At 42.0% G+C, this 143330-nt stretch overlaps 3 protein-coding genes and 1 long non-coding RNA gene across 8 annotated transcripts; 3 read left to right on the plus strand and 1 right to left on the minus strand.

The window, feature by feature from the left end:
- Nucleotides 1–2441: 2441 nt before the first annotated feature.
- Nucleotides 2442–23851, plus strand: MATN3 (matrilin 3). The gene is made up of 8 exons (XM_042982452.1): nt 2442–2658; nt 7689–8255; nt 11308–11433; nt 12207–12332; nt 13962–14087; nt 17730–17855; nt 21453–21563; nt 23716–23851. Exons 1-8 carry the CDS (start codon nt 2442–2444, stop codon nt 23769–23771), a joined length of 1455 nt encoding a protein of 484 aa, XP_042838386.1. The 3' UTR covers nt 23772–23851.
- LOC122237427 lies at nt 17195–26662 on the minus strand. Of its 2 annotated transcripts, XR_006215989.1 has the most exons (4): nt 26461–26662; nt 25299–25417; nt 19535–20203; nt 17195–19104 (listed from the first exon to the last, which is right to left on the minus strand). It is a non-coding gene; the product is annotated as an uncharacterized LOC122237427 (long non-coding RNA). The 2 variants fall into 2 exon arrangements; XR_006215988.1 differs by having other exon boundaries at nt 17195–20203.
- Nucleotides 26663–26730: 68 nt separating this feature from the next.
- Nucleotides 26731–86116, plus strand: WDR35 (WD repeat domain 35). 2 transcript variants are annotated; one of them, XM_007080714.3, is made up of 27 exons: nt 26731–26858; nt 27553–27670; nt 29370–29441; nt 30465–30557; nt 32253–32381; nt 35765–35898; nt 37044–37209; nt 37342–37487; nt 41579–41704; nt 44264–44449; nt 49021–49081; nt 56276–56420; nt 60266–60335; nt 61600–61653; nt 65577–65686; nt 66417–66627; nt 71761–71841; nt 74311–74447; nt 74997–75200; nt 76316–76462; nt 77087–77219; nt 79727–79837; nt 80799–80963; nt 82073–82213; nt 82872–83028; nt 84839–85079; nt 85381–86116. In XM_007080714.3, exons 1-27 carry the CDS (start codon nt 26835–26837, stop codon nt 85529–85531), a joined length of 3513 nt encoding a protein of 1170 aa, XP_007080776.1. In that variant the 5' UTR covers nt 26731–26834; the 3' UTR covers nt 85532–86116. The 2 variants fall into 2 exon arrangements, with proteins under 2 accessions (XP_007080776.1, XP_042838385.1); XM_042982451.1 differs by lacking the exon at nt 71761–71841.
- Nucleotides 86117–89229: 3113 nt separating this feature from the next.
- TTC32 (tetratricopeptide repeat domain 32) lies at nt 89230–95939 on the plus strand. Of its 3 annotated transcripts, XM_042982454.1 has the most exons (4): nt 89230–90555; nt 93979–94145; nt 95103–95137; nt 95583–95939. In XM_042982454.1, exons 1-4 carry the CDS (start codon nt 90404–90406, stop codon nt 95589–95591), a joined length of 363 nt encoding a protein of 120 aa, XP_042838388.1. In that variant the 5' UTR covers nt 89230–90403; the 3' UTR covers nt 95592–95939. The 3 variants fall into 3 exon arrangements, with proteins under 3 accessions (XP_042838388.1, XP_007080775.2, XP_042838387.1); XM_007080713.3 differs by having other exon boundaries at nt 95103–95939; XM_042982453.1 differs by lacking the exon at nt 89230–90555 and adding an exon at nt 90568–90929 and having other exon boundaries at nt 95103–95939.
- Nucleotides 95940–143330: the final 47391 nt, after the last annotated feature.

The raw sequence follows: 143330 nt of genomic DNA on the forward strand, positions 1-143330 counted from the left end.
AATTCAGCACCGAACAATGCGGGCATCAGCTCTGCCCTCCTGGGGCCTACAGTCTGATGGCGTAGAGAAATAAACTTTTTTTTTTAAAGTTTATTTATTTATTTTGAGAGAGACAGAGACAGCCTGAGGGGAGGGGCAGAGATAGAGGGAGACAGAAAGTCCCCAGCAGGCTCTGCACTGTCAGCACAGACCCTGACAAGGGGCTTGAACTCACGAAACCGTGAGATCATGACCTGAGCCGAAACCGAGAGTCGGATGCTTAATCGACCGAGTCACCCAGATACCCCCAGAAATAAATAAATTTATTATGTATCGAATAATTACAAATTGGGTAAGTCCTCCAAATGAGACACACAGGATGCTGTGATGGATTGGAAAAGCAGTGATGGTAAGCAAGAATCTATTTAAAACAGAATTTTAAAACTGCCAACTGGGGAACATTAGTCAATCACGAACTCTATTTAGATGTTCATGATCACATCTTTAAAAAAAATGAGACAGAACTGAATGTGGAGGTGAATAAAATAGCATCACATGTGGTAAGTGTAAATATTGTTTCATGCAACTGTCATTTTTGTTGTGTGTATATTATCTATGTAGTTCTTGGCTCATAATCTAAAATGTAGTTGTTACAATGGATGGTGGTAAAAATAAGTTTGAAAAACTAATTAAGATATGGCCTCAGGGAAGGCTGCTTTGAGGAAGACATTGTGCTGATAAGCAAGGTGGGAACATGCTTGGCGTCCTCCAGGACAGGGGGAAGGTTGGCTTGTTTGAAGCATGGAGAACAGGAATACAGTTCTGGATATGGTCAGTGCTGCAGAGGAGGAGGGACTGAATCCCTCTTTTTGCCATGAAAAAGAATTTGGATTTTTCTTTTCATAAGTTCATTTATTTGAGAGGTGAGGGAGGGGCAGAGAGAGAGAAAGGGAGAGAGAGAATCCTAAGTGCTATCATTGCAGAGCCCTACTGTGTGCGTGTGTGTGTGTGTGTGAGTGTGCACTCCATCTCACCAACCCAAACCATGAGATCTGACCTGAGCTAAAACCGAGGGTCCAGCACTTAAGGGACTGAGTCACCAAGGCACCAGCCACCCCCACCCCACCCCACCCCCAATTTGGATTTTTCTAGAAGCGAAGTTGCAAGGTTTAAGAAAAGAAGTGATTTAGGGGCACCTGGATGGCTCCCACTTTGGCTCAGGTCATGACCTCACAGTTAGTGAGTTCGTGCCCCACATCGGGCTCTGTGCTGACAGCTTAGAGCCTGGGGCCTGCTTGGGATTCTGTGTCTCCCTCTCCTCCCCCCTACTCCCTCCCTCTCTCTCTCTCAAAAATAAATAAATAATAAAAATTACAAAAAGAAAAGAAGTGATTTTAAGGTTACTGCGCAGAGTGTGGATTTTAGAGGGCTAATAGTCTGGAAGCAGGAAGACCAGATAGGATCTGCTGGAATTCATGTTCATTGTTTCATTTTAGGATCCAGCTCAAATCTCACCTGTTTTTAGAAGCCTGTCTGGTTCCTTCAGGGATATTCAGTCTCTTTTTCCTAAATTCACCATGTTCCTTTAGACAGGTAGACCATTTATGCCTTTTTTCTTCCAGGAGACTGAGTTCCTGGAGGGTCCCCTGGGTGGCCTCCAGCCCTGCACCGCCACCATCTCCCTTCCGGAGAGGAAATGCGATATAGGAGCGCCTTCGAAGCTTCTGTGGGTACAGGCGGTCCTTCCAAGCGGGCAGGGGGCTCCCTGGGGAATGTATGTTTGACTTTCTATTCCTGGCAATATAAGTTCAAATGTTTATGGATATTTGAAGCTGGGATGAAAGCATTTCTATTCATGCTGCTAGAATCTGAGGCTTTTTTTTTTCTTTTTACCGAGAGTCCATAGCAAAAACTTGGGTTACTTGGCTGGGGAAAGGAATGCAGTGTGAGGAGCGAGATGAAACCTCGCCGCAGGCACCCCTGGCCGGAGCGGGAAGGCAGAGCCCTGGGCCTCCTGGGCTGGGGCCGAGGGTCAGGCCTTGCAGGGGCGGGAGGAGGGCGCAGGGCGGCGGGGCTGCGGCCGGGAGGGGGTTCGCAGGCCAGGACCCAGGTTTCAGGAGAGGCGGGGCGCGGGCAGGAGGCGCCCGGACGAGCCCACCCAGACGAGGCCCGGCGGGGGCCTCCGCGGGCCGGGCTCCGGGCACCGCGCCGCCGCCGGCTCGCCCAGACATTCCGTTTCTGCCGCCGGAATGCGCGCACAGGCTCCCGCGGCGCCCGGCCGCTCCTCCCGGGCGCGGCGCCCGGTGGCGGCCCGGCAGGCGGAGTGGGCGGGGCCGCGGGGTGGGCGGGGCGCGGGGCGGCGGGACCTTTAAATTGGCCTCCTTGGCGCGGGGCTCAGGCCCGCAGCTGCAGGAACGAGCGAGCCCTCGACGACAGACCCCTGCAGGAGTACAGAGCCCGCCATGCTGCGCCACCTCCCGGGACTGCTCCTGCTGCTCTGGCCGCTGCTGCTGCTGCCGCCGCCGACCCCCGCCGCCCCCGGCCCCCTGGCCCGCCCGGGCTCGCGGAGGCTGGGGATGCGCGGCCCAGCGGGCAGCCCCGGGCGCCGCCCTGCCCCCGCTGCCCCCACCGGCGCGCCCTATTCCGGGACCGGCCAGCCCGGCGGGGCCCGCGGCGCAGGTACGGGGGCGGCAGTGGGACCCCGGCTCGGGAGGGACGCGAGCGGCCACCAGGGAGGGACAGCCGGCAGAAGGGAGGGAGGGAAGGAGGGAGGCCCAGGCGGGAAGGATGAGTGGTAAGGGAAGCGGAGCATCGACCTGGAGAAGCCCCGTGCAGCCGCCAAGTGTTCCGTCCATCCCAGCCTGAGCCAGACTGCGATGCGAGACAAAGAATCCCGTTTCCCGATGAAGCCTGTGGGGAAACCGGTCCAGAAAGGGGAAGGGCGATGCCCAAAGTCACTCCTAGTGGGGACTAGAATTTGGGTCACCTGAAGCTCAAAGTCCAGGCACTTCCGTCTGCAATTTGGGCCTGGAGGATGGGGCAGCGCGGGAACGCCTCTCAGCGTTCTGGTGCCAGCCCCTACCTCTGAACAAACCTTTTCTTCCTGAGATTCTGCCTTTAGTTCTCTGGAAATCACTTCATCGATAGCCCCACTTCTGTGTGTGTGACCCTTCCTCCCCTGGCCACAGCCTTCAGGCTGTCTTGGTCCAGTCTAGGATCTGGACCAGAATTCAAACTGGACTTCACACGGGGTGGAGGCAGGGGAGGGGGGGATATCGGGGGTGGGGGTGGGGTGGGGGTGTGAGTCTAAGAAGGAAACCTGAGAGGCCCCCTGGATGGCCCCAGACCTGTCTTGTAACCATCCTGGTCTCCATGTCTTCTGCCAAGACCAGGTGTCATGCTCCAACCGACTGGGTCCCAATCCCAACCTTTACTCACTTAGATCCTCAAACACCAGGACGCTGGGTCTTTGGCGAACAATTCCGTTTCCCTGATTGGTCAGTAGTTGGTTCCTCTGGCAGAGGTTCCTAGTACAGCAGAGCTGGAAGAGCATCTGACACAACCTCTAAAAGCACATAAACAGAGGTTTATCAAATGGCTGAGCAAATCAGTGTCAGAGCCCAGAATAAAACTCCTGAGGGCTCTAAAATCCTACACAAGGGTCTTTCCACTGCTACAGCCTACCAAGCTCTTAAAATGGTTTACATACAACTTTATCTTCATTACCAAAATGTCCGGTTTCAGTCTTGCTGAAGATGGGCTGCATCAAACCATTTTCTGGGTCTCCAGTCTCATTCACCCAGTGACGCTTTATGCCTCAGGTTGATTTGTTTCGTCTCTCCCCTTCTGCACCTTTCTGGATAATGTTGAGAAGGAGCCAAAGGACTCATTCCTGCATCAGCCCCAGTGGGCTGGATTTGAAATGGTGACAGCATTGGAACCAGGGAGTACCAGGGTTCACAAAGGTTAATTTCAGTGGTAACCTACTGGTTGCTCCAGGATGGGAGGAAGGGTGGGGTTGGGAGTGTAGGGAAGCCTTTCTTCTAAAAGGTAACCTTACCTCTTGGTCCTGACCCACCTCCCTTGGGGATGGGACTGGGAGAGGGAGGAGGGATTCTGCATGGGGTGTTCATGTTCCTCCAAAGCAGCACTGGTCCTGCATTACTTGAAATCCAAACTGATCTTGAATGCAAAGCCTTTAATAAACATTACATGTCACCCTTTTTCAAATTGCCTTCTTTCTGCACCCAGAAATTGCTACGCTTTGCTATAGGCTTTTATTTCTAGCAGGACTATCAGAAATCAGCAAAATTGGAAGTATGGAAATCTTTTAGGAAATTCGGATTCTCACTTTCTTGGTTTCTGAGAATCAAAGCGCTGCCATCTATCTAGTAAAGGAGAGTGAGATTCAAAACCAGTGATATTGCAGAGGGTGTCCAATCAGGAAGTAACCAGATGTTCACAGAATGTCTTGCCATCGACGTTGAGTCTCCCTGTATTAGTTTTCTATTGATACTGTTATGAATTAGCACAAACTTAGTGACTTAAAAACAGCACATATGTATTAAGTAAGTGTTCTGTAGATCAGAAGTCTCACACTAGTCTCAAAGGGCTAAAATTGTGTCAGCAGGGCTGTTTCCCTTTGGGGAAGTTCTAGGGGAGACTGTTTCCTTGCCCGGTTCAGCATGTAGAGGCTGCCTTCACTCTTTGGCTCATGGCCTTTTCCCTATTTTCAAAGCCACCAAAGGCAGGCTGAGTCTCCTCTCCTGCCTCTCTTCCACTTTTAGGGGCCTCTGTAATTACATCAGACCCATCCCAATAGTCCAGGATGAACTCCCTTCTTAAGGTCATTAACTTAATCACATCTGCAAAGTCTTTCTCCCAGATAAAGTAACATAGGTTCCGGGGATTAGGGCATAGACATCTTTGGGGGGAGGGAGCATGATTCTGTCCACCATATCCCTCTGACACAGGATTCCATGTGAGAAGGAAGGAATCATGCATATTTACTAAAAGAACACAACCTTGGCATTAGTAAGGACACCATTTGGGTGTTAGTGAAATCATTGTCAAATATGGGCTCACCATGTATTTATCCTTTTACTCCAGTTATGCAGAAATACCTATATCTATGTCCATGGAGGATTTTCAGTATGATTCTTCTTCCTTGTTCCTGATGCATGGTAATCAAGGGATGAAATGAAATTCTGGGGTTTTTTGTTTTTTTTTTAAAAGACTTAATTCCTTTTGACTTAACTAAATATATGACATACAGCATATTTCAGGGTGGTGACTCAGAGACAACAAGCAGGATGTTTACTAGGTACATGAGATAATGTTGATTTTTTTGTGGTGGAAAATACTGCCTCAGAAAGAGAAAGCCATGCAGTGAAAAGCCCCTTTAGGCTGGGAGTCAGGAAACTTGGAATCTAGTCCATGATCTGCTGTTTTCTGACTCCTACACCTCTCTGAACCTCAGTCATCTCACCTGTAAAATGGGTATAAAAACAACTTCTGCACCTCTGAAGGTTGTTCACAGAGTTACTGTGTTGGTACAATAACTGTGATCTCTAAGATGTTATTGAAAATAAGGTATGGTTTATTTTTTTAATTGAATACCTCCAGGAAGCTGGATAAAACCAAGAGGATAATTTTCAGTTTTTATTTATTTATTTAAAAAAATTTTTTTTAACATTTATTTATTTTTGAGATAGAGAGACAGAGCATGAATGGGGGAGGGTCAGAGAGAGGGAGACACAGAATCCGAAACAGGTTCCAGGCTCTGAGCTGTCAGCACAGAGCCCGACGCAGGGCTCGAACTCACGGACCGCGAGACCATGACCTGAGCCGAAGTCAGCCCCCCAACCGACTGAGCCACCCAAGAGCCCCGATAATTTTCAGTTTTTAAAGAAAACTATATAAAGGCATCAATCCTGTTCCAGATTGGGCTTTTTCTGTCACAACCCGTCTTGCCTAGGAGTTTGTTTTGAATCCATCTTTTCCCCTGGATCACTGTGTAAATTGCCTTCTTTTTTTTTTTTTTTAATTTTTTTTTTAACGTTTATTTATTTTTGAGACAGAGAGAGACAGAGCGTGAACAGGGGAGGGGCAGAGAGAGAGGGAGACAGAGAATCTGAAACAGGCTCCAGGCTCTGAGCTGTCAGCACAGAGCCCGACGCGGGGCTCGAACTCACAGACCGCGAGATCATGACCTGAGCCGAAGTCGGACACTTAACCGACCGAGCCACCCAGGCGCCCCTAAATTGCCTTCTTACAGTAGCATCACCTAGCATCACCTTCCAGCCCCCTGCTAAGAAAGGCAAGAACCCTGGTTGATGCTTCATGCTCAAGCATCAGTTACATTTCCATTTAGGACTTGGTGTGTATGATGAGTGGTGTGTGTGTGTGTGTGTGTGTGTGTGTGTGTGTAGAGGAGGAGGAGGAATGAATTGAAAAAGATGTTTAATACCTGGCTTTTCTCTCAGCCAGTCCTGACTTTATGACTTGATTTTGGTGGCTGGGAGAGGGAGGAGTGTAGAATGAGATTGGGGGAGAAGGAGAAGAAGGCAGAGACGGAAACAAAGCTTTGCGGTGTTACTGCAACTTGCTTGGTACTTTTAAGTAGGAAAGATACAAGCTCCTTTGCTTCTGTAGCCCCAGGGCTTAATATGTGGGAGGCCCTCAAGAAAGTATCTGGTGGATGAAAAAAGTGAAAAGGGGGTGACCATGAGAGGTTGGTGGGGGCAGAGGGTGGGCACCAGTGGACGTCTCTGCTTCTGAAAACCAGACACACGCACAGAGTTGGAAGCACAGCGGACATGGGTCAGATTTAAAAAAAATTTTTTTTATGTTTATTTATTTTTGAGAGAGAGAGAGAGAGAGAGAGAGAGAGAGAGAGAGAGACCGAGCGAGCAGGGGAAGGGCAGAGAGGGAGGGAGACAGAATCCCAAGTAGGCTCCGTACCATCAGCACAGAGCCCAATGCAGGGCTTGAACCCATGAACCGTGAGATCATGACCCGAGCTGAAACCAAGAGTTGGACACTTACCCGACTGAGCCACCCAGGCATCCCACACGGGTCAGATTAAGTTGTTGTCATTCTTCTTCCCACTCTCAGGCTTGTGGGGCCCCAGAGTTCGCTAAACCTGATGAATGATGAGAAGGAGGGGGCATTTAGGGCTTCCCTTGGGTCAGTTTTTCCTTAGCACTGGAGTAGGGGAAGGAAATCTCCAGAAAAGCAGTAGTGTGCTTGCCTTGAACTGCAACATTGCCTGAGGTGTCTGTGAGGCCTGGACAGTGTGCAGGTAGGCTGTCCTGAGCTCACCTTTCACACCATTTGGGGACACTGTCCCATTGGCTCATGGCCAAGGTGCCTGAGAAAGATCTGGAATCCATTCATTCCTGGGAGTCAAGAGGAATCTTGGGAACAAAACTTGAAGCAGAGGGATGAGGTTCTAGGTGAAATTTTGGGGTTCAGCCAGCCTGTAGGTGAGATATTTGGAGAAACTTCACCCCCCGATGTGAATTCTTAGTAAGGAATTTGGACGGCCTTGGAGTTTTCAACATCTAAAGGGAGGATGGTCTTGGGGGAAGATAACAGACAGTGGGGTCTCCAACACCAGGGCTCTCTGGGTGTGAGGATGACTCCATTGCTGATTGGGATCAGATTATTGGTTAGTCATGCCTGTTTTCCCACACCCTCCTTTGCAGGTGTTTGCAAGAGCAAGCCCTTGGACTTGGTGTTCATCATTGATAGCTCTCGCAGTGTGCGGCCCCTGGAGTTCACCAAGGTGAAAACCTTTGTCTCCCAGATAATCGACACTCTGGACATTGGGGCAGCGGACACACGGGTGGCGGTGGTGAACTATGCTAGCACCGTGAAGATTGAGTTCCATCTCCAGACCCACTCGGATAAGCAGTCGCTGAAGCGGGCTGTGGCCAGGATCACACCCTTGTCTACAGGCACCATGTCGGGTCTGGCTATCCAGACAGCGATGGATGAGGCCTTCACGGTGGAGGCAGGAGCCCGGGGGCCCACATCCAACATCCCTAAGGTGGCCATCATTGTGACAGACGGAAGACCTCAGGACCAGGTGAATGAGGTGGCCGCTCGGGCCCGGGCATCTGGTATTGAGCTCTATGCCGTGGGCGTGGACCGGGCAGACATGGAGTCCCTCAAGATGATCGCCAGTGAGCCCCTAGATGAGCATGTTTTCTATGTGGAGACCTATGGGGTCATCGAGAAACTTTCCTCTAGATTCCAGGAGACCTTTTGTGGTAAGTCTTTGCTCCCAAATAGAAAAGATGTTGTATTCAGACACTGTGTATCCAAAGAAAAAGAAATAAAAGATTTATTCTTTTTTTTGGGGGGGGGGGTGGAAACTGGAAAACCAAAATATAAGCAGTGCTTTTCTTGTTTTTTTTTTTTTTTTTTTTTTTTTTTTTTTTACCAACATAAACACACTTTGTTGGTTGAGGAATATAGAGTTGCTTTATATGTAACTTGGTTTGCTCATAAAATCTTCATGTTTGCATTAGAAAAGTGAAGGTCTAGAAATATCCAGGATAAATGATCCTGCTGTTCCCTGACTGGGTCAGAGAAAAATAAAAATAAAAAACTCAAGACACCTCTTTTCTCCCCTCTGCCCACAACTCCATTTTCCCCAGATATTTTCTTTAGCTTTACCATCTCTGAATGTCACAGAATTCTACCTGTTTTCCTGCAGAAAACAAGGAGCAGCAGCTGTCTGTCTGTCCATGGAAGGATCAGCTGGCCTGTTTTCCAGTGTAACTGGCAGTCAGGGTTCTGCTTATTCCCTAGATACACTAGTTTTCAGATTTTGTTCTTCCTCTGACTATTCTTCATGGAGGGATGGGATTAGGAATTAGGGAGGTTGGGATTTCAGCTCACTTGTGAGGTAGCAAGAAGCAGATTAAAAAAAATCATTGTTACTGTCCTTCTGTCTTTTTCCCTTTAGGATGGAGTTTGAATATGAGTATGTTAATTAAAAAAATTTTTTTTAAATGTTTATTTATTTATTTTTGAGAGAGAGACACAGAGACAGAGCATGAGCAGGGGAGGGGCAGAGAGAGACGAAGACACAGAATCTGAAGCAGGCTCCAGGCTCCGAGCTGTCAGCACAGAGCCTGCCTGACCCAGGGCTCAAACTCACGAACTGGGAGATCATGACCTGAGCCAAAGTTGGATGCTCAACAGACTGAGCCACCCAGGCACCCCTGAGCATGCTAATTTAATTGGAACTTTTAGCAGTCAAATCCATGAATATGAATTTACTTAAGGCTGGGCTTTATTTTTAGTCACTGATCAGAGTTATGGATGTGTGAGACTCATACTTTTTTAAGTTTCTTTTTTCTACTATCTATCCATCTGCCTGTCTATCTTTCTCTATCTATATTCATGCTTTAGTTTTTAAAATCATTTAGAGGTATAGTCTTTCAAAGCCCTCCATGGAGTTATCCAAACAGGTATGGGCAAATTTTTAGTTCAGGTGAATTTTATTATTTTTATTTTTTATTTTTAGTTTTTTAATTTATTTGAGAGAACGAGTGCATGCATGTATGTGTGTGCGTGCGTGCACATGAACAGAGGGGGTGGTGGAGAGAGAGGGAGAGAGAGAATCCCAAGCAGACTCCGTGCTGTCAGAACAGAGCCCCACATGGGACTCGATCTCACAAACCATGAGATCATGACCTGAGCCGAAATCAAGAGTTGAATGTTTAACCAACTGAGCCACCCAGGTGCCCCTGGTTCAGGTGAATTTTAAAATGTAGATACCGTTTGCTATGTAATCTATTCCCCATCTCTTTATTTGATGTATATTAATTAATCACTGATGATATGAAGATAAAGATATTCCTTCCCTACTATCAAGCAATAAAAATAGTTTGGGGGTGGTGATGAGACAAACAAGTGAATCAATAATTACAATTGCAAATTTTAAGGAGTCTTTACATCAGAATTAATGTGGAACTCAGCAATCACCAGTTTGTCAGGAAATGGGAGATGAAGTCTTGGTCTGGAGCTAAGTTTGGCCTCATCTCAACCAGACCTGGCTGGTGGCCCCTTGTCTTTCCTGTCCCAAGACACTGGGCCTTCACAAGCTATCCTTGGCTTTGGTGGCATCTACTTAGTATTCATTGGTTTCTCAAAAGAACATGGCTTTCTTTCTCCCAGGAAAACCCCTTATGCTTGTGGGTGAGAGCTTTTCCATAAAGATGCTGGTCTGTGGCAGAGTTGGGTCTCACAGCTAGCACCTGGGTTTGGGCTTGAAGGCCATAAAGTAGCAAGTGGTGAGTGGCAACCTTTTCCTTCTGGTACAAAAGGCCTGCTTGTTCTGGGGGAAAAAATCCCCTCTCTATGGAAAAAAGACTGAGGGCCAGCTTGTTGTAGTCAACGGGTTGGAAAGATCATCCCATGAAAAGGCCCTTCTTGGGCAAATATTAGCCTTGACCTGTTGCCAAAGCAGTCGAGGCTGGGTTACCTGCCCAGGGATGCCAGCCTCCTCCAACAGTCCTCCTTGGTTTCTCAGAAATGACTAAATTCATTGATTCTTCTTCAAGGCGTGTCACTAGGGGAAAAAAAAAAATCCAATGAGATATTAACAACTCCAGGAGCGAAACGATGGGTATGCAGTTTAGCTAACATAATCTCATTTATTCTGGTCTTCCTTTTCTTTTCACCTGCTTGCATCAAGCATGTGAGTTTATTCTCCTTGCAGATATTAGAGGCCCTGAAGTTTCATACATAAACATTTGGGCTCAAGCGCCATGCTGCACATTCAGGCATTGCCCTCGACCATTTGCATGTTCAAATATGTATTGCCGCCCAAGAGTGAGAGAGTTCCAGGCCCAGAGGGATGCCTGCCTGTGACTTCTGTTTTGACACAAATGATAGAGCCCTTGGAAACCAGATCTCTGGCTGCAATAGGCCAGCTAGCTCGTAGACCTTCAAGAAGTACATTGTAGTTCTCCCCATGTCTTGCAGTTGGGAAGTAAAAAGTCTTTTTTCCTGAACAGGTGGATAAATTGAAGACCTGACCCATGTAAGTGCTTGGCTTTGGTTCCCAATTCAAAATTTCCTTTCTCTTTGAGAGAGTTGACAATAAAATCTGTAATTTTAAATTCATAACATTATTAGTTGAAGAGTGGTATTTCTAATAAGCCAGAGGCCAAAAACAAATACCCAGTGTTTATAGTGAACTATAATTGGAGAGGAACCCAGAGAGTGATGTCTCTCTGACATGGAAGAGAGTTATCTGGAATGTGTCTTATGTGTCGATACTGACTATTGTAAACTTCCTGTGCACAGCCCTGGACCCGTGTGCACTTGGCACACACCAGTGCCAGCACGTGTGCATCAGTGATGGGGAAGGCAGATACCACTGTGAGTGTAGCCAAGGATATTCCCTGAACGCCGATATGAAGACATGCTCAGGTGAGGCTTGCTCAGGGATGGTGTCTGACTGCTACTTACCTGGGGACCTACTCTCTAGGGTTTGGACTGGCCGTATGCTTTTCTCCTGACTGCCTTTTGGTTGGCTTACTCTTGCTTATCCACGTTTTTCCTCCAAAATTGTTGCAGAAAAGTGAGAGGAGAAAAGTGAGGTAATATCTAAATCAGCTTATTTATAGTACTTATTATTAGTTTTAGAGAAAAGGGTTAGTAGGGAAATGGGTTAGGAAGGAAGGGGGCCAACACTTTTGGTCCTTTTGAGGATTTGGAACTTTTCCTGGATTTTACTTAATTAAATACAAGCTTCCCCTTTGTCCCTGTGACCAAAGCTGCTTATTGAATTTAGACACAGAAGAAACTTTAGGGAGCTTCTCACTCATCTAGTATATGAATACTCACATATAATCAATAAAGATGGGAATTAGGTGTATTTTTTTTTTAATCCTAGAAAAAAGTTTTTGAGAGGAAGGAAACTTAGAGATTATTTAATTCAACATACTCATTTTATAGACGATGAAATGGAGACACAACAGAGGAAGAAGACTTACCCATGTCATAGGGTCTGTTAGTGAAAGAGCTAACACAGGACTTTAGTTCCCAACCTCCTGTCCTGTAGTCTTCCTGTTGTGCTGAGCTGCCTTGTTTCAGTAGCAGTATGTGTGTGTGTGTGTGTGTGTGTGTGCGTGTGTGTAGTGGCTCAATTAATTTACCACGTTTTCTGTGTGTTTACATTTGTCCCGATCATCTTTTGATAGCTACCAATAAGTGTGCTCTTAACACTCATGGATGTGAACACATCTGTGTGAATGATAGAACTGGCTCTTATCACTGTGAGTGCTATGAAGGTTACACCTTGAATGAAGACAAGAAAACATGTTCAGGTAAGTGGGAGAGGAGGGTTTACTTTTGCTACCTCCCTATCTATATGCCTCCCTAGCTGGTGTTGGAGGCATAGGTCATGCTGACAAGACACTTGGTTGGTTTTTCTCTCTTGGGGTTTTCCCATTTCTGACTTGTCTAGTAAGTCAGACCGGTCTTATTAGACAAGTCAGAAATGGCAGGATGTATGTATCATGGGCCACACGCATGAGTGTGTTGTTCATTTCCATCTCTGTACCAAGCCCTTTCAGTGCTTTCCAGATGCTGAAGACAGTTTAGTAGGTTAAAATCAAAGAACGCTCCACAAGGTATTTATTACCTACCATGGGAAAAACAGTTACTTCATAGTGGAGAAACCTGGCAGGCATTACTTGAACCAAGTGGTCAGAGTGAACACCTCCAGTAATGCCCTGCGGTGACATCATGCATCTCCTGACATGATGTCCTGAGGGCACCATAGTACTTCTGTTGTATTCTTGCTAAACATCCAGAATCATGAGGAAACTTCAAACAAACCTAAACTTGGAGACATTCTACAAAGTGATTTTCCACCGTTTCTCGGAAGTGTCAAGGTCATGAAAGATAAAGACTGAGCTAGGGACATGTGACAATGAAATGCAATGTGGGTCCTAGATCGGATCCTGGACCAGGAAAAGGACATTAGTGGCGGAACAAATGGCAAAATTTGAATGAGGGTCTGTAGATTAGTTAATAGTACTGTGTCAGCGTTAATTTCCCAGTTTTGATAATTGTACCATGGTTGTGTGGGATGCTAACATTTGGGGAGATGGGTGAGTACAGGAATTTTTGTACTATTTTTGGAACTTTTTCATATGCCTTGCGATGATTTCAAAGTGAAAAGTTTAAAGATAAAAAGTAGTTGAAAAGTATCCTGTCTGCATACAGAAAAGTGCGCTGAGTTTGGGTCTTGAGTTCTGATGCTGCTCTGAGTCAGTTGGTTTCCTTTGGATTCAGCTTCCTCACTTATTTATTTATTTTTTTTTACTGTTTATTTATTGTTGAGAGAGAGACAGAGTGTAAGCGGGGGAGGGGCAGAGAGAGAGGGAGACACAGAATACGAAGCAGGCTCCAGGCTCTGAGCTGTCAGCACAGAGCCTGACATGGGGCTCAAACCCACGAATCGTGAGATCATGACCTGAGCTGAAGTCAGACGCTTAACTGACTGAGCCACCCAGGCGCCCCTCAGCTTCCTCACTTATAACAGGAGAGGGCTGAATTACAGTTTCTTCAGATTCAAATTTGATGTCTTTCTAAATCTAGTGTAATTAGCCACATATTTGCTGGTATCCCTCTGATTCAGCGTAAATACAATAAGTCCTGAAGGAATGCTTTAGAAAGTATTTATGAGATACTTAGATTATAAAAACTCCTTCTTGGTGATTTTGAAGATCAGTTGGGGAAAGATGAAGAATAAGCACTGTGTGTGCAGGATTTTGTTTAACTCAGCCAACGTCCAGTATGAGCCAATAGTACGGATGGCTGTGGAAAGTTTGTAATAGGAAAGTTTGCCTCTTATATATTTCTAGCTGCAAGTAAGAAGATTGTTATGTACGGGTAATACAAAAATTTTCTACTTTTCATTTCTCTTCTCCTGGACTTCTGTTTGGCAGCTCAAGATCAATGTGCTTTTGGTACACATGGCTGTCAGCACATTTGTGTGAATGACAGAGGTGGGTCTCATCACTGTGAATGCTACGAAGGCTACACTCTGAACGCAGATAATAAAACGTGTTCCGGTAAGGTCCACTGAACAAATTCTTTCGTTGTTGGCTCTTTGTATGGCAGGAAACCAAGTTCCAATTCACGTAGTGAGCGGTTCTTAAAGACAGTTTAAAGAGTCGGACTTTAGACCGTCCACGGTACTTATAGACAAAGACACACATAGCTCAGACAGCAGTGAGCTCGCTTCATTTTGCAAATACAGCTCACTTCAGAAATGGGTAGGGAGCGGGGGAGATGAGAAGAGCTAATTGAATGTAGGGTCTTGATCCAGGAAAATTTTATAGCTCTGTATACTGGGGACTTGTAAAGCAAATGGGAACTTTAAAGGAAGTCAGTTGGACAGTAACTATTTGGTGTGATAGGCTGAACTGATCTTTTTCCAATTAAAACTTGGCCAGGAACTTTTCTGTAGCGTTAATCTTAAAGCTGGATCCTTTTAGTAAAGGAGACTTTGTCAATGACTAAATTAGACCCACACAGATCTTCCAGTAAGTTTGAAGTAAGTTGTTCCCTGACAGTTTCTAGATGATCAATCTTCAGTGAATCTGAGCCTTATGACTTGGCCAATCCTCATTAATTTGATTTAAACTCACTGGCAGAACAGGGTGGCATTTATAATGTAAAAACACTTTCTAAGAGAAATTTGTGCCTCTCAAGGCGGTGTTTAATTTTGGCATATTCAAACTTTTAAATAAGATTTTTATGTATATGTTCCTATCCCTTGAGGAGAGATATTATGTGACCTTTTGAAGAGAGAATAAGGGAAATGGCAAATCACCAATTCCCTTAAAAAAAAAAAAAAAAAAAGAGGGGCGCCTGGGTGGCTGAGTTGGTTAAGCATTCAACTTCAGCTCAGGTCATAATCTCCCTGCTCGTGAGTTCGAGCTCCGCGTCGGGCTCTTTGCTGTCAGCCTGGAGCCTGATTCGGATCTTCTGTCCCCCTCTCTCTGCCCCTCTCTGGTTCTCTCTCTTTCTCTCTCTCAAAATAAATAAATAAACTTAAAAAAAATAAGAAAAATAGGGGTGCCTGGGTGGCTCAGTCAGTTAAGCGTCTGATTCTTGATCTCAGCTCAGGTCTTGAGATCAGCGTCCTGAGTTCAAGCCCCATGTTGGTCTCCACACTGGGCATCCAGCCTACTTAAAAAAAAAAAGAAAAGAAAAAGAAAACAAAACAAATCAATTAAAGAATACTGAGTACCTATTTTTTTTTCCAGGACTGTGCAAAATGCTGTGGGGATGTAAAGAAATGCATTTTGTGTCTCTGAGCAACTTCTAGACTGGGTGCAAAGAGAACCAACACCTTGAGAAAGCAGAGACTAGCCAGGAAGAGGGGTAGACAGTAACCGAGGGCTGTGGATGCTGGGGAGGTGGGCTGCCTGGAGAAGGGTATGGAGTGGGTAGGGCAGTAGGTGAGCCGTGAGGATGGTGAAGGTTTAGACAGAGGACTGGAGAGCCAGATGGCCAAGGGGAGTGGCTTGTGTTGGTTTGCTCAGTGATAGGACTAAGTCCATTGGGGTGGAGAAGCCTCATGGCTGTACTTCTCAAACTGGTTACAAATATCCCACTTGGTACCTTAAGCCACCAGGAACACTGAAGACCTCGAAAAAGGAAACTAAAACAAATGTACACTTAAATTAACAGATATTATGGAATAAAGTAGAACATTTTATTTTGAAAAAATCAAAGAAAGTGTTCAGTTAGGGCAGACTACCCCAGGCAATACTCCCAGGTCACAATATCCAACATTCTTCAGTGCCTGCTATATGCTGTGCATGGTTCTAGGCATTTGCTGTGAGCAACTTTATGAGGAAACAAGGCACAGACAGGTTGAATAACTTGGCCCTGGTCACTCAGCTAGTGAGTAGCAGAGTGAGGATTTGAACCCAGGCCCTTACTCTGGTGGTTACACATGCTCTCCAACACCAAGCCATACTGTTTCATGGTTGCAAAGGTAGCTAGAAGAGCAAGGCCAGGTTGTGGAAAGTTAGTGTTTATATATTTTAAAGTAATGATGGATACTGTTCTAAAGCTGAGGTACGTAACCTGGGTCACATCCCCTCCAATGGCCTGCTTTCCCCTGCTGGCCGGTAGCAAGGCTTGTAGATTAAATGTGGAGCCCCGGATTGGGGGGGTTGGGGGTGGAGGCATGGCCCGTTGTTGTCGGTAGAGCCGCTGGTAGCCTGGGATGAGGGGAAAAACGAAACATTCTGCTATTTGGCATTTTGCTAGAAAAATCTGAAGTAATGAAGGGGAATATCAATGTTAAAGCTGGAAAGATGATCTATGAATAAATTATGTAGAGACTTGCATTTCACTCAAAGCTCTTTTATTAAAAAAAATGTTTTTAATGTTCATTTATTTTTGAGAGAGACAGACAGAGACAGAGTGTGAGTGGGGGAGGAGCAGAGAGAAAGGGAGGAAGACACAGAATCCGAAGCAGGCTCCAGGCTCTGAGCTGTCAGCACAGAGCCGGATGCAGGGCTTGAACTCATGAACGGTGAGATCATGATCTGAGCTGAAGTCGGACGCTTAACCAACTGAGCCACCCAGGTGCCCCAAAGCTCTTTTATAGGCAATAGTGAGCCATGGAAGTTTCCTGAGTGTGGAGGAACACTTAAGAGTTAGAGGGGGACAAACCAGTTAGGTTGGTCTCCTGTGATGTTGGACGAAGAACCTGTGTTTCCATGAAAGACTTTCTGGGTTTATTAAGGGAGACCTGCTGTTTTCATTTGTCCTGGGCCAGTGTGGACATGGGACCAGACAAGCACAGCACTTTTGTCTGCTCTCCACTCAAATCTGGGCAAACCATCTACCTCCTTGTAATATATTTACTGTGACAGATAATAAACGCCTCACTATCCAAACATACACATCTCCTCACCATCATCACTGTTATTGCTATCTCTTTGTGTATGTGTGCATATGTGCTCAGGCTCGTGTTTTCTCTCCCACTTTGTACACTTTTTTTTTTTTAATGTTTATTTTTTGAAAGAGAGAGTGCAAGCCAGGGAGAGGCAGAGAGAGAGAGAGAGAGGGAGAGAGAAATCGCAGGCAGATTCCATACTGTCCATGCAGAGCCTGTCGCGGGGCTCGAACACACAAACTATGAGATCATGACCTGAGCCGAAACCCAGAACTGGACGCTTAACTGACTGAGCCACCCAGGCACCCTTTTCCCACTTTGTACACTCTTAAGGCCAGGCCGTTGGTCAACACAGCATCAAATTTAGCTCCATGCGCAAGTGGGTCTCTAATACATTATTTTTGGTGATGGTGATGATGATCCACGTGTGGCTGGAGATGTTGGAGGCATTCGTGGTCATCACGAAAAGCCAAAGGTAAGGTCTGATCCATATAATCAAAGTCAGAACTGGCCAGGAGCAAGGCAGGAAAGAAAGAGAAGGCACCCCCTAGATATCTGCAAGAAATGAAAGGGAAAAGGGGGGAGCCAGGAAAAGGCGAGGCTAGAGGCATGTGAGATGTAGAACAGGAAAACAGGCTTTCTCCTGAAAAGTGGGAGATTTGTTGCTGACAACTGAAGGGTTCATCCTCAGCATCTGTTGCCTCCATACCGAAGCTTTTCTCACCCAGAAATCTGCATTTGGTTTCCTGCTGTAACTTGGGAATATTTTCTTTCCTGCCGCGCTCCCGGCCAGTTCTCAGCAAGTGTGCTCTGGGCTCTCACGGCTGCCAGCACATCTGTGTGGACGACGGGGCAGCGGCCTATCACTGCGAGTGTTATGCCGGCTACACCTTGAATGAAGACAGGAAGACGTGCTCAGGTAAAGACTGGACTTCAAGCCTATGTCATTTGGAAGGACAATCTTCCAGGAGGAAGCCTTCTTCTCCAAGTCTGAAGCACAGTCCTGATTGTTCCTCCCAGTCCGAATCCTCCAGTGGCTCTCAGTTGTCTTCAGAATGAAACCATTCTGCCCACGGCCATTCATCCCTCGTGGGTCCTTCCTCTGTCTTTGTTTCTCTTTCTAATCAAAGTCCTGTCCTAAGTTAGAGTTTCTGTTGTGGTGGTGGTAAGACACATAACGTACAACATCACATTTTAAACATTTTTAAGATGTTTTAAAAGTATAGTTAAGTGGAGTGCATTCCTATTGTGCAACCATCCCACACTCCATCCATAGCATTTGATCATTGCAAACTGAAGCTCTGTACCTGTCCCCTCTCTCCCTGCCCCTGGTGACCTCTCTTCTTCACCCGGTCACTCCCTTTATCCCCAGATTCGTTCCTTTCCACGTCCTGTGCTCCACCACGTGGATGTTCCGGAAACATGCCCTGCCCGTTTCCACCCTCTGCTGGGATCCCCTTCCCTTGCCACTTTTGCTCGTCAAAATCCAAGAACTGCATCCTTGCCAACATTTGGTTTTGTTGCATTAATTTTTTGCCAGTCTCATCGATGCAAACAAGTATCTCCCCGTGGTCTTTATTTCTTTCATTTCCTGGTTGCTAGAGAGGTTAAGCACCTCTTCCTGTATTTTTTGGTCATTTCAGTTTCTTATTGGGAAATGCTATTTATGCCCTTATTTTTCTATCTGGTTATTTGTATTTTTCTTACTGACTCAAAGGAACTTTTCACATCTCTGGATATAAATTTTTGTGTGTGTGTGTGTTGGAAATATCTTCTAGACTGTGTTTATATTTTTACTAAAGGATGTGTCTACAGCAGTATTCATAATATTTTCATTAGTGCAGTAACTTTATTAGTGTTTATTTTCAATATGCTTCATTACCTGCATAAGTGTTCTCTAAATTACCTTGTGTGAATCGAATACTGCAAAAGAGTGTTTGTTTGTTTCTTTAATTTCCAGGCCTAGTTTTAATTTTATCCCCTCTACCAGGGTTCCCCTTCTACTTCTGTTGAGCTCCGCCCTCTTTCAACGCAGGATGCCTTGTGTTGTGGTTACTTGTGTGTTCCTTCAACCATTCCTTCATCCATTCGGCAAATAGAGCGCCTACTATGTGCTAGGCACTAGGTATATAATTGTGAACAAAATAAGTATGGTCTTCGATAATAGTCTAAGGGGAAAAGACAAGGAAGTGACAATTTATAAATGAAATAAGAGCCAGGGGTAAAGAACAGGGTCCTCAGACAGTGTGGGTTGGGGGAGTGCCTGGATGAGGAAGTGACATCTGAGACCCGAGCATCAGCCATAGTTAGGTTGGAATTGGGGGGCTGGCAGATGGAGGGAGAGCAATGCCACAGTCTGTGCTTGTGCGGTGATGGCTTTGGTGGGAGAGGAGGGGAGAAAAGCCAGTGTGAGGGAAGCATGACCAGCCAGAAGAAGCGTGGTATTAGATAGCTGGGAGAGTGAGGCAGGGGCCAAGTCCTGCTGATCTACTGGGGTGAGGGCAAGGAATTTATATTTTATTCTATGGGAAATGGGAAGTCACTGGAGAGTTTTAAGCAGCAGAGGCATTCTGTTTATATTTTCACAAGTCACCCTACCTGCTGTGTGGATTGCAGGGGATGAAAAGCAGAAGACGGGACCAGTCGGAGGCTGTTGCAGTGGTCCCAGTTTGGGCAAGGAGGGTGGCAGTGGTGACAGAAGCAAGATGATTTCAGATACTTTTCAGAGGCAGAATGAACAGGAACCAGGGAATAGGGCAGGAGAGGAATAAGGATGATTTTCCTATTTCAGCCTTGAGCAGCTGGGAGGAGGATGAGGTATCTCTGTTGAGGTGAGGAAGACTGAGGCTGAAGCAGATTTCGGGAGCAAAGTCAGAGTTTGGGACTTGCATGTTTATGCTCCTGTAGACTGTGAATTCCAATCCCTGAAGGTAGTAGATGTCTGTATTCCTAGCCTCCTCCACGGCCCGACAGTTACTTGGTAATTACTTCTTCATTTGAAGTACGGATGGATCAGCTTCTTGAGGAGGGCGAGGGTAATAGGGAGCAGCTTGCTTCTAGAATTTGAATATGTCAGGGTACTGTCACCCTATCTAGGTGTTTAATCCTCAGAAACATCAGTCTTGGGCATTTTTTCTTCTCCCGGAAAATGGGGATTCCAGTATAATTTATGACGGGTTAGGTAACGACCTCACTTGTCTAGCCATTCACTTATTTTCTCAGCAAGTGTTCGTGGAGCTACTCATATATCTAGTACCCTGTCAGGTCCTGAGGAAGGAATGGGAGACAAATCAATGTTTTTGTAGTTTGCAGTGTATAAGTCTTGTACTTCTTTTGTTAATTTTTTCCTAAAGATTTTATTCTTTTTGATGATATTGTGAATGGATCTATCTCTCAACTTTCAATTGTGCTATATCCTAGTTTTAAATTTTCTGTGGAGTGTTTTAATTAGAATACCCCGCTAAGCCCTTGCTCTCATAGAGCTTATAGTCTATCAGGCGAGATAACACTGGAAAAGTATTCTAAGTGCCAACTATATGCTCTGTACAGGGATGATGGGCATGTACTTAATTTCAGTAGCTACTTTCTGGCTTACTGACTGACTGGTTTGGACTGGCTATCCCTAAAAGTCAGCAGGATTTGGACAGGTAGGTAGATTATATTTAATCAAGTGAATTTATGGTCCCCTCAATAGCCTATCTTTGTAAAATGTAGGAGAAAATGTGGGAGCAAAGGACCACTCCCTGTCCTCAGACAGTGGTACCACCCGACTGCAAGATTGTATACCAGTCTTCAGACCTGGGAAGTTACTCTTACTTCTGTTAGGCAACTTTGGGGGCTGTGATACTGAGTAGGAATAGCTGCCTCACTGTATTTCAGAAAGAACTAGAAGTTAGCATTATCATTCTCCCAGGTTCTTTGCTTAAATGTTGATACCAACCTGAATTTTTTAGTTCCAAAGTATTTATGGGTAAGAACTAGAACTCTCAATTCAGACCATCCAATAGAATAAGAGTCTGTATAGGACATCAGGAATTATCCTTGAATTTAATCCCTTTATTTCTCTTAATTTCATTTTATTCATTTAATCCTTGAATATTTTGGCCAAAGAGAGAACTGTTTTCCTCATTTTCATGTCTTAATAAGGACACAGTATCATAATAAGATTAATTATCTTAGCTCTGTATGTTTGGCTTGCGCCTACATCAACTTTTTAAAATTTTCCTTCATATCACAGAAAGTTTCCAATGATCACAAAAGTATAGAGAATATAGTGAACTCTCATATAACCAACACCCAGCTTTGGCAACTGTAAGCACTTCCCAACATCTAATTCAATTTCTTCTGTGACATTAGCATTCCAAAGTATTTTCTCCTCTTTCTGTGTGCTTATACCCTTTTACCTCCTGGAAAATGCATTTAGGTAAGTCTTAAAAATGGAAGTATTGAATTCTAGATTTCTTGACTTGCTATGATTTCTAATTAGCTGTAACATTTTGTATACTGTCATCATCAGCCATTCAAGAAGCACGAAGACTCATCTCCACAGAAGATGCTTGTGGATGTGAAGCCACTCTGGCATTCCAGGATAAGGTCAACTCCTATCTGCAGAGACTGAACGCCAAACATATCCTTTCTGGAAGGTTTTCTGCTTCTGCTTTAAGCCACTCTCGGTAGTACAACTAAGCCAAACATTTTAGGACATTCCATGGGATAAGGGCCCTATTCATTACATTTTAAGATGAGCAATAGTAATACAGTGTTTATTTTTTTAGAGTTCTTTTAAAATATTTTAATAGACTGTTTTCCCCAGTTAGTATTTACATGTTAAAAGCTGCCTATTTGTTTCTCCAGTGCTTTTCCAGTAGTATATGCTAATTGAGTTCTTATTAACAGATGGAGCTATTATGCTAGGATCCCTTAATATGGCTCAGTTCAGAATCTGTGCATGTACAGAATGAGTTAGCTGACTAGTGAGGCAATAGCTCAGATAGCACATATACTGGCTAGCCAAGTGGTCAAAAGCAGATTTCAAAATGTAACATGTAAGAAATGTGTAAGATTTCAAAATGTACCATCTAAGAAACTGTAAAAATCAGTTATTTTATTTTTAATTTTTTTAAATATTTATTTATTTTTGACAGAGAGAGAGAGAGAGAGAGAGAGAGAGAGCATGAGTGGGGGAGGAGCAGAGAGAGAGGGAGACACAGAATCCAAAGCAGGCCCCAGGCTCTGAGCTGTCAGCACAGAGCCCAACACGGGGCTTGAACTCACAAACCTTGAGATCATGACCTGAGCCGAAGTCGGACGCTCAACCGACTGAGCCACCCAGGTACCCCTAAAAATCAGTTCTTTAACCAAAGGAGTAATTCAGGAAAAGTACTTTTTCTTAGACAGCTCAAGTTAACAACACTGTCCCTAGGGATCTTAGAGGAATGGTATTCAAATGGTGATAGGGACATGGGGGTGGTGCACAGAAAGTTGTACCAAATTCATTTGCAAATCCTTAAGTTGACCTGCCTAAAATGCTACAGGGACTCAGTTGGCATTCTCTGTTCCCATTTCTTACTTCACATCGCAGTTCTCCTGACTTTACACCAGGAAGGCATATCTCTTACCCAGCCTCAATCTTCTAAGGTGAACTTCTTGGAAAAGTAAAATCTCCAGAGAGCCAAACAAAGGGATGGATGGTTCAACAGTTTTTAAATCAAGGCCTCATAAACACCACTCCCCCAATTTATTCCATTAAGAGATACTTTTCCAATTAAAGTTTGCCTTTCATCTTTCATTTTTACTAATTTTATGCCAAAATTTGTAATTTATTTGTTGTTTGATCAATTACATGCTTATATTAGTTGTAATGATAACTCAATCCAGATGGTTAAAAATACTGGAGGCCTTATGGTCAAAGAAAATTAATTTAAAGGTAATTTCAATATCAATGTTTATGTGCTTGTTGTTTGTGTTAAGTTTATTTCAAAGAAGTGTTAATAGAGATCAAGAAAAGATTTCCAAGATTCAAAGTAGAATAAAATTCTGTGGAGAAAGTAGAAAGTAAATATAAAGTCAAGGAAATACAAATTCCTTTATTTTAAATATTTTATTTTGGAAGAATGATAGTAGGTATTGATTCAGTATGGTATTAATATTACATAGGACATTTGGAAAACTAATTTAGATTTTATGTTAAAAAATCAGTATTTTTAATATGGCAGATATTACATATTTTGTAACTAAAATTTATGATGAAATTTTCATCTAATTTAAATATGCACAAGGCAGCATTTATTTGTCAAAATTATTTTAGGGGATCGGAGCAAAAAGTTTGAAGACAAGGGCTCTGTATCATCTCTGAAGACCACTGCTTTGTAACAGGACCCTAAAGAACAGAAGTTAGGAGTTTTAGGTTAAATTAGATTTTGCTGAGAAAATAATTTCACTCTTTTTCTTCTTTATTTACAATAGAATGTAATTATTCTCATTTATCTTGTATTTAAGTGTATGAAACTGTGTTTCTGTTTTCTGATGTTTAAAAATGAGGGTACCTTGGCTCAGTTGGTTGAACGTCAGACTTCAGCTCAGGTCACGATCTCATGGTTTGTGGGTTCAAGCCCCGTGTTGGGCTCTGTGCTGACAGCTCAGAGCCCACAGCCTGTTTCGGATCCTGTGTCTCCCTCTCTCTGTGTCCCTCCCCTGCTCATGCTCTGTCTCTCTCTCTCTCAAAAATAAATAAAAAACATTTAAAAAAAAAAAAGGCATTGGCCTTAACAACTAGTCACTTGATGACATTTTAGGGAAGCTGCAAGAAAATGAATCTGGACAAATACATCATTAAATTACTCAAAATTTTCACCTGGAAATACGGAGAGCTTGGTGTGTTTGATACTTTTGCATACTTCCATGTTCCTGCTAATATCTGCCCTTGCAATTGCCTGAATATTACTGGATAAACAGTATGAGGATCTTCTAGAGAATCGGTGTCATTTTTTAAAGGAAATAAACATTCACATCCTTAAGAGCAAACTTTAGTGTCTCTAAGCTATGACTGTGAAACGATTGGTAGGAAATAGAATGAAAAGTTTAATATTTCTTTATTTACCAATTGAGCCATTTAATTTTTAAATGTTTATATTAGTAAGATAACCATACTTACAATGGGAACTTTTGACCTATTTTCTCTTGATAGTATTTATAGTATAAACCAGACTTACTACTCAGAGTGTAAATTGTATGGAGTATTTACACATAAAAAAGTTCATATAACTAAATTGAGGTGAATATAATTTAGCACTGTTTAACACTTTATTTTTTGCTCTTTTTTTGCTAGAGTATTACTGAAGCTGTGATCAGGGGATTGTAATACACATCTCTAAAAATAGATCAAGTGAACATTACATGAAACATTATAAGAAACATGTAACTAAAGATTTTAGTTTTGAATTAAGAGTGTTATAACTTTATACCAAGGAAAAACTATCCTACTTTATCTTTACTGTTTTACCTTAGGATCCAATCAATAAAATTATATTTTTATAAATATCACTCTAACAAGTAACAAAAGTAATGTTGTCTTTTTAAATTTTAGTGATAAGCGTAACCATTCTTCACTTATACATTTGATATATGTATTTTATTTTTCAGCTTGAAAGCTTATAGTTTTTAGAGAAACAGTCCTTTAAATTGTGTATTACTGAATTTTTTTTTTTTTTGGGTTTGTATTGTCTTCAGTATAATAAAACGTTAATATCTTTACATATTATTGTCATGACTTTTTCTGGCGACCCATATCAATTTTGTCTATTAACATATTTCCTTAAATTAAACTGAATTAACAATTATTTTGAATATATAACAGTTTCTTATCAAAGGACACAATGTGGTAACTCTTCCTATAATCTCATAACTTTTAAGGTTAAAAACGTAAATTCAGGTTAAATAAGCTTTAATTGAGAATATTTTGGGAGAGGGAATAGAACAAAATTACCTAAATTTGGATAAAATAATGAAGGTATATTGACATAAGCACCTGAAAAATAAATATCACCTACAGATGTAAGCCCAAAATCAGTCAAAAATCTAAAACAGAAACTTTAAAAGGAAGAAATGAAAAATAAATACATCAAGGCAGTATACAGTATATGAAACATACATGGTTGTTTCTCAACATTTTTGAAAGGAGATGACTTAGAGCAGTATTATTTTCCAAACTTATTTCAACACAGAATCCGTAATATCTATTAATATATCATAGAGAAAAGGTGCTATAGAAGGAATAAATGAGAAGGCACGTGCAAGCACTAGGGGAAAGTATTTAAAGAGATGATTTTTCAAGTGTGACCACCAACAACCAGTTTCAACTTACCATCTCTTAAACTTGACCAGTTGATTGGAATCCCCTTAGATAGTTCTGGTTTGTTTCATGAGTCCAGTATAGGGAGCTTGTGCACAGGTGCCAACATATCTTCAGAATTCAGCTTGATGCTGAAAAAACAGATACACACATTTGAAAGCAAATATATTGTCTGAATGGGATGGGGGTTACGTTTGGAAAGAATTTCTCAGGGAGACCTGATTTGTACATTCGGCTAGGCACAATTGGCAGAGAGGACAGGAACATCAGGGGATATGTAAGATGGCCTTGGAGGCAGAAAGCATATGGACTTGCTTAGAATGGGGGCACGATAGTAGATATTTCGGTATCCAAGGAAAATCTAATTTTAGCTGGGATTTAGATTTGATAGGAAAGGCACTGTGACCATTGTCAATTCTTGAATGTGCTGGGTGAGGCAACAGACTCCCTTCAAAGGATCTGAACATTATTTGCCTGAAATTGGGAAAGACTAGGTGGGGAAATTAGCTGCTGCTGCTACTGCTGCTGCTGCATAAAGTACATTCTAGATTATACAACTCAACAGCAGTGGCCGCAGAATATGGTAAAAGGGAAAATCAGATATAAATTAGAAAATGGGTTAGACTAAGTAATTTCGTGGGATTTTCTACCCCGTGCCCAAATTGCTGTGCTTTGTAACTCTCCAAGCATTCAAAAAGGACAAGGGAGATTGAAGAATTAAGGTAGAAAAAGAAGAGAATACACAATAGTCGTTCTCAGGCCAGGGATCAAACACCAACTTTAATTACTCAAAAACGGAAGGCTATGCCCAAATGGCAATTACATGCTGCAATGGCCCAAAGCTCATATATATACTCCTTGACATGTACCATTGGGCTGCAGTAACACCTGAAATAAGCTGTTAAAAAGTTCTAAAACAAACAGAATAAACGCAGTCTCCTAAAAACTGCTCCAGAGGGTTCTCCAATCCTCAAAGGAATAAGGGAAGGTTTACAGACTTCAAAAATGTACGTTGGCGCTTCCTTGTGTCCCACGGCGCCAGCCGGCCAAACACAGTAAATGACTTTCCACAATGCTGGATCTCTGGGGCTTACAAAATACCCAATCACCGTGACCTCAGGCGCCTTTGCTTGAGTTGATTTTAACACCCCAGGCAAGTTCCACCGCGACCTACTGAGGTTTAGCCTGCTCTTCGAGCCGCTCGAAAAGCAGACAGCTGAGGTGAAGGCAAGGCGCTGAGGGACACCGAGCTGGCCCACCAGGCGTAGGGCAAAAAGGCCCAGAAACAAAGCAACCAGCCCCAACCACAAGTGCCGTCTGCTGTCTGCTGCTACTCCAACACCCCGATCTCCGCGCAGGCGCACGACGCTCGGCGGTGCGACGCCGCCGCCGGAAGTGTCTCTCAGCGCCCCGGATGCGCCTGGGCGGCGGTGGTTGTCAGGGCGACAGGCGCTTCCAAGAGCTTCTGGTACTCGCGACTGGAGACTTAGAAAAAGGTTTCCTTTGGCGGGCCTGGACGGCTGGGGTCGTCTTCTCGGGGTTCCCAGGATGTTCTTTTACCTGAGCAAGAAAGTGAGTTTTCCCGCTGACGCCCTAGCTCCTCCTCTGTTCTCGCGTCCTGCAGGCGAATCCCGCATCCTGTCCCGCATCCTTCGCCTTCCCACCTCGCACCTTCCTGCCTCGTCCAGCCTCGGACCTCCTCCTTCGGGTCCCGAGTCCCAGATAATTCTCGGCGGAGCCAACAGCCCTTTCGCACGACTCTCTCCCATTCCTGCCCCCTGCCTGAGTCTTTTTGGGGACCTCAGCAGGACAGATCACTGCGTGCTTCCCTACCGCTCCTTCTCCACCTGTTGATCCAGGTGACTTCAATTCACTGGATCGTCATGGGCTGGCGGGCGAGAGAAAAGTAATAACAAAAGGGTATCCTAAGTGTTAGTGTGGAAAGGGAATATGGATCAATGGTATGGATTTATACCTCTTTTCCCCATTTCCTTCCTTTAAAATTTCCCAGGTGACTCTCCCATTGGGTTCCTCTGCAGTCAGTGTCCTTCTTGTGTGCCCCCCCCCCTCCCCCCCGCCGTCCTTTGGAAAATGGTAGGGCGCGGGGCAGTTCAGGGGATCGTGCCATGCCCATTTTCCTAACAGTACACTCTCTGCAAGGCTGACCATTTTTTATTTCTTGGGGGGATTTCTTCAGCCTGCATCTGTAACTCACTTTCCAACTCCTCCATGAAAAGCTGTGAGAGTGGCTGTGGTTGTTTTTCAGGTCGCCATTCCCGATAACGTAAAGCTGAAATGTGTATCTTGGAACAAGGACCAAGGATTCATAGCATGTGGTGGTGAAGACGGATTACTGAAAGTTTTGAAATTAGAGACACAGACAGGTAAATGAAAGCAAGCCCAAGTGTTTGAACTGGATGGAAAATAGCCTAGTATCGTTTGTTCGGTGAGATTTGCTCTTGGTATTTGTCACTATGCAGTTCTAATTCTTTTAAAATGAAAAACAAACAAACAAGACTCCAAACATTCAGTGCTGTTTTTATAGAGTATTTTTGCAGTAAAGTTCAGAGAACATCGAATGTAAATATCAAATGGCTTTTACTCAAGTTATTGATGGAAAATGAAAAAGAATGAAGAATGCAAACTAAGTCACTACATTGCCTTGTGCTATGTCTATTTATTCTGCTCTATTATTTAGAGTTTAAGAAAAATGACAATTTGAGGGTTTTTTTTTTAATTTTTTTAAACATTTATTTATTTTTGAGACAGAGACAGAGCATGAACAAGGGAGGGTCAGAGAGAGAGGGAGACACAGAATCTGAAACAGGCTCCAGGCTCTGAGCAGTCAGCACAGAGCCCGTTGCGGGGCTCGAACTCACATACCGCGAGATCGTGACCTGAGCCGAAGTCGGATGCTTAACCGACTGAGCCACCCAGGCACCCCGACAATTTGAGTTTTAATAAGGTCACAAAATCTCACATTTTGTCACATTTGGAGGCTGGTGTCATCTTTTCTGCTTATCAGATATGTTAATAATTATTGACCTAGTTCCGGAGAACAGAAAATGAGATGTTTAAAAACATTTTTGTTTATAAGTTCCTTGTGTTTACAGCTTGATTTGTCTTTTTTTAGTTCTCTGGAATCATAGCAGCTTCACATTTCTTTAGCATCCCTAGTGTTGCTGTAGAATGGAGAGCTAGACAGTCCCCCGATCTAAGTTGGAGATGTAGGTAAGGTGATTGGAGTTGGAACCTCAGCCCTGTCTTTGGGCTTTAGTTCACTCTTCTGTAAGATAAAGGGCTGAAGCAAATTACATTTTGGATTCAGAGCCTCTACACTTGACCCGTGGGGTCTTTGCACTTGGTATTTCTGAGTCTGGACTCCTCCTCCTCCTTTCTCCAGAAAGCCTTCCCTGGCTCTCCCTTCCTCCAATCTAAATCAGTCTCCCTCTGTTACTGTCTCTTCTTATGGCTTTATTTTCTCAATTTATGATTTTACATATATGCATATATATTTATGTGGGTGGGTGAGTGTGTGTTTAATATCTGTCCCTTCAGTAGACTACAAACTCTCTTAGGGGAGAGGCCTTAACTATTTTATCATTTTATATTCGGAAGCTTCCACAGTGCGTAACACAATGTAGACATTCATTGAATAAATGAATGAATGAATGAATGAATATAAGATTCTGCAAAATGTAGTAAAAACCAGTTTCCAAAGTCTTTACTTTCTGAGCCCTCTTATGCTTTAGAGTTTTCATTCTATATATCGTAAATATTTCTGTTTGTGATCTTCTGGGAAGGAATAGCAGTAATAATAATTACCAGTATATTTCATATACTAGGTAAGCAATGTTTTTAAAATACATTTTGCTTTATTTTGTCAGAATAATATCTCTGCAAGGGGGTATATATTACTGTCCATGTTTCCACCATGAGAAAAATAGATTAGAATGAGGCATTCTTAAAAAATTTTTTCTAAAATCATCCAGGAATAGTAACCCCTTTCAAAATAAGCAAGAAATGTCAAAGTCATATAATCTATTACTTTAATGTATTTGCCATGATGTCTTTTTTTCCTAGATGATGCAAAATTGAGAGGTCTTGCAGTCCCTAGTAACCTTTCTATGAATCAGAATCTAGAAGGTCATAGTGGTGAGTCATGTAATTTTTAAAATCCTATCTGAATGGTCTTATTTTTAGACATTGAGAAACCATCTACTTATTGCAGAAATTATATCATTTTTTATAATGATAATATTTAAAGTAATCATTTCTGTTGAGCCATAGTTAATTGAGCTTAGAGTCCTTCAACAACTTTTACATGATCAAACAACATCTTCGATAAATCTAAAACTGAGTAGTTCTTTTATATATTAAAAAATACTGCTGTCTATGGGTAGGACATAATCCTTTTTTAGAATCTATCCCATGTTTCCAGATTAAAGTAGACTAAAGAGACACGACAACTGAATGCACTCTATGATCCTAGATCTTGGAATGAGAAAAACAAGTATCTATAAGGGACAATATTTGGACAGTTGATAAAATTTGAATGTAGACCGGGGTTAGATAATATTATATCAGTGTTAAATTTCCTAATTTGTAATATGGTTATGAAAGAGAATGTCTTCTTATGAAATATACATTAAAGCATTTAGAGATTAAAAAAACTAAAAGAATCAGTTGTTCATATAACCCAGAGGCTTAAGATATGTTCAAGAGTGTGTTACTAATAGAATGGAAAACAAGAGGGAGAAAGAAGAGAAATTAGGGCATATATCAACCACAGACAACCTCTACACCCCTGGAAAGAAACCCCAAGTTCGTAGTATATTGTCCTTTGGGAATTATAATCCTTGGGAATCAGGCCATTTGGGTAAATCTTACTTATATTTGTTTCTGTCATCAGATATATGGCAGCTTTTGCATTTGACCATAATAGGTGCCTTTGCTGGCCTGAAATAGGAACAAACATGAAAATTAGTATCACACATTGTTGTAGAAAATGAGTGATAATAGTGACTGCGTCCTGTGAATATTTTGGAATGATATTAAATCCTGTTTAGTTGCACAGGAGCCATATTGATTTTAACATGCTGTTGGTGTTTATTATAAAAATACAAATTTAAAATTGTAGCCTTTTTTTAGTTTCTGAATTGTTTTATGGTTTTTTAGGTTCGGTTCAAGTTGTAACATGGAATGAACAATATCAGAAGTTGACTACCAGTGATCAAAATGGGCTTATCATTGTTTGGATGTTATATAAAGGTACACTAGGAGAGTTTATGTAATCTTTCACAGATTAGAGTCCGGATCACAGTATTTGAATGGGGGAAACAATATATTTGAAATAGACTCCTTTTAACCAGCAGCAGGAATTCATCCTGACCTCACAGGGGTAATATTTCTGGATTTATTGCTGCCTACTTTTCCTTTTAACTTTTTTTTTTTTTTTTGAGCTGTGACCTTGCATGAAGAAAGTGAATTAGATGACTGTTGGTTATCTCCACAATGAATTTACACCCTTAGCTGGATAGTTTCTACTTGAGATCTTTTTTTTTGCCAGGTTTCTGATAAGAATTATTTTCTGTGTGATCAGTGGCTAGAGTTGGTCCAGTACATAAAAACATTAAGAAGTCAGAGGCAATAATTCATTCCCCTTATTGAGCCATTTAGCATCCTTTCTTTCATGGATACAGATTTTATCTCTGCTCTACTGGCTCATGATTTGTGCCTTTTGCCTACAAGACAGAGCAAGAGAAGGATTAATTTAGGCACATCACTATTATCAGAAAAATAACTCACAATACATGATCTCTTGGGGTCTCATATTTAGATGAGAAGAGTACCTTAGTTCATGTGTGGTGTTTTGAAAACATTCAGGGTATACCATTTAAAAATTCTTAATTGAAAAATTTGGTACCTGAGTTTTATTTATGTTTCTCAAGGTTTATGTGTGTATATGTGTGTGTAGGGATGGAAGGTGAGAGTATAGGAGATGAGGATAAGCTGTATTTTTACTCTGTGGGTCTTCTCAGGTCCTGAGTTCAGACTCTGATAATGCCTGCTCAACTAGTTCTTCCAAATTACGTGGTTATTTGCTTGGCTGCAGGCCAGATTCCTGATACCAAAATGGCCTTGTGTTTCATGCCTCACATTTGGTTGTACCTTGAGACCTGTCACCCCAGCCCTGTGTACATGAATGTTTTGTCTTTCAGCATTAGTGATGTGAAATCACTAAAGTGATTTGAACTATTGACAATTTTTGTCAAGCAGGCTTAGAGTTTTTACCTAATATGCTGATATTCAATATACTTGTAATTAATGACTGGAGAGTTTATGCATACATATAAAATTATTGTGGTTATTTTGTTTTTTTCTTTGGTTATCATCTGAAGTTTTTCAAGTGGGAAAAGTTAGGCTTTGAGAAAAGTCAGTTGTTTTGGCCCTTCAAAAGCAAATAAAGTTTTATTTATTTAAAAAAATTTTTTTTTAATGTTTATTTATGTTTGAGAGAGAGACAGAGCATGAGCAGAGGAGGGGAAGAGAGAGAGGGAGACACAGAATCTGAAGCAGGCTCTAGGCTCTGAGCTGCCAGCACAGAGCCCCATCCGGGTCTCGAACCTGCGAACCGTGAGATCATGACCCAGCCGAAGTTGGACGGTCAGCTGACTGAGCCACCCAGGCGTCCTGAGTTTTATTTTTTAATGGACAGAAAGGAAGAAAGAGAGAAAAGATGGGCATTTATTGTGTTTTCTGTGATAATCTTTGAAGCAATTGTTGGTCAAGGCCTCAGCTAATTTTTTGTTTGTTTATGTTGGATTTGAAGGTTTTATTGTTTAACGTCTCATGTTGTAGAAAATTTTGCACTCATTTATCCCACAGTGTATTTTGTGGAATGTTTTCAACTCAAATGTGAAAGTTTTGACTTGTAATTTTTTTTGTGTGTGTATGTGCAAATAGGCTCTTGGTACGAGGAGATGATCAACAACAGAAATAAATCAGTGGTTCGAAGTATGAGCTGGAATGCTGACGGACAGAAGATCTGCATTGTGTATGAAGACGGGGCTGTGATAGTTGGTTCAGTGGATGGTAATACTTTGTTGCACGCAGAACTGAGATCAGGATTTGGCTGGCATTTTTATCTTTAGAGGTTTAATTAATTATCATATGTTAGTCTTCTGACAGAAAAACACAGAGAAAATGGTTGATATACAATTTAATAACATTCAAGAAACATTTACTTTTAAGTATACTCAAGTAAAAAAACCCTGTTTTTTATTTTATTTTTATTATTTGTTTAATGTTTTATTTGTTTATTTTGAGAGAGAGAATGCGTGCATGCCGGGAGTGGGGCAGAAAGAGATGGAGGGAGAGAATCCTAAGTAGGCTCGTGCTGTCTGCACAGGGCCTGATGCAGGGGTGGGGGGTGCCGCTTGATCTCATGCACTGTGAGATCATGACCTGAGTCGAAATTAAGAGTTGGATGCTGGGGTACCTGTGTGACTCAGTCCGTTAATAATGGTCCGGCTTTGGTTCAGGTCATGATCTCATGGTTTGTGGGTTTGAGCCCCGCATCAGGCTGTTTGCTGACAGCTCAGAGACTGGAGCCTGCTTCAGATTCTGTGTCTCCCTCTTTTTCTGCCCCTCCCTTGCTCGCACTGTGTCTATCTCTCTCAAAAATAAATAAACATTAAAAAACAATTAAAAAAAAAAGTTGGATGTTTAGCTGACTGAGCCACCCAGGTGTTCCAAGTAAAAATTCTATTTTTAAAAAATTTCCTACAGTGACACAGGAAAAAGGTAAATTAATTTTTCAGGATTATTTTAAATATGTCTGCCTAATTATGTAACTTATTTTGTATGTATTAGACTGTATTATAAATACATAGATTTACTTTCAAGTATATAGAGATATAACAATCTATGGTTATTTTGAAAAAATTGAACTGTTAAGTATAATTGACATATAACAGTTTTAGGTGTACAGCATAATCATTTGATATTTTTATATGTTGCGAAATGATCATCTGGTCATTTTTTAATAGAATTGAATCTGTTATTGCTACATGTGTTTTGCAGCTTTAAAACTTAGGTCTTTCAAATTTAATTCATAGCTAACACTGGGGCTTCCGAGGGTCTGTACCTTTGTTTTAATGTGAAATTTTCTCTATAGAGAAATAATTTATTTCAAAATGATTTTCATTTTTTTTTTTCTTTTTTTTTTTTTTTCTTAATTTTTTTTCAACGTTTTTTATTTATTTTTGGGACAGAGAGAGACAGAGCATGAACGGGGGAGGGGCAGAGAGAGAGGGAGACACAGAATCGGAAACAGGCTCCAGGCTCCGAGCCATCAGCCCAGAGCCTGACGCGGGGCTCGAACTCACAGACCGCGAGATCGTGACCTGGATGAAGTCGGACGCGTAACCGACTGCGCCACCCAGGCGCCCCTGATTTTCATTTTTCCATTTGTTTTTTTTTTTTCTGTTGTAACTTCATTTATTCCCCAAATGTTTCTGAGAATTCATAAAGTGACAGCTGTAGTTCTAGGCACTAGGTATGATAAAAAGTATTTCAGATCTAGAGCAGGAGAGGTGGATTAGTAACCAAGCAGTTACAGTGCCTTGTGATAAGTGCTGAGATGGGAAAATACAGCAAACATGTAGTAGAAGTATCTAAGCCAGACTTGGAGGGATCAGGGAAGGCATCCTGGAGGAAGTGATGTCTGCTGAGGCATTAGCCACCAGGAATGTGGGTTTGTAGAATGTCCTAGGCCTAAGGAATAGCACTTGAGGAGGTCCACAGGGGTTGAACTTAGCCATATTTAGGGTATTGAAAAAAATTTGAGAGTCAGTGTACTATAATACTAAAAGGAAAAGAGTTGTATGTGATGAAATTAGAGACATTAGTAAAGACAGATCATGTAGATTGTAAGTTATCTAAGAAGTTTGAACTTAACTTTAAGGGAGTAATGAAAGGTTTTAAGAATGGGAGCAGGGTGATCAGGTTTGTTCTTTGGAAGCATCTCTGTGATTGCAGAGGAAGGAAAGAAAGATGGGGCAGGTGTACCACTTAGGAAATTGATATGGTAATTCAGGTGAGAGGTGATGGTGGATGGTAGCTGAACCAGGGAAATGACAAAGAGGATGGAAGTAAGTGGACATATGCTAGAGATATTTAGGAGGTAAAATAGATGGGGTCTCATTATTGATGAGTTTGGGGCTGAGGGGATGGAAGTGTCCAGAGGAATAGCCAGGTTTTTAACTTTGACAGCTGGGTGGATGGTGATGCCATTGAAATAAGGGATGTGGGAGAAAGACTGGTTTTGAAGGAAGATTTCAGTTATGGACATGTTGACTTTGTTATGCTGTAGGACAGCCAAGTAGTTAGATATATACATTTGTGGCTCAGAAACATCTGGACTGGAGTCATAATTTTGGGAATCACCAGCATGTAGATGGTAATTTAAACCATTGGAATAGCTGGAAAACTGGGCCATCTTGGAATAAGAACCTGCAACATTTAATGGGTTGGCAGAAGAGAATTCTGTAAAGGATACTGAATTACAAGCATTGGAGATAAAAGAGTAAACAGATTCACAGAAACCAAGAAGGAAGGAAGGGGTGGTTAAAAAGAAAAGAAAAGAAAAGAAAAAAGCAAAGCAACAGGTCATTAACAACCTCATGAAGGCCATTTCAGTGCAGGTGTGGGGCAGAAGCCAGATCAGGTTGGACTGAGGGTTGAATGGGAGGGGAGGAAGTGATGATTGCCTGCATAAGCTCTTTTAAGAAGTGAGGCTGGTAGAGGAATGGTGGAAATAGGATGGTGACTAGAGGGGAACTTGGGGTAGAGGGAGGTGTTCTTTATTTTGTTTGTTTTTATTTGAGGTGCTGGTTTTCAAGGATGGATCTGAGTATGTTTAAATACTTGTAAGAAAGGGCTTAGAAGAGTTTAAAGAGAAAGAGAAAATGTGCATAATCAGTAGAGGGAGATCTTTGCAAAGCTGGGAAGGGCTTAGACCAAAAAATAGGTGGAGGGATTAGCCCTAGATGGGTGTCTGGTTGGGGACAAAACTCTTCCTTTGTAATTGGGGGGCTAAGCAGAAAGGGTCGGTGTGGATTCACTTAATGTTCTGAATGTTTGAAAGTGGGAATGAGGGATTTCTTCTTTGAAAGCGTTTATTTAATTTTACAAAGTTGAAGATGAATTTATCTGCTAATTGGGAGTGAGGTCTTGGGTCAGAGTTTTGAAGAGAAGGGAGAAAGTTGGAAACAGCTGCTATTGCAAATATTTAGTAGGGTGTTTGACACATAGTAAGTGCTTAGCAGATATTTATTGACTGAATAAATTGAACAAACACATGGTTCTGTGAAGAATGTGAGAGCTCTTTAGAGAAACACAGTTTTAGAGCAGTTGTTGGAGAATCGTGACCTTGAACTTTTAATGAAATAATTTTGTTTTATGTTTTACTTTAGGGAATCGCATTTGGGGAAAAGACTTGAAGGGTGTACAGTTATGCCATGTAGCATGGTCTGCAGATAGTAAAATCCTACTTTTTGGAATGACAAGTGGAGAAATACACATTTATGATAATCAAGGGAATTTTATAGTAAGTATATATGTATTCGTAGTTTTAGTTACCCAACTTTATATGGTTATGTTATATATTATATATGTATATGTTACATTTATTTATTATGATGGTTTGTGTAATCAAGAAAGTTTCAATTCATGTTTTTTCCCAATTATTTAGATTTTTTTTAATTAAAAAAAATACTGGGTCTCTTCAAGGTAAATTAATGCTTTTAGTTCTGAATTCCTGGTAACTGGGAAGGACAAGATTTCAGTGTATTGAAGCTGAGGGATAATGAGTCAGATGATATGCAATTTAATCTTTGTGTCGTCGTTGTTGTCGTCTTCTTCTTCTTCTTCTTCTTCTTCTTCTTCTTCTTTTTAAAGTTTATTTACTTATTTTGAGAGAGAACACAAGCAGGGGAGGGGCAGAGAGAGAGGGAGACAGGGAATCCCAAGCAGGCTCTTTGCTGTCAATGCAGAGCCAGACGCAGGGCTCCAACCCATGAACCGTGAGATCATGGCCTAAGCCAAAATCCAGAATCGAATGCTGAACTGACAGAGCCACGCAGGCACCCCAAATCTTTGTGTCTTCTGATAGCAGAAGCCAAAGTTTATATGAGATACCAATGCTATATTTTTTTTTCCAATGATATTTTTATAGCAAGTTACTCAAGATTGTAAAAGGAATGGAAGACTTAAACAGTAAGGGATAAGAGTCAGGTCCTGGAAAGAAGGCAAAATAGAATAGGCTCAGATAGCATGATCTCAAGGAAAACTCTAGCTTTGTGAGACTGAGCTATGTCAGATCTCTGATCTTACTTATGGGGCAGTTTTGTTTGTAGTGAGGTTGAGGGCATTATACAAATGCACTTAACCGGTGTAAGTGATAATAGCCGACTTCTCCTTGACACCGCTGTTCTTGAGGTTCTTTCATTTACCTCTTGTCATTTGAGTCTCATAAATTCTCTGTGAGTTTTTTTTTTTTTTTAATCCCTATTTTGCAAATAAAGAAAACTGAAACTCTGCTTGAAGTGGTTTGTCCAGGGCTGGTAAACCAGTAAGTGATGGAACTTGCATCTGAAACCAGATTTTTAAATCTCATTTTCAGTGTTCTTTCTATAATAGTCTATACGGATCTGTTTTAAAATATGAAGTATTAACTTAACTGATTTTGTTTAGATGAAAATGAAACTGAACTGTTTGGTGAACGTCACCGGAGCAATCAGTATTGCTGGAATTCACTGGTACCATGGCACAGAAGGCTATGTGGAGCCAGACTGCCCCTGCCTTGCTATTTGTTTTGACAATGGGAGGTGCCAAATCATGAGACATGAGAACGACCAGAGTATGTCATTTTTCTTTCTCTCTTTCTTTTTTAATGTGGAGAATTAAAAAAAATATATTTTAAAATTGTTCTTTATAAAGTTCTTAAGGCTAAGTATTTTACCACAGTTACTTCATTTTTCTTTTTGAGTAGATCCCGTTTTAATTGATACTGGCATGTTTGTAGTAAGTATCCAGTGGAACCACACTGGCAGCGTGTTGGCTGTGGCAGGCTCCCAGAAGGTTGTCACTCAGGATAAAGATGTAAACACTGTGCAGTTTTACACTCCATTTGGTGAGGTAAATGTCTTTTTTTCTTTCCATTTAAATATGTAGTGAGTGTGGTAGGGGAAAAAAGAATGGGGGAAAATGTATAAACTTCTCACATTGTTGAAAAGGGACATTTTGAGTAAAAATGATGAAAAATATCAGGCATCTTGCTTTAAATAACATTCTCACTTATAAGTCTTAATAGTTGTATTTTATCATGGAATTTAGTTTATACTCTGGACATTTAGAAAATCAGCTGTTTCACATAAGAAATCACTATGCAGTACCTATTTAGGGTATTTTTTCTGTGATCTGAATGCGTATCTTTTCCCAGCTGTTTTCTTGAGTTGTTTTTAATGTGACTTAGTTGTTTCAGATTAATATTTTGGATTTTTAATGTGACGTATTAAACATACATAGATATCAAACACCCATAACTGTCTCTCCTTACCATGAACTTCTAACAGTTTTAATTTGTGCAGTAATCAACTATTTTAAGAAAATCTATCTTGGGGCACCTGGGTGGCTCAGTCGGTTGAGTGTCCAACTTCAGCTTGTGTCATGATCTCACGGCTGGTGAGTTCGAGCCCCACATCAGGCGCTGTGCTGACAGCTCAGAGCCTAGAGCCTGCTTCGGATTCTGTGTCTCCCTCTCTCTCTGCCCCTAACCCACTTGCATTCTGTCTCTGTCTCTCTCAAAAATAAATAAACACTAAACAAAAATTTAAGAAAATCTATTTTAATAACTAATCTTAGGTGACGCTACATTAAAATACAAGCATTGTTTTCATAAACGCATGGGTTATCCTTCTCAATAGTGTTATTAATAAATTTTAATTTTTAAGGAGAATTTTGTTGAAGTCATAATGGAAAATATCAAAAGGAGAATTAGTATATTGTGAATTTTTTTTTAATGTTTTATTTATTTTTGAGACAGAGACAGAGAATGAGCAGGAGAGGGGCAGAGAGAGAGGGAGACACAGAATCCGAAGCAGGCTCCAGGCTCTGAGGTGTCAGCACAGAGCCCGACGCGGGGCTTGAACTCACCAACCACGAGATCATGACCTGAGCCAAAGTCAGACGCCTAACTGACTGAGCCACCCAGGCTCCCCAATATATTGTGAATTTTAAAGAATTTAGGAAATGAAAACTTAATATTAACTAAGCTTAATAACTTTATACTTGTTTTATTTTCTAACTCTAGGTTCCATTTAGTCCCTGTTGGATTTTATAAATTCACCATAGATTTCAATAATATGTGTTTTTGTTGTACAAAAGCCTTCCCCAGTTGTTTTAATATTTTTATGTAATATTTAAAAATATATTTTAATAATTTCTGTGAAAGAAAAAAATGGTGTCAGCTCATGCTTTTGTATCAGTATCTCAAAATACGCAGTAGAGTGTGATGTAGAGAGTAGGTACTCTCCCTACATTGCTACCTGATAATATTTCTGGTAGATGTTAAAAGCTAAGGAAAACAGAAGTATAGTTCTCAAGGTTCCTAACTATTAAAAATCTGAATTCCAGTTATTTCAATGGTTGCAGCCTCCTTTTTAATTGATGTTCTTTATTGGTTGTTTTTGTCTCATTGGCTTATTGTTATATTGTTTCATCTGCTTATTTTTGTTAGCTCGGCCTTCTCTAAGTAGACAAACATGGATCCTAAGGCCTGTTTGTTTTACCTTGCAAAACAGTGTGCTATGTGTTCATGTGAAAAGTGTAAGTTGGTTTGGTATGGTTGTAATTAAAAGTATCTAGCATAGTTCCTCGAGGTATATTAGTCACTTAGTATTTTTTTGAATGAGTGAATATATGGGGGACTTACTGTGGATTTATGTTATGAAGATAACTTGGAAGGAGGTTATCTAAAGATTTAAACTTAAGGAAACTTCAAGAAGCAATTTGCTTTTGATCCTGAAGGCCACAGTCTTCTGGTTTTTATACTGTAGTCTCAGACATGGAAAGGGCTAATAGAGCATGCGATTTGTAGTCAGGTTGGCCTGGCTTTGGCTTTGAATTCCATTTCCGCAGTGTAGTTTTACTTAGCGAACTTATTTAACCTCTGAGACTCAATTTACTTATGTTCTGAAATAAAGGTAATACTTCATGGCACTGTTGCAAAAATTAAAGGAGGTAACAACGAGAAAATGCCTAGCACTGTGCTTACTACAAGTTAGCTTATCTCTCCTTGCTGCTGCCATCACCTGGCTGGTTTGCAGAGTGGGGAGATAGCCTTATTCTTCCAGTGCAGGCTGTCAGTACAAAGAGTGCTGTCATGAGAGCCTGCTTTCTCCCTTTGGTTTCCTACAGGCAGCAGGACAGATAGAGTGGATCTTTCTAGGTTAAAACATCTTTACCCTTATCCGTTTTCCTGACAAAATGGAGTTTAATACATTAAATTTGACTTTCGAGCATATCTGCTTAAGAACAAAGGATACCGTTGGGGCACCCTGGGTGACTCAGTTGGTTAAGTGTCCGGCTTTAGCTTGGGTCATAATCTCACAGTTCGTGAGTTTGAGCCCTGCATCGGGCTCTGTGCTGACAGCTCAGAGCCTGGAGCCTGCCTCACATTCTGTGTCTCCTTCTTTCTCTGCCCCTCCCCTGCTCATGCTCTGTCTCTCTCTCAAAAATAAATAAACATTAAGAAATTTTTTTTAAAAAAAAAAGAACAGAGGATACTGGTACAACTTATTAAAATTCTTAGGTCAAAAAAGCATAGATTTAAAATATTTTCTTTTTTTATGACCACCTGAAAATGTCTTTGTATTCATTTATTCACTGTTAACTCAGCCATAAAATGTGCTATGTTAAATTGAAAACTGTAAGTTTGGTATAGTTGTAATTAAAAGTATCAAGCATGTTGTCATATTTGAAGACATTAATTTGGATGCATGATACATTTATATACTTAACAGATATTTATTGAGTACCTGTTTACCAACCAGTCCATTAAGGGGTAGGGACATAGATATAAGCATGATGAAGTTAGGGCTCAGGTCGCTCACTATCTGAATTCTCTGGACCCACAGAAGGAGGGAGAAGGCAGGAAGCAGTATTAAAGTTGTGTCTTGGAGGATGGAGAGCGGTGCTCCAGTAGGGCAAGGGAGAGTAAGGATGGGGGAGGAAAGGGAGATTTCAGGCAGAAGAGATATTATCTGGGCCAAAGGTCTGGAGGCATAGTGGTCCTCTCATGAGTGAGAACACAAGCATTATGGCCAGATCGTGGGGTACTGAACCCAAGAGTATGGTTTTGGGCCAGATGGGAAGAGGCATTGCATACTCTGCTAAAGAATGTGATGGTGGGGAGCTATTGATTTTTAAAAATTATTAAACATTTTTTAAAGCAGGGTAGGACATGATTGGATTTGTGTCCCAGAAAGGTAATTATGACAGTAAAATGAAGAATTGAATTTGGGGGATGGAGGCTGGGAATGAGGAAGGAGGTGAGAGGTAAAAATTGCAGTTCGACTGTTACCATCATTCACTCAGGAAAAGAGGCCGTGGCAGTGGAGAATGGATGTGAGTGGAAGCGATGGGACTGCTGACCCACTGGCTGTGGGGGGTGAAAGAGAGCCCAGCCTTAAGCATTGTGTTTACTGCCACAATTCATTGATTCCAAGAAGCACAGTTTTTTAAAAAATATTTTATTTTTAAGTATCTCTACATCCAACGTGGGGCTCGAAGCACGACCCTGAGATCAAGAGTCGCGTGTTCCACTGACTGAGCCAGCCAGGCACCCCCAGGAGGCGCGGTTGTTTTTTTTTTTAACAACTTCAAAATTGGGGTACATCGTATAGTCAGAGTTTCTATTTTAATTAACAATGTATTTTTTTCTTTCCTGAGTTGTACATAAAAGTAAAGATGCATATTTAAATCTCTGGATTTTAAATCTTAGATTTGATGAAATTTGATACTGAATTCTTTGGTTATTGTTCATAAATTTCTCCTATCGTATGTATGTTTTTCATTATAAAAATTCAAGGAAAATGATTATGAAGTGAGTGGTAACCTTTCACAAAATAATTTTTATGCCACTCTTGATGTCTGTGAAGTGGTGTGGGTGGTAATTTATATTTTATTTAATTGCAATACTTTAGGTTAAATATAATCATTTTTTTCAGCATTTGGGTACTTTGAAGGTTCCTGGAAAGCAGATGTCTGCACTATCTTGGGAAGGAGGAGGACTGAAAATTGCACTAGCTGTTGATTCTTTTATATATTTTGCAAACATTCGACCTGATTATAAGGTGAGTATTATGAGCAGTTGTAAAAAAAAAAAAAAAAAAAAAGGCTGTTTTTACTAAATAGTTTTGTTGTAGCTTGAAGTATAATATGTTTCTTGCATGTATTCATAGCCACTTTATTTTAGAAACCAGATGAAAGGAGGTGTTTTTAGTGTGGAGACTTTAGAACCAGAAAGCTTTTCTAGAATACTATATATAATTAATAAAATACTCCCAACAGTCAGGGTCTCAGCAGGAAACGCATGGCACACACAAAAGAATAATTGAAAACAGATTGATGAAGGGTTTATTACAGAGGTGTGGGCAAGGTTAAGGGGTTCAGTAAGGGTTGACAAGGCAAGCATCCAGGTATTAGCAATGGTGGGCAAGATAGGGAAGTATTATAGTTTCTGGAACCCACTGGGGCTGTGGTTATACAAGACAGACTGTCCTGTGGGAGCGCAGCTTCTGCTGACTGGCTGGACAGAGACAGCTTTGGGGAGGGAGAACTTCAGCCATCTCTCCACCTGCTGGTGCCTTCTATTGGCCAGACCCAGCTGGAAACTAGAAGGCAAGGCAGCCCACATGATGGAGTTCATAGAAGATAGTTTCCAGGGCATAGTGTAGGGTAAAGAAGGGGAGAGGATGGATCGGAAGAGGAAAATGAAAATAAGCAGCATGATACTAACCAGTACTTTATCTTAAATTTAACATTTGACCCAAAACAAATTCAGAAGTATGAGATTAATTGAGCTGCAAAATGCTAAGAATATTTGTTACGTGTGAAAAACTTAATCATTTTTTAGAAGACAAAGCACCTTGGAGAGCTGTCTGATTCTAGGACTAGGGTGGGAAAAATGCAAGATGAACCTGGAGCCTCTGATAGTGGCAGAAAGTAAGGAAGTCTCAAACAAAAGGATGGGGGCATGCCAAAGAGACAAAGGAGCCAACCTGAAAGAGCTCCCAATGGCCAAAACTGGAACAATTTGAGCAACAAAATAAATGATGTAACATTGGATTGTAACCCAAATTATAAAAATAAGTGTCCACAAGCAAAACCTGATCTAAAATAGATTATTTAAATACATAAATGGGGGAGAAGAAACAAATCTTCCTTACAGAAGTATTTGAATTACTTAGACACTACCCCGGCTGGTCCCCCGCCCCCCTAACTTGAATGTGAGTTGCATTTAGTGACTCACTTCCAAAGAGTAGACTATGGAAAGGGTGAAAAGCAAAGTCACTTTACAGTGGAGGAACCTGGCAGACACCACATTGTCTAGGTGATCAAGGCTAGCATCATCACCGGTGTCACATAGATATCACGTACCCCTAATGTGGCACATGAGAAGAGGTCTTCACTTCTCTGATGGTCTTTCTGAAAATCCCAGTCTGAGCAGGATAAAAACATCACACAAACCCACATTGAAGGACATTCTGCAAAATACCTGACCAGTACTCCTCAAAACTGTCTAGGTCATTAAAAATGGGGAAAGACTGAGAAATCATCACAGACCAGAGGAGCCTAAGGAAACAAGATGACTAAACATAATGTATTCCAAGTAGGATTCTGAGATAGAAAAAGAACATTGGAGAAAAACTCATGAAATCTAAATAAGGTGTGGAGTTTAGTTAATAATACTGGATCCGTGCTGGCTTCTTAGTTGTGATGAATGTACCACAGCAATGTAAGGTACTCACAGCAGGGGGAAATGGAGAGGACTATAGGGAACTCTGTATTATCCTTGTGACTTCTATATAAATCTAAAATTATTTTAAAGTAAAAAGCTTATTTTAAAAACTAACCATCCTATAAAAAGTAAATATGCCTTAATTTTGAATAGTAAACATAGTCATAATATTAACTTTGAATATTGCTTTATTCAAAATTACATTATGAATATATTGGGAGAGTTAGCCCAAGAGAAAGACATTCCATAAGCCATAATCAATACATATGTGATATGGAGGTAGATAACAAGAGTCAAAGCTCAGAGTTACAAATGGCTACCACTGGGAGGAAATTAGTCAGTGGGGTCTGCATTCTATTTTTGTTTTAAATTAGCTATGTAGAATTATTTGACTCTACACTATGTGCATATGTTACTCTGGTAAAAACAAATGTAGAAAATGTAGATAGGGGAGAAAAAGCAAAGCATCTGTTTTTGAAATTTGGCTTGGGGACCCAGAAGTTAAGCTTTTGACAGGGGTCACTCCTCCTGTTGTCCCTCATGCAGCTGTTACGGACTACTGAAAAATCCGAGATTTTCACCACCGAAGCGTGAATCTTACAAATGGAAATAAGGAAAGTTAAACTAAACTTATTTTTGCAGTACATTCTTTGTTTGATAACTGTGTTTCTCTTAGATTTTTTGTTATTTTAGTGAGAAAAGGTATTGTGCTGAATGTTCAGTCTTTCTGTCTTTTATTCCTGAAGAATATATTTTGTCAGCACCAAAAAACCACGTATCTGCAGTACATAATAAGATTTTTTGTTCCCAGTGTTAAATGTTCTTTTCCTCTTTCTCTCTCCCTCTCTTCTTCCCTCCTGTTCTGGCCCTTTGCTCCTTCCTTTCTTCCTAGTGGGGTTATTGCTCCAATACTGTAGTATATGCTTATACCAGACCTGATCGTCCAGAGTATTGTGTTATCTTTTGGGATACAAAAAACAATGAGAAATATGTTAAATATGTGAAGAGTCTCATTTCTATTACTACCTGTGGAGATTTCTGCATTTTGGCTACGAAAGCTGATGAAAATCATCCTCAGGTAAGTGTTCCTTCATATGTTAAAGCTAAGATGGGTATGGGTTAACCTCTCCTTCTCAGGTATAGCCTCTCTGCTGGCAGTACAGCAAAGTCTTGGGTCTATTGGCCATGTCTGTCTGGACCTCTGTTTTGGAAAATTATGTGATTCCATTGTGACTCTATTTTTTTTTTTTTCCCAATTAGCTAATCCATTAGCATTTCATACTCACCAGTTCAGTATGGAAGCTTTTTGTCTCTGAAACATATTTAAAATACTACCGTCTTTTTCCAAGTTAAAATTCCACGAGGAAAAATGAATATCCAGATGTCTAGTATAAATGCTCAAGAAGTTATATAACTATGATCATTATAACACTTTGGGTAGTTTTGACATTGAGAAGTATACTTTCATTTGGAGTTACATTGCTTTAAAAATAACCGTCTCATAGTGTAAAATAAATAATATAAATAATGCCTTAAAAAGTATGAAACAATTTAAATATTTGCAGAAGCATATACATTTTTCAAAAAAGGATTATCATTATCTTTGGCTGTGTTATAAATTATTTTATTCCATTAAAAAGCATAAAGTTTTTGGTTTAAGGTGGCCATTTGAACAGCCACCTTTGGCTCTGTTCTCTCTTGAAACTTACTAAAATAACAGTAAAGGTATTTTTTGAAAAGTCATAAGCCCATAGGGACCAGAAAGAGAAAGGAAATGGTAACATAGTTTTGGGGGTTAAAGAGTGGGTGGATTAGTGGTGATTACCTTAGCAGACCTAAGAAAGCTGAATCCTAAGTCATCAATGGAGAAAGCAAAGAAGTAACCAGTTTTCATCCCAGAATCCTGAAGAGACACAGGACTTAATGGTACCTGGTAGGAGAGAGAAACAAATGGAAAAACAATTTGGAAGTACCAGAGATTATGCAGGAAGGAGAAAATTAAAAAGGCATATAAAGAGTCCTGTCTGGAGAATCTGACCAGTTCAAGAGAAAAGACCTCTAAAAGTTCTCCTATGGGGAGTTCCCAAGGAAATATCCCTGCCTCGTCACCTTACTGTGAAGACCAGTCATGAGGCTCACCCATAAACCAATAGATTACAAGCAGCTTTCAGTGTCATACTCTGAAATAGAAGCAGATAGACAAGGATTGTCAGACGTTTGAGGAAAGCATCTCATTTAACAGACACACACAAAAATAAACACAAGGAGAAAAGAATGGGGAGGAAGCAGAGATTCGGCAGGGAGAAGAACAATTCAGAAGAGTCATTTCAAATTATTAGAGTTAAGGGATACTACATCCATAAAACAAGGAAGGGATACTATAGAAAAAGTTTTTGGAAATTACAAATATGATAATAGCAATGAAAAATTTGGTAGAAGAGTTAGAAGATAAAATCAAGGAAAACTCCTATAAAGTGGAGCAGAAAGACAAGGAAATGGAAAACAGGAGTGAATAAGAAAATCAGAGGACCAGCCCTGGAAGTTCAGTGAATAGGTAGGCAAAGAGGAGGGAAGTAATCCAAAGAGAGAAGAGACTATTCAAGAAAATTTCCCTTCGGTTTTGAGATTGAAAGTGTCTACCTCAGTGAATAAAAATATTTCCAAATCAAAACACATCATTGTGAAGTTTCAGAACATGGGATAAAAAGAAGATCCTATAAGCTTTCAGAAAGACTTCATTCGGTCAGGCATCATAACGGCATTCATCTTGTCAACAGCAATACTTTGGAGAATTGCTTTCAAAATTTTGAAGGAAAATGATTTCCCGTCTTGAATTCCATATCTGAAGCAGACTAATTAAAATGAAGGAAGGAGACTGATTGCACAGTGCTTCCAGCGTGAAGGTTATGGACGAGATTGTGCTGCTGGTGCAGGTCTGACTGCTCCTCGAGCTCGGCTGCTCCTCGAGCTCGGCTGCTCCTCGGCCCTGCTCCTTGGTGTGGCCTACAGAACCAAGTGCTATAGGTACCTGAAACCTTGGGCAGAAGAGGAAAAGAGGATAGCAACCGAGGAGAAAAAGAAGCAGGTTGAGCGGAAATGGATGGAGAGAGAACCGGCAGGAAACCAAGACAACAGCATACTAAACAGCATACTTAACAGCATACCTGCCTTTCTCTGGACTAGTGTGGATGAATAGAGCTTTCTGTGTTGTGTGGAAAAAAGATAAAATGACGGTAGGACAAAGACATTTGTAGATGTACAAGGTCACCAAAAACTTACCTCCCAAGCTTTCTTAGTTACTTCAGAATATGGCCTACCAAAACGAGGAAAAGACCAAGAGGAAGAAACTGGATAACCTGACAGCAGTGGTGCATAGTGGTACCAGTTGACAGTGTGCGGCATGCCTAGGGAGTCATCAGATGACAGATCACGTGGCTCCAGAGGAAACTCAAGATGAAATTAATAGAACGCTTAATGTGGTTGAGCTCTTGAGAGAAGATGTACATAACTGGGAGGTAATTGGGGACTATACCCAATTGGGTAATTGGGTATAGAGAAACCAAGCAAAGAGAAAAAAGAAAGGCAGTTACCAACTACAGGGAAAGCAAAATGCGCTTGAGAATAAATCGTGACGTACTTACAGCTCAGCCGTGGATAGCGTTTACATAATCAAAATGATGCTTTTTAAATTAATTTTGTAATTAAATGGATATTGTAATTAAAAAACTTTTAATTAAAGTATAATCATATTAACCCCTAAAATCCCGATCTAACAAAATTGTAAGTGGAAAGCCGGAATGGTGGAAGTGTACCCCTGTGTGATGGGAGGCTGGAAAGGGGACTGAAAGATAGTGGGAAGTGATAGTGAGAAGTCAGTAGATACTGCTCCAGGTCGAAACAGAACAAAATAAGAAGTAGCATTATCAACGTGTTACTTAGGTTTGTGGAGGTAAATATCAAAAGGATGAATTAAAGGAGCTGAAAGTCATTACTCCAGGGAGCAGAAAATGGGAAGTTTTAGGGGAGGCCTTCTTCTTACTCTTCAGTAAGAAGAGTTCTTAGGAACTCTTCCAATTCTTTAAGCTATGAGCACGTAGATGATATGTGGATTAACAAATACAAGTTACTTGTGGTATTTTGTGGCAGTAAATCAGCTTATTTTAAGTAGTGGAAAAGTAAATTATATTTTAGTATAATTTTTGTCATTTAGTTTGTTTTTTTAAAAATTAATTTTTTTTCTTTTTTAAATTAAATTTTTATTTTAATTCCAGCATTATTAACATACAGTGTTATGTTAGTTTCAGGTGTACAATATAGTGATTCAACACTTCCATACATTTCTCAGTGCTCATTCTGATGTGTATTCTTGATGTGTAATTCCTGTCACCTGTTTCCCCCATCCCCACTCCTTTTCCCTCTGGTAACCATCAATTTGTTTTCTATAGTTAAGAGCCTGTTTCTTGGTTTGTATCTCTCTCTCTCTGCCTTTTTTTTCTTTGCTCATTTGTTTTGTTTCTTAAATTCCACATATGAGTGAAATCATGGTATTTGTCTTTGTCTGACTTATTTCACTTAGCATCATACTCTCTAGCTCCATCCATGTTGTTGCAAATGGCAAGATTTAATTTTTTTATGACTGAATAGTGTGTGTGTGTGTGTGTGTGTGTGTGTGTGTGTGTGTGTGTGTGTGTATAACACATCTTCTTTATCCGTTCATCTATTGATGGACACTTGGGCTGCTTCCATAGCTTGGCTATTGTAAATGATGCTGCAGTAAATATAGGAGAGCATGTATCCCTTTGAATTAGTGTTTTTGTGTTTTTTGGGTAAATACTCAGTAATGTGATTCCTGGATCATAGTGTGGTTCTATTTTCAACTTTTTGAGAAACCTCCATACTGTTTTCCACAATGGCAGCATCAGTTTACATTCCCACCAACAGTGCACAAGGGTTCATTTAATTTACATTTATGAAATTAAAGAAGTTTTTCTTGAGAAGCTGAAAAAAGAAAGAGAAAGTCTGCATGTAAGTAGTACGTAGAGAATTGGTTTATTTGAAGTTGTTATTCCAATCGGGAGAATATCTAAGTAAAATATTATTCTTAGCACAAGATATAGAAAAGGTGATTAACAATAGAAGAATGAAATTATCACTTTAGTATGGTGTAAAGTGTGCATTATGCTTGATTATTTTACTGAATATTAATTATTGATAATTAATTGTGTACATGTCATTTTTATATTGCTTCAAAGGAGGAGAACGAGATGGAAACATTTGGTGCAATGGTAACAAATTAGTTCTTATATAGCTGATTATAAGATAAAAATGAATTTTGAGGTTAGAGCTGATCAGGAATTTTAGAAGTATAAATAATGAAACGTAGCCAGTGTACTTGTGTTTCTTAGGTGAACTCTTAAAAATGACAGTGTTCCATTATATTGAGAAATCAGCCTTGGTTTAATTTTAATTCGTATATCTTTATGTTTAATGCTGTAGATTATATTTGTCTGCTATTCTTTGCACTTAACAATTTTGTCAGTTATTTCCCAGTTGTGATACTTTACAGAGATAAGCATGATATGTTAAGCATTATTTCTTTTATTGTACAGAACCAGGAATTCTGATACTCTTTGTTTTATTTGTTCACAGTTTGTGCTAGTTCTTTGTAATTCTATTGGCACACCTTTGGATCCCAAATATATTGATATTGGTAAGGAAATGTGTCTATTCCCTCTTTAATCAAGTTTTATTTGTACAACTAATTTAAAAACCTAGCTATGACATTATTAATTAAAATGGTCTTCTAAACAAGAATGACCATTTTTCCTGGTTTGCCAAGTCCAGCACCAGTTTATGCCAATTATCGTAGTCAAATTATTAATAATGCTCCACTTCACCGTATAAATATCCTGTTTAATACAATAAATTATAAGTTTACTCTAAAAGCCACAGTAATCTCATGACTGTTATACTGCCATTATTTGCTTTCAATGGGAAATATACTTGTGTAGGAATTGGTATGCAATGTAATGATTAGCATGTAATAAATGGGATTATAGAAACAATTTTGCTGTTAAACCACTTTTATTATTAATAAGCTTCTTGCAAATACCTCTCTTCTATAAAAACACTTTAGCTGCTTGTAAAAGTGCATTTTCTCTTTCCAGTTTTTTCTAATGAAATCAATCTATTAATAGAGACAGCTTTCAAAAATTCCTGATTTTTTTTTTTGTTTGTTTTCAGGAGACATTTGTTACTTTAGAGTTACCATTCCCTCTATCCAACAATTATGAAAGTAACCATTAAAAAATTTCTCATCTAACTCTTAAATTTTTTTGTTAAAAATCATTACCAAATATTTTGCGGCGATTTCACTATAACCTCCAAAAGTAATGTGTTTTAAGTGTGGTAGTTTATTGGATATGGTATTAGAAAAATTATTAGACTTCAGAAATTGAAAACCCACTGAATTTTCTGAATCTGAGAGCTAGTCATTTTTTTTTTTTTTTTCAGATTTCATATTTAACCTTCATCAAATGTTAGTGTCTCCCTTCTAAATATATTTTGCTAAACTGTTTGGGTGATACAAGCAAATGTGAGAAATACTTAATGGGCTTTCAAGATTTTATGCTGTCTGTTTAGAGTTTTGGTAACTCAGTTTTATATATTGACACTTTTCAACTTCATATCTTACGTTCATTGTTATAGAGGTATGTTTATATTTGTACCTGCATATATATGTATATATGTTAGTGTTCCTTGTTAAAAGGCTTAGCTTAAAATTATTACAGACTCTTATCACAGGAATATCTTGTATTGGAAACATAACAGTCTTTAAGGGATGAATTATGTCAGTCTTTAGATTATATGTTTTTTCTTTTGATATCAAAAGTTTTAACAGAATAATGATGGTAGGGTTAGCCTCAAAGTAATTTTAATCATAGGTAGTCTTTTTTTTTTTTTTTTCATAAAGCCAGATGTAAATCCTTCACCTTCATAAAATGGCAAATACTTGAGGGCATGATTATTTGTATTTTTGAGTCTTGAAACTTTTTTTTTTTTTTTGCAGTCTTGCTGGCTGAAATTTTAACAAACAGTTCTTTCATTGGTTTGCAGTAAACCAAGCCAAGGACTCAACATTTTTGTTTCATACATATCCTGTAAAATTCCTTTTTTAAGTTTGCATGCCAAATTTTTGTGAGGACTGGAGGGTAAAACGAAAAAAGTGTGTAACTGATGTTGCTCTGGAAAGTGTAATTTTTGTGCTGCTCTTCCTCCTGCCAATCTCTGTAGAAACTTTTTAAAAGAACTTTATGCATTATTATACAAGTTTAGTCTGTGGGGCTTTTGTACTATGCATGGAGGAGTTATGTGCCCTTTTCCGGTGCTCTTCCTTTGAGCTCTTAAAATACCTTTAAGAGGTATTTTAAAGGTGCACTTCTGTTCAGAGTACTACTTTTTACTCTGCGCTACAATTACTGATTTTCTCGTTTGCCTTCCCCACAAGATTTTGGACTCCTTAGAGATCTATGTCTTATTAATTTCTGTATTCCTCTAACACTGTGCCTGCCCTATAACAAATGCTTATTGAGCATATGGAAAGTACTTATTTCTATCATGAAAATGGAAAATGACACATTTATTTAACAAACCTTCAGTGAGTTTCTGGTACTGTACTGGGTATCTGGAGTTATAAAAAATTGACTATGAAACTTCCTGTAGGATATCTAAACAAATAATGAAATGTAGTTAATCCGTTCGACACTGGTGTACTGTTCGCCCGCTGTGTGCTAGGTTGGTATCGTGCTAGGTGTTGGATAAGTGGATATTAGTGAGTAAGGACATCAGACGTATCTTTGCTACTTAGAGATGGTTTCATTTGAGCTGAATTTTGAAGGATAAGTGTTTATTCAGGTGACATTTTAAGGAGAGAAAGAAAGCAGCATTTGCAGAGAAACGAAGGCATGGAAAGTGCCTGGAAAGTACCAGGTGCCTGTGCTTTAGCCATTTTGGTGGGAGCTGGTAGGTGGCTTTCTAATGATGGTCTCTACCACATGCCTGGCGTCATGCATAGATTCTAGAGAAAGGCAGTTTGATGAAAACATGTCAGTGCAATTTCAGTTTACCAGATTTTTTAAGAGGCTGAGAAATTAGTAAGTAGGAAAGTAAGGGAACATTACAGATGTAGCCATTTATTTCAGGCCTCAGCATTAAAATATTACAAGCAAGTTTTACTTATATATGAATTCCTAGGTTGTTTTAGGTTATTTTACATCCTTTGCCTGCCTAGTGACTTCTACCTATAAGTGTTAACAAAGTTCAGCTAATGGAAGCGTAATTATTTCTTTAAAAATTTTTGTTTCCAATAATCATTCTAAGTATTTGAAATTTTTCTTTCCAAATAATGAGTAGTTGAGAGGAACATGGAATGCTTTTATCCTGGTTGTGTTCTTTTTCTAAAACGTTCTGTCTGTTAAAATTTGGATTCCTAACTTATTCCTGGGGGCTTAGTTCTAGGAAACTAAGAACTAATCCACCAGGATGGGATGGATCTTTTAATGAAAATCTAGCTTAGTTTTTGTAGATAGGATTATCTACCCATATGAATTTGCTGAATTTACTCCCATACTGATCCAAAGAATGTATGTTTTAGATATATTTGTATTTGTATTTTTTTTTTTTTTTTGTATTGACTGATGGGTTTATATGTGACTTTATTATAAAAACCTATATAGGGGCGCCGGGGTGGCTCAGTCGGTTAAGCGGCCGACTTCGGCTCAGGTCATGATCTCGCGGTCCATGAGTTCGAGCCCCGCGTCGGGCTCTGTGCTGACAGCTCAGAGCCTGGAGCCTGTTTCGGATTCTGTGTCTCCCTCTCTCTGACCCTCCCCTGTTCATGCTCTGTCTCTCCCTGTCTCAAAAATAAATAAAATGTTAAAAAAAATAAAAAATAATAATAATAATAAAAAAAAACCTATATAGGTAATAAAAATAAAAACAATACTAGTATCCACATCTAATACTATTATTAACCCTTAATTAGAAGCAATATGCCATCGTGGTTAAGAGCACAGATTATGGAGCCAGATTAACTGGGCTTTTGTCTCACCTCCGGCTTTCTAGCCATGCACATCAGCAAGTTATTTAACCCCCCCTCTTTCAGTTTCTTCATCTGCCCAGTGGGGTAATAATGCTTATCTCATAGAATAGTTGTGAGTGTGAGTGAGAATATATACTATGTAATATTTTCATTATATATTAACACAATTATATATTATATAGAACAAAATAATTATAGTTAATGTATTTATAGTATATGGTATATGTACCTGATGTAGATATTTATTAACTTAAATATATAAATAATATATATAATATATGTATATAATATATATATTTAAGTTAATAAATATTGGCTTTGAAATTATTATTAAGTGTTTATTCTATTCCAGAGATTTTGCCATGCTTTGTTATCTCTTTTAATTTTTAAAGCAGCTGTATAAGATATTATCATTTCCAACTGCAGTAAGTAAACTGAGGTTCAGAGAGAATAAGTGATTTATCTAAGGCCACAGAGTTAAGCAAGTACCTGTAGTTTGAATCCAAAAGTCTGACTCTTTCCATGAACCATTAACATTTTAATTTAACCAGGCTAATGATAAGGTATTGTGATTATTTAGGATGTATCAGAGAGGAACATGAGTATAATTTATAGTTGTATGTAAATGTTGGTTAGAGGAATGCTTTCATATATGCTTAGAAAAAATTGTATTTTATTAGAAAATATTTTTTTTAATGTTTATTTTTGAGAGAGAGAGATTGAGAGAGAGAGCGGGAGAGAGGCAGACAGGTAGAGAGACAGGGAGACAGAGGATCCTAAGCGGGCTCCGTGCTGACAGCAGAGAGAGCCCAATGCGGGGCTCGAGCTCATGGAACCACTAGATCATGACCTAAGCCAAAGTCAGACACTAAACCCACTGAGCCACACAGGTGCCCCATATTAGAAAATAGTTTAAAGTTGTGAACTTATTTCAAATCCCACTAAAGGCATTATACTCATCAGCATTAGAGTGTCTGTGGTAGAATTTACTAAACGTTTAGCAAATGTCTTATGATTTAGTGAGAGTGGGGTCAGAGAAAGCTGAGTAAAGCCTGGGCCTGGCATGCTCATTCTTCTCACTCAGCGCTCCCCAGGCCCTTGCTACTTTTCTAGGATCGCCTTTCGGCCACTTGTTCCCTACAGGAAAGGCTTCTGGCTCCCTCTAGAGTTCAACAATAGTACGTGTTTCAAATAGAAAAACCTTGACAATTGTAATGAAAAAATGTTTTTAGCATGATTCAACTATACTGAATTACTTTGTATATAAAAATTCTTGAATTTGAATCACAAAGTTGGTAATCTACTCAATTACTATTTTATCATTAGCCTGGTTTCTGATTCTTTGTCCATTTTCTCAGTCTTTTAATGCCTTAAAGGTTTACTTGGACCATGGCAAGAACTCCATAAATGGTAGCTGCTGTTAACACCATTCCTTTATTCTGGCCATATGAATAATTAGCTTAATATTTAATAAAACACAAGTTTTATACTATTCTAATTATTCATGAGTTTAGAAAATAGGTACTAAAATGATCTTTTATGATGGAGTTTTGTTTTGTTTTTACATAGTTCGTGTGAATGTGTTTGCTTAGTTTTATGGTATTTAGTTTGTGTTTTGTGACCGTGGACAAGTTATTTTACTTCTTCCTCTATTTTTTAATCTTTAAGCTAGATTTTATAAGGCTATGTCATCAAAGGGTACACAGGTCCTACAAAGGGTAGGAGCTTAAATGTTCTCTAAGAAAAGGAATAGATGAACAAAGTTATATGGTTAGGAGAATATTTTCCTAAATTCGGAAGGAACTTTGGAGAATTTTCTTTTCTTTTTTTTAAAAGGACAAAAATTAATTTTAATGATACAGCTGACTCTTGAACAACACAGGTTTGAACTGCGTGGGTCCACTTGTACACAGATTTTACCATACAGTACTCTAAATCTAGCTTCTCTTCCTCATGATTTTATTTTTTTTAATCTCTAATAGTTCTTTTTTTTAATCAAATTTATTTATTTAAATTCAAGTTAGTTAACATACAGGTAGTATCGGTTTCAGGCGTAGAACCCAGTGATTCGTCACTTACATGTAACGCTCCATACGCATCCCAACAAGTGCCCTCCTTAATGCCCATCACCCATTTAGCCCATCCCTCCACCCACCTCCCCTCCAGCAACCCTCAGTTTGATCTCTGTATTTAAGAGTCTCTTATGGTTTGCCTCCCTCTCTGTTTTTAATCTTATTTTTCCTTCCCTTCCTCTATGTTCATCTGTTTTGTTTCTTAAATTCTATATATGAGTGAAATCATAGGATATTTGCCTTTTTCTGACTAACGTATTTCACGTAGCGTAATACACTCCAGTTCCATTCATTTTGTTGCAAATGGCAAGATTTCATTCTTTTTGATCGCTGGGTAGTATTCCATTGTGTATATAATTTGGCTATTGTGATAGTGTTGCTATAAACACTGGGGTGCATGTACCCCTTCAAATCAGCCTTTTTGTATACTTTGGATAAATACCTAGTAGTGTAATTCTATTTTTAATTTTTTAAGGAGCCTCCACATTGTTTTCCAGAGTGGCTGAACCAGTTTGCATTCCCACCAGCAGTGTATCTGTTGTTTCCTGAGTTGTTAATTTTAGCCATTCTGACAGGTGTGAGGTGGTATCTCACTGTGGTTTTGATTTGTATTTTCCTGATGATGAGTGATGTTGAGCGTTTTTTCCTGTGTTTGTTAGCCATCTAGAATTTTTTTTTATAACTTAATGAGGAATTATAAGATGTGAGGTCAGAGGGAAGGATAAAGGCCCAAACCAAGCAGTAATAATAATGGGGATGGGAGGAGGTAGTGGGATTTGATTTATCTCTTCATCAGTTAATTGGACATTTGGGCTATTTCAACTTTTTGGCTATTATGAACAATGCTGTTCTGAACATTTGTGTGTGAGCTTCTGTGTGGACATTTGTTTTCATTTCTCTTGGGTATATGCCTAGGAGTGGAGTTGGTGGGGCCTGTGGTAACTCTATATTTAGCAAATGGAGAAACTGCCAAACTATTTTTCAAAGTGGATGCACCACTATTTCCCTACCATTTCTTTACATCCTTGGCAATACTTGTTATTGGCTGACTTTTTGATTGTAGCCATTATAGTGGGTTTGAAGTGGTATGTCACTGTGGTTTTGATTTGCATTTGCTTGATGGCTAATGATATTGGACATCTTTTTCCTTTGCTTAGTGACTGTATATCTTCATTGGAAAAATGTCTATTCAGATCCTTTGACCATTTTTTAATTGGGTTTTTTGTCTTTTTATTATTGAGTTGTAAGAGATCTTTATATATTCCAGAAATAATTCCTTATCACATATACGATTTACAAACATTTTCTTCCATTCTGTGGGTTGTCTTTTCACTTTTTTGATGGTGTCCTTTGAAGCACAAATGTTTTAAATTTGATGAAGTCCAGTTTATCTACTTTTTCTTTTGTTGCTTGTGCTTTTGGTGTCATATCTAAGAAACTCTTGCCTAATCCAAGGTCGCAAAGATTTATTTCTAAGGTTCCCCCCACCGCCCCCCTAAGATTTCTACAGTAATTTTAGTTCTTACATTTAGGTCTTTGATCCATTTTCATGTAATATTTTTGTATGGTCCTACAAGCTTTTGATTATGTTTTTTGATTTTAGAGACTGCATGTTGGGTATATTGTCTGAAATGAGGAGTTGAATACAGTGGTCACTGAATTCCTTTGCAGCACAAACATTCTGTGATTCTGTGTAACTGTAACCTAATTGTTTTAATGCTCTTTTAAATAGTACCATTATTTGTTGCAATGACCAAAACCCATGTGATAGCAGCTTCAAAAGAAGCATTTTATACCTGGCAATATCGTGTGGCAAAGAAGCTCACAGCATTGGAAATTAATCAGATCACGCGGTCTCGGAAAGAAGGGAGAGAAAGGTATATCTTTTGATACATGGTTTTTAGTAGCTCAGCCGTATCACATTTAAACCAGACATAGTTAATTCTAAATTGTCATGCTTGAGAACTGTAAATTGTTTTGATTACTAGAAATAATACTTTCCCATTCAAAATCTTTCAAAATCTTTCAAATTATTTGTTTAAATTGATCAAAATAAATAAGAAGGGGTGTGGTATAATAAAAGAAAGCCCTTAGAGATTAAAACTGGACGTCTGTGGGTTTTTTTGTTTTTTTTTATGATTTTTTTTTAACGTTTTATTTATTTTTGAGACAGAGAGAGACAGAGTATGAATGGGGAAGAGTCAGAGAGAGAGGGAGACACAGAATCTGAAACAGGCTCCAGGCTCTGAGCTGTCAGCACAGAGCCCGACGCGGGGCTCGAACTCACAGACTGCGAGATCATGACCTGAGCCGAAGTCGGCCGCCCAACTGACTGAGCCACCCAGCCGCCCCAGAAGTCTGTGTTTTTATAAGGAAATAGCTATTCTCCCGAACCTACTCTCACCATGTTAGGGTTATTATGCTATACTTGAAATATGATTATTCAACTGAATGTCTGACCAAAGCTTCATTCTTATGGGTTAGTGGCACAGGTTGTTCTGGGAGAGTGGGGGTGATCCTAGTATCAGCCACCATAGGATAGGCAGGTTCTTAGACACAGATAAGGAGGAGGTCTTCAGGTAGGGTGAACTGGTTACTTGGGCTTCTTTTTCTTGCCCTGGATTCCAGGGAGTTGGGTTAAGTGATAGAGAGGGCTCTACTATATAGAGAAGTTAGGACTAGGATGGGGGGATTCCTGTGATAAGTTTCAAGGTGTAGATGTGTTTACTGAGTTTTTGTAAGTTATATTATCTCTGTTGGTGATATTCTGTATTTTACCCACTTGTTGTTACCCTAAGCCTGCCTTTATGTATGTATGTATGTATGTATGTATGTATTTTAAAGTTTATTTATTTTGAGAGAGAGAGTGCGAGCAGGGGAGAGGCAGAGAGGGAGAGGGAGAGAGAGAGAATCCCAAGCAGGCTATGCACTGCCAACACAGAGCCCTACACAAGCTGGAACCATGACCCTTGAGATCACAACCTGAGCCAAAGTCAGAGGCTTAACTGACTGAGCCACCCAGACGCCCCACCCTAAACCTTTAAATAAAGCATTTTGTTGAGTGCTTTACTCTAATAATTCTTAATCAGGGCTTAGACCTCTGTTGGGAGTGGGCACTGGGGGTTATGTCAGAAACCCTGGGTTGCTTTTTCAGATCATCTTCCCTCACACATGCTTGTTGTCTTAATGCAATCTTCCCTTTCCTTTAAGATTCACTCAGGTACTAAGATAGGAGAAATGTCCCTAGTAAAAATATTCTGGATGCATGAATTCATGTGGAAGCAAAACAAATAAAAAAAAATTGAAAAATACTATATCTTCTCAGTAGTTCTGAAAGTCTAGATAGGAAGAATCTTTGGTCTTTTTCAGGACAGCATGTGGCAGTGGTAGCAATAATAAGAGAACTGCCATCTGCAGGGAGAAGGTAGATCTAAGGACAAAGTTGGGACAGAAAAATCTAGCCTCTCCATAGAGTGAGTGTCCTGGGAGACAGCTGAAGATATTCTGGCTTTAAGATGGCAGCATTTCCTTGTATTTCTATGTAGGATATGACTGGGCAGGTTCTCTCTGGATCTCACTTTCCTCATCTGTAAAATATCTTTGATGATAGTGATAACAGCCAACACTGAATACTTCTTACCTGCCAGATACTCCAGTAAGCCTAGTGAGTACTCTCATTAATCCTGTTTCACAGAGAAGAGACTAAGACACGTGAGCTTAAATTATTTGCCAAAGGTCACTAGCTGATAAGTAGAGATGGGACATAAAGCCAGGTTGATCTGGCTCTGAAGCACTTCACTCAGATTGGCCTTTCTTGTAGTACCCTACTTGTTTTAAGAGGGGGAAGGGGGTCACGTGATCTCTTGAGAGCCCTCCTATTCTAACCGTTGACTTTTATTTTGTGATAACTAGTAGAAATAGTGGCTGGATATACTTAATAGAAATGTAGTAAAATACAGAAGCACAGCACCTCTAAATTATTTCTTTTTAAAATATATTTTCTTTCTGTCTTTAATACATTTCTGTTAAATTTAACATTTAATCTCCTTATTGATCAAAGTACAATTATGATTTCAGTTTAACAATGATAAAATCTCATGATATTTTCGAGATAGAAAATGGCTTGATTTCTTATGATTATATTACATTTATGATTTCTTGATGATCAGGCTTTGTGCATATGTACTTTACAAACATCATTTTATTTATGCCTCTTAAAAAAACCCTGCAAAAGGTTGCCCTTATTTCCACATGGAGAAATTGAGGATCAGAGAAGTTAAGTGACTTGCCCAGGGCCTCATAGCTACTCTATGTTGTATCTTCCCTATTCACCTCCACTTGTTTTAATATTTTTCCAGCAGACATAGAGCACCTGGCAGTATATGGCACTGTGCTAGGCACTAGAGATACAGCCTTTGGTTCTGGGAAACCCACCAACTAGAGAGAGAGGTAAACTAGTGGAGATACTATGGTGTGAATAGTATTATAATGAAGGTATCAGAGAGATGGGCAGAGTCTAAAAGTAGTCATCATCATCACACAGGGAACATAGGGAACAATTCTTTAGTGTAGAACAAAAATTCCATTAATTAGAGCTTCCCAAATACATTTAGGCTTTACCTTTATGTATTTTTAAAAATTTTTATTAATTTTTTTAATGTTTTATTTTATTTTTTGAGAGATGGAGAGAGAGAGCACGAGCAGGGGAGGGGCAGACAGAGAGGGGACCTATAATCCGAAGCAGACTCCAAGCTCTGAGCTGTTAGCACAGAGCCCGATGGGGACTTGAACCCACGAATGCGAGATCATGACCTGAGCCTAAGTTGGACACTCAGCCAGCTAAGCCACCCAGGCAGCCCTAATTTTTTTTTAACATTTATTTATTTTTGAGAGACAGAGACAGAGACAGAGCAAGCAGGGGAAGGGCAGAGAGACAGAGACAGAATCCGAAGCAGGCTCCAGGCTCTGTGCTGATAGCTCAGAGCCTGATGCGGAGCTTGAACCCACGGCATTGTGAGGTCATGACCTGAGCCGAAGTCAGACACTTAACTGACTGAACCACCCAGACGCCCCTAGGCTTCACCTTTATTGAGCACATTATTAGACAGGAAATTACGGAGAAACAACAGAGAAACTTACTTAGTGTATCAGAAGTTATTCCTGACATTCATTTGGAGAATAAGGTAAAATAGCTGTTGGGTCTTAATGAAATTCATTGAAAATATGTGATTCAATGTTCAAAGATATTTTCGACCTAGCTTTCAGGAACATATTACTTGCATAACTAGGAAACACCTGGTAGGTAGTTTCTACCTTTATATGATTGAGTTGTGTCAAGAACTCTTTTTTAAAAAAAAAATTTTTTTAATGTTTTTATTTATTTTTGAAGGAGAGAGAGACAGGATGAGACGGGGAGGAGCAGAGAGAGAGGGAGACATAGAATTTGAAGACTGGAGCAGGCTCTAAGCTGTCAGCACAGAGCCCTATGCGGGGCTCGAACTCACGAACTGTGAGATCATGACCTGAGCCGAAGTCAGACGCTTAACTGACTGAGTCACCCAGGCGCCCCAAGTTGTGTCAAGAACTCTTTAAAATAATCAGAACATTTATGTTACATAACAGTATTCATTGGTGACATTCAACCTAATTATTCTAGAGGTTATGAAATGGTATATAACCTGTACTTAGGCTATCTTTGAAATTCTGACTTTTTTTTTTCCAGAATTTATCATGTGGATGATACTCCTTCTGGATCAGTGGATGGGGTGCTTGACTATAGTAAAGCCATTCAAGTAAGTGATCTTATTGCCAGCAAATGTTAATATCTGTAGATTTGGAAGTACTGTAATTTTAGTTTAAGATCTGAAAAAGAATTTGTTTTTAGTGAATAGCATCATATTCTGGTAATTCTTAAAAAAAATTTCTGTTCTGAAAACCTTTTTCTAGGTGTGCTGTGATTTTTCCTTCTTTTGATTTTTAAAAACATTTTTGTTTTTTTTCTTACTCTTTTTTAAAATTTTAGAGAGAGAGAGCATGAGAGGGGGAGAGGGGCAGAGGGAGAGAGACAGAGAATCTTAAGCAGGCTCCACGCTGAGTGTGGAGCTCCAATCCATGATGCTGGGCTCAATCCCATAACCATGAGATCATGACCTGAGCTAAAATCAAGAGTCGGACACTCAACTGACTTGAGCCACCAGAGGCCCCTAAAAACATTTTTGAAATAATTATAGGCTCATGGGAGGTTGTACAGATAGCTTAGAACATTTTTACCCCACTTCCCAATGGTGACATCTTCTATAACTGTAGTATAATATCAAAAACAGGAAATTGACATTGATAATGACACCATTAACTGGACTCCCACCGGATTCCTTACTCAGTTTTCACTAGTTTATACATGTACATGTGTGCGTGTGGTTTTATGGAATGTTACCATCATGAAAGAACTTGCCTCATGCTATTTCTTCATTTTCACACTTGTTCTCCACCCCCTCCCTGCTCCACTGGCAACCACTCATCTGTTTCCATTTCTGGTTTTGTCACTCTGAGAATTCTTTAAATGAATGGAATCATGTGGCATGTAACCTTTTGAGATTGGCTTTTTCTCACTAAGCATAAGCTCTTGAGACTCGTCGAGCTTGTTGCTGTGCCATGCTGTTTCCTCTTCCTCATTCTGGCACGGTCTGGCCCTTCTGTCATCTGTTCATCTTTTATGAGTGAGCTCAGGTTTCCATCTCCCTGCGTACTTCTGTGTAAATGAGATGTTCCTTCCTCTGTTGCTCTCCTAGATCCTGAGCGTACCGCTACTTTTATTAATTAGGTGTTCAGCTCGCTTTCTTCCCCAAGTAGGCTTTTGAGTAATCCCTGAGGGGAAAGATTTTATTCGAGTGTCTTTGGTGCTTAGTTCAGCATCTTGCACATAGTAGGTGCTCAGTAAGTGAATGTTTAAGTTAATAAATATATTGAAGTATTCTTCTTAGTGAATTGCATACTACCTTATACCAGGTTAGTCACTCAATAAATATTTGTTAAAGAATAATAATTGATTTATTTTAGGGCACCCGGGATCCAATTTGTGCCATAACTGCATCTGATAAGACACTGATCGTGGTAAGTTCTTAAAAAACTGATTTTATTAATAATAATTGTTTAAATTATAAAAATAGAGTAAAGTAATATGTTTTGGATTTGAATATCATCTTGTGGGCATCAAGTTTTCTAAGCCCAAAGTAGTAAATAAATTTTTAAAGACTGCCTCACAAATTGTTAATTATTTGCAAAAATAACTATTAATAAATGCAGTAGAATAGTGGCCAACTGGGGAGAGTTTGACACCGGCTTGCATGAGCCACACAAGGGTTGGCAGGTGTCGAGTGGATTGGATAGCAATAGTAGGTCTTAGAAAGCTTCCTTCTGTATGTGGCCCACTATTTGGTGTTGGAGAAAGTGCTTTGGCTCAGCTATTTTCATAAGACTTAAAATGAAGAGGTGGTGTGTTTGCTAACCAGTAAAAAAAAAAAAAAAAAAAAAAAAAAAAAAAAGTCTAGGGCAAATTTTTGCTGAATTTTTCAAATAAAATGAATGTAATGTGGCTTTTCTTGAGCTCTGGCATTTGAAAATACTAATTTTAGAACTAAATGTTTACTTTAATATAATGGTGGTGGAGTCATTGAATTTCAGTTGTGTAAACATAGCCTTAGTGGTGTATATTTACAGTTCTAGTTATGTTCTTTAGCCATTAGATAATTTTTGGGGGGACAAAATCTTAAGAATGTATTATTGTTTTTCCTCATCAAGTGAATTTGGTGTATTTTTGAAGCAGTTTGTCTTATGGAGCCTCTTTTTTCTTTTTAGAGTCTTTGCTCAATGGCAGGGGTTTTTGGTTATGCTAGTGGTGTTTCTGACATTAGCAAAAATAAAATAACATGTAACTCATATCAATCACGAAAATTGACATAATTCCCAAATGACAGTCTACCTATAACATACACACTTGAATGGTTTTAATACCAGTCAGAAAGTTTAATGGAGAAAATATCTTCTGCATTTAAAATTTCACTGTTGAAATGTAAAAGGTTTTAGAATCATTACTTTTTCAAACCTTTAAAGCCAAAGGGCCCCCTTTTCAAAAACAAAATCTTATTTCTTACCCCAATATGGTAAATCTTCCAAAACCCATACCTCCCTTTTATACACTAAACAATATTCTCCCCCTCCTCCTTCCACCCTTTCTGATAGGCCCCTCTTGAGAATCCACTAAGTGGTGGTGCTCCACTGATTAAAAAGGGGAGAGGGAAAGATGGCCTGAGCCGAGCCTTCCGCTTTGTCCCATTGCCATGGCCAGAGGAACAGAAGGGTTTGGAAACCAGAGTTCGCTCTTGTCTGTTATACCAACTATTGATCTGTCAGCATTAAGGTTTGCACAGAGTTACACTGAAACTTCTATTCTTTTATTTTTTATTTTTATTGTTTTTGAGTATTCTTTTTTTTTAATTTTATTTTTTATTTTTTAAAAATTTACATCCAAATTAGTTAGCATATAGTGCAACAATGATTTCAGGAGTAGATTCTTTAGTGCCCCTTACCCATTTAGCCCATATCCCCTCCCCCAACCCCTCCAGTGACCCTTAGTTTGTTCTCCATATTTATGAGTCTCTTCTGTTTTGTCCCCCTCCCTGTTTTTATATTATTTTTGTTTCCCTTCCCTTAGGTTCATCTGTTTTGTCTCTTAAAGTCCTCATATGAGTGAAGTCATATGATTTTTGTCTTTCTCTGACTAATTTCACTTAGCATTATACCCTCCAGTTCCATCCACATAGTTGCAAATGGCAAGATTTCATTCTTTTTGATTGCCAAGTAATACTCCGTTGTATATATATACCACATCTTCTTTATCCATTCATCCATCGATGGACATTTGGGCTCTTTCCATAATTTGGCTATTGTTGATAGTGCTGCTATAAACATGGGGGTGCATGTGTCCCTTTGAAACAGCACACCTGTATCCCGTGGATAAATGGCTAGTAGTGCAATTGCTGGGTCATAGGGTAGTTCTATTTTTAGTTTTTTTGAGGAACCTCCATACTGTTTTCCAGAGTGGCTGCACCAGCTTGCATTTCCGACTGTTTTATTTTTAAACATATTTTTTTGGAATCTTTAATCAGCTTTTAATGTAATATTTTATGTCTTGAGACTTCCTTACATATTCTAGAGAGATGCCCACTTTGTTAGGTACATGATTTGCAAATATTCTTCCAATTTGTACTTTGTCTTTTTTCTTCTCCTAACAAGGTCATTCACAGAGAAAAAATTTTGATTTTTGTGAATTCCGGTGTATCAGTTTTCTCTTTTAAGGAATATGCTTTTGGTGTGTCAGTTCTAATCTTCTGCCTAGCCTCATTTATATTCTTTTTTAAAAAAATTTTATTTAGGGGAACCTGGGTGGCTTAGTCTGTTGAGTGTCTGACTTCGGCTCAGGTCATGATCTCACTGTTCATGGGTTCGAGCTTCGCGTTGGGCTCTGTGCTGACAGCTCGGAACCTGGAGCCTGCTTCAGATTCTGTGTCTCCTTGTCCCTCTGCCCTCCCCCACTCATACTCTGTCTCTCTTTCTCTCTTTCAAAAATAAATATCAAAAAAAATTTTTAAAAATTTATTTAAATCCAGGTCAGTTAACATAATTGTAATAGTGGTTTTGGGAGTAGAACCCAGTGATTCATCACTTACATATAACACCCAGTGCTCATTCCAACAAGTGTCCTCTTTAATGGCCATCACCTACTTAGCCTACCTCCCACCAACCTCCTCCATCAACCCTGTTTGTTCTTTGTATTTAAGAGTCTCTTATGGTTTTTCTCCCTCTCTGTTTTTATCTTATTTTCCTTCCCTACCCTTATGTATATCTGTTGTGTTTCTTGAATTCCACGTATGAATCAAATCATGCAATGTCTTTCTCTCACTGACTTATTTCGCTTAGCTTTATACATTCTAGTCACCTCCACATTGTTGCAAATGGCAAGATTTTAGTCTTTCTGATCACCAGGTAATATTCCATTGTATATATATACACCACATCTTTTTTTTTTTTTTTCTCCACTATTCATAGAACAGTTTATTGACCTACCTCATCTGGCAGGCCGTGGGCCCCTTCTGACCAGAAGTGTCAGTCTTATAACACATCTACTTTATCCATTCATCAGTAGATGGACATTTGGGCTCTTTCCATAATTGGCTATTGTTGATAGCGCTGCTATAAACATTGGGGTGCATGTGCCCCTTAAAATCAGTCTTTTTGTATCCTTTGGATAAATACCTAGTAGTGCAATTGGTGGGTTGTAGGGTAGCTCTATTTTTAATCTTTAAAAAATTTTTGAGGAAGCTCCATACTGTTTTCCAGAGTGGCTGCACCAGTTTGCATTCCCCCCAGCAGCACAAAAGAGTTCCCCTTTCTCTGCAGCCTCACCACATCTGTTTTTTCCTGAGTTAATTTTAGCCATTCTAACACATTTAAACTAATACTCATTGTATCACTGCTTCTGATCATCTCCATTTGCCACTAACTAGTATCAGGTAGATGGCTATAGGATAAAAACGTGGACTTTCAGAAACCACTGTTTCATATGGTGATCTTATATTGATTTTTCATTCATGGTGAAATTTAATGCAATAAGTGCTTTATATTTTAGCTTTTAATGTACCTTAAATATTAACCTAGACAACAACTGTAAGTCACCCTTGTTATTTCTTCCTTGGGATATAAGGAGTTATGTATTACTGAACAGCTAAGTTTCTGACTTCTTTCTTGAATGCTGCATGAAAAAAAATTACATCACCTTCAACCACTTTTAAAGGGGTTTAATTAAATTAGGAGATAAATATGTACTCGGTAACGTGATTTAGTATCAGAATTGGGAATTAGTTATGACACATTCACTTTGGTTTGGAAACAAATGTATGAACATATAGAGAGACCTGTAGTTGTAATTTAATGTTATTTTGTAAATATGCTTTAGTAATCAAAAGTAATTTCCACAGGGTCGTGAATCTGGCACCATTCAGAGATACAGTCTTCCTAATGTTGGTTTGATTCAAAAGTATTCCCTTAACTGTCGATCCTACCAGTTATCCTTGAATTGCAATTCTAGGTAAGTCTGAAAATTCTCTTCATATAGATGCTGGGCTTAGAAGTTATCAATTCGGATTGTTGGATTTATGTAATAAATACAAAGATGTGTATTTGTTTTAAACTTGTCTTATGGTTCAGTGTGGTTTTACTGTACTATATTTATATTTAAATGTTTATTTATTATACGGTATTTAGATGTTTTTCTCTAATTGGCAAAATATAGAAATTCAAATGTAATACTTTAAATTGTTTGCGTGCCAGTTGCTTTAATTCCTTTGGATACTTTTTCCTCACAAGGAAGCAAAATGGAGAGTAGTCTATGTCTTCTATCAAATTTAAGAAATTTTTAAAACCAGTTATTTTTTTAAAGCCATTTCTTTTTTCTTTTTCTTTTTTTATTAATTTTTTAAAAATGTTTACTTATTTTTGAGAGAGAGAGACAGACAGACAGAGAATGAGCAGGGGAGGGTCAGAGAGAGAGGGAGACACAGAATTTGAAGCAGGCTCCAGGCTCTGAGCTGTCAGCACAGAGCCCGATGTGGGACTCACAAACCATGAGATCATGACCTGAGCCGAAGTCGGACGCTTAACCGACTGAGCCACCCAGGTGCCCCTTAAAGTCATTTCTGCCTTCTTCCCAGATTTGGATGAACTGATTTTGCACAAGAAGGGTAATAGGTAATTATATTCGTGATTGCTGATTGTCATTTTACCATCTTGTTTCCTTTCTCCAATTTCAATATTTGTAGTCGTCTTGCTATCATAGATATCTCAGGAGTTCTAACTTTCTTCGACTTGGACACTCGGGTAACAGACAGCACAGGACAGCAGGTCATTGGCGAGTTGTTAAAATTGGAGCGTAAAGATGTCTGGGATATGAAGTGGGCCAAGGATAATCCAGATTTGTTTGCGATGATGGAGAAGACAAGAATGTATGTTTTCAGAAACTTGGATCCTGAGGTAAACACAAGAAATGAGCATTAGCAGTACATAAATAATGAGCCAGATGTGAAAACCTGGCTATTTCCCTTTTGTTTCCTTAAGAGGTTTGTTGGTGTTGGAGGCGTAAATTTCTGAAAATAAATGGAAACATATCTGTGGATTTGTAAAATATTTGGTCATAAGTGGGAATAATACTCATCCTTTAAAAAGTCTCTGCTTTCTCTGAAAGGCACTTCCTAAGCATTTATCTGTACTTTTTAAAAGACGGAACCATGGTCTCTAATACATAGTCTTTATTTTTTCCTTGTCAAAGTTAAGAAAAAAAGAAAATCAGTAGTAATATTTACCAAAATTGCTTAAAACAACCTAACCAAAAAAGTGTAGGCTTTTATTCTCCTTTGCCCCCCTGTCCACCTTAATCTGTGCTTCCTTATTTATGTTCACATGACCTCTATCAGCCACTAATCCTGGTCTTTCTCACTCTGATGATTTTATGAATATGCAAGTGTGGACTGATTAATCTGCCCTCTCTGGAGTATCAGGAAGCCACTTGCTCACTAATTTTAAAGTTATATTTTGATTTTCTACTTGTGGCTCACATCAGCTAATTGTTTTTTTTTTAAGTTTATTTATTTTGACAGAGAGAGCAGGGGAGGGGCAGAGAGAGAATCCCAAGCAGGCTCCACACTGCCAGCGCAGATCCCGATACAGGGCTCGAACCTACAAACTGTGAGATCATGACTTGAGCTGAAGTCAAGAGTTGGACACTCAGCCGACTGAGCCACTGGGGTGCCCCACATCAGCTAATTTTTAAGTTTGGAACTTCCCTGTCAGTCCGCTCTGGACCAACTGTTAGCATTTGTGTTTAGGAAATTCAATGTAATTTGAGTGGTAGCCTAATCAAAGCATCATTGAGATAAATTTTTATGTAATTTTTGAATAATTAATGGTTTCCAGTTGGGAATTTTCTGTATGGTTGTTGCACCCAACAAATGTAAATAATAATAAATAAGTTGATAGATATCATTAATTGATGTATGGGTTTGCGGTTTCCTTTTTGGAAAGAAATTGCATGCTTGGACCACTGAGCTGCCAAAAATCTTCTAGAGTGATTTATTTAGTGGTGAACCATTAAACTGTCCCTTTAATATCTTAAATTATTTTCACATTTCCCCATTTTAGTGCTACTCAAGATCTTTGGGCTGGGAAATGACCTCATGTGAATTGTTCTCAAAGGCTTTGTCAGGAATTTTAAGGATCTTTGTAGTTTTTAGCCCCTGAGTAGGGTTTAAAGGAAAGGCATTCAGGGCTGCTGCATTTAACTTGTAAGCAGGGGCTTCTTTCAAGGCTCCAAGGGAAATTTGACACTTGCCACAAAGTAAGTGTAAAAATTAGACAGGTAACCACAGGCTAACCTTGAGGATGGGAGAATACTTTTTGAATGTTAGGGCCCTTTTTCCATCTGTGTCCCCATGCGTACTAAGTCAGAAATCATATGCCTGGGCAAGTGTTGTTCCTGGCTGTTTGTAATGTGTGTGTAGCACACACGCTCAGTCTAGCACCAGGGGACGTCTTGGCCTGGTACAAAGTGCTTCTTAAGTAGTTTTAACAGAATAGCCTTCCCCTCCCCTCCTTTTTTAGAGTCATTTTCAGGCTTGGCAAGTAGTTCAATTTCTATTGGATTTAAAGCTAGATGGATTTCTTTCAACCTCACCACTGACTGGATTTCTTTATAAGTCATGCTGTGCTGTTCTGTTCATTCATGAGGACACTGGCTGGCTGTTGTCCCTGCTTGGTTAGTTATTGGTTAGTTACTCTGCTGTTCATTTCTTTGGCTGTTCATTGACTGATTATGTAAGGATGTACTCTTTAAAACAGGATTTACTGGAGCTCCTTTAGGGCATAGTATTCTTTTACTATTCAGGAGATAAGCTGTTATTTGACAGTTAATACTGAATCCATTTTTGTCCATTTGAGTGTTAGGAATTCTAGATTCATACCTTCCTTTAAGTTGTAAACCTTTCTTCAGATTATAGATGAAAAACGGGTGCCATTTGTGTGTGAAGTTGTAGTTCACTGATAAAGCACACTTTCTGAGAATTTGGAAATGAGTATTTAATGTTGATATTCCCTGCTTGGTCATTTTTATCTCCAGTGACCCCCTAAAGGTACCAATTCAGCTTTTCTAGTCTTTTTCTTGGATCTTCCCTTTCATTGGTACTACTTCATATTCATATTCCTTTCATATCTCATACTTTTATCACTCAGCTCATTTTTATACACTTCTTTACCAAACAAGAAGTTTCCAAATTTTTGAATCCATATCTTCATCTATGCATAATTATTCATTTAGAAATGATATACGTGACTTACCATTATTAATACAAGTACTTTATGAATCATGTCCCTAAAATAGAAATTCTGAAAGAATGAGGAAAAAAATACATTTAAGAGGCTGAAGTGAACTTTATTTTGAAATGTCAGGGTGCTGTAGTTCTCACTGCCATTAGCTAGTGTCTGAGCATCGTGCACACTTGAATTATTAACTTCGTAAAGTCTTGTGTTTCAGATAGTCTTCTTGATAATTTTCAATTGTTTAGCTGACTTTCTGTCAGATCTGATTCGAATGTGATTGTTTTCACTTTCTAATGTGGCTAACCCCAGAGTTTGTGCCAGGAGTAAAGGGGGTGACTGTTCCGCCTCGTCTTGTTTGCTTGTGCTTGCATTCCAATATTCCACTTCATTCACGTATTCTTTCCAGGGAGATTTTTAAACCGCTTGTCCAATTTATGAGAGTTAGCTCAAAATTAGAGACCGTAATCCCCGAATCTGCTTAACTAGGTATATACAAACTTCGGTATGTCACAATATGCTGCAATTAAATGGATAAGCGCTCAAGATACCTGTTATACTGTACATGTTCTGAGACCTTCTGATGTATGTACTGGGTAAGAGTACTTAATACAGTATAGATTAGTGAAGTTTAAAATAGTTTCTTAATAAAAATAAATTTCTTATGTACTGAGTAGGAGAGTGTATCCTGCTTTTGTTGACCACTGGTCTAAAACTTCATATTCAATGGAAATATGGATGGATATCTAGTGAGTTTTGGAAAATAATGAGAATTAGATGAGATAATTCAAGTAGAAGTTGACTTTTTAAAATCCAAATAATATAAATATATTTGCATATTTACTTGTGTGCCAATAATCATAGATTATTTTGGAAACTCTTAGTTTTTAACCTTCCTTCCAATCTTTATTTTCTCCCTTTCTCTTTATTTTTGGTATAACTTTTTATCCACACATCATCTTTTATGACTTTATTTTTTGGCTACCTTGCTTTGTTTTTTGTCTAGTCAAAAATAAAGCAATTTTCTAATGATAAACATTTTTATACAGGTATATTTGGATACATATTGTATCCAAATAATTAAAATATATGAAAGGCCTCTATAATTTATAAGAAGTATGTTATTATATACTTAATTCTTGAATTAAATTTTATCCTTGATTCTTTCTGTGTGATCATTGCTCATACTTGCCTTTACATAATACAACTTTTTTTGAGGAAATAAAGAAATTTGGTAAAATTTTCTCGTATAATCAACAATTTTTACTTAAAAAAATTTCTTTTATGTTTACTTATCTTTGAGAGACAGAGACAGAGCGTGAACTGGGGAGGCAGCAGAGAGAGAGGGAGACACAGAATCTGAAGCAGGGTCCAGGCTGAGCTGTCAGCACAGAGCTGGACGTAGTGCTTGTACTCATGAATGGTGAGATCATGACCTGAGCTAAAGTTGGATGCTTAACCGACTGAACCACCCAGGTGCCCCAACAATTTTTACTTTTTAAGAGAAAATGTCACTTTAAGACTCAAATGCATATAATGTGCACACAGAGCCCCATTCTTAAACTTTGACATACTAAAACTAAATATGATTCAATTTTTAAAAATCTGATTCAATTTTTACCTCTAATTTCCATGTTTTTAAGTATCTTCCTGTAGTTTCTATCACATGAAGAACTAAGTATCAGAGTTATAAATTTGATACATTATTTCCTTTGAATTTTGCTTACCCCCCCCCCCCCCCCCCACACACACACATTAAAAACACATTCCAGGGGTGCCTGGGTGGCTCAGTCAGTTGAACGTTCGACTTTGGCTTATGTCATGATCTTGCGGTTCATGGGCTCGAGTCCCGTGTCGGGCTGTCTGCTGACAGCTCAGAGCCTGGAGCCTGTTTTGGATTCTGTGTCTCCCTCTCTCTCTGCCCCTTCCTGACTCAGCTTGGTCTTTCTCTCTCTCAAAAAACAAATAAACATTAAAAATTACATTCTGGTATTATTTCCATTACCAGACATTATCTTATCCTTTTCATAGTGCTCTTGGAGGTAGTAAGTATAGTGAGAGTTTATTTCTTGTTATTTATGTAATATTTATATCTCCTTTTTCTACTAGAGATTTAGGGCAGCTACTTTACATTATAATATGCATTTGCTACACTTTATTTCTATAAGCTTGTGTAATACTAAGAAAAGAGACAGACCTGTAACAGACTTGTGTATTTACATCTTGGCAAATTAAATCTTATGTAGAAAATCTATCAGGAATGCTCTCTGGCTAATTTTATAGAGGATGGACTTTGCAGTATGGGGTAAGATTTCTTTGATATATGTACTTACATACGACTATAGTGTTTGTTGGTTTTATTAAGAATTAAATTTAATGTTGCATTGCATGAGTAACAATTATCAAGTGGTATAAGGCATTTTTGGATTGAGAAAAATTGGACTGATGTTAGATGATATTAGGGAATTAATATTAATTATATGAGGTGTAATAATAGTAATGAGGCCATTTAAAGAACATCCTTATCTTTTAGAGATATGTACTGAAATATTTAGGGGTGAAATGTCATGATGTCTATACATTTTACTTGATTTACTTTAAAAGACTTCATCCAAAAAATTGACTGAAGCATATTTAGCAAAATGTTAATAATATTTAGGTGATGGACATATGGATGTTAATGACATTCTGTCTAATTTTCTGTTGGTTTGAAAATGTTGAAAATAAAATACAAAGTCATATGTTAAAGGAAGGAAAATTTTGTACAATTAAGCATAACATTTGTCTTTATCTTTAAAGGAGCCCATTCAGACTTCTGGATATATTTGTATCTTTGAGGATTTAGAAATTAAATCTGTTCTTTTGGATGAGATATTGAAGGTAATTCTTAAAAAACAATTGTATTTTTGTTGCTGGCTTGACTGGGATTTGTTTTATTTTATGCCCAGGCAGTGTGGTGTTCCTGTTAGGAATGTGGATTGACCCTCCTTGGTCACTTGTACCGCTTTTAGACAGGTTCCTTCATCTTTTTTGAACTTCATTTTCCTTTCTTGTTTATAAGCCTCAATTATTTTTTTCAATTTTTTCCTCGATAAAATGTGGATAATAATGGCTCCTATCTCACAGGATTGTTATTGTATAAAGTAATCTGTGAAAAGCACTTACCACAGTGTTTGGATCAAGAGCTCAAAAAATGGTGGCTAGTTGTGGTTGTCATTGTTTTTATGTTAATAACAAAGAGAAGAAATATTTGACAATTTACTTTGTTCTTTTGAGCTCTAAGACAGGTAACTTTTTGTTTGCAGGGCCACTATCCTCCTATTTTTTTTTTTCAGGCTTTATAAAATAATCCAGTTCTGATTCCAGCTATCTTTTTGAACCCCTACTTTGGCCTTCATTGACTATCTTTTGAGAATTTCTTTCTCTAAGAATATATTAAAAACATTTTTACTTTCATTTTATACAAAGCATTTACTTTTTTCTGTATACTTCATATATTTTTTGGAATTGGGTTAATAGAGTTTTACATTTCTGAAGTTAGTTGCAATTTGTAGCATGGTTTCATGTTTTGGTTTGATATGTAAATTGTAGCCCTTTAAAGCCCTTTGTTTGTGAGCCTGTTTTTTTTTTCCCCCATGAGAAATTTATTGGAGCACTAGAGCTGAAGGAATACGAAAGGAAAAGGAAGGGAATTTACTAAATTTACATTCACTAAAGTGCCTTCATAGGAGGTGTTCAATTGTCATTTGTCATTGCATGTCACTCTTCATTTGTCATTACAACTGTGCCGGGTAGATAATACACAGACCTCATTTTTAGTGGAGAAAGCTCTTCGTGAGTAAAATGATTTACCAAAAGTCTGTCTGTTCACTGACTCAGCAGATGTTTATTGGCAGTCAGTAAGGCAAGTTCCTGGCCTCAAGTAGAGGGGTTGGGGAGGTAGACAAGAAATTCAGCAACCAGCAAAGGGGCGGGCTGGCGCAGTTCAGTGGGCAGGTGCGTCTGTCAGAGGTCTGTGGGGAGAGAGCGCTGGTACAGTTCTGAGACTGTGAACCACGTGAGTAGTACAAGGCTGGCATTGTGCTAAACGTTTGATATGTGTTATCTCATTTAATCCTCACAATTCTAGGAAGTCAGTCTGATTATTATCTTCATTTGTTCAGATGAAGAATCTGAGGCTTGGAGAGAGAAACTCATTTGCCAGTGACACCCAGTTGGCAGTAGGCAGAGACGTGAATGATTTCACTCCAAGCCGTCTGGCTTCAAAGCTGGTGTATGTAATTGGTAGCACTGGCGGAACTGAAGGGGAACAGTCGTGGGGGAGGTTGGCCCCAGTCATACGAGGCCTTGTGTGCCTTCTGTGGAGTTTGGACTGCCTCCTGGAGTCACTGGGGGAGTAAAGCAGGAGAGTGATGTGATTGGGTTTATATTTGGGGAAGATGGCCTTGGCTTCCTGGGTGGGCACAGGACGGGGGTACAGCAGGTTTTGGAAAGAGTTGTTACATAGCCAGTAGGCTGAGGAATTAGGATCTAAGCTTAGATCTGTTTGAATCCAAACCTCATGCATTTTCCATACTACTTTCTACTTTGTGCCAGGGATTTCTGGGAGAACTTTTCAGTTTCTAAGTACAGTGGTTTAGTTGCAGGTGGGGAGGGCCAGATGCAGCTTAGTTCTGGGAGCCATTGCTGTTTTCTGTATGTGGGGGCAGGGGGCTCTAATTTTCTCCTGGGCTTCACTTTTTCTTTACTTGGAATATGTAGGATATTGGTGAGTTCATTATAACTGTTTTCTTTTCTTGGCCATTAGCTAGCTATTTCCTGCAAGACTGGCCTTCAGAAAAAAAAATTTTGGAGGGGTCATCTAGCTAAATTAACAAAAGGAAAGAGATAATGAAAACTAGCTCTTTCTTTTATTTGCTTGCCTGCTGCCCAACAGCACAGGGGACAACTGTCTCATTTCCCCCCGGCAAGGAGAGAGTAGATTAAGGAGTGAGCTGGTAGAGGCCCCTGCACATGTCTTTTCTCAGCACTTTGGGTGAGAAGAGAATAGTAGCTCCTGGGAACATGAGAGTTAAGCTGAGGGAAACAAGGCTGTATGATTGTAAGACAACCCTTCTTCCACTGTCCTCTTTTCCCTGTGGGCAGCCTAGTAACCTCGGGAGGAACTTCACCTGTGGATTGTGGCTGTTTTCCAGATAACTCAAAGACCCACACATTGGAATATCTTTTCTTCCCATTTTGGTTTACAACATGATACAGTTGTTTGTGTGTGTGCATGTGTTTTACTGTAAAAAAGAAACACATACTCTAACGGCAGGTATTTGCATTTCTTTTCATCTTTATTTTTAGAATCCAGAACACCCAAACAAGGATTATATAATTAACTTTGAGATCCGGTCCTTGCGAGATAGTCGAGCATTGATTGAGAAGGTTGGAATTGAAGATGCATCTCAATTCATCGAGGACAATCCACACCCCCGACTTTGGTATTTAAAAATAAAAAATCCTCCCAAAATGTCTGGTGTATGCATTTAAAGTCTCAGCTCTATTGTCTCCCACTCTCATGGTAGCCTTCATGGGGGTAGACTTGCATTCTTGTTCGTTTTATTTAAAAAAAAAATTTTATTGTTTTTTATTTATTTTTTGAGAGAGAAACAGAGAGTGAGTGGGGAAGAGGCAGAAAGAGAGGGAGACACAGAATCCGAAGCATGCCCCAGGCTCTGAGCTGTGAGCACAGAGCCCAACTCAGGAATGGAATCCATGAACCGTGAGATCATGACCTGAGCCGACGTGATGCTTAAGTGACTGAGCCACCCAGGCGCCCCTTTGCTCTTCTTTTTAAAATACAGAAATTAAATTCAGATTTGGAAGTACTCAAAATAAGCATAATATTAAGTAAAAAATACATAAATATGTTAAAGTAATCACTTCCCACCATGTTTAACTAGAAACAACAGGTATAATAATTAAATTCGGGTTCAAGACTTGTTTATCAGTAATGGCAATAAGCTTTTCTGTTTCTTGTTTTAATAAAGGCGCCTACTGGCTGAAGCAGCTCTTCAGAAACTCGATCTGCACACGGCAGAGCAAGCGTTTGTGCGCTGCAAAGATTACCAAGGCATTAAGTTCGTGAAGCGCCTGGGCAATCTACAGAGTGAGTCCATGAAGCAGGCCGAAGTTGCTGCCTACTTCAGCAGGTTTGAAGAGGCAGAAAGAATGTATCTGGATATGGACAGAAGGTGAGTAATGAAGGTACAGGCATTCTGGAGTACTTCTGGCATTCATGCTTTTCTTCTGTACAAATGAGGAATGTACAGTAGACTAAATGTGTCATACCACTTCTTTCAGAAAATAATCTCAGTTTAGTTACAACCTGGATATTCCACGTGGCTCTTACATTAATTTATGTATTGAAGTTTGGAGGCAGTTTCTTTTTTCTTTTTTTATTTTTTTTTATTTTTTTTTTACATATATTAATGGCTGGCCATGGGAGGTTTTCTATTTGGTAGAAAAAAAAACATAAGACTGCAGAGACTGGGGGCTTTTATCATTTATTATGCAGCTCAACGTTTGGGTTTTCTTTTTTGATTTAGACCTTTATTTAATTTTTTGTCGTTAAGGACCATGAAATAAAAATGAACAGTATATAGGGATTGAGTTTTATTCTTTATGTTCATTTTAGATTTGCATAAAATAATGTATGTATTTCAGCTATAAACATTATGTCTAAATTTTGTTAATATTATTTGTACTTCAAGGAGATCCCTAATACTGCTTAAGCCCTGAAAAGAAAGATAAAACCAAATATGTGTTTATATGTATGGGTTTTTTTTTTTTTTAATGTTTATTTATTTTTCAGACAGAGAGAAACAGAGCATGAACGGGGGGAGGGCCAGAGAGAGGGAGACACAGAATCTGAAACAGGCTCCAGGCTCTGAGCGGTCAGCACAGAGCCTGACACGGGGCTCGAACTCGCGACCACAAGATCGTGACCTGAGCTGAAGTCGGGCGCCTAACCGACTGAGCCACCCAGGTGCCCCAGTATATGTATGATTTTTAAATAAGCCTGATCATGTCTCAATAATTGATGAAAAGAAGTTATTATTATTTAAATCATTATTTTGCTAGGAAAATTGGAAGGCTAGGAAAATAAAAGGCAGGAAGTTATTTCCTTTTCCTGATTTCAAGTTCTCCCCATTGCCTCTTTCCTGGTCAAATTTCTAAAATGTTTGGGGAGGTAACTTGTCCGTCTGTTCACTGCTGGGTATTCTCAGTACCCCGGAATTGACCCTAGCATGGGGTAGGCACTTCACAAGTATTTGTCAGGTGAATGAATGTATGCTGTTGTTTACAGAGATCTTGCTATTGGCCTCCGGCTGAAATTGGGAGATTGGTTTAGAGTACTCCAGCTCTTGAAAACTGGATCTGGTGATGCAGATGACAGTCTCCTTGAACAAGCCCACAATGCCATCGGAGACTACTTCGCTGATCGGCAAAAGTGGTAGGCGACCTATGTGAACCTCTTCATCTGTTCATGTAGCACTTGATATGCTGCCTGAGTACTTCCCATTGGCACAAAGCTGGGGACATTGAAGGCCGTCCCCCTGGATTCTTAAATTCAAGCAGATTTAAATTCACAATGGGGAGCAAGAGATCCTTGATAAGTGTTATAAAACTTCAGAGTTTCCAAACTCACAAACGTGTGCTTAGTTTCAGGCAGGTTTCTACTGTTTAAGACCACAGTGTGCATTTCAAAGACATATGATTTATTTCTGAAAAAAGGAAAAGTATTTTATGTTTTCTTGTAGATTATATTCAGAAGTCATTGGCTTTTATTCTTAGGTTTTCATTTGATCAATACACTTATTTATGTCTGTGTTTGGAAGCACAACTGTATATCCAGTTACAACAATTTTTCTTAATAGCCAAAGAATGTTACAACTAAAATGTGCTTCAGAGTCTTTAGATTTTATCCCCCCAGTTTATACACTTCAAAGACATGCTGTAACTGAAGATGGTAACTAGAGTAATACTAGTAATTCTAATGAGCATTTTTAATGAGAGTGTTTATTTATCAGGAGATTCACATTAGTTTTAGAAATTGTTCTTTTTTTTTCCCCCATAGGTTGAATGCTGTACAATATTATGTACAAGGCCGGAACCAGGAACGCTTAGCTGAATGCTATTATATGTTGGAAGATTATGAGGGATTGGAGAATCTTGCCAGTTCACTTCCAGAAAACCACAAGTTGCTTCCAGTGGGTATTAAAAATTTTAGTTTTTAGGTTTGTTAGGTTATTTTTATTAGGTTTTGTGTTATAGTCAGGAAATATCTTCTGTCAGAAAGAAAATTTAAAATCTATAATCTCATAGTTTCTTAAATGTGGAATGATACTTTTAATTGTTAAAACAATATATCAATATTACAGACTGCTTGAAAATAGAGGGAAAATTAGTCATATTCCCACTACTTTAACATGTTCACAATCTCCTATAGTATTGTCAGTTTTATAAAATTGCTTTTAAAAGTTAGCTGACACATGAAATATTTACAGTTAAAATCTCTTGTCAGAGGTTTGCTTCAAAATTATCTGAGCTGGGTCTGGGGATTAGTGTGTGTGTATGTATGTTTAAAATTTGCTGTAATAAAGGTTTAAAAAGATAGCTTGACTTTTATTAGGTTATGTTAACAAAGTATTTAGTGTTAAAAAAGAAAAAACAGAGTTCTCTGGAAATTTGTTTTGAATGTCCTTTTTAAGCCTCTTAATTCTTGAATGACGTTAATGAGTTTATATTTTATTTGTTTTATGTAAAATGTAAGTCATTGAGCTGTATAGTACCTGTGGAGTTAGCATCTCTCAACTGCAGGGTCGGGACATGTTATCGGTTGTGAGTTCTACCACAAAATTTTTGTTTGTTAATTAGTAGATGATAGAATTCTGATAATTCAGTTTTGTCTCTTGTGAATTAGAGCCATTATCCCTGTTATAATGGCATTTTCATGTACTTTATTCTCAGTCCTGTGTTTTCTTGAGTAGGAAAGAAACTGAAATTAGTTACAACCTTGGATATCGGGACAGGGTGTCCTGCATTAATGTCATCTGTTCGGTGTGTCTGATGATGCAGAAAAGAGTATTGCTGTAGGATATCCAGAATAGTATTATTACTGAGTAAATATTAAGTTATTATAGCTATAGTAATAATTAAATAATTAAAATGCTTAAAAATTTTTAGTAGTGCAAATGTTTTTTTTAGTATTGCAAATTTTAAATCAAGTTTTTGAAGGAGTTTTTAATAATACGGTAAAATTTACATAATGTTTAATTGAAAAATACAGAGAACGGAACTATATATAGTATGAGCACAATACATACACCAACTCACACATACATATAGATTCCTAAGACACAGATGTTAGGAAATGACATCAGACTATTGAGAGAGATTTCCTATGGGTAGTAAGATTGTAAGTAACTTTACATTTTTTGTGCTTTCTAATTTTTATTTACCATTACAGTCTATTACTTTGTAACCAGAAAAATATAAACATTACTTTAATTAATTAATTAAATGCTTAGTTTTATTTTAGAGAGAGAGAGAGAGAGACTGTGAATGGGGAGGGGCAGAGAGGAGGGAGGTACAGAGGATCCAAAGCAGGCTCTGTGCTGAGAGCAGAGAGCCTGATATTGGGCTCAAACCCATGAACTATGAGATCATAACCTGAGCCAAAGTTAGACACTCACTGAGCCATCTAGGTGCCCCTAAACATTACTTTTAAAAAGATGGTTGGATCTAAAACATACTTTTATGATTTTCCCAAAATATTTTATTATTTTTTTTAATGTTTATTTATTTTGAGAGAGAGAGAGAGAGACAGCACAAACAGAGGAGGGGCAGAAACAGAGGGGGAGACACAGAATCAGAAGCAGGCTTCAGGCTGTGAGCTGTCAGCACAGAGCCCGACATGGGGCTTGAACCCACAAATTGTGAGATTATGACCTGATCACAGGCTCTGTGCTGATAGCTCAGAGCCTGGAGCCTGCTTCCGATTCTATGTCTCCCTCTCTCTCTACCCCTACCCTGCTTGTGCTCTGTCTTTCTCTCTCTCTCAAAAAATAAATAAATGTTTAAAAAATTAAAAAAAAAAAAAAAGAAGTAAGGGTAGGGAGAGGAAAACTCTTGCCAATTAGATATCCAGAAGGAAAAAAAAATTGATTTTCTGAAAATGGAGAGTGAGCCAGATGGGTATGGTGGGTTTGTGTTGTGGTTCTCCTTCCTTCCCACCACCCTTGGAGGGAGCTCTGTTTGGGATCTGGCTTCCTGAATTAATGAATGGCCTATCTGGGGCATTTCTTCAGAGAGGTATTAGAGAGCTCTGTGAGTGTGAGATTTTCCTTAAGCCTCTAACATTACCATTGTTATACCATCAGTTGCCTTAAATGTTTTTTTCACACACTAGTATGGGGTTTGTTTCCCAGCTTGACGTTTCTGTGCCCTAGCTACTAGAGGAGCAGAGTGCAGGATGTTCCGGACCTGGTTAAAAAGTAGATCTGCAGCCGGAGCCAGTGAAGCCCCGGTTTCGTAGACAGTGATGCCTTAGCCTCCTTTCTGGTTTGTAGCCTCTGCCCCTGTGTATGTTGCAACGAAAAATTACTGTAACCACCAGTAAATTTAATATTCGTATGTCCCTATGGAGTTTTGTAAATTAAACTATAAGTGATTTCCTTGGTCTGTGAGATCTGATAATATTGTTCTGTCCTCACAGGAAATAGCACAAATGTTTGTGAGGGTTGGAATGTGTGAACAAGCAGTGACCGCATTTTTGAAATGTAATCAGCCAAAGGCAGCAGTAGATACCTGTGTACATCTCAACCAGGTAAGGAACTGAAAATTAAGGTCCCTAGTCATCCTTTTAGACTGTTGCCACTGTAGGGTTGAGGTGGATTTTGTGAAAGGAGCTAGATGCTTTCTTACTTTGTTGAGGACCTAGAAAATACTGGAGTTTGCATTTACCTCTTGAAGTGCTACCGTTAAGGGTGACCCACTCGTAACTAAGTCGATATGGGGACAAACCCTGTGCTTTTTAGTCAGGCAACTTGTTGTCTGGAAGTAATTTCATAATTTTCTGCATTTTATTAGGGTTTTGTTTCCAAAGAAGGACTAGTTAATGGTCATTGCAAGAGGAAGGAATTGAGTTACCTTATCAGTATTTATTTTGGCAGTCTATTTTCCTGTCTCTTTAGAGAAAACATATATTTGATATTCTTGGGAGCTGGAATTTAACTAAAATTAAAGTGCAGAATTGTGGAAATTGTTGAATATCAGTATATTCCTTTAAGTATTTTCTTGAAGTATTTTATAAAGCTCCATTTGCTTTTTAAAAATAACTTTTAAATGTTAAATCTGATAGGACATTTTCTTAACCGAAATGGCATATTTTGTTCTACTATAAGCAAGTATAGCTTTTCCTCACTTCTAGCTGGTGCAAAATTGAATTATAATATTGTAATTATAAACTTTGAAGCTTTCCTTTTCTGATGTCCTTCTTAAGCAAATCACAGTCTTGGGCCATTTAATCATTTTGACATGTTTGACTTATAGAACTTATAATTGCTCTGATTTTAATTAAAGTTACTGTGAACTGCCTGGCAGGCTCAGTTGGTAGAGCATGAGACTCTTAATTAAAGTTACTGTATTAAAAATATATATATATACTGGTTTTTAATTTTAATATAGTGTTATTTATTACTATAAACTTAAATCTTTATTGTGTGAATTTTATGACATGTATGACTATAAATGCTTCAGTAGCTGAATGGCATATTTTTCCCCCTCAGTGGAACAAAGCTGTTGAGTTGGCTAAAAATCACAGTATGAAAGAAATTGGATCCCTGTTAGCGAGGTATGCATCTCATTTATTGGAAAAGAATAAAACTCTTGATGCCATAGAACTCTATCGGAAAGCCAATTACTTTCATGATGCTGCTAAACTGATGTTTAAGGTAATACAATAATCTTGGTGAGTATTTGCTATGTTCTAGTTACCAATGTTTTCTTATGTACTGAAGAACACATTTTCCGTTTTCTTTGAGAACAAGTACTTGCTATAGCAAAAGCCCTCTTGTTTTATTACTGCTATAACTATGCATTATCTTAGTATTATTACCTTTTACTAAAAAAGCTATTCATTAGTGTTAGCACCTTACTGATCCCTAAACAATTGAATATTTACTTAATACTGAAGTTAACAAAGAGTTATAGAATTTTCAGGGACCATAAAATACAAATTCCCTTAATAATGGGAATTAAATCCTGTTGATAATAGAATTTTGTCCTTTTAAATGTATACATTTTAAGGGGCATCTGGGTGGCTTAGTTAAGTGTCTGACTCTTGGTTTTGGTTCAGGTCATGATCTTGTGTTTCGTGAGTTCAGGCCCCACGTGGAGCTCTTGCGCTGACAGAGCAAAGCCTGCTTAGGATTCTGTCTCCCTAGCTCTCTCTCTCTGCCCCTCCCTCACATATGCATGTGTGCACGCGAGTTCTCTCTCCTTCTCTCTCAAAATGAATAAAAAAACTAAAAAAAAATAAATGTACACATTTTAAATACATTACTGTTTCATAATATGCATTTGGAAGGAAAAGGACTAATACAGTATTAATGTATATACATTTTATATTCTGTTCTATTTTTTTCCCGTTGATTTAATAAAAAAGGGAATATTCCCCTCAATCATTTAGATAAATCCTTCTTTCTGAAGTCTGTACCATGTTAAAGTCCTCTTATCTCAGTATACTTGGAACACTGTTTTTTAAAATCTCCTTATGGAAAATGCTACCTCTTCCACAAAAACTTTCTTCATTTTGACTTACTTATTTAAGAGCATTTGTTATGAGTTGTAACTCCAAGGGCTAATGCCAAGGAAAGAACTGAGTACTTATAAGCTAAGGAAAAGGAAATGGGCTTAAAAATATTTATCATAAATGGGTGGTATTTATGTTCCATCCTACTGGTTTTTTTCTTTTTATTAAAGAATCAAATTTTAGAGATGATTGTATGTGTACAAATAAAGATTAAGAAATATCTTCCCCAAGTTCTTTAAATGTTTAAAGATTGCAGATGAAGAGGCAAAGAAAAGAACTAAACCTTTACGTGTCAAGAAGCTGTACGTACTGTCCGCTTTGCTTATTGAGCAGTACCATGAGCAAGTGAGAAATGCCCAAAGAGGAAAAGTGAAAGGAAAGAGCTCAGAGGTAAGGTAGAACATTACAGAACATGAAGTCATCTCAGGTGTTTAAGGAAAAAAGACTATCAAACTTCTCTTTAGGGACAGGCCATTTAATTTGCTTGTCTGCATTTATTGTCTTAAATGATATGAGGAAAAGGAGTCACTGACTTGGAATTAGTACTCAAATTTAGAAATTTCTGCTGAAGAATATTGGAAACTTTTCCTGCAAGACTAATTTGTAGACTTTGCTTTAATTTTTTTTACTTGGTAAACCCTTTCTAACCAGTGAGTTTTAAAAACCTTGCTAGAATATGTATATTACTTTATGTGTAAATGAATCTCTTACTAACTTAAAGTTTATAATGAGTTCTATTAAAAAATTTGACCACACCATGGGGAGAATTGTTTCACAGCGTGTATGTTTGTCAGATCACATCAAGGTGCACTTGAAATAATTCACAGTTTTATTGGTCAATTATAGTTTAATAAAGTGGAAAGAAATTTTTGATTACAGCAGCTTAACAAAATACGAATTCTAATGGAGAAGTGAAGTCTGTAATGACAGTTTTGTAATGATCAAATCTACTTTCCTTAGTTTAATGTATAAACCGTCTCAGAAGTTGTCTTCGTTAGGGTGACTCATGGTTGCACTGACAGAAAACGTGGCTCTGCTTGACTCATAGGCCACATCTGCTTTGGCTGGTTTGCTGGAAGAGGAAGTTCTGTCTACAACTAGTCGTTTCACAGATAATGCTTGGAGAGGGGCTGAGGCTTACCACTTCTTCACACTTGCCCAGAGGCAGCTCTATGAGGGATATGTTGACACTGCATTGAAGACAGGTGGGCCTTTGACCCAACGGGTACAGTGTGTTTAAATTGAATGTGAAGAGCCAGCTCCTTCAGATTGCCCATATATTAACTTCAGTAACACTTTTATCCATGGGTTTATTTTCATGTTTGAGATTTGCTGTCTATAGTCTATTTTGCACATTCTCCTTTGTTTTGAAGTTCTTTTGATTTTTTTAAATACATACGGTTCACATTAAAGTCAGAGGTTTGAGATAAGCAAAAAGAATGTCTATAGCATTCACTATTCTTTTCATTAAAAGTTAAAGTTTTGAATATATATAAAAGTTTGTGTTTTTTATAATAACATATGTCCTTTTTAAAAAACATAATGTGTTGTAAAATATTTCCATATTAATAGATTTCTATAGTATTTAACTTGTTTTTTTGTTAAAATGACATTGTAAAAAATATAATGTCACTTCTGTAATGATTACAGTCAAAACAGAAAAAAATAAAATAATCTAATAACTTGTAAAATAATCTTATAACTCAGAAGTAATGATTACTAACATTTGGGCGAACTTCATTTAAGACATTTCTCCATGCCTATAAAATTGTGGACAGTTTTCCTTAAGCTAGTATCATACAATATATGTTGTTCAGGGGCTTGCTTGCTTTATGCCCTCCGTTGTATATTGCAGTCATGTTTCCATGTTGGTAAACATAGATCCATGTTATCCCTTGTATTAGCAAGGGGACTGTAACAGTTTTTTTTCTAATTGGTTATTATACATAAGAATTATTTTTATTTTTACGTGTTTACAACTGACCTTTATTTAATTTTAACTGATTAATATGTGGTATAAATTATGCAGTTAGGTTTAAGATAGTTCTATTTCATATAACTTATACACAGTTTCTAAACTTGAAAGATAAATTAGAATTTTAACTTGAGAGTTTTCATTTACTGGGTGAAGAAATCCAATATACAATCTATTAATTCTACAGTACATTTTAAAGAAAGATTATAGGGGCGCCTGGGTGGCTCAGTCCGGTTAAGCGGCCGACTTCGGCTCAGGTCATGATCTCGAGGTCCGTGAGTTTGAGCCCCGCGTCGGGCTCTGGGCTGATGGCTCAGAGCCCGGAGCCTGTTTCCGATTCTGTGTCTCCCTCTCTCTCTGCCCCTCCCCCGTTCATGCTCTGTCTCTCTCTGTCTCAAAAATAAAATAAACGTTAAAAAAAAAAATTAAAAAAAAAAAAAGATTATATCTCTAGTATAGAAAAAGTAAAAATAAGATATGGCAGCTATCAAACTAAATGTCTGAACTGACAACTTAAGAGGCACATTGTCACTTCTCTTTTCTCAAAGTTCTGTTTCATTCAGTAAGACAAAAAAATCTCTTCAAAGAGATGCAAAGAAAAAACACGATTTCGTACTGCTTTGCTTTTTTATCAAAAAGAAACCTGATGTTATTTTGAGTGTTATGACTAACAGTATAATATTAATTTACTTTTTTCTGGAATGCCACAGAAATTTTTAATATATTAACATGAAACAAAAGATGTGGGTTTTGATACCAATTTTTATTTTTATTTTGTCTTTGTGTGTGTTTCTGAATGGCAGAGCGTGCACATCATTTGATGGTGGTTGTTTTGTAGGACCTGAGCTGTTAGCTAGCATTACAGAACTGGGAACTCATGTAACCTGCTTCCTTCTACCAGTGCTTTGATCTCCCACCGTTATTTTAAGTTTGTAAGAGTTCATGTAGGTTAAACTAAAGCAGCTTAACATAGACTCTTTTCCATGCACGATCATACTAATGATTTCTTTTCAAAATCTAAGTTGTCCTCTTTTCTCTAGCTCTTCACCTGAGAGACTATGAAGACATCATCCCTGCCGTCGAGATCTACTCTCTGCTAGCACTCTGTGCGTGTGCCAGTAGAGCTTTTGGTACTTGTTCAAAAGCTTTTATTAAACTTGAATCTTTAGAGACCCTCAGTTCAGAGCAGAAACAGCAATATGAAGATCTCGCTTTGGAAATCTTCACCAAACATACTCCAAAAGATAATAGAAAATCTGAATTGGACAGCCTTCTTGAAGGGTAGGCTAATTGTCATTAGTATATGTTATACACCCTATTAGAAGCTGAGATTTCTATAAGTGTAGTAGTGTGATATAATAATTTAAGCACTAAATTTTGAAGTAATTTACCTTAATATTACAACCTATTTTATTTAGTCTTGTGAGTATATTAATGCTTTATTTTCTTATTGTAAGAAAAGTTTTTAATCGAAAGTTGCCTTGAGATGTTTTTCATTCCTTAATTTTTTAATTGTGATAAGTAGTTTAAGTAATTAGAAGTTTTAAAGTATAATTCATTGTTTTTCCTCTTGTTTTTACAGAGGGGAAGGGAAATTGCCAACATGTGTTGCCACGGGAAGCCCAATCACAGAATATCAGTTCTGGGTGTGCAGTGTGTGCAAGCACTGTGTTCTGGCTCAGGAAATCAGTAACTACAACTTCTGTCCCTTATGCCATAGTTCAGTGGGATGAAGAAATGACAGATTGTATCTAACTGTAACATACATGTAGCATGTATACATAGCTGTAACTGGATATACAATAAAGTTGACTTTCATACATTTTATATAAAAATCAGCACCATTATTTCATAGTTGTATATTTACACAAAGTTACAAATTATGTGTATATAACATCTATATTATATATACATATATGTATTATGTATACATACAATTTTGTGTAAAAATACAACTATGAAATAATGATGCTGATTTTCATATAAAATGTATGGAAATCAGCCTTATTTCCTACCTGCCTATATCTATCTCTCTGTCTATAAATTATGGTTACATAATACTATGAAAAAATTCCAAATAAGAAATTTTTCTCACAGTTTCAAGGTTACTAATTCATTAAGAAACCTTGGCAGGGGGCAGGTGGGGGAAGCATGGGAGTGGGGCAAAGTTGAATTTAGGGAGTTGACATAACTTGTATTAGAAGAATGTTAAACACTTGTGATACTAAAATTAGCTCTGTTGCTAGCTGTATTTAATTAAATAAGTATTGAATGTCTTCTGTATTTTATTTTCAGAAATGAGAAGACACTTAAAGATATTTTTTATAATTTGAATTGTTTCTAATAGCCTTATTTTTTTATATAGCTTTTCCTTTCTTATCTACCCTTTTAGCCTCATCTGAAAGATGGCATTTGGCATTACTCTTTATATTGTGGAGAAAAATTGGCTGTATTTATAATGATATAAATTTATACAAAAACATCCATTTTATAGTTATAGTTTTATTTGAAACATTGTCTCCAAGCAGGGCCCTTCATTTAAACAGCTCTGGGGCTGTGGGGAATGATCCTTTCTTAATAATGTGTCTGTTTTATCATTAATTTAAAAAGAAAAAATTGCAAGCATTACAATGGGTAATTGCTTACCTGTTTTATATAGCTAGAAGTGTTCTCCACTTCTTTCTCATGAATTTATGTCCTTTCATTTTGTGGCTGCAGGCCAGACTCTAGCACTGTTTCATCACAGTTATTTGCTCAAGTTTGGCTGATGTTTAGTAGAGGCAATAAATAAAGAGAAATATGCCACGCTACTATTGCAGCTATAATACTTAGGTTAGTTACCACAATGTCTGAAAACAACCATTATACCTTGTAGACCTAGTTATCACATATGTCTACATGTGTATACATACATATATACATACATGTGTAAACATACATATATATATAGAGAGAGACATATCTTTTCTACTATTGTAAAATCTTATGCCTGTTTGGGATTTATATCTCGGAAAGTTTTAGTGATCTTCCATAATGTCTTAAGGACCTTTGTTTTCCATAAAATAGTACTAGAGACTAAAGACCCACAGTATGAACTGACTTAATTTGGTTTATTCAGCATGAAGGAAATTTCAGAATAACAACACCAAAAAACTCTCCCCTGATGAAAGGAGCAAAGAGAAGCAAAATTGTCTATATGTAACAAGTACTTGGAGAGAAGTTGGACAGAATGAAGCATATAATGAAAACAGTATAATGAAGCAGTTATGTTTCTCTTCCTGTAATAAGCATGTACTGACTCCATTTAATTAATGCTGAGTTGTTCTTTATCATAAAACTTGGCCTGAATTATGTGAGGTTTCAAAGTATAATTGTATTACATTTCAAAGTTTGAAAATACTTTGGTAGGCCAAAGTATTGAGATGATGGGACCAACTGATAAAATTTATGGTGATAAGCAGTGTGCTTAACAAGCAACAAAGATTGTTGACCTGCTATCATGCCACAAATGCTAATTTTATTACACACGTTGTTTTTTGTTTTTGTTTTTGTTTTTTTTTTTGCTAAATACACTTGGAAATGATCTTTTGTATTCCAAGAGCTGAGATTTTAGGTTTTACATGGCATTAAAAAAAAAAAAAGGAAAGACTAAATATTGACTTGTATTTATTCCTAGTTTCCTCTATGTATAACTTAAGGGTAACGTGGTATTTGTTTTGTTTTGATTTAAATTTTTCAGTGGGGGTTGTTTAGGAGGGTGTTGGACTCCAGAGTGGATAAGAGGAGAAAGGGACAGGAGGTACAATAGATGTAGAATATCATTTTTACTACCAAACAGAAAAAACAACTTTGACAGGTACTAGGCAAATGTCCGATGATTGGAGGTTGCAGTGAATTACTCTAGAGGTCATATAGAGTTCTCATTTAGAAATGGAAATTTTTACCAGATTTTTAAGAGAAAATCAGAAGTACTTATTTGATAATTTATAGCTCTAAGATATTGCTACTGAGTTTCTAAAATGAAAATGACAATATTATGTTGCCCCCTACTGTCTATTCTTAGGATTAATTCATTTTTAAAAATAAATTAATGCTTTTTTTTTTTTAAATATATTTTTAGAAAAGTAACATATATCCCTGGTAGAAAACTACAAAAATACATAAAGGGTATTTATGAGAGATGGGAAATGGAAATGGTCTTAATAACCTTTTTAAAATTAGAGACATTAATTTATATTTTAGTAGAATTTGAAGAAAAAACGGGTGAAACTGAAGAAATCACTGTATTGTAAGTTCTCTTCATAAGAACTACTTGTTCTTAAGAAATTTCTCTAAAATTAAGAGAAAAAGTAGACATTAAGAGGCTTGGAGTTAATATTTTATTTAACTACTAATTATTTGGCATAGCTTATATTTCTAGTAAGTAAGATTTAGAGAAAAAATGAGATACCTCTCACAGATACCATAATAGCCAAAATTAAAACTGCCAAGTATTGGTCAGGATATGGAACAACTGAAACCCCTATATATTGCTGGTGCAAATGCAAAATAGTACACTCATCTGGGAAGAGTTGAGTTTCCTAAGTTCTCTATATATTTTGGGGGGGAAATATGTATGTGTATGTGTGTATGCATGTATACATACGTATTTGTGTGTATGTATATATATTTTTAACTGCTCCAGTCAGTGAAAGTGAAGCTTTACTGAGGCCCCAGGATCGTAGGGTCAGGCAAGAGGCTGCCCTGTAGGGGAAGGAGGAGCTCATTGAGGGACCTTATTTGACTTTTCTTCTCAGGGCTTGGGTTGTTGGTGTGGCCATACTTTTTTCAACAGTTGACAGTATGAAGTTGCAGGGGAACATAACACATTCAGCAGATTATCGTGTTGCAGTTGTATTTCTGGGTGAGGAGGCTCGTTGATGCCACCCCACAGGCAAAGCACCGCATGCAGGTGGACTCTGTGGAAGACGGACTTGAGCGTCAGAGAGGGACAGCAACTGAGCCTAGCGCCAGCAATGAAATTACAGGGCAGGCCCTCCAGTGTCATGTAGACCAGAGCTTCTCAAGTGTGACAGAGACACCAACTCAGAATCTTGTGTGTCCTATCAGTAGATGGACACATCAGCCCAGCATCTCTCACAGAACACGATTTGCAGATATTTTCTCCCATTCTCTGGGTTGTCTTTTTACTCTGTATAGTCTTTTAATGCACAAAAGTTTTAAATTTTCATGAAGTCCAATTTATGTTTTGTCTTTGGGGTCACATCCAAGAAGTTGCCAAATCCAATGTCACAAAGCTTTTGCTTTATATTTTCTTTTAAACATTTTATATTTTAGCTCTTACGTTTAGGTTTTTAATCCATTTGGAGTTAATTTTTTTATATGGTGTTTCAGTCCAACTTCATTCTTTTGCATGTAGATATCCAGTTTTTTCAGCAACATTTATTGAAAAGGCTGTCTTTATGCTAATACCACAGTGTTTTGATTACTATAACTTTGTAGTTGAGTTTTGAAAACAGGAAGTGAGTACTCCGACTTTGTTATTTTCAAGATTGTTTTTGGCTATTTGGGATCCCTTGAAATCCCGTTATTAATCTTAGGATGGATTTTTTCTGTTTCTACAAAAGTATCATCGGCATTTTGAAATGGATTCCATTGTATCTGTAGGTCCTTTTAACTTGAACATGGGATGTCCTTCCATTTATTTATGTGAAATTTCTTTCAGCAGTGTTTTATAGTTTACATTGGACAAGTCTTTAACTTCGTGGTTAATTCCTAAATATTTTATCCATTTTTGATGCCATTATAAATGGAACTGTTTTCTTAGTCTCCTCTCTGGAGTGTTCACTTTACATAATTCTTACTTGAACTAAACATCTACTGTACTTAATCAATTACAATCTGGGTTTCCCTTTGGCATTAACAGCCAGAGAATGTAAACTAACATAACAGACCAAATTTTTAGCACAACATATTACTTAATGAATTCTTACACTATTCCACAGATATGAGAAGTTTGCAATCTAGGATCTTGGAGCTAATAAATGGTAGTTTGAATTCGGACACCTTCTCGACAGTGTCTCCGAATGGCCGCAGCCTATTCAGATCATCCTCTACCGGGTGTTTGGCTAAGAGTGGTCGCTGGAACCCCAAAGGCGTGCTACAATAAATCTGCTGGCCAGTTAGCCATTCGTAAAGCAAACCAAGGTTTCTTCTGCTTCCGGCACAGTGAGGCTCTCTCCCCCCATAACTCGCTGTAACAAAGGACAAGCTCCTCGCAACATAAGTCCACGGATTTGGAAACCAGTTTGGAACCATCTGTCTACTGCTTTCTAGAAAAAAAGGCAGGCAGGACCAGCAGTAACAGCAGAACCGCACTTCACCGTAGTCGGTCCAAACTTTACCGGTACGACTGAGCTCCCCGCCAGCAACGGGTCATCGATCTCGCGAGATGATGGGTCCTCGAAAGGCACAAACTTCCCCCTTTGCGAGCACCGAGGTTTTGCTGTCAAATTCCGGGAGTGCGGAAGTGGCCCCGTGGTGCTGCCTCTAATCGTTCATAAGTCAACTCCTTTTCTACACGAAAAGCTAGGCCTCAGACCGCTATGGATGGGCAGCAAGGGCAACCAAGCCAAGCATCGCTGGCACTCGCCCAAGCTCACTTCAACAAGGGCGAATACACGGAAGCCGAGACGCTATACTCCGCTTACATTTGCCAGTGCGCCTGTGCAGGCTCCGAGGGAGCTGCGCCCGGGAGGTAATTATCGCGAGAGGTGGGGTAGCTGCACCTCGGGGAGGTGCGAAGCAGCGGTCGTCAAAGCCCGGCGCTCAGCCGCCTGAGTTTGGGGTACCGAGGATGCTGGGGGCGGATGCTTGCCTTTTCAGAAGGGCAGCAAGGGGCGCGTTCTTCTGGGACACCCGGGGCACCCGCTGCCTTCTCCCCCCGCCCCTGGGAGTTCTGTGTTACTCACTCTGACCCAGAGCGGCAGCTACGCTTTTCCGCCTGTCATTTTAACAGGCGGATATCGGAGACCTTGTGATGGCGATTGGACACGACTGGGTAGTGCCACGCGAGTACGTGGGACTGCGACTCCAACCGCCACATCCCAGCGAGGGTGTTTCCTTTTTCAAGTGTGTGTGTGTGTTGCGTGGGGGGGGGGGGGTTGGAGATCACTCGGCCTAAATATTATTTCACCCACACATCATTCATCCATCGATATTTCAAAATGCATTTCTAAATATTAAGGATTCTTAAACAACCATAATATCATTATTGTCACAAAATTCCTTAATGTGAAATACACAATTAGTGTTGTGTCCTGATTAATAACGTCTGTTGTTGTTTGTTTGTTTGATTTCTTGGTTTGTTTTTTATAGCATTTGGTTCAAGTCAGGATGCACCAGGTCTCAATCTATAAGGCTCCCCTTCTTTTTTTCCCTCAAAGTCTGTCGAGGAAGCCATCGTGTGTTTTGAGTGTTTACTGAATTCATCTCCCTGATGTCTCCCGCACTGTTTGTGAGTTGGCATTTAAATCCCGAGGCTCGATCCAATTCAGATCCTGTATTATGGCAAGACTATGTCACAGGTGGTGGTGTGGACTTCTGTCAGAAAGCATATAATGTTTTTCTTTTTGTGATGTTAGCATCCTCACCTGCTAATACCTGCTTGCCCGAAGTACTTTGGGTTTATACCTGGATGTGTAGCTTTTGTTGTTATTCCAAATTTTGTCTGTGTTCTTATTGATGGAGTGGGGTGGACGAGGATGAGAAAAGAAAGAACAGAGACGGGTGGAATGAACAGCTTTTTGCCAGTTTTGTGTCTTCTGCACCCTCACTCTTCTCTCCCTTCAGGGATTTGGTTTTTCTTGACAGGATGCCAGTTTGTTTTTTGAATGAGCCTTATGATTCTTCTCCAGGTTGTTAAACTCATATGGAATGAAACCAGAAAAAATAAATTTGCTTTCTTGTTTTGATAACACACCAAGGTAATAGTTAATAGAAATTTCTGAACAGGCAGGAAGACAGTAGCACCATTCCCTGAGCTCCCCCGACCCCTCCAGCCAAGGAAAAAAAAAAAAAAAAAGATTAGTAAACATAGAAAATGTAGTTTTCTATCATTGTTTCAAGCTCAAAGAATAGACTTACCTAGTAGGTTTCAAAAAGTATTCATCAGCAACATAAATATTGGGCCATCTAGTCTCCTTTGCACATCCAGCCTGAAAGCACTGACTATGTTTGTAGCAAATGTAGTATCTGCGTCTTAACGAAGGCAGGACAGAACATCTGCCAACATTTGGTAGAAGGTGGTCAGTGTGCCTGAATGAACCTTACTTCCTTACAGTTCTGAAAATCTTCTAGGATCTCATGAATTTACAATGAATTCTGTCATTTCAGATTTTTTCCATCAAATATATCTTTTAGCTTCAATTTATTTTTTAAAATAGTAGGTCACTGAACCATTTTGCAAAAGTATTTGCAATTTTTGCATTCCTATCACTCTGAATGGTTTACAACATTTTGTTTTCATATCCCAAAGTGCAGTGTTAGCCATAAACCTAACTTCCAAATGTATTATTATTATTTTTTTTATTTTTTGCTAAAGTGTGCAAATGCAAAAAATCCACATTTGTGTTAGGTAATTAAATTCTAGTATGATAAATACTATCATTACTAAAATCTCAATATTGTGAAAATAAATTTCGGCTTCAACTGTTAGCCCGTGTGTTTAAAATATGAAGCGATTTCCACATGAAAAGTACATTTTTAGAATTTGTTGTAATGAGATCTAATTCTGAACTAAACATTTTACGGACCTCTGAATATAAGAAATTTGTAACAAAGTTTTAAAGCTTAAAAATGGAATGACTAAAACCTTCCTGGAGTCCTGAGGCTGCATTTTTAAAAAGAAACCCTTTACTGGACGGCAGTTCACTGAGTATCGTAACAGAGATAGTTGTAGGGAGCGTGCCCTCCTGTTCCCCAGGTTTCAGCGATGGTGCTGGTGGCATCCAGAGTATTCTCGCACTCAGTCTCTGTCATAGTTCACGGAAACAGAAGTTTTCTCATGTTGCAGTGTTTCTGTCCATAGTTAGTGAACTTAGACTTTGAAGGAGACCCCCGTGAGGACCTCTGGTGGAAGCCGTGGTTGCAGTGCCTGTCAGATCTCAAGGATCTCGATATTAAGAGAATGTCACTTTTAATATCACTGACTGCAGTCACAGTGTTTTCTGAGGACTGTACTTTGCACCGAGGGGCATCACAAAGAAATGAGAGCTGAGTGTAGCCTGTGCCTTTTCTATTTGGCTCAAATTTGAGAATTCCCTTGGAAAAAAAGAAAGGAAAACAGAATTGTCTCGGACACGGAGCAGCGTCCATTAATGTTCTCTGTGCAAGTGACTCCTCTGGCAGGGGTGGGGTGACCCGCTGAGTTGGTGGCTGGTCTGGCTGCCTCGGCTAAGCCCTTAAAGAAAGTCTGCTCACTCAGAGCCCCTTGGGCAGCCTCTGGAGGCTTCAGAAGCAGAGCCGATTCTGCACACAGGACCCCCAGAGCCCTGGGGGCTGATGCCCTCCTAGCAGAAGGCCCGTGTGGCCTTGGGGGCAATCCCACCTAAGATGGGAGGGAAGGCAGCTTTGTCCTGAGAAGCCCTCCCTGGGGGACAGCATACTGAATTTCCAGTCAAGGTCAACTTGTATTTCTTTATTGGTGAAAAATGATTAGAAATCTCATTTTTGGGGGGATCACTTAAAAATTTGAGAGTAACACTGATGATTCAATCTGCCGTATGTCTGTTGCAGACTGGAACTTTAGGCTGGCTTTTCCTCCTTGCTCAGCATGTCGTCTTTGCCCTGCTGGTATGTGCTGAGAAAATGAACAACGATTTTAATATTACATTCTGCAACACAAGTAGTCAGTGAACAGGGTCTCTGAACATACTATGAAATTAACGTGTTTTTTCAGACTGACCAGGTAGCGCTACCTCCCTACAACGTAGATAACGGGATTAAACAAAAACTGATTCCGCTGCTTTATTTCTTCGCATTTCCTTTCTTCAGCGTGGTGTTCCAGTGTAGATACTGCATGTTATAGGCGATGAAGTTTGACAATACCCAAAAGACAGTGAAAGTGGAAGCGGGAGGCGTTTGCTAACACACGTTTTTAATGCGAACTTTTTGTTTAAAGTAAATGCAGCCCCGAGGATTTGGCTACTGCGTATAACAACAGGGGGCAAATCAAGTACTTGAGGGTTGATTTTTATGAAGCCATGGATGACTACACATCTGCCATACGAGTCCAGCCCACGTTTGAAGTTCCGTATTACAACAGAGGGTTGATATTGTATAGGCTGGGTAAGAATTTTTTCCCCCTTTTGTCTTTGACTATATTCTGTGAATTCAGAGCTCTCAGATGCTGTGAAACTAATGTAGTAATCACCAAGTCTCCAATTTATGTTAAAATTGAGGCTTAGAGCCTGGAACAAAGAAAGCGTTTATTCTGGGCTTTTGGTGGGCTTTACAGACCGCAGTGGAGCCCTGTGGTGGGGTTTGGACCTAGCGCCGGGTGAGGGTGAGCCTGTCACTGGGCGCCTGTGCCTTCCCAACTGCTACTTGAGGGCAGTGCTGACGGCCACCTGGGAAACTTGTCTGAGTTAAAATCTATTTTTTTTAATGTTTATTTATTTTTGAGAGAGAGAGAGAGAGAGAGAGAGAGCAAGTGACGCAGGGGCAGAGAGGAGGGGACAGAGGATCCAAAGCAGGCTGTGCGCCACGGACAGCAGAGCCCGATGTGGGGCTCAAACTGGTGAACTGCGAGATCATGACCTGAGGTGACACTCAATCGACTGAGCCTCTGAGTTAAAGTCTTTAAAGGCACCTGAGACAATATAAAGTGAAAGGGTTTTAGATCCTTGCATTAATGGGACTGTAGGTACTGTTTCTCTTTTAAAGTTTTAAAAAGAATACGAATTTCCTGTTTTTAATTTTACTGTCATTGTGTAAAATTGGTGTTAGGATTTTGTTGAGATTTTATGATGATTTATGCTATAAATAAATAAACCCAGAGCTAATTTTAAGTGTTAATTTAAATTGAATTTAAAATTTTAATTTTAATGATGGCGTAAGGGCATGCAAAATTACCTTGATATACACGTGTATGTCATTACTAAGAGAAAAACAATCCTTTACTAGGAGTGGTTGAAAGGTCGTAAATATAAAAGCCAAAGTGTGTGTTATCTGAACTCTGCTATGAATAATGTATAGAAATACTCAGTTTTATTACTCTTTTTCATTTTTTGTGTTCTGGTACAGGATACTTTGATGATGCTTTGGAAGATTTCAAGAAGGTATTAGACTTAAATCCTGGATTCCAAGATGCTACTTTGAGCTTAAAACAGACTATTCTAGACAAAGAAGAAAAACAAAGAAGAATTAATGAAAAAAATTATTGAAAGTTTTAGCATAATTGAAATATTAACTCATGATCCTTATACCTGGCATCTCGTTGCTTGTAATGTCAAATTAGGTGTTGAGCTATTTCGATTTATATTTAAGGTAGAGATTCATTATTAGCACTGAAAGTTAAGTGATGTATTTAGAGTAGTTAATTTCAGATTGAGTAACTATGTTGAATAAGTTGCTTTTTATAAAGTGTAAATAAATAATACCAAGGTATAGTGTGTTATTACAGTAAAATATTTTAAAGAAGAGTGTGGCATTTTCTTCAGTAAAACTATATTTTTTGTTGTTTTCTATTCCCAACTTTGTATTTAAAAAATTTGGCATCTACAGAAAAGTTGAAGTACAATACAACGAACATCTATAAACTCTTCACTGGGATTCGCTAGTTGTTACCATTGGACCACATTTGCTTTCTCTCTGTATTTAAATATATAAATTTTGCTGGACCATTTGAAAAGAAGTTGCAGATATCCCAATACTTTACCCCTAAATGTTTCAGTCTGCAGCTTCTAAGAATCGAGACATCCTCCACTGCAGCTGCAATACCATTATAGTACCTCATAAAATTAATCATTCTATAATATCGTCCATACCCAGCCCATGTTCGAATTTCCCTGATTGCTTCCACCGTGTCTCCCGTAGCTTTTTATTTCTGGACCTGGAATGAATAAAGTTACATTGCCTTTTGTTGTTGTATCTCTTTGAGTTCTTCTAATCTAGAATAGTTCCCTGCCATTTTCTCCCCGTGGCATTCACCTGGCGAGCAAAGCTTTTTTATACAAGCTAAGCTAAAGAGATGCCACATTGGGGCTTAAAAACAAACACATGTTCTACATGCGAACGATTTGAAACCAGTCTAGATTTTCTCCAGAAATCATTGATAAGATAGGTTGATATTTAAATACGTAAGTCTTCTGTCTCTGGATAATGACAGGAGTTATCGTCATCAACATTTATTGACTACTCACTACAAGCCAAGTACTCTTCAGACTCTGTGTAATGAATTAGGAATTGGAAGGGGGTGGATAGAGAGGTGAGGAACTGAGAAAAGCACTTCATAAACATAAGGCTTAAAAAAAATCTGATTTATTTGGGTGCTGTCAATAAACAGGCTGATAAAGCTGTCTAGAATGGGCAAGAAGGGGGAGACAAGACAATGCCGTATCTCCTCTACGTTTTTTGTTTGTTTTTATTGTTGAGGTTTGACTTTCAAAGATACATATCCTCCATCTTGGGATTGCCCACACCGTTTTACTGTTGCCGTGGGAAAAACCGTTTTGGGGTGGCAGTGACCCTCGGGAGGAGAAAGGCCAGGGCATTTGCCCGGTGGCTTTCGAGGAAGATGTGCTGTTAGTTCTCCGGCCGGCCCAGAGGCAAGCACCGGATCGGCCTTAGGGTTGTTTCGAGTTCAAGAGGTCTCGTGAAGCAGAAGTAATTGCCCAGCTTGTAGTTCATAAACAATATCTGGCAAAATACATGGAGAATTTGGGCTGCAGGTGAACGGGTATTTTTGCAAAGAAGTTTGAAAGGAAACTGAAAGTATCCGTATCTCTGGAATTCTTCACATTTTCCAGCGTGGCTTCTCTTTCCATTTGTTGGAAATGTCTTTAAAACAATTTGTAAAGTTGCATTAAAATGTGAAAAAAAAAAATCTCTCTTAAAACTTTTATTTAAAAAGCAAAGTCTGTAGGCCTTGGGAGAACTTCAAGCCCTTCTATCCAGAATATCAAATATTTATATAACGCTCCAGTAACTTTGTTTTCTCTTGGCTTCTATTCTCTTTTCCCTACTGTTGACTGGGGTCAGAAGTAATATGAAAAACAAAAACCAATCCCCCCACCCCACCCCGCCCAACTCCGTAAAAGAATTTATTTGGTTTTTTAGATTCAACATTTCTTCATCCTTTATCGGAAGAAAAGAAAATCACTGAAGGTCTGAATCAGCACTTGCTAATTAGAACCCAGGCACGGCTTTTTCTCTTGATACTGGAAATAACTGAAGAATAATGTATTTTTACCACTTCAAAACTTCAGGCATTATGCATCCAGATTGTAAATTTCTGATTGACAAAATAATACCTTTGCTATGTGCCTTAAAGATATTCTTTTTTGTGTGCTATTACTCAGATTTCTCATATTTTAGTATTTCTACTAGAAAAGTACCCAAACGATGTCATTTTCCAGTTTTTCTCTCTGCAAAAACAAGGCAGAAAATTGTGATTTGTTACAAAGTACGGTAAGATAGAATAAATGGACGTAAGTTACTTTTGAGCTTAGAAAATAACTCTTCCACCAGTTCAAAGCCGGGAACTATTTATTTTTGCTGAAATCTAGAACTGAATGAAGCCTGAGGACTTAACTCTCCGACAACAAACTACAGTCTGCTCGTGGAACAGCAAACTAAATTTCCAGGTCAGCTTTTAATCATTATCTCTTTGCCCTCTCTTGGCTTTTCTCTGGTGTTTCCTTCTTTCACTGGCCTCTCTACCCTTCCCCCACTCTCAACATAAATCTTGGCCCCCTGTCACCGTCCAGGTCTTAAGTCTCTTAGTGGGTGTGATAGATGTCAACCTGCCTTCAGGGCAAACCAATTTGGCATTTACACTGATCTTCATCTCAGTACCAAGTCTAATCCCCCTTAAAATTTTAACTCAGTTTCAAGTAATTAATTAAGCCTCTTTCTTGCTTAACAGCGTTTATTTGTCCTTGAAAATGTTTCTAGTTGAAAAGCTATTATTAAAAAAAAAAATCCATTCCATTAAGTTTAACTGGAAAAATTATGAATTCCATTTTAGCCCAAGATACCCAAATAGTTTTCACAGGTAGAAAAATATATTAATTGAGCAATGAAGACAAGTTTATATAAGTAATAGGAATTTGAAATCACATAATTACATTTACAACAATTACATCAAGTGTTATGTCATGAATGTTGACTTATACTCATTTTTTTCTTCCTGTACTATTAAAAAAAAGCTTTATTGAGACATAACTCACATAGCATACAATTCACCCCCTTAAAGTGTACAATTCAATGTTGTTTTTTTTTTTGAATATATTCAGTTTCTGTCCCGCTTTTAAAAGCAAGTTTTCAGCATTTTTGGGTTTCATGGTCCTCTTGTAAACTACACTTACTGAAGTTATAACAGAAAAACACTTTTGGGCAAATGAAGGGCTAAACAGTACCTAAGAGCTTACACACAAAACAGATGGGGAGTCCTGAAGGATCGTCTCATCCCCTAAGTAGCACAATGCCAGCTGAGTACATGGGAGGCTGTGGCTCTGCCCGAAGCTGACATCGGAATTTCACTTCTGCAGCACATTTACCTTGTTTGAGTGAACAGGTTGTTATTTTTAAAAAGTGCTGACAAACACATGATATAACTTTTCAAGACTCTAGTGAAAAGCCAACAGTCGCTACATGAGCTAAGTGTGTTATTATAACAGCTTCTAGATGAATTCATGTTTTGGTGTTTTCCATACTTCTCAAAAATGTGACAATAAATTACGGGAAAGGGATTCCAGTTAAAATGGCATTTGGTCAGAGACAGAGAGATTTGTTGAATTTCACATCTGATGTCAGAGGGCTTAAAAACAAACGCCATTACATTCTTTACAAAAAGGAAAGAAGATGAGAAATACAATTGTGTTTTTTTGAGAAGCAAAGCAATTGGTAAGATTTAAAAACAGTTTGTATCTTTTAAAATCACAAGCAGATGAAAGGACACATCCAAAAGGCAAATGATAAAAGATGTAGCAAAAGACAAATGATAAAAGAAACCCAAAAGGGAAGCCCACAAAGAAATTCTGACCTGAGAATACGCATGAACAGAGTGAACTCAGAGCACAGCAGTGTCCTCCCAGGTTTGTGTGTCTGTCAGCATATAATCTCACGTGCAACAACACAATGAAGGAGGTCTTGTTTTTCATAAAGGGTGAAGCTGGGGCTGAGAAATTCAGTAACTTGCTCAAAATGATGTTCCAAAATCCATGTAAACGTTCGAAACTGCAGTTAGTTATCAACTGATTTTTGTTGCTAGCATCAACTCAAAGCAGACATGAGAATTTTTTTTCTTTGTTTTTTTTTTTTTTTTTTTTTTTTTTGCCTGCTACAAAATTTAAATCGCTGGTAAATTGTTTTCGTGTCCATCAAGGTGAGTACCAAACCAATATTAAAATTGGTTTTTACAATGGAACATTACTGCAATTCTAAAGTTCCTTGTTGGTAATTTTCCTTCTTGATTGAAAACAGACACAAAAGATGGTGAAAAGCAGATTAATATTATGAGCAAACTGCATTTGGAAAATGGAAAGCCACAGCTGCCAATATGTAAATTTGTATCTTATGTTAAGAAAAAGTATCCAACATCTATAAATAAGGCAAAAGGAAGATTGCAGGTCCTTTCAATAGCACACTGAGCACAGCCTAACAGACCCACCCAGGGACTATTTAATTCTCTGGGATTACATGTAATTTACAGATCTCTGTCCAGAGGAGAAGTAAATGATTTCTGTCTGGTAGAAATGATAACCCTAAAGATCATGGTTTTATCGCCCTGGCGGACATTAACCAGTTTTGATTCCAACCTAGTAACTTTATTCCCCAATTCTTTCTTCATTGACTGTAAATACTCAGTTCCTCAAATGCTCTTTTACTATCTTGGTGTTTCTCTCATTCATGAGTTAAAAAGACATTTGTCACGTGTTCATTCTGTTTTCTTAGAAGAGTCATGCATAGTTATAAAAAAATTTTTTTTTAAACGTTTATTTATTTTTGAGAGAGACAGAGCACGAAGAATAGAAGAAGACACAGAATCGGAAGCAGGCTCCAGGCTCTTGAGCTGTCAGCACAGAGCCCGACACCGGGCTTGAACTCACAAATTATGAGATCATGACCTGAGCCCAAGTTGGTCACTCAACCGACTGAGCCACCCGGTCACCCCAAGTTGTGCGTAGATTTAAACAATTTATATTTTTGCACTTCTATTGAAAAAACAATACCAACTTTAATAGAGTTTGCCATTATATAGTCTCTTAAGTTATTTCTCGCAGGACTACGAGAAAGGAGGGACTGGAAATTTCTACTGCCTGCTTATTTGAAATTTCAATAATTCTTGTTTGGATTATGTTGAGGTTTAATTGAGCTCCGAATGAAGTGGAGTATAGAGAAGGCCCTAACCTTAACTCACATACACGTAAGTACTCTCTTTAAAAGTAGGCAAAAGCTGCAGAGAATGTGTTGTAAAAAAAAGGAAAGCGCCCCCCCCCATCCCAACTCCCAGGCCCTTTCCTGCTCTCACCCTGCAGAAGGAGCCACTGTTACATTGTATCTATCCTTCCAGACCTTTCTGGTTGTACAAATAAATACACAGACACACGTATGCATATGCATGTACAGAATTACAGCTTACGTATCATTATAAGGTAATTTAAATTATTGATTGTCTTGGACATTCTTCTTTGTAAGAACAGAGATCTGCCTCATTCTGCTTGGACCCATGATTTTAAAAAATCACATTAAGAATGCTTGCCAATTTTTTGTTATAAAATTAATAATGCATATGGTAATAAAAATTAAAAGTGCACCGGAGGGATAAATGGAGAGTAAGACCCTCTCCTCCGCATTCCCCTCCAGAGGTGACCGCCTTAACCAGAACAACGGGAAAGTGTTGAACAGCTCACTTTCCTGTTCCTGCCGCTCACATCTTTAAAACATTTGTTTTAGTTCTTTTCACCACCTTTATGGATCTGTGCCCTCGAGGCGGTTTTGGCCAGTTTGTACCAAGAATACCTCTGAGTATATATCCTTTTGACACCACATCTGCCGGAACCTATTTCCACTTCTTCAGAGCGCTCTTTTTAAGGTTACAGTTGCCACAGCGCAACCTGAGCTTGTGCGAGTCTGAGCTCCTGGGCCTCCCCACTCCGCTCCCCGCTGCTGCTGGAGCCAGACCCCAGCCCCAGACTCCCCCGCCCTTATCGCCGCTCCAGACCCCTGCCCCAGACCTCCCCCGACCCCAGAACGCCCCCACCCCCCAACCCCAGACTCCCCTGCTCCCGACCCCTGCCCCAGACCTCGTCCCCAGAACGCCCCCCCCCCCCCAGACTCCCCTGCTCCGGACCCCTGCCCCAGACCTCCCCCGACCCCAGAACGCCCCCACCCCGCCCACCCCCTCATCCCAGACTCCCCTGCTCCAGACCCCTGCCCCAGACCTCGTCCCCAGAACGCCCCCACCCCCCCCCCCCCCACCCCAGACTCCCCTGCTCCGGACCCCTGCCCCAGACCTCCACCGACCCCAGAACGCCCCCACCCCGCCCACCCCCTCACCTCACCCCCTCACACCCTCACCCCCTCATTCCACCCCCTCACCTCCTCACCCCCTCACCCCACCCCCTCACCCCCTCACCCCAGACTCCCCTGCTCAGGACCCCTGCCCCAGACCCCTCCTGCCCCCGGAAGCCCCAGCCCCAGACCCCGCCCCACAACGCCCCTGCCCTAAAACCCGTGCCCGGAACCGTCCCCGCTCCAGACTCCCCCGCCCCAGACCCCGCCCCACACCCCAGATCCCTCACCCCAGAACCCCCGCTCCAGCAGCAGCACAGACCCTGAGCCACGTGATTCCCGCCTCCTCCTCTGCTACCACCCCAGGCCCCCTTACTGCCCCCTCTTTCTGTGCAGGTCTCCCAACTGGTCTGCCTTGGCTCTCACCCCATAGTGGCTTGTCTGTAGAAAAGCAGGTTTCTCCCAAAGGCACTTTGTGCTTGCGGCTCCCTCCCGCCCCTCCTCCTGAGGCCCTCCCCTCCTAAAGGCCTTTGATCACTTCACCTCAAGGTGGCCCGCATCTGCCCTGCAAGTCCAATTGACCCCCTCATCTCACTTTCTCTGCCGGCACCGGCACCGGCACCGTGCGTGGACTCCTTGTGCCTCCCAGTCTTCTCCCACTGGAAGGTAAGTCTCCTCCAGGGTAGGGGTGTCTGTCTGCCCTGCCCACTGCTCCATCACCAGCACCTACAACAGAGCCTGGCACGCGGAAGGATCTCCAGTGTGTTGAATGGATGAATGCATTACTTACCAAATCTGCTAATTCACTTGCTGTTTGGCTCTCGCAGATTCGTTGGTGGCTACTAGGTGTGGCGTGAGCAAGTGTTTGATCCCTTGTTTCTCGATCTTGGAAAGGGCCTGATTTATAGTTGTTTCTATTTTATTTAAAACAGCTCACTGTTCTAGTTTAGAGGAAGAAGTCCTCTAGAAGGCAAGGTTAATTCAGCAGGGACTTTATGTTTTAATATGGCTTTATAACAGGTACCTGTTATGGGTTGAATTGTGTCCCCCAAGAAGATATGCAGAAGTCTTAACCGTCAGTACCTTAGAATGTGAGGCTATTTGGGAAGTGGGCTATTGCACATGTAACTAGTTAAGGTGAGGTCATATTGGAGCTGGGTGGGCCCTTAATCCAATATGACTGATGTTCATAGAAGAAGGAATTTGGACACAGACACAGGGGAGAAGGCCGTGTGAATATGGGAGCAGAGACCACAAGCCAAGGACCGCCTGGGGCCACCATAAGCTGGGGGAGGGCAAGAAAAGATCCTCTGCTAGGGTGTCCAGAGGGAGCATGGCCCTGGTGAACCTTGATTTCAGACGTTGAATCTCCAGAACTGGGAGAGAATACATTTCCGTTGTTATCAGCCACCCAGCCACCAAAACCCTGGGAAACTAAGCCAGCACCTAATGACTGTTAGTTCACTTTCCAAATGATCTGTGTTTTGCACATATGCCTTTGTGTTCTACTCTGTAGAAGGAGCAGCAAACATTTTGTTGGAATGAACCTGTAAAGTAAAGATTTCCAAGGGAGGGGAGGGAAGAAAGGGACCTTCCTTCCCTTTCTTCAGGCTGAATCAGGACAGGGGCTCGTGACTAAGCACCCTCCAAAACATTCTGGGTTTTCCTGGCTGTCTGCTGAGAAGTCCATAACCACCCCGTGTGCCTTCAAGACACTCAACTCTTGGAGGACAGAGGCTCCTCTGGATTGAGGCTGAACAGAAAAGTGGGAGTCCTTTCAGGCTGCCAAGCAACAAGCCATTACAACAAGCCAGGTGAGACGCCATCCAAGTTGGCTGAGCCGGCAGGATTGGGAGCGGTCAGTGGGGCTCGCAGAATAATCATTTCCATTATGAAGACCAGCTGCCAGTAGACTTCTTGGAATTGGAGCAGCCTCTTGAATGGGGAGGAGAGGCGGAGGGAGAATGGAGTAAGGTGTCTGCATGCAGAGCCCAAGCCTGTTTCTGTCGCGGATGCCAGCATGTGGCAATGGCCCGTGTCTACTTCTCTCCCCTTGTTATTCCCACTCCCACCTGTCTGTCTCTGCTCACAGTGTTCTCTCTTAGTGTTGCTTCCCTCATTTATTCAAACCCTGCCCATTCTTTAAGCTTCAAGAACTACCATTAGCCCTTCCCTGCCAAGATCAGCTCAGACTCCTCTCCTTATTCTCCAATGTTTCATTATGGTCTAGACGGAGCATCGTTGCCACTGAATGTGGCCCACACAGCCGTGGTGTTGGCATCAACTGGGTCTGTGTCTCAGGGTTCCCAGAGTGTGCTCGCCGGACCAGCAGCACCAAGGAACCTGTCAGAGAGCAAACATCTGGACCCCACCCCAGGCCCACTGAACCTGACTCTCTTGGTCAGGGGGTAGGCAGCCTTCTGCATTTCACTGGCACCCCCAGAAGAGGCTGATGCCCACTCAAGGTGAGAGCCACTTGCCTATCCTTCAGCTCAGCATTTAATTTTGCTCTTTCATGTTCTGGGTGTTTCTCTCCCCCTTCAAGCGGAGGACCCTGAGGACGGGAACTGTATTTGTGTGTGTGTCTCTGGCACTTGGCCCAGGTGTGAGCATGGACGCCTGATGTCCAGAGGTGACTGATCAGTGTCGCCTCCCCCATCTGTTCTATTCAAGCATGTGGAGAAGGGGAGAGGAGGAGAGTACAGAGGAGGGAGACTTCCCTTTGTTCTGCTGAGTCTCTCAAGGATTTCAGGTTTTTGGAGAGGGTGGGGTGTTGTTTCCTCTCTCCAACTGGAGACCAAATCGGTACCACAGAATTTTGCACAATGGGTAATATTGAGTTATCACGTCGGGGCCTGCCTTGATCCAAAATTTTGTCTCCAATAGTTTTATGTGGGATTTCCTCTCTGGAAAAAAGGTCATTGCTATTGACCAAATAAAGCAATGCTGGCTAACTGTTCCTTTTACTGGATCAATAAGTCCTTCCTCTGGGCAAGTACCAGTGGCTAGTTCTGCTGGCTTCTAGCATCAGCGAGAAGGATTTTCAGACATGACTAATGTATAGCCTCCTCAGGCTCCCTACTCACGGGCTCTCATAAAACACTGCTGTGTTCCATCATCATCAATTAAGGCCACAGCCAGCAGTCCCGGGCTTGGGGGGGGGGGGGGCGGGCCTTGCCTCAAGTGCTCTTCCTCCTCTGTCTGCTAGCTTTCACATTTCTAGACATCATTCCTTTTGAGTTGCTTAATGGGCATATAATTTTAATCGGAGTCATATGACACTTGAGCTGGAAGGAACTTGAGAAATCATCTACTCCTTTATTTTTATTTACGTATCATTTGCTTATTTAAAAGACTTTATTTTGTAGAGTTTTAGCTTTGCAACAAAATTAAGAGGAAACTACAGAGATGATGCATAGACCTTCTACCCCGACACATGCACAGCATCCCTCGTGACTGACATCACTCACCAGGATGGTGCCTTTTTAAATTTTAAATTTTAAATTTTTTTTTTTTTTTTTTTTTTTTTTTTTTTACCAAGCATGAACCTAGCTCATGCTCTGCTCTGCTAAAAAAACGTTAAAAATTTTTTAACGTTTATTTATTTTTGAAGGAAAGAGAGACAGAGCGTGAGTGGGGGAGGGGCAGAGAGAGAGACACACACAGAGTCTGAAGCAGGTCCCGGGCTCCGAGCTGTCAGCACAGAGCCCGACGCGGGGCTCGAACTCACGAACCGCGAGATCATGACCTGAGCCCAAGTGGGTGGCTTAACCGACTGAGCCACCCAGGCGCCCACGTTAAAATTTTTTTTAAAAGAGTAACAGTGACTTGCAGTTAGTGAAGCACCTCCGTTTATACTTGCTTTCATTGATCCCGACGCCAACTGTAGACTGCTTCAAGATGCAATTCTTTGCCCGGGGCCCTCTCCAGAGTGGGAGCCCGTAGGCCCAGCCCTGTGATGAGTTGTGCAAGAGTTCAGAAACGCGATGCAAAGAAGCATTATGTACACAGGGACCCAGCTCACACCCCTGAGTAGAAAGGATGCCCCAAGGCCCGGGTAAGTTGTGGGGCCCTAGCTGGGGACTGCGGGAAAGGAAGCTGCTATAAAGAACTTCGGGAGGGTAGAAGAGAAAGGGTAATAGAGACTTAATGGTGTTTCCACCCATGTAAATGTGGGTTATAATTTTACCTGTGAACATGGGAAGGAGAATGGAAATTCACATAAAACTGGAGGTGCAAGAGGAGGAATGCTACTGGGATTAGGGTCAAGGACTAGTTAGAGAAACTTCTAGTAAACAGATGCCTGTCATCTTCCATTGGTTCTCACTTAAGCCTCATGATATCCCTTCCAAACTGACGGTATTTCTATTTTACCAAAAAGGGAAGAGTCCTGACTTAACTTAGGTTTCAATTAGCCTTTAATTAGGCAGGGGTCAACGTTTTAGAAAGTCCCAGGTTCTTCCTCTCCTTGCACCTGAGCTGCCTCTGGGGCGACCAGCTTGTGCTGCTTTGCCCAGGACTTCCTTGATTTTGAGACGGGAAGTCCAGCATCCTTGGAACCCCCTCAATCTGAGCAAAACTACTCCTCCTCTTTTTGCTCCTCCTCCTCCCAGGGTACAGGCACCACTTGACAGGAACCACTCTGGCTGCCACAAGGCCTGAGTCAGGCCTGCTTTGCTCAGCTGACTGTGTTGGCCCCAGGGCAGGTGGCTGGCTCCCTGATTCTTTGGTGACATGGGATGGAGTCCACAGCCCCAAGCTGCCTGCTCATGGCCAGCTCCTATCACACTGCCTTCATCCATCCATCTATCTATCTATCTATCTATCTATCTATTTATTTATAATACAATTTATTGTCAAGTTAGCTAACATACAGAGTATACAGTGCACTCTTGGTTTCAGGAGTAGATTTCCACGATTCATTACTTCTGTTCAAGACCCAGTGCTCATCCCAACAAGTGCCCTCCTCAATGCCCATCACCGATTTTCTCCTCTCCCCGGCACCCCCACCAACGCTCAATTTGTTCTCTGAATTTTTTTTTAATGTGTATTTATTATTGAGAGACAGAGAGTGAACAGGGGAGGGGCAAAGAGAGAGGGAGACACAGAATTGGAAGCAGGCTCCAGCTCTGAGCTGTCAGCACAGTGCCTGATGCGGGGCTCGAACTTACAAACCGCAGGATCATGACCTGAGCTGAAGTCAGACGCTCAACCAACTGAGCCACCCAGGCGCCCTGTTCTCTGAATTTAAGAGTCTCTTATGGTTTGATTCCCTCTCAGTTTGTAACTTTTTTTTTTCCTTCCCTCCCTCCACGGTCTTCCGTTAAGTTTCTCAAATTCCACATATGAATGGGAACATATGATATCTTTCACTGACTGACTTATTTCACTTAGCATAATACCCTCCAGTTCCATCCATGTTGCTGCAAATGGCAAGATTTCATCCTTTCTCATTGCCGAGTAGTATTCCGTTGTATATATAAACCACATGTTCTTTACCCATTCATCAGTAGATGGACATTTGGGCTCTTTCCATAATTTGGCAATTGTTGACAGTGCTGCCTTAAACATTGGGGTACATGTGCCCTTATGAGTCAGCACTCCTGTAGCCTTTGGATAAATTCCTAGCAGTGCTATTGCTGGGTTGTAGGGTAATTCTATTTTGAATTTTTTGAGGAAACTCCACACTGTTTTCCAGAGCAGCTGCACCAGTTTGCATTCACACCAGTAGTGCAAGAGGGTCCCCATTTCTCTACATCCTCACCAACATCTGTTGTTTCCTAAGTTCTTAATTTTAGACACTCTGATCAGTGTAAGATGGTATCTCAATGTGGTTTTGATTTGTATTTCCCTGATGATGAGCAATGTTGAGCATCTTTTCATGTGTTGGCCATCTGGATGTCTTCTTTGGAAAAGTGTCTATTTGTGTCTTCTGCCCATTTCTTCACTGGATTATTTGTTTTTCAGGTGTTGATTTTGGTAAGTTCTTTATAGATTTTGGATACTAATCCTTTATCCGATATGTCATTTGCAAATATCTTCTCCCATTCCACTGGTTGCCTTTTAGTTTTGTTGATTGTTTCCGTTGCAGTGCAGAAGCTTTTTATCTTGATGAGGTCCCAGTAGTTCATTTATGCTTTTATTTCTCTTGCCTTCAGAGACGTGTCAAGTAATAAGTTGCTGTGGCTGAGGTCAAAGAGGTTGTTGCCTGTTTTCTCCTCTAGGATTTTGATGGTTTCCTGTCACACATTTAGGTCTTTCATCCATTTTGAGTTTGTCTCTGTGCATGGTGTAAGAAAGTGGTCCAGTTTCATTCTTCTGCATATTGCTGTCCAGTTCTCCCAGCACCATTTGCTAAAGAGACTGCCTTTTTTTCCATTGGATACTCTTTCCTGCTATAGAAAACTTATGAAAGAAATTGAAGAAGACACAAAGAGTTGGAAAAACATTCCATGCTCATGGATTGGAAAAACAAATATTGTTAAAATGTCGTTACTACCCAAAGCAATCTACACATTCAATGCAATCCCAATCAAAATAGCACCAGCATTCTTCTCAGAGCTAGAACAAACAATCCTAAAATTTGTATGGAACCACAAAAGACCCTGAATAGCCAAAGTAATGTTGAAAAAGAAAACCAAAGCTGGAAGCATCAGAATCCTGGACTTCAGCCTGTACTGCAAAGCTGTAATCATCAAGACAGTATGGTATTGGCACAAAAACAGACACATAGACCAATAGAATTGAATAGAGAACCTAGAATTGGACCCACAAATGTATGGGCAACTAGTCTTTGCCATCACCCTGCATTTTAATGCAGAACACTGGTCTCCAAGAGTAGAGTGCTGCCTGGTTGTGCTTTAGCCCAGACTAAGAGGTTGACGAACAAGAAGACAAGTAACTCAGCCATTGGGGAAGACAACCCCTGCTGTTTCCACCTTGGGACAAATTTAGGTGCAAGGATCAAAACTTATTCAGATTCAGCTTAAGTCAAAAGGGACTTTATTTTAAGGATACAAGTTTCACGGGGTCCAAGAACAAGCTGCCTGAGTGGGCCTGGGGAAGGGGAGGTGTGGGAGTAGCCTGCCTGCCTTCCAGTTCTCTCAGCCCAGCATCCCTGGTGTCCCAAAGGGCCCAGTAAATAGCGCTGGGGTTCGAATCAGACAGGCACATTCAGAGGGGATGCTGGGCTTCTTTGGAAGAGGGACTAGGTTGGAGGATTTAGTTTAGAGAGAGTGGAATGCTTTTCCGACAACGGAGCCTTCGAGCTAGGATGCCTCACCTGCCCACACCGCACTGCCAGGCTGTGGTGGGGAGGTTGCTATGGTCCCAGGTGAGACTCACAGTGAGGAGGGGACGAGAGAAGCACAGGCTGAACGTGGGCTTCTCCCGAGAGAGTGAGGGAAGGGAAGACATGGCTGGGCTGTAGACGCCACTGCTCAGGGAGGTGGCTGAGGGGTGGGGGCACTGCACGAGATTAGGGGGGATAGGGATGTGAGGAGGGCACTGCTAGGCGGGCCCCACCCACCTGGGAGGAGGGCTCAGGAGCCAGGGAGTAAGCCTCTTCTGTCCCTCCCAGCAGTCTGGCTGCAACAGCCTTGGGTCATGGCCACCGTCCATACACCAGGAACAGGGTGTGCTTCACCTGGCCCTCCTCAGGCTTAGAGCCCCCTTCCCTCCTCCCCCCCCCCCCGCCCCCCCGAGAAGGCTCTGGATTACTACTTCTTTGCTGAAGCCTTTCTCGTGCTCCTCAGAGCTCTTCTCCCTTCTCTGAGTTCTTATACCCGTCAGTTTATCCCCACTACTTAGGGCCTTTTGCTTTTCAAAGCACTTCAAGTGTTAGTGATCACATGCAAATCCTGTCTTCTTAGGGCCCCTGTAAGAATCTCCTTTATATAAACTAATATTTGTACTTAAACTGTCTTCTTCCTCTTCTTCAATGCTTTTGGTGTTTCTAAAACTTTGATCATGACCTGGGGGCCTGAGGTCCTCACCGGGGAGAAGCCAGCCTCTTAAAGCCGTTATGGCCCAGCAGGGGTTGCAGCCCCAATAGGGACTTCTGAGGCCAGGGCTCTTAGTCGCCAAGGCTAAGAGCTGCCCCCCAGCCATCCCACCTTGGCCCTTATAGCTAACCAACACATGATGCTCAGCTGGGTTAACAAAATGGACCACCCATTTTTACAGTGAGAAACATTGCCCTCCTGAGAAAGTTACGTGGGCCAGGAAGCAGAGTGGGGGCCAGGTTGAGGGCTCAGTCCATTACAGCATCATCTGGAAGTGGGACAAGCTCTGGAATGGGCCCCAGAGAGACGTTCTTACCACTCTCTTCTGAGACTGCTCCAGGACCTGGCCAGCAAGGGCCCCAGAAACAATAGGCTCACATTTCAGGCACCAGATCACATGTTCAGGAAGCAAGAGCCATGCCAAAGGTAATCTCCAGAGCGAGACTGTGTGCTGTGAACTCCCAGAGTTGAGTTAAATATTGACCCTAGGGGTTGAGGATGGTCGTGTGGGCACCCCTGGCAAACACTCATGTGGAACAGTGGGATAGTTGGACTTATAAGTAGTCTCTATAGGACATGACTGTCCCTCACAGGTGGGCAGAGTCGTGAGAAAGTGGGGTCAGGCTGACCAAGCTGCTGAAAACTCTCATCGGAAGCTATGTTTCCTGGGCAGTTCTCTCCCCTGCTGATGGCCTCTAGGCCATGAGCCCCACTTGAAGGGCCTCTGCTATGGAGCACGGAGAGCTCTCCTTTGTTAAGGAAGGAGGCAAGATCCCTATGGTGTAGCGGGGCCACTGTGTGCTTGGATAAATATGTTTATCATACTTAAAATCAGTTGTCATCCATGGAATGACTTACAGGCCATCTTGGATAGGTTCAGCACAGTGGCCACCACTGTGATGAGGAAGCAGATAGCCAGCCAGGACCACGGCCAGGACTTTTGGGTGCTGCTCTGTGAAGAGGCAAAAGACAGGGTCTCAGGGTTGGCAGGGGTCTCAGGTGACATGCTTTCTAAAGTCTCCCCCTCAGATCTTGACCATCTGGCTAGCAGGCACATTGCCCCCACAGTCACTGAACCCAGGATGGATAGTCAAGTACATTTTCCTGGCCTGAGTTCAAGGTGGATGTGGGGTGGGGCTGTCACTGAGGCAGGAAGACTGAGATTTTGGACTCATGTGGACTTTCTTGCAGGACTTCCTTCTCCTAGATGGATAACCAGACTTGTTAAACGTCTCATAAAATGCCTGAAAATTAGCATAGCCAGACACTAGACAAGCTTGATGGGTGCAAGCCAAGTGGTTTTGGCCAAAGAGTCTTTAGAACTCACCCGGATCAGCATGCAAGCCCCCTTCAAGCAGGAGTTCCTTGGGCTGATAGAACAAAATGGGCCTGCCCAGATGCAGCGTTGATGCAGAGTGCTATTCAGAGAGCTCTGAAGAAAGGTTAGTTCAGAGTTCAGTCAGGGCTCGAGGCAGCTCTCAGAAGGTTGGGCTCATCTGGGAGGATGGAAGGGAGAGGGGGAGATGTTTGTGGGAGGACTGTGGACAGAACTTCTCAGTGTCACCACTGTACAACATGAGAGGGCTTTGCTCTCACCTCTTCTTCTCCCCTGAGGAGAGCACTGGCCCGGAAAATGCCCCATAGGGTTCAGGTATAGGCAGACTGGGGCCAGGCAGTGTAGACATATGCGAGAACAAGAGTGAAGAACAGTGGAGACTCCCTAACAGAAAGTCAATGTATTGAATGCTTTACCAACACTTCTAAAGTCTTCAGTAACCTTAATGAGGTTCAAGTTACTATTTTACAGAAGGAGGTGGTAAGGTTCAAAGTGGAGAAATGACTGTTCCAGGTCACACAGGTAGTAGCTGGGTAAGCAGATCTCCTAGAAGTCCAACTTATGGCAGACTGCCTCCCACCGTGCTTAATCCTAGTTACTAGTTACCTACCATCTGTTGGACCTGACCTCTGGACATTGATGCCAAATCACAAGCAGTATGTGTGAGCCAGATCTCTTACAGAAAACCTAGAAAGTACATGGGACCTGGGGCTCCACAGGGACTTTCCTCAGTGTTACCAAACTGTCCATATAACTGGGAGTCTAGATTCTTGGTTGGCCCTTTGTGGTTTTCCCAGAATTCCCCTTTCTGGGTCCAGATGCCACATGCTTTACCACCAGCCTCCTGACCAAGGAGGGGTGTAGGACTCTCACTCTGGGAAAGAGGGTAAAAGTCTACCTCCAACAGGTCACTCTCTGCAGCTGCCAGGAAGAATTTGGAGACAAGGTGTGGGGCACTCTGGAGAAATCTTGCATCCATCAGCATTTGCCTTCAGTCCATCCTGGCCCCTTCTTTTCACTCAAGGAAGCCTGCACAGGGCTGGAGGGAACTACTTGGAAGTCAGGGGAAGATCTTGATTGAGAAATTGCTCAGAAGGAATGGATAGGTCTTTTGGTAGGCTCAGGTGGCACTGAGATTCACTGGAAGATTGGGGGTCTCGCTCTGACACATGACATGTCCTTACGGAATCTTGGGCTATCATATCCATTAGGATTGGCTTTCTGGTTCTGCTCCCCTCAGCTTTTAGGTGAGTGTGTTGCCCATTTACAATGATGCTCCACTTGGGGCTCCTGTCAAATTCTGGTGACACTGACAGCACTTGTCCAGGAGTAATTCTGCCATGGCATCCACAAAGTTCATTAGTTCCACCTCAAAGAATACCAACTCCAATGACTGACTCATGGTGTCATTTCCCCACTGTAGAACTTGGTAAAGGGAAGCATTTGGTATATTCATGGAGAACTTTCTTTTTCTGCCATCTTGCCTCCAGGATACCCTTACCTTTGGCTACTCTTGTGTGGATCTCCAGTGTCTGTTGGCCCCTCCTGGGCCCTGCTGAATGAGTGTCAAACCAAGGGCAACTGGGTGGAAATGCTCAAGGGAAGTTCTACCTCAGTCCTCCAGCCATCCACTGACCTCTGATCTGGGACTACAACCCCACTGAGCCATGTCCTGGTGGCAGAACAGTTTTCATCCCTGGCCTGTCCTCATGCCTGCCCACTTGGGTTAGTGTTTCTTTAACTGAGTAGTAGCAGAATAGCATTAATCTAGGATGAGAGTGAAACCAAGAGCAAGTTCTTTGGTTTATGGAATTGCAGAACAAAAGAGGACTCAAGGTAACTTGCTTCATGGTCAGGGGGACCTGAGGACCATACAGGGTTAGAGATGTCACCAAGGTCTCAGCTTTTAAATGACAAAGATGACAGAGTTGGGGTTTGAGCCCAGTACAGACAGCTTACTGCAGAGATTTATTCTACTGGTCTTTTCCATTGGGTGATTGGCTATATTCTTGATGGATCATGATCTAGTCATGTGATAATTTGTTTTTAGCAACGTCACTTAATCTTCTAAAGGAGAGGGTCACTCAATATTTTTCCAATTTACATTATACCTCCAACATGAATAAGTATCTGATGAGGAAATAAGATAAAATAATAGCTCAAAAATAAAAAGAAAATCAACCATGGAATCTAAAGCATTCTGACATTTTGAGTTCCTTCCACAAACTCTTCTTCAGTGTTCCCTTCCATAATCAGGTGGATTCACTTTAGATGGAGGTGGGGATAACAGTGGGGCTAAGCTTAGGGATACAACTGACCTTCATGCAGAGAGTGGCCATCTTACCTGTAGTCAGGGTCTCTGGTATTGTGGGCCATCCCTTTACATTAAGAGCTTTCTTCTCATAGATGACTTCATTTTCATATAAAACATAGTCACCTTCACAGTAAATAATACAAGGTGTTAGGGTATACTGAGAACATGGGACTGAGAAGGAATACCATCTAAGCTGTTCCAAGAACTGGAAAGAATAGGTGACCCTTGCCTTACCTCCACAGAGATACTGTAACAGTGATATGAACTGGAAGAAGGCTTGGTTTCTGCTAGACTCTCTTGGTTTGCAGGTGTGGTCCTTCATGTGCCCTTGCTCATGTCAGTGGAAGAGTCAGAGGCCATCATAGTGGAGATGGCCACATTCCCGTTGGGGAAACACACTAGTTCCCATGGCCATTTCTGCTCCCCAACCATGCTCTGACCAAGGCCTTTCCCACTTTATCCGGGACTGTGTGGACAAGATCTGGACTGAACCTCTTTGCTGCTGTCATATAGGATTGGCTCCCTACCTGAAGTCTTATCACAACTGACCTCAGGCATACTGATTTAGGTTGTATCCTTAGGCCCTTGAGTTTGGTGAACAAACAAGGCACTTGACTCATTTCCACACACATTTTAGGAGTGGAATGCCAAGGTAAATGTTATCAGAGGCAGAGATCATGGCCCTACCTTCAAAGAAATCCATATGAAAGGGAAAATAATGATAAACAATTAAGGACAAATAATCAACCAAGGTAGAATACGGCTGTGACTCTGTGATTACAAGAGTTTAAAGGGAAAAGAGTTGGGAGTGAGGGAAGGAAGAGGAAAAATTTGTGGAAGAGGCAGAATATGAGAATTCACCTAGGAAGAGAGGGGGGTACTTTTCACAAAGAAGGTATGGAAATGATGTAAAGTGAGTTTGAGATGTGACGGTCTAGTTCATCTTCATCAGTGGGGCAGAGAGACCAGTGAGTCTGCAAACAGATTCCACCAAGGCAGATGCTCAAAACATCCTTCATCCAGCATGGAAGCTGATGCTGTGGCTTAGGAAGGTGAGCAAGCAACGGTTCTGAAGACAGTGTTGGAAGATGGAACAGGCAGTGTGAAGATCATGGATCTAACAGGACACAATGATGTTGGAGGCCAAGGAGTCCTCTTGAAACACCAAGCAGGAGGCCACATGAGTGGAGAGCCAGAGGCCTATCTACTTAAGAATGAGGTCTGAAGAGGGATAGACATACTCCATAGGGAAGGCTTCTAGGGTCTCTAGTGTATCTGCTTTCTTCAGAGCCACCTCAAATTGGGCCTGCATCCTCTGGAGGAAAAGACCCTGGGACCCTCCCCACAGCTGGGTCCAGCTTCTTCATCAGAGGGAGACCCAGAAGTCCTCACCACAAGGGCAGATTATGCCCATTGGGCCCAGGGCTTCCAAGAGTTGCCTGCTTGTCTGAGGGGTCCAGGATCTAGAAGCCACTTCTAGTTCTAGGGGTTAGAATGGCACACCATGCACCCAAACACAGGCCATTCCTCATGATCCTGACCCTGGCTTATCTTAGAGACACAGGACGCTCTCTCCATGAGAGCACCCAGACAGAGATGGCTCAAGCCTGCACCTTGCTGCTTGGACACACGCTTCAGATTCTGGCGACTGCCTTGTGGCCTGCCAACACATCCCTTTATGATTGATGGCCCCAGACCCTGCCGGCACACCTTCTCCTTGCCCTCTTTGGCCCACCAGCTCAACCGCTCTCAGGACTCACCGATAGCACCTCTGGGGAAAAGAGTTGTACTGTCAACAGCAGACACGGGGAGTTATTCCTCAGGAGGCCTGAGGTCCCAGCCCAGGACTCAGGTCCAGGTAGAGCTCCCCATAGCAGACCAAGCCAGTCACTGGGATGGTCACACACAGGTTCTCAAGACTGCAGTGCTAGTAGCCCAGGTAGCTCTGTGGAATGTGCAGAATGGGTACAGCAGACTCAGATTAGGGTCATTCTCCTTGTTTATTATCTAGTCCTGGCCCTCTGAGGCTAAGGTGTTAAGTATTCATTTGTCATCATGCTCTTTGGTCTTCCTTCTCCCACTAACGCTAGTGAGAGGGCCCTCAAGTGATAGGGTTTGGTCTTAACAAAGAGGATTTATCTTGTGGGAAATCTGTAGGAGAGCCGGAGGTGGGGACATGGCAATCTGTGAGAAATCCATGCTCAGCCGGGGGTTCTGAAATGCCAGTGGGGAATCAGGGGGCGGGGGCTCTGGTGCCAGCTGCACCCCACACCAGCTACGTGATGAAGCCCCTCTTAGTCCATTGCCACCACAGCTTCTGCTTGTCTTGCAGAACCGTGGGGGCAGAGGAAGGAGAATCAATTTCAAGGGTGCATCTTGGTGCTCAGCATGCATTTGCTTTCTCCTAAAGCCCCTCGGGGGAACTGGTAGTAGAGAATTGGGGTTGGGAGAAGTGAGGTTCCTGAGTTCTATGCACTCAGAGCTCTCAAAAGCCAACTACAAAGTCTTTCCCAGAACTACCCCCTCCCTTGCTCCGCGAGGGTCAGAGGAAGCTCACCCAGGTTACTCCAGACTCATTCCTGGAGTCGGGCATTTCAGGAAGGCTTGAGTGTCCTTGGAGCTGTAGCCCAGTTTGGCTGCACTGCTCACCAGTACCATCTTCCTCCCAGCAGGGGCTCACACCCCATCTGCCATAGCTTGTAACAGCTTCCAGAGCCTGGCAGACAGAAGTGGTGTTGACCGTGTCATTGGATTTAAGAGCTAAAAGCTGAATGCAAGGCAGGAAATGGGCACTGGTTACTCACGTCAAGTGAGTATGAGCCCGTATGTGTTCTTCCTAAAGAGGTGGTGATGCCCACTTCTCCCACTTCTTTCAAACTCAAGGCAACTACTCGATGTTTTACTAAGTCAATGAGGCAGAGCACTATATAGCCTAAAACTTGTGACTGTAATCCCCCCTAGGGAATACTGGGCACAGGGCCACACTTGGAGTCCTATATCCTATATGAGCTGCACAGCTACACTCTGCAGCTCTTGCTACCCTAGCTTGAGCAGAGCTCAGAGGAGAGGTCTGGTGAAAGCGGCCTGCATGTGGAACTTTCTGGCCCAAATGGCAGTTTCCTAATTGGAGGGAAGACTGGTAAAGGTGAGGACCTCCCAGGTGGGCAAGGTGAAATAGGTGTGGCTCCCTTCTCCAGGATTTCAGAAGACCACAGGAGAAGTGATGTGGTTTACATCTGGGTTTTGAACGTGCCCTCTGGAGTGGGGCCATCTATATCTTGTATTGGAAAGAGGTAAGTAGATTAAACCAAGCTGGACGAGGATTGCCCAGCCAGTCCTTGGTCCTCCCTCTGAGAGTGCAGCCGGCCAGTGCTCTGACATCCACTGCTCTGGGTCCTGAGCTTCAGAGGCCATGGACACATAGCTCTTCATAGACACCTGACACCCAGTAGAGTTCTTTATATGGTAGATACACACAAGTGTGTTCTTCCATCTCTGCCCAAACAGCATCCACCCTTCAAGGCTCAGAGAGCCTATCTCTGTACCTCATGAGCCTCCCTTGCCCACAGTCATGTGCATTTGGCCTCTCCTTTGGGTCACCTCCTCTGCAGGTCCTCTGCAGTTCACTCACATTCCCTGGACCTTGCCCAGAAAATGCCTACAATGATCCTGTTACATCTTCCAGAGTAGGAAATCTGCCCAATGTGACAGTTCATTCATGTGAATGGCCTTTTCTGTTGGGACCTAGATTCTCCCAAGACATCCTAAGGGAGGAGGGCCTGGTTGGGGCACCATCTTTGACACTACTTTTGTGCCCAAGGGAACAGTGGGAAGCCACCTGGTGGGTAGAGATTGCATACAGCCCTAGTAGGCCTGTGACCCTTCACCTTAAATACTCTCTTTTCTTCTAACACAATCAGCTGTTGCTTCCAGGAAAAGATCTAGTTCAATGGCTGATCAGGCCTAAATACTTAGGGACTCTGTTCCATGGAAATATCATATTCATTCCATGGAATGAATGAAGTAATTTCAGTCCCTGGAGACACGGCATTCTGGCTGGCACTCCTCGAGCTCACTGTACCCCACTCTGCTCTGCTCACCTCCACGTAGTTCTCTTCTCAGAGAATCTCCCTTGGGGTCCATGTGAAATAGGAACCAGACACGGTGTAGCTAATAGATGGTCGCGTCACCAGGTTCTACAAACCCACACTTTTATGTTCAGTGAGTGAGAATCATTTATCAACGTTCAAGAAGAGCAAGAAAGCACTTAAGTCCCAGGGTCAGGGAAGACTTGGTGAGAGTTGAGTAGAGAGGTCTGACCAAGTCCTACATGTGTTCGTGGGACTGGGGTCCTAGTGTCTTGTTAGTAGATAGACAGGCGGAAGTGTGCAGGGAAGGAACATACGATAGAACAGAGCAGGTAGAGAAGCACAGAACAGGCTCAGGATTTAAAGATCTAATTTCTGGGGGCACCCGGATGGCTCAGTTGTTAAGCGTCTGACTTCATCTCAGGTCATGATCTCATGGTTTGTGAGTTTGAGCCCTGTGTTGGGCTCTGTGTTGGTGGTGCAGAGCCTGCTTTGGATTCTTGCTCTCTCCCTCCCTCTCTCCTCTCTCTCTGTTCCTCCCCCACTTGTGCTTTCTCTCGCTCTCAAATAAATGAGCTGACAAGAAATAAAGATCTAATTTCTGGCTGCCTGGCTGGCTCAGTCAGTAGAGCCGGTGACCCTTGATCTCGGGGTCGTGAGTTTGAGCCCCACAATGGGCATAGAGATTACTTTAAAAAAAAGATCTAATTTCTAATCTCACCTGCTCTGTTTAAGAACTGCCAGCAGCTCCCTGTGTCCTCAAATCCCCAGACCCCACATCCAGGCCATGCTGGGGCTCCAGTCGGGCTTCCCACCCCCCCTTACGTTGCAGCCAGGCCAACGGCTTCGCCATCCCACCTCGATCGCTGTCACCTAGAAGATCAGCACCCCTAAGCCTCACCTGAGTGCCAGCCTCCTGTGGGCTGCCTCACCTGAACTCCTGTAGCGGTCTTGGGGCTGTGTAAGTCACAGCCACTAGAGGTGGGACCCAGCTTTTCTTGGTGCATCCTACAGAGCTGCTGGGCTCGTTAAGTCGGCCCCGTCAGGGCGAAGATGGAGCCATGCATGCTCTCTGCTCTTAAAACACAAGAGGACTCTGCAGTTGGGAAATCAGCCTGTGTGGAGCTGAGGCAGAACGTGCCCAGGAGGGAATGCCGGATTCCCCAGACGTCCTCAGCAACAAGGGCAGGGCCTGGGTGTTCTTCCACGTTGTTATGTGGGACTCGCCTTGGCTATTGTTTGAGTTTGGGACTTGGGCTCCTGTTTCTTGGGGCAGTTGAACGAGAGCCCCTCGGAAGTCCCCTCAGCTGGTCGATCACGTGAGAGCCCAGCACAGAGGCCAGGAACACAGGGTTTCCCCGGGTGTGTTCACACAGCACACAGCCACAGCGGGAGGACAGCTGGGCCTCTGGGGGGAGAGCAGCCCCCAGAGGGGTCTGAAATGGGAGAAGTAGGGTCACCTTCCAGCATGGGGGAATGTGGCAGCCCTCAACGCCCCTGGTACCAGGATCACTTAGGGCAACACTCCAGGCTGATCCTGGGAGCAGATTCCCTGCAGGTGGCCCAGCCTCTCTCCTGAATGGGGGGTGGGCAGATGGATGGAAGGACAGGTGCTGCCCAGCTGGAAGGTGGGTTGTGGTGGGGGCCCTTTATTCACCATCCCACCTCCCCCTTGCCACGCCAGTCTGGCCCAGTTGGTTGGGGGCAGAGAACTCTGCTGAAGCGGGGGACAGGAGGCTGCCTTGGGTACAGCTGGCTCTAAGAACCCACAAGAGCTCTTCCCTTCTCATCCACAAGCTCTAGGTGGAAGGTTTTGCTTTTCAGAAAGCTTGGGGGTAGATGCATACAGAAGATCCTGGCCACTCAGCTGCTCTCCAGGAAGCCTGGGAAGATCCTGTGAGAGCGTCCCCTCGTGGCTACCCGTGCGTTGATGGACCTGGGGGCAGTGAAAGGCTGGCTTGGGTGCCCCCCCGCCGGAGCCCTGGTGAGAATAGGAGCAGCAATAGTGAGCCTGGGGCAGAGGAGCAGGGGGGTGGTGGGGCGGGCACTTGCCCTGAGAGCAATGGTGACTTGGGCGGGGCCATCCAGGCCATCCAGGTGGGAGGGTGGGCCACCTGCAGGGGGTCGGCTCCAGGTGCGCTGGTGGGCTGCAGACCATTTTTACTTATAAGGACCTAAGACCTAGGGACTTCCTTCCATTCATCCTCATCAGGACCGTGTTGTGTCAGGGGCCACAGACTTCATGGAAGTTCGGAGAAGAAATAGCTACAGTGAATCATGTAGAGGTTCTGGGGGCCCTTCAAGGCTCTGCCCCAGGTGGGGTTCGTGCTTCTGGGGCAGTTGGTGTGTCCTAACAGTTCTTGAATCTACCTTTTAAAAAGAAAAAAAATAATCTCTCTCTCGCCATCCATACATCTATTGTAAAACATGACATAAGTGTAAAAATGCATGCAATAAATGCACAGTTTAAGATAATTGTAAAGCAAACACATCACGCTCTGGATTACCCACGATAAAACACTGCTTACTTTCCAGAAGCCTCCCCTTCCTCCTCCACAGTGATCCTGATTTATTTACTCCATCTTATCTTTTTTCCTGGTTTTATTATTGCTTTCGTGGTTACAGGGTGTTTGTGCAAAACTGTGCCTCTTTTTGAGTTTGCAGTGTTTAGATGTTATATATAAATAAGGTGGAGAGAAACATTTGCTCGTAAGGATGCTTTCCTTAAGATGAATTCACAACAGTGACATTTTTAGCCAATTATTTATTTTCAAGGTCCTTGGAATACGTTGCCACAATTCCCCACTCCCCCAAAGAGTTTTGCGAATTTACACATCCATGAGCAATTCCATTTAATAAGTGCCCACAGTGATCCAGTCCCTGGGAAGAAAGGGGAGTCTATGTATTAATTGCCAGGTTCATCGCACCCTTGCCAGCACAGGGTTTAAGTTTTCTTAGACCATCAGATCGAAGGTTCATCTTAGTTTGCAATTTTTCTGACACTGGAAAGCAGAACATCCCTGTGTGTCTGTTTACTAATTAGAGCATCTTCCAATTGTATGTAAAAATCGTCCATTTAGCTCTTGGGATGTTGATATTCTTACCTACCTGGATGCATTCTTTATGTAATAGAAATAGCTGCCCTTTGGCATTCTGTGTCAGAGACTATTAGAGCTGAGGTCTGGAGTTCATTTGGTCCAGGCAGCTCCTCTAAAGATATGTCTATGACCTAACCCGCAGAACCCATGAATGTGACCCTAGTTGGAAGGAGAATCTTTACAGATGTAAGTAAGTTAAGGATTTTGAGATGAGGAGATTATCCTGGATTATTTGGGTGGACCCCAAATCCAACGACAAGTTGGATTTTTTTTTTAACGTTTATTTATTTTTGAGACAGAGAGAGACAAAGCATGAACGGGGGAGGGTCAGAGAGAGGGAGACACAGAATCTGAAACAGGCTCCAGGCTCTGAGCTGTCAGCACAGAGCCCGATGCGGGGCTCGAACTCACGGACCGCGAGATCATGACCTGAGCCGAAGTCAGCCGCTTAACGGACTGAGCCACCCAGGCGCCCCAAGTTGGATTTTTTAAAATCAAGAGACAGAGAAGAGAAGGCCACATGCAGTCAGGGGCAGAGAATGGAGTGATACGGCCACAGCTAAGGTGGGCCAGGAGCCAGCAGAAGCTGGAGGAGGCCAGGAGGATTATCCCCAAGAGCCTCCAGAGGGAATGCGGCCCTCCCAACACCTTGATTTCAGATTTCTGACCTCCAGAACTGTGACAGAATAAGTTTCTGTTGTCTTAGGCCACCAAGTTTGTGGTACTTCGTTACAGCAGCCCGAGGAAATTAACACATCCTTCATTTTACAGATGAGAATAGTATGGGTGGCAGGACTTGCTGAGGGTCGGGTCCAGGGAGAGACTCGCTGGGACATTTGCCCTTGGGTGCCCTGTGGCATAGGACCTGGCCTTCCTAGGAAAAGCTCACGCTGTAGGAAATGGAGTTGGTGATGTTATCTCACATGTTAGGTCAGAACATACAAGAAGCTAGGCTCCAGTCCCGCTCAGAATCATCTGTGGTCTGGACAAGTGTTACTCCTCCAGATGGGCCTCTGTTCCCTCACAGCTGTCTGAATACCACAGTGGCAGCTGGATGGGTCCCTTGAGTCTGTGAGATGAGCAGACAGGCTTTACCTTAATTCTTTACAAGTACGGACTCTTTGGGATAGCGGCTTCTTGCTCAGAATTTGCACTATGTTTTCTTTCCTGTTCTCTGAATACTTTTCTTTATGCTTGATTCTTGATTGCTGCTCGTACTTGTGGGTCATAAAAAGGGACCTGGGACACACTATAGCCAGCCCTATATGTAAGAAGCCCAAACACACCGACTTCTTGGACAGGGCAAGAACAAAAGACATGGGTTTTTAAGTTCTTTGTCTCTGAGTGTGATCTTATTTAAGAAGTACTCAAAGGATCTAGAGCTAAAGTGGATAAATTGGTAGACACTAGAACGTGTGACTTTTAACACTTGCAATGTCTTCTGCTGCTGAAGAATTAAATTTTAAATTTTGTTTGAATTAAGTAAAAAAAATAATCGGCTTAATTCCTGGAAAAATTTAAAGGATTTTTGGAGCAACAAATGCAGTCTGTGAATCTAATAAATCTAATAATCTAGTAATAAAATATGTGAATCTAATCAGGTATGAAAATGAATTGGAGATGTAAAAATGTAAAACATAAAATGTAAAAAATAAAATTGTAAAATAAGTAAAAAAATAAAGTATGTGAATCTACTTTTCCAGCTGCAAAGTTTATAAAATCTAAATACAGATCCAGTATTTTCGATGAGAATTTAGTGTCCACATTGAGATACACTGTGTTATATTTATATATACATCAGATATTGAAGAGTTAGTACCAATGAGAGAACATAAAATAATCTCATTAATAATTTTTGTACTATGTGTCAAAATTATAGCATATTTGGATATGTTGGGTCAAATGAAATAATAAATTTAGTTGCACCTGCTTCTGTTACTTCTGAAGCTCTTGAGGGTAAGTTGCTCATAGTGACTCAGAGAGCATGTGAGCTGCCAATGTTCTTGGAAGTGGTTTACTATAACTCCATCATCTCCCCCTCTTCAGGGATAAGGTGCATCAGGTGAGGCGGGGGGGGGGGGGGGGGGGGGGGGGGGAGGGGTTTATACACATCCGGGTGCAGAGCCTGGGCTAGAACCCAGGTGGTTACTGAGTTCCCGCCACCACCTGATGCTGGGCCTGCTGGAGACACCAGGAGTCCGGCTGTGGGTTTCCCCTCAGGGGAAGAACCCTGTGAAAGATCAGCCCCACTGTCCACACTCAGCGTGACAGGTCTGAACCTCAGGGCTCAGCTGCCCCACTTTTATACATGGTTTGTTTCTTTTAAATAGCTGTGCACGCCATTAGCTGGTTCTGTGAAAGTAGAGGAGTGCTTGTTGTCTCTCCTAGGATCTGGAGTCCCAACTTGGAGCCCAGAGGATGTGGGACTCAAATCTGACGCTGCCACTTCTATTTATGCATGGCCCGAGGCCATGAGACCTCGGTTTTCCTGCCCAGCACCGCCCCACCCCCGCTCCCGGGGCCTGAGCATGTCATTTCCCATACGGCCACTAGGTGTCGCCATCGCCCCACAAGTGGGCCTTCCTTTCCGCAGTCTAAGGCTCCTTGAGGGCGTACTGGGTGCTGACCTGAGGTAGAGGCTGGGAAGGTGGGTCCCTCCTCCGGCTGTGAGCTCAAGGCCCACTTTGATCTCCGGTTATCACACTTTAATAGCGATGTTGCTCCCTGAAAGCACAAGCTGTTTGTAGGCAACATCAGGAGTTTATCGGTCTCGTTCAATAGAATGCTTGCTCTCTGTGGAGGTCTCAACCACGTGGTGTCAGAGGCTTGCCCATGGGTGGTGTACCCTGCAGTGTCCCAGCTCCCTGTCCCTGGAGCTTGGGAGCATTGGTGACTTGGCTCATGTCATGATTTGAGCAGGGATGGAAGGTCCTGCAGGACCTACTCAGGGGAGGTCCTGCTGAGACACTGCCCAGGTGCCTGCAGAATGCAGGCCTGTCCTCGTGGACACTCTGTGCATGCAGGGGTCAGGTGGAAAGGGACCGTCACCCACTTTCCCTGGGCCACAGATGAGTAAATGACAGTCAGACTGAAGGATGTCTTGCTCAAGGTCACTTAGCTAGTCAGGGTTGAGCTGTCTTCTGTCCCAGCTCTATCCCAGAAAAGCTGCCTGTTATGGGTTGAATCTGTCCCCTGCACCAATTCATGTGTCCATGCCCTAACTCCCAGTACCTCAGAAGTGACCTTACTTGGAAATACGGCTACTGCGGATGTACTCAGTTAAGACGAGGTCATACTGGACTGGTCTGGGTCCCAATCCAATATGAAGGTGTCCTTGTAAAAGGGGGACATTTGCACATAGACAAGCACACAGAGAGAACACCATGTCAAGGTGAAGGCAGAGGTCGGGGTGATACTTCACCATTGCCATGTTGCCAATGGTCCCTAAAGTTGCCAACACACCAGCAGAAGCTAGGGCAGGTGCCTGGAACAGATTGTACCCCATAGTCCCCAGAAAGAAGTGGCCTCGCTGACACCTTGATCTCAGACTTCTGGCCTCGAGATCTGTGAGACAATAAATGTTTGCTGTTTCAGCTGCTGGTCTGTGGTACTTTGTTATGGTGGCTCTAGCACACTAAAGCAGTGCCCAAGTCTGAGAGGCCCTTTTGGATCCTCAATTCTTCCCCGCAGGGCCTCTGATGTGATCACAGTCTCCTCTCCTTTTTCTCCTTGTTTGGCCTTCTGAACAAGTCCTCTTTCTCTCCCCCATTCTTCCAGCTTCATAATATGCCCCTTGCTCCAAAGTGACCCACCCTGTGTCAATCCCCGACGGAATCCGTTCTTTTCGGAAGTTGAATTCTACCAGAAGGTACAGGAAAGCAATCTGATTAAGCTGATTCATACTAACAGGTGAGTGACTAACACCTAAGTGATGTGATTGATTCTAGGGAAAGGTCTCACTTAGTTTTCCCAAGGGCAATTATGTGTTCGAGAGGAGTTTGCTAATTATTGAAGAAGACACTTTGTCGAGTGAAGAATACTTTTGTTATGTGAGTGCCCCTAAGTAATCCATTAAACATGTCATACGTTTTCCTTATGATGAGGGCAGAACCCTGGAGCCTGTGTATGTGCTGCTATCCTGGAAGTCCAGGACTGTTCTGGCTTCTTCACAGTGGAGGCTCTCTATGCGGATCCACCCCTAAGCCCAGCCCAAGAGGCGAGAGCCAGTCTTCCTACCTCCCTCTGCAGTGGAAAGGACCAAGACCTGAGTTCTGCTCAGGCTTACATACCTCTTATCCCTACATCCCACAGCTCTGCTCTGCCCCTGTAAAAGTGGTTTGCTCACAGGGCTAGGGCTGTTTCAGTTGCTCTGACCAGAGAGGTTGCTCCTGGGGATGGATGGTGCTGGCAGCCAGGCCCAGTTGGTCTCCTGGGAGTGGAGCTGACTGGGTATGATGATGCCAGCTGCAGGCCACCCTGCCTGGCTTCAATGAGTGGTGGCCTATGGTCTTTATCTGAGAAGGGCTGGCATGGAGTGGGAGCCAAGGGCTTCTGGGAGGAGGCAAGAGGTGGGGCTGCCTTCTGAACTGGGTGCAGGAACCCCTTTCTCCAGGAGCCTTGAAGAAGGACCTAGAAGCTCTGGTCCCTAGGCCAAAGGCTGGGAACATGAGCAGAGTCCCTGGTGGGTAGAGAACTGGGTAGGTAGGTGCTGGGGTGGCTGAACGGTCCCCTCCCATGCCGTTCTCCCTCAGGATTGGCAGTCTCTTCCGCAGTCCTGGTGTGCCCTGGGGTAAGCCACACTTACACCATAGTGGAAGAAGTGGTCCTTCTTCCAGTAGAATGCGGTCCACTGTGGTGATGCTGTGAACCCATGAGATGTTTGCCCCACCTTGTCATGGCCCTCAAAAGGTGGCTGGGCTGGGCAGAACAGTAGTAATTGGAGTGAAGGGAATTCAGGGAAAGCTTCCTGGAGGAGATGGAGTTTGAGAAGGGCCTTGAAAGATAAATGGATTTGTCCTTGAGAAAGGAGCAGAGAGGCCATGCTGACGAGGAAACCCTTGAGTGTGGATCCTGTGGGCAGCAGGCTGCCCCTCCAGGACCTTCTGGAGCCCTTCTGGCACAGGCAACATCACCGTGGATTTACTTATCCTAACTGCTGCACCCACTTCTGGATTCCCTTCTCATCTCCAAAGTGCTCATCACATTGAACCCCTGCTCTTCCCTCCGCACACTCCCACCCCTGCCCGCTTAGCTTTGCCATAGATTCCCTCCACCTTCATGCTTTCCTGCCCTTGCTGAAATCCTGCTGTCGTGTCCAGGCTCCACCCCCAGCTTGTTGGTGAAACTTTCCCCAGTTTCTTTCAGCCCATCCTCCACATCGGAAAGCACTCCTTTGCCCCCATGACCTCCCACAGTCACCATTCAGCAAACATCGGCTGGGCCTCTAGCTTGCTGGGCTTTGGGGCTCTGTGCCCCCAGCCCGCAGAAAGTCACAGTCAGGGGACAGGCAGACACACAAATCAGTCCCCATGCAGCATGGCCGGGCCTGGATCGTTGTAGACCTGGCCATCTGAAAGACTGGGTCCTTGCTGAAGCCTTGGCCACCTCTCCCGGCATCTCTTGGGAAGCCACCGTGGGTGGGGGGGGGGGCATCCCAATTAGCAAGTCCCTGTTGCTTGGGTATGTTCCTTGAGGTATTAGGTCACTCAGGTTTTAGCAGGGACCTTATTTGGAAAGCCTGGCTTCCTGGTATGAAATGGGAAGCCAAGGAGCGTCAAGCCTGCTGCTCTCAAGGGCAACACCATCAGGAACGAGATCACGTTTCTGTTTCCCCACAAGCCTTGGGAATTGAAGTATGTGCAGAAATACAATTCATAAATCGATGGACTTTATTTTCACTGTTCCCAGGCTTTAATTTCCAGAAACAAAATGTGAGTGTTATGGCTGAAATTCTCCTAGTTTTAGGAACCCCACCATAACCCAGATTGTTTATGCATAGTTCACATATTATATGACAGGACTGGTTTGAGGAGTAACGAAGGGTCACGGGATTGCGGTCACACTGGAACAAGACGATCTGAGTGTGGTGACCTGTTATTTATACTATTTAGACCGCAAACCCTGCCCTTACACTCCTCCCCCCACACTCCGGGGAACACGCAGGGAGCCAGGGAGCGGAGCCTCTCCCGGAAGTCGAGGTTGCAGGTGACTGACCGCCAGGGCACGTCAGGGTCTGTCACTCACGGAGAGCCGCGCATGCGCGCGTGCGCGCGCGCATGCGTGCGAGCACGTGTGCTAAGTGGGAGAAAGGAGATGGCTGAGTGCGGGAGAGGGCTTCTTAGCGGCGCCAGCCCTCACCTCAGTCTCCCCGTCTGGAATATGGGTGCGTCACAGGGAATCCCCTGGGGATTTTGATACCTGTGTGTAAAGAGGGCAGGAGAAGGGCTCCCAGGTCTGCCTGCGGATTCCCAAAGTGCTTCCTGGGAGCCGACGGGTGTTAGGCGCTGAGCCTTTCAAATGACACTATGACCCGGGGGTTACTCAGGCACTAGGGCCTCTTTACCTCCCTCTGTTCCATCACCCCGATTTTCAGGAGGCTGCTCCGTGTGCACACCCACCAGGCAGGTGGGGTGAGTGCTGCCGTCACTTCTGCTCCTGGCTTGAGACCCATTGCCCAGGGCACCTTCTCTAGCTCCGCTTTTTAGCGTTTATTTGTTTTTGAGAGAGACAGAAACAGAGCGTTAGCAGGGGAGGGGCAGAGAGAGAGGGAGACACAGAATCCGAAGCAGGTTCCAGGCCCTGAGTTGTCAGCACAGGGCCCGACAAGGGGCTGGAACTGGTGAACCCTGAGATCTTGACCTTGCGGTGGTTTAACCGACTGGGCCCCCCAGGCGCCCCCTAGCTTCGCTTTTGAGCAGCGCCTCAGTTTTCTCCCATCCTTTAACACCTGCCCCCAAATGAACACTGCGCATCAGCTCAGTTCATTTTAGTAGAGTGCTCAGCCTTGCTGCATGCCTTTTGTGAGGAGGGCCACTGCTTCTCAGGAAATCCGGGCCTCTGTAGTGCGAGGCAGGTGCCAGCTTCTCTCCTGAGACTATGGCAGGGATCTCGTGTGCTCTGCCTGAAGGTGTGCTCTGGACAGGTGGTGGTGGGGGCTGGGGACCTCCGGCCAGGACCCCTCCCCAGGTGTAGAGCCCCCAGTGCGTCTGCCTCTGCCAGGATCCTCAGCTCCCCACTCCAGCCTTTCTTCAGACCCCAGAAGAGGGTTTTCAAATGGCAGAAACTGGCTGAAGCACTCAAGATCGTAATATGGGTTGTTTTGACTTAGTTTTTGCTTTCCCTTAACAGAACTCCCAGTGTGCTGCCCTCAGTGGAACTTCACCTATGTCTCCGAGGTGTGCAGGGCACCTTTCCGGGAGGATGGAGCCTGTTGTTCTGGAGGATGGCTTTCTGTTGACGCTTGCAGCTGTCCCCACTCACCATTGCATCCCTGTGAGGTGCAGGGACAGCACAGGGGACTCCACTCTTCAGAACTGAAGAGGGCACCTTCCAATGATAAGAATCCGCCTTGGCCTCTGGCAGATGTGCTCTGGATGTGATTGATTGATACACTGGTGTCCTTCCGGGACAGTGTCCCATCTTGACCAGGTACATGCCCATCCTTTGGAACCGAGGGCCAGACCGGCCTGGCTGGCTGAGATAGATAGGGAAAGGACTCAAGGTCTGTCTGAGCCCCCTCTCCCTGCTAATCACAAGCTGTCTGGGATCACAGTTGGAAAATCAGGCAAATAAGAAGGGGTCGAACATCATCTGCAGCAGACTGGATCAGGAAGGAGGAAGAAGGAGAAACTTGGAAGTCACCAGGCTGCTTCTCACCAGCCCTGTGTCCTCACCCTTGACGACTCAGGTGTCACTGCTTTGACAAATGGACTGTGAGCTCAGTCCTTGTATGTGAGCGGGTGTGGAAAGCCTCTCCCTTCCAGACGCGGCAGCTCAGTACTTGCCTTGTGCACAGGCACGGCTTTCTTCTTGGAGAAGGAAAAAAGGCCGTCCTCACAGTGAAATGTGCTTCATTTGTCTCAGGAGTAATGGTGAGCCTCTCTCTGAAAGCCACTTAATTATGTGGCGAGGGTCCTGCTGTGGTGAGCACTGCAGAGGCCGTCCAGCCAGGCACGCTCCCCTTGTAAGTGGTAAAATATACAGTACGATTAAGTAGCATGAGAAACCCGAGTGTTGTTTCTGAAGACATCAGTCCGTGTTTGGACTGTTTTGATTTACTGTTAATTTGGGGAGGCTGGCTTCTCCTTGAAAAGCATGGAATGTGCACTTTTAAAATAATTGCAATCAAATCTCGCCCTGATAGGGGCTTTCTGGTTCCCTGGACACTGGGCACTAGTACTCTGGGGGCGGGATATATTCATTCTGCGAAACATTTTCCCGAGTGTTCTTTCAGCCGATTCCCCCACACTCTTGTCAGGAGCAGGGTTGCATTGCTTCCCACCCCCAGATTCCTTCTTCGTCTTTAAAGACTTTCCTGGGGTCTGAAGAAGGGAGCTGGGGGCCTGACGGTGCCTAATCTAGGCACCTAATCTAGGTTGTGGAGCCTGCCCTCCTAGTGCTGTTCTTGTAGGATTTCCTTTAGTTGGAGTGAACAGGGAGGTGGGAGCACATCTGTGTTCTATGAAAACGGACCCAGCACTCCTCATGCAGCAGGGTCTGCCTTAACTTCCCTCTTGCGGTTGGAATTGATAAAATGGGTTATTGAGTCATCCTCTTGATGGGGCCCACAGCATCGGAACCTGTCCAGGGGCCAAGAGGTGAACTGAGGCAGGATGCATGCTTTACTCCATCTGATTATGTAAACCAGGCACTAGGCAAATCCAGGAGATGTCAGTATGAGGGGCGGCAGGTTTTCGGCTGAATCGTTTAGGGGAGTAAAGTGAGAACCCATATTTTAAAAAGTTAATGCTAGGAGAGGAGACAGAGGAAGCAAAGAATTTTTACTTTTTCATTTTGCCTTACAAGGTAATTTGAAAATAAAAATTACCCTTTGAAATGTTGCCAGCAGTGACTGAGTGAAAACCAGTGAGGGTTCAGAAGTTAGAGTCCTACTCTGGTTTCAAATAAGGTACTTAATGGGCCTCTCCCATCATTGAGCACAAATACATATCCCCAACATTTCTCCAAAATTTGATTTTGTTCTCCATTTCAAGAAAAAAGTGTTGTGAACGGGCTGAGCCTGGTTTCCCTGGCCATGACAAATTCTCATGAAACCAGCATACAGGAACTGGATTTTCACAGCCGTCTTCGGGTGGGGGTGGGTCCCCAGGTGGTGGGGAGCTGCCCCTGATGTGGGTTTCTGGGAGTGGGAGTTGGGGGTGGGGGAAGCTCCATACAAATTGGATGCGAATATAATTGATATTTAAGTCTCTTTCTGGAAACTTAAACTTTGATAGTTTACATCTCCGCTTAATAGCATATTAAATCATTTTATAACCCTTAACAACTGTTTAATCTTTTCATTGTTGAAAAATGAGGTAATTGATCTAAGCCATGTCAGAATATGCCAGGAAAAACTTATTTAAATGTACCACCCTTCGCCATGGCATTCAAGGGATTCAAGGGACCTGTATGTGTTTTAGGGGAGCCCTCCTCTCCCACAGTGGGTCTCACCCTGAATGGGGTCAGAGACAAAGAATCCTTAGTGGGCAGAGGCTGGGGGAGGCCAGTAGGGGGGAAAGGCAGAGCCTGAGATTTGGCTCTCAGGCTATGGTATTGTGGCCATCCAGGATTTTGGCTTCTAATTGGGCATTGTTTAAAACATGCTTTTCTGGCCGACAGTATGTTCTATGATCTCTCACTGCATTCGGCAAGGTTGTTTGTGGGCCATCACAATTGGAGTGCTCGTGGCCCAAGCGAGGGAGAGTGAGAACAAGAACAAGAACAAGAGAGGAGAGAGTAAGTGCTCTGTTATTCCAAAAACAAGTATGCCTTCTCCTTGGGAATGACACCAAAGAATACCTTCTAAATGAAGTATGTTTCCCTTCAGAGATTACAGCATCAGTGGATCAAAGTCCCCTGGAAATAGCTTTTGGCAGCTCTGAGGTTCTCTGTAACTCTTCTTTGACTTGAGCAGGGCAGCCCTGTGCTGGGAGCAGCGGCTGTCCTGCCTTTGGAGGCCGCGGAGCCAGGGGTGGGGACAGATAGGTGTCCTGTGGATCTGCTGACCACTCTGCAAACCCTGTGGCCTCATGTTGGTTTGGAGTTGGTTTGGTTGGACGTGGTTTTGTTTCTCTGGAAAATTGATTGTGGCGCACGGGCTGGCTCTCTCTGTCCAAGTAATGCAATACAGGCATCTTCTAAACTTAAACAAGGCTTTGGCAATGCTGGTGAAATGTATTGTCGTCAGCTCCGTGTCCTGACGTCCTCCATAGACTTGAGGAATGTTTGGACCTTGGCCCCTGAGCCCTTTCTGGTTTAAGTTTAATGAGAGTCCGGGCAATCCAAATGTCTACCTGGCAGCAGGGAAGAGACCCTTCACGTTAATTATTGCTAAGCTCAACTGTCTCCTTCCAAGCCCCATATACAGCCCTACACATTTGTATACATTTTATATGGTCTATTTCCATTATAAATTGCCCATAAATTAAATACAGATTTTCTTGGGAACATCTTAAAAAAAAGGGAAAAGATCCGTGTGATACATGTTTCTGGTATTGGAGGTGATGTGGGTTACAGAGGGGGAGCGTGGGCCCGTGTGCTGACTCCCCAACACGGAGGTCATGCGTCTGGGTTAAGGCAACCTGAGTGGTGTGTGAACGGATATGCAGCGTGCCTTTTCTCCATCTTTCCTGTTGTGAGCTGCACATCGTGATTTTGAAGAGAATGGAGACTGATTGATTGACCTAGACAGGCTGGAGCAGGTCCAGAGGAGGACAGGAGGACAGTGAGGGATGGGAGAGCTCCCCTCTCTCCTCTAAGAGAAGGCTGGGCTTGTTGCATTTGTCTGGAGGGGAGTGCTCTCAGCACCGTGCAGCGATGCTTTGGGGAGTCATCTTCATTGCGAGGTGTGTTGCCAGTGTAATCTGTTGCTAATAATGAAGTACTAATGTACGTTAAATAAGAAATTAGAGCAGATTCAAGGTTCATCTCTAAAATGTCCTTCTTGTTCCCTTCCATTCCCAAAAGCTGTGCCCCAGCCTTTGCTGCCTCAGGGACTTTGCACATACTGCTTCTTCTGCGTAGCTCGCTTGCTCTCTCCCCTCTTTTTGGTTTGTACTTAATAATTAAGTCTTCCTTGGCTACTCTATTTACAAATGTACCCTGAGTACTCTCTCCTCTTTCTTTATTTCTCTTTATTTTATTTATTTTTTTTAATGTTTATTTTATTTTTGAGACAGAGACAGAGCATGAACGGGGGAGGCTCAGAGAGAGAGGGAGACACAGAATCTGAAACAGGCTCCAGGCTCTGAGCGGTCAGCACAGAGCCCGACGCGGGGCTCGAACTCACGGACCGCGAGATCATGACCTGAGCCGAAGTCGGACGCTTAACTGGCTGAGCCACCCAGGCGCCCCTTCCTTTATTTCTCTTTAACTATCCCTGTTTGACATTCTGTGCATTTTATTTATTTTTTATTATTATAAGCAATAGTAAATATAGGGTCTATGAGGTAGACCTTTTTTTTATCTCTTTTTTTCTTTCTGTCTCTTTCATGCTCTATTCTATTCTGGTGCCCAGCACCTGGTAGGTGCTCAGTAAAATGTGTTAAATGTATATATGAATGCCCACGGATATGTGGATATGTGTTTGGAGGTCATTAGTTACATGTTATGAGGAACAGACATTGCAAACATTGCTTTAGGAGACTAGACTTGAACCAGTTACTGGAAATTACAAAAAGGTAGGTTCTAGTCTAAATTTGTTTTTTTAATGTTGATTTATTTTTGAGAGAGACAGACAGAGGGCAAGCAGGGGAGGGGTGGAGAGAGAGGGAGACACAAAATCTGAAGCAGGCTCTAGGCTCTGAGGTGTCAGCACAGAGCCTGACACGGCGCTCGAACTCATGAACCATGAGATCGTGACCTGAGCGGAAGTCGGACACCTAACCGACTGAGCCATCCAGGTGCCCCTAAAAAAATAATTTTTTTAAAAAGAAATACAAGTTTCCACCAAGGACTGAGCTGACCTCTAGGGGTGGGAATGCCTGTGGAGGAAGTATCTAAGACAAGTGAGGATGGCTGCTCATCAAGGGGGCTGTTGAGAGGACACCTGTCCTAAGGTAGGGTTATGGGATCACAGGTATCCTGACTCTCCTTCTCTGTGATTTTGTTCAAGGCCTTAAAATGCTCTATCCTGGGCTCTCCTAAAAATCAGTATGCTTTCGGGCGTTTGTGCTGGATCACACAACTCTGGCTGGGCTGAGCCCAGATGGCACAGGTTTCTTGCTTAGAATGTGAGCCCCCAGGGTGCTGTCATCCTGCTGTGGCTGGGGTGGCCTCTGTACCTCCAGCAGGTGGTCTGGCCCTGGTGGTCTCCAGGCTGCCTTTCTCACGGTCTACTGGACCTTTTCCCAGGGCCCAGTGGTGCTGCAAGTTAATTTGTCCCCAAATGAGATATTCGTGTCTTTATTCTCCATTCAAGTAACTATTAAGTGTTATGTTCCCCCTGTGAATCTGCTCTGGTCATTAGGGCCCCATCCCCCAGGCACTGGACTTGACACTAACTCCCTCTTCCTCCTTGTGTCCCGCCAGCCCCAGCTCAGACTCCCACAGAGTGGGGAGAATGGCTGTGTAGAGACTTAGTGGTCAGCACACCAGTCAGGATGCCTAGACCTGGGCTGTACAGCTTCAGAGCTTAGAGGTGGAGGAGAGAGTTTCTAGTAGGGCTTCACTGAGGGAGCTCTGGAGGGGGGCTCAGCTGGAGTCTTGCACTGGAGCAGGATGAAGCCAGCCCCAGCAGGAGCCCCAGCAGGAGCCCCAGGAGGAGCCAGGGCTGCAGAGCTGGGAGCGGAGGAGCCTGTTGGTGGGTCAAGTCCAGGGCCCTGGGCCCCACGTGTGTGCAGGAGGACTAGAAACCATCCCCCTTTCCCATCTTTCTTCAAGGCAGGCCCTGCATCAGTGTGAGGCTCAGGAATAGACAGAAGGCATGTTGCACAGCCCAGCACCAGGATGCAAAGTGTAGAAAATGCCATCTAGAGGCACCACTCACTTGAGTGGTCAGAGCACCTGGGCTCCATTACACATGAGCTGAGTGATCTTGGATAAGCCATCTGACCCCTCTTACTGCGGTGTCTGCATCTGTATAGTGGGGACTAGACTCTAATCATGAGATGGTTCTCTTGATGTTAGGTGGGGGTGTGTGGCTTTTTCTTTTCATTATATGACTTTGTGTGCTATTTGATTTTTCTAAACTCTACGTAGGCATACGTTTGATTTTAATAATAAAATAGATATTCGGAAACTTCATGAAATGCTATGTGAGTGTGTCAGTCTCTGCTTTCTATCCTGGGGGCAGAGACAGTAGTAACTGGCTTCTGGAGCCCTGAGCTTCTGCCTAAGTATTCTGAAGCTGTGACACCCAGACCTTCCCAGGAAAGCCTTTGTAGAACTAAAACGTCTCTTCTGTGTTGGAGCCTAGAAGAAAATGCTTTGAGGGGGCTCCTCTGTTCTAGCCTGGGGCCTGTGGGGCTTTTGGGGAACAATCATGCGACCCTGTGCTTTATGGCCCTGCGTGGTGCATGAAATCTTCCCCACTTGGGCTTCATAAATTATTCTGTGGGGTCCATTAGAGCTGGGTGGGGAGCAAGAGAGTGATTTTATGGGTGATTTACACATGGCCTTTGTCTGAGATCCCACATGTTGCCAGCTGGACAGCGGCTTCTGGCTGCTTCCATGGCAAAGCCCTGGCCCTGAGGGGCCCCCACAGTGTGAAATCATACCACATGACCTGTGGCTGGGCAGAGGGGCTCTAAGACCCCACAAAGAGGTCCGCCTCCAGAAAATCTAGGAAGGAGGTAAAGTCATGTAGCCCTGTCTCTTCATCTGTTTTCAGGAGGACTTGGAGTTCAGTCCCTTATGGTAGACATGGCTTGTCCCCCTGGAGTAAGAGTCCTCCCAGGAAGAAATCATGATTTTGGAGCTTGCTGTGCCTTTGAGATCATAAAACCCAGCTTTGGATTTTACCATGGAAGAAACAGGCTCGAGACCTTACAGAGGGTCATGTAGTTGGTCAATAGCAGGGCTGAGACCAGCTCTCTTTCTCCTACCTCATGTTGCCTCTTTGGACCAAGGGAAGCTGAGGATGGGGGAGATTGGTGCCTCTCCATGCCTAGATGGCAGTCTTCTAGAGACCCTGAGCTTATGGGAATGTGGTCCTTCTGCCTGGGTAGGGAGTCTGAGGCATCAGTTGCCTTCCTAGCCTGGGACCACATATCCCCCTGCCTCCAGCACTGGGCCTGGTGCTGCTGGGATGTCCTGGTGCCTTCTCTGAGGCTGCCTGGTATTGCCCAAGGTTGCCAGAGCACTCACACCATGACTTCCTTCCTGGGCATGGCCGTGGAAGAATGACTCATCCCTCACATGTTCTGTTGATGGTGGCAGCAGTTGGGTGTGGGGTGTTCATGGCTTCAGCTCCATCGGTGTCCCATCTGACGTGGGGGAGTGGGGAGGCCTGGCCTGGGGAGTGCACTTGTGCTACTACTCACTACCTGTGTGGCCTTGAGGGAGTCCTTTCATTGAGCTTTTCCAGGAGCTATTGCTTCTCCTGGGAGCATTTTAGGAACATTGATGTGACTCAGCCTTGGTGGCATGGAGACCTGTGTGATACCTCACTCCTGCGAGTGCCTCTGTCTTACTGCTTCCCCACTTTGCGGGCTCATACCTGAGCATCCATGGAAGATGGACATCCATCTTGAAGCTCTTTATAAGTTTTGAACAAGAGGACCCACATTTTCAGTCTACCCCAGGCTCCTGGAATTATGTAGCTGGTCCTGTCCCCACGCCCAGCTGGTCTCTGATACCCTTCATGCAGTTCAGATGGATGACTGGGGAGGGATAGGGTAGGGGCAGAGCAGAGGGCACTTCCAGATGGTGAAGGATACTTGCTGGCTGGGATGAAAGGGTAGGATCTATTTCCAGAGACTATGAACTTGGCAAAGCTCTTCTTGGAAACTCACAGGCCCTGCTTTCTGTGGCTTTTCTCCCCGTGTTCTCCATTTAGGCTTTCTACATTCTGCTAATTTCTTACCTCCAACCCCAAAGGTCTTGTTTTTAGGGCAGGTTTTATGGGGTTCGCCATTGTAGTAGTTAGAGTAGGCTAGATCAGGTAGTAAATTAACCTGGAAATCCCAGTGGTTTAATACAATGTTTTATTTCTTGCCCGTGCTTTCTGTCTATCACAGATTGGGGGTGGAGATTCTGTTCTACGCAGTGACTCAATGTCCTTAGCTCATGGAATCTCTGCCACTTGTATCCATACCATACAGAGTACACAGTTTCTCTTGATTCCTCTGGCAGGAGAATGGGATGAAGGAGGGTCCCCCAACTGTTCTTTTATGCTTCAGCTTGAAAGTGACCTGTATCACCTCTGCTCATAGCCCATATGCCCAGAATTAGTTCTGGGGGCTCCATCTAACTGCAAGGGGACTAGAACATGGGGCCTTCTACTTTCAGGAGGAAGAAAAGAAATAGATACTGATGAACACCAGATGTGTCTGGTCAAATGGCCCCAGAAACTTTTGTCAAATAGGTGAATAAATGGAAGGAAAGAGAAATGCTATGCTCACATCTCTTCATCTGAAAAGAATTGTGTTTAATCTTTACGTGAGAGTATTTTCAGTGTTCACTTATGGATTCTTAAATGTAAAGCCCTCAGCCAGGCTCTAAATATCCCTTGTGGCAGAAAGACATTGCCCTTTGCCTGTTGTGGGGTCTGGAATGTCAGTGAGCCAGGCCTTCCTTGGGTGTATAGGGTATCTTCTGGGGTTGAGCAAAGTGGGAGAGAAGCTGATATAAAGTGGTGCTTAGTATCTGTGGGTGTGGACTGCTGGCAGACTTTAATTCTGATAAACTTAAAAACAGGTGTAACCAATATGAATTTGATCCCATTTGATGCCATTTGGGTGTAAGAAATGTCACATTTATGTTTCTAAACCATGAAGCAAATCCTGTAGCTACAGCTAAGGTGGACTCTGTCTCCTTTTCCCCACACCTCTCCATCCCAGAACGTTGGTCTGAAGCCCTTGATCTGTTGAATGTGCTAGCTCCCAGCCCCATGGCCACTTGATTGGGGTTCTGCCTGCCTGCCTGCCTGTCTCCATCATTTCCACCGACACTCAGAGGCATTAGCCACCAGCCACAGTGTAGCCAGAAGATTTAATTATGAGTTACCTCATTTCATTCACATTTACGTGGCCAAAGCCCATTGCAGACAAAACACCAATAAAAGCCCAGGCCCAGAGAAACACAGGGCTGTAGAGCAGGGGAAGCAGGGTTGTTCTCATGGCCCAAAACTTGTGTCTTTCCCCCCGCCTCCTTTTTTGGCAAAAGAGAAAATGAAATGTTTAAGAACGACGTACAGTCCACATTTGATGGCTGTAGAATGTGTATGGCCTTCAGCTGCTTCCAGCAAATTATTCATGATCTATTTGAGCATTAGCTAGACGCTGACACCATGTCTCCCTACACTGACTCAGCCCCCGCTGGGGCCCTACTTGGGGCCTTCTGACTGGGGCCTTGATGGAGTCTATACCTGAGCCAGGTAACTCCCCTTAGGAGCAACTCTATGCTCATGTCCACTGATGGGCCCTGGAAAGTGAAGCATTTGCAGGACCTCGAAGTAGGCCCTGACACCTGGCTTGGGACTTGGGGGCCGTCAGTCTGTCCTGGGAACAATATAGCACAGGCACCCGCCCAGGCCCCAGGCACCCTGGCCAAGCCTGGATTGTGTGTGGTTTCCATCTAAGGAAAAGAGCCCATTTATTTGTATTTCTTATGGTTCCCAATAAGGGAGTAATTGCCCCTCACCTCACTTTTAGTATCGCTGTGCAGCACTTTTGCCCTAAAGTGGCCCTAAAGCTTGGGTAAATTGGAACTCTGGCTGGACAATCAGGAGATCCCCACAACCCATTTTGTGACCTTTGCCAATTCCCTTCTTTCTCCGGGCCCTGGTTTTATTTTGTCTTTTAAAAAGCAGGAGATATCCAAAAAAAAAAAAAAAATCTTTTTTTAAAGATCCATGAGAGCCGTTCTTCAAACAAAAAGCTCCATATATAGAATAGGTAACCTCTGAATTGCTCTTTTGAGACTGTGGGGCAGGGACAATGCTGCTCATGTCCCTGATTCTAAATTTTTTTTTTTTTTTACATTTTTATTTATCTTTGAGAGAGCACAAGCAAGGAAGGGGCAGAGAGAGAGAGAGAGGGAGACATAGAATCCAAAGCAGCCTCCAGGCTCTGAGCTGTCAGCACAGAGTCTGATGCGGGGCTCGAACCCATGAACCGTGAGATCATGACCTGAGCTGAAGTCAGATGCTTAACCGACTGAGCCACCCAGGTGCCCCTCATGTCCCTGATTCTACCTTACACCTATGGTCCACTCCCCTGGCATCCTGTAAAGGACTCTGTACCCTGAAGGACTCCATCCGGCCTAGTTTGAAAACCAGCAGCGTAGGTCATCTGTGAGGACATGGTGATTTTTACCAGCATTCTGATTTTTACCTCATCTCTCCTTTGACAAAACAAAATAAAGCCAAAAGAGCTACAGAACTCCCGTAAGACCCAAGAATTAAGGCAGAGAAGATGGGGCCAGTGTCTTCATGAGAGTTTCCTCTTTCTCCTCTGTGGTTTGAAGCACTATGTGTTGACCACTGGACTGCCTCCATTCCCTGGGCCTCCCCTTGTCAGCCAAACAGGTCTGTTTGGGCCCTGGGAGGGGTGGTGGCCCACCCTCTTCTGGTCACCCTTCTACTGACCTGGTCCCCAGGCCTTGAGACTCTCAGGATGGAACACTTGGGGGGTGTTCTGTATCCTCTGGAGAGGCCTCTAACTGCCCTCCCCCACCCCCATGTCAGGAGTAGATGAAGAGGTGAGGTGAAGAGGGGAGTACTGGCAGCTGGGGATTCAGGAGAGCATAATTGTTCTCTTCAGATTCTAGTTGGGTAAGGACTGTCTGCTTCGTTCGTAGTAGATGATTAATAAGTATTTGTGGAGTAAATCTAAGTGTGGTGGGGGAAAACAGGAAAGCAGATTTCAACACATGGAAGAAAATGTTGAGATTGTGATCATTCACAAGTCTTGGTCACCGGTGGTATTGAGTCAGTGGTCGATGGCCCTGTGGCAGAAGCTCGAGGCTCAGAACACTGGATGGGCTTGTACTCGAACACCTCCAAGTGTGCTCTCACCTCACCATGGAGGTCTTAGAATCTAGAGAAGAAAGATGGCCCACTTTGTCTGTGGCAATTTCCTGGACAAAGTGACTTTCTTTGTCCCAGGAAAGTTGCCTTACTCTTGCCCAATTAGCCTGGTGAGGACTAGCTGAGGGAAATCTCCACTTGTTAATGGTGTGGAGACTGAGCGGACAGAGATGTGTGTGTCCTGGGAGGCTCAGCCTGGAATGCTTCACTGCAGGCACCAATCACAGGGTGCCCCCCCCCCCCCCCCACATCGGGTGGCCTACTTCCCTCACTGGGTCAGTGCAGTAGATCTTGCTTTGCTAGGCTCATGTTGCAAGTGAGTTTTCAATTTCTGGATTGAGGAGGGAGGCTTGGCATTTTAGCTTTGCAGCTAAGTCTAGGACATACCTGGCCTAGGAGGTTTCCTTTTCTGAATGTCATCAAAACAAAGAGCTTCTTCCTCTGTGATGTCTGGGGCTGTCCTTCAGTGCCCTGAAACTTGATGGAGCTGGGCAATAATCCCATAATGGCCTTGAAAACACCTGGGTCTGGAAAGGCCCTCAGGGGCATCTTCTTCCTCCCTTGCCTGCTAGAGACACTCCTGGTGCAATCTTTGGCAGGCGGTCCTCCAGTACCAGGATCCATCTTGGAGTCACCACCTTTTGAGATGGCCCGTTACACTCTGCACTGAGCAGATAGATATGGACGCATCTTATGACCCCAAAAGTGGCACAGATGTAGTAGTATCACACTCCTGTAACTTCCCAATAACTTGTAGCTGTCCCTGGGTCCTGGCTCTGCCTTCTGGGGCCCTGAAGCCTGTGTTGTGCTCCCTCTGATCCAGGAAAGCCCTTCAGGATCTGCAGGCAGCAAGATCCCTGCCCAGCCCCTCAGCCAATCTAGGACTGCATGATGCTGTGAATCAGGGTACTCTCCTCCTCTTCTGAGGGAGGGTTACCAAGGCCACCAAATGAGGAGGGGTCTCCTGTCCTGGTACTGCTGTTGGACAGGATTGGAGCCCCAGGGGAGAGGTGCAGCAGGCTTAGGGCTCTAACCGGCAGGAGTGGCTTATCCAGCAGTCCTGAGAATCTTGGAGTCTACCTGGTTGTGGCATTGGAAGGGGCTGACATGCTCTCATCCACTGGGGTCACCTTTTTGGTTTGGGCCATATCTTCAAAAGCATTATCTAGTCAGATGTTGGGAAGCAGCTAAGGCTTTGCTGCTTGGCAGAAGAAGGTAGGAGCAGAAAGAGGTAGAGCTCTGTATTTATTAAGTTCCTATGGTGTGCTGGATTCTTCTGTGTAGTGTCCCATTTAGCTCTCACCTAACTCCATGGGCTAGTGGTGTTTTTATTTCACTAGAGAAGTCGGTGTTGGCCCTTGGCCACAGTGGAGTTTAGATTGAACTTAGGACCACCTGCCCCAAAGCCTGTGTTCTTGGTTGCTGTCCCAGCCTGGCTTCATGGTCTAGCTCTGCACCACTCTGGACAGACCTGCCTTCTCTCTGGGCCTTAGTTTCCCATTTAGAAAACGAGGAATTGGACTGTATTTCCTTCCAGAGCATCATCTGTGAATCTTACCCTGGAGTTTTCCTGAAGGTGAGTGTAGCCAGCAGGTGTTTTGGGAAGGAGCAGGCCTTTTCTGAGTGGACAGCAGCATGTTCTAGAACTTTCTGGTCTGGAGAACAGCCAGTTTCTGGGTTTACCTCTTTCCTCTGTCACCATTGGTGTGTTTCCCAATCATAAAAGGATCTTCAGCATCCCTGTTGCGACGGTGCCCCTCTCCCTAAGCTGGAGAATACCTGAGCTGGCTCATCCTCTGTGCCCACAGTGGGTCTCCTGTGCTGGCGGTGTTGACTATACACTGAGCCCCGGGAGTCTTTCAGCTAGAGGAGCCCCAGGGCAGAGCTGATGAGCGGATTTGCAGCTTGTAGGTGGAAGTGTGTGAAGGCTGGGCATCTGGGGTACAGGCACTTCTGTCTGGGAAGGAAGATACACTCAGGCAGGGCTCAGCTCAGAAGCCAGGAAGCATGGCCCGTGATCAACTCCCAATAAAGAACATTCTTGTTAGGATCCTCTGGTGGGAAGATGCGACTCGGTACTACACTCTGGCTGGGTTTATGCCTTTGCTGGCTTTAGGATATGGTTAGAAAAAAGCCACCATTTGAGAGAGGAGCCCATAGGAGACTTTTGGCCCCACCCCCTCCTTTTACTTCCTGGGAGTTTCTCCCCTGACCTCTAGTAGCTACTTCTAGAGGGAGCTTGCTGGAGCTCACAGAGGCATTTATTCCTCTGTGTGTCTAAGGGTTTTGGTGTTTAATGGGCACATGTTTGTGGTTGCAGACATGTACCTGGGGAATAGTTGCCAACTGCAAAACTCCATCATAGCACCCGGGCTCAGTGAACACAGATCCTCTCCTGTAGGCAGCTGTCATTGTGGGGAACACATGACTTGCTTTAACTCTGCGCCTGGATTTGTGAGTGGGAAGAGGGCCATTAACTCCTGGAATATCTAAAATGACTTTTCGTGACAATGGACGGAGTGTATGTGTGTAGCAAGATTCCATGAGCTGGTTCAATATCCCATTCTCAGATAGCTGGGAAACCAGAGGCGTCCCGGCTGCAGGCAGAGGCTGAGCTCACAGGGACATGCCCATCCATGTATGTGTGTGTGAGGTGACATCCTTGGGGGCTGGTTGTATGTGGTGTTGTCCCTGTTGTTATCCATACCCACTGACATGCATGTGTCCATCATACTTAGCCTACTCCTAAGGCTTCCATTCGGACTTTGACTCCATGTGACATTTGTCACCACATCTCTGTCATGTGTGATCCTCTGTAGAAATTTCTGGCTCAGTGGGGGAAGGTCACTCAGCGGGAGCAGCTTCCTGGGAGGCTGCACAGAACTCCTTCAGACCTCTCTTCTGGCCACTGGCCAGCCTCAGTTGGAAGGGAAGGGGCTTTGAAAAGACTTTTGCCTGTTGGCCATCCAATACGACTGAAAGGATACCAGCCTGATGAGTGAAGTTGCAATAAATCAAGACCATGTGGTCGGCTCCCCCTTGAGATGCTCCCTGTTAAAGAAATTGGTGGGTGGGAAACATTTTTGGCAATCAGCCCTGAAGCTTCTCTTCCACCCTCAGATCTGCAAGAGTCATATGGTTTATTTTTAAAACAGAAACAACCCTAAACTCTCATGTCTCTGGGGCCAAGAACATTGCTTCCCATCATTCAGGTCTAGACTGGGAGCAGATTGCATCCCTGGTGTAAGTGCTGGAGAATTCAATGTCATGAGGTTTGGAGTAATTGGGGGGGGGGGTGGGAAGAGAGGGCATCTTTTGTGCTTACAGTGGGTCAGATGATGTAGGAAATCCTGGAATTTGGGTGCTATGGCATTGGGAAGGGAACTAAAACCCCAAAGAGGAGGAACTGGCCAACACTGTCCAGGGAAGCAGACCCAGGATTGGCTCCTACCCTCAGGTTTCCTGCTTTGAATTTAGGCTTCTTTCCATTGAAGAGCCTGAGATTTGAAGGTTGTGTTGGAGTTTGGTTTGAAAAAGAAAAACCATAGCAAAAGAAGGGAGAGGAAAGCCCTTAGGTCATAGAAATGGGAGAAGGAATTCTGGGATGATGGGAGAGAGGCGGTCTAAATGGCCAAGGGAATTTGCTCAAGATGTGAGGGCATTGCAGGATCTTAGTGTCACAGGGATGGCTGAGCTGAGGGTGAGTCAGGAAGTATTTGTATCAAGCCTGGAAGAAGATTACATGTACCTCATAAAATGGCTGTTTCCAAGGGGAGGTAGGCTGTGGTGGTCCAGGACCCTGTTCTATGACAGTTTACATCATGGGGAGCCCAGGAGCCTGGTGCCCATGTTTGGTGGGTCATTGGGTTGTTAAATAGATCATGCCTTTGTCCCACTGTTCAGGAATGTGTTCTGACTTACAGTGGATTAGAAAGAACTGGCATGGGAGTTTGTGAACATTCCTGGCTCTTTCTAAATTGTTCCCAGCCCTGCAACAAAGGAAATGGGTGAGCAGGGGAAGTATCCTGAACCCTGGGGCTGGGGTTTAAGCTGTGCACCTTCCTCCCCCAGTGACTGGGCACATCTCTTACATTCCCTAGGTCTTCCTTTCCTCATTAGTTGGTGGTAATGACCCTCCTTGCCCATGATGGGGACCTTTGTTGTGCCTGTGTGGCTCTTAGTTCCCTGTTCTTCCAATAATGGTTCTGTCTTCCTATGGCATGGACTCTCTTCCATGTTAATTGAGTGGTCTTACTGGAGACCACCAATATACTTTCTCTCCTCCCACTTATGCTGATGATCATAAGAGGATCAATGGATTTATCCCACCCTTCTGGCCACGGTCATTTAACAAGAGTGTGTTTTAAAAGAACATGACCAGAACTGTTGTTGCTAAACACATATAAGATGCCCATGTGGGAAGTCCCCACCAAGTAATAACTGAGGAAGGAGCACCTGAGTAGCTCAGTTGGTTAAGTGTCTGACTCTTGGTTTCTGCTCAGGTCATGATCTCACGGTTTGAGCCCTGCATCAGGCTTTGTGCTGCTT

Source organism: Panthera tigris, chromosome A3, assembly GCF_018350195.1.
Source record: "Panthera tigris isolate Pti1 chromosome A3, P.tigris_Pti1_mat1.1, whole genome shotgun sequence".
NCBI classification, from domain to species: domain Eukaryota; kingdom Metazoa; phylum Chordata; class Mammalia; order Carnivora; family Felidae; genus Panthera; species Panthera tigris.

Bases quoted from the DNA above. Each gene is read 5' to 3' on its own strand.
- MATN3 (XM_042982452.1), top strand. From the start codon at position 2,442: ATGCTGCGCCACCTCCCGGGACTGCTCCTGCTGCTCTGGCCGCTGCTG. The intron at 2,659-7,688 runs GTACGGGGGCGG...CCTCCTTTGCAG, and splicing joins CGGCGGGGCCCGCGGCGCAG to GTGTTTGCAAGAGCAAGCCC. The intron at 12,333-13,961 runs GTAAGTGGGAGA...TCTGTTTGGCAG, and splicing joins AGACAAGAAAACATGTTCAG to CTCAAGATCAATGTGCTTTT.
- TTC32 (XM_007080713.3), top strand. From the start codon at position 90,404: ATGGATGGGCAGCAAGGGCAACCAAGCCAAGCATCGCTGGCACTCGCC. The intron at 90,556-93,978 runs GTAATTATCGCG...TTTTGTTTAAAG, and splicing joins GAGGGAGCTGCGCCCGGGAG to TAAATGCAGCCCCGAGGATT. The intron at 94,146-95,102 runs GTAAGAATTTTT...GTTCTGGTACAG, and splicing joins GTTGATATTGTATAGGCTGG to GATACTTTGATGATGCTTTG.
- WDR35 (XM_007080714.3), top strand. From the start codon at position 26,835: ATGTTCTTTTACCTGAGCAAGAAA. The intron at 65,687-66,416 runs GTAAGTCTGAAA...CAATATTTGTAG, and splicing joins TCCTTGAATTGCAATTCTAG to TCGTCTTGCTATCATAGATA. The intron at 83,029-84,838 runs GTGGGCCTTTGA...TCTTTTCTCTAG, and splicing joins TGACACTGCATTGAAGACAG to CTCTTCACCTGAGAGACTAT.